Source organism: Sarcophilus harrisii, chromosome 2 (assembly GCF_902635505.1).
Source record: "Sarcophilus harrisii chromosome 2, mSarHar1.11, whole genome shotgun sequence".
Lineage (NCBI taxonomy): Eukaryota > Metazoa > Chordata > Mammalia > Dasyuromorphia > Dasyuridae > Sarcophilus > Sarcophilus harrisii.
In genome coordinates this window covers 528,122,991-528,244,886 of record NC_045427.1, presented here as the reverse complement: position 1 = coordinate 528,244,886, position 121,896 = coordinate 528,122,991, and the positions used below count along the sequence as shown (strand labels likewise).

The window sequence follows — 121,896 nt, the reverse complement described above, 5'->3', positions numbered from 1 at the left end:
CACATTATGTGATTTATGATTTTTAGTTTCATTTAGCTTTATTTTGCCTGAACAACACTAAATTCATTAAGACGTATCCTAAACTGAACTCTGTGGCTATAATAACCAAGCGTGGCTCTTGAGAAGAGATATGAAAACGCCCTTCCTCTCTCTTCTTTGCAGAAGTGGAGTTGGGTACTTAGGGTGAGGTAATATCCTTATCTGAATCATTGGATTCAGTTGATGCTAGTTTTATTGAATTGCTTTTTTTCTGTTTCTTTGTTATTATTTGTTGTTAATTATGATTTTCTGGATGAATGAATAAATTGGAGATTGAAGGTAACATAAAAACAAAACATGTGAGAAAGTTTTCTTGAAGTATTATGTCTCTAATTCAACAGAATAATGCTTTAAGCTTGGGGCATTATTATTTTATTTTAAAATAAAAACAAAATTAGCCCCCCAAATTATGAACAAATTTTTAGAAAGCTATGTTAAATCCTTTGTCTTAACTAATCAAGATAGCACCTGTCTTTTTTTTTTTCCCTTAATGCTTTTAACATTCAGTTTCTGTGGAGGCTTTCTCTTGTTTAGCATCCTGTGTTTCTGCAGTACTTCCAGACACTACTAGGTTAGTTACACTGCTGGCATGCCCAGGTCGATCCAGTTTTTTCTGAATGGACTTGGTAGTCCCAGAATGAGTGTGTAAACTTTTTGACCGGACAGAAGGGAATCCCCAAGTTTGATCTGGTTTCACAGACAATAATGTTTCTGTTGTAGTTGAAGTTCTGCCAATGATAGCTAGAGAACTATGAGAAGCTTTGGAAACTGCTTCTTTAACATCATTTTTATCTTCTTTGTCTGTTAAATGCTCTTTCTGCTCTGCTTGCATTGCAGTTTCAGATACAGTTAAAGGGAAATCTGTACTATGAGATCGTGAAATTTTCCTTTCAACTTGATATTTCCATTCTGTAGTCCACTGTTCAACTGTCATGGGGCACACTTGGTCCATTATTGAACTATAGTTGGTGCTCCAGTTGTTAACTCCACCAGTTAACTTTCTTTCATGCAAAAACACAAAGCTTCTAGACTTCGTAGTTGTCTTTAAAGTTTTATCAGGGTAATAACGTGTTATTTTTGTTTTTTCTAATGGGTAAGAAATAGCTCCTTCTAACTTTGTCCTTTCTACTTTTAACTGAGTATTCTGAAAATCTGATCTGGCCTGTTCATTTATAACATCTGTTTGATTTAAGCCTTGGGAAACAGTTTCATCATTTTTTGAATTTTCCTGCTTTTCATCTTCTGTTGAAATACCAATATTTGGAGCAGGTTTTGGCAAAACATCCTGTACATTGTCTAATGTGATTTTACAGCAATCTTGTGTTGTTGATGTATTTGTGTTGGATATCATACAAAGGCTTCCCTGACGTTCTGGTACCAGATGCGTCCTTGTTTCATGACCATCCTTCTCATCCTTTATACGAAATGAACAAGTTTTTTTATGCAATCCAGGCCCAGGTGACAGAGGAATGACACTATCCTCATAAACTAACTCTTCTCCATTGAAATGATATCGATACATGCTATAACCATCAGAACTGTTGATACTACTTTGTCTAAGGAGAAAAGTTATATCACATTCTGAAGATGCCCTGGATCGTGTTGGTACCAGTTCAGATTTATCAATTCCTGCAAGTTTTTCAAGAGCATTTACCATTCTACTTGATAAGTCTTCTAGCTGAGAGAGTCGAAGGTCTACTGTTTGTAGTGAAGCTTTCATAAAGTGTTCTCTTTCATTTACTTCTTCTAACCTCATTGACATATTTTCAACTCTGTTGAATAGAAAATAACAAATTGAATATATTAAGAGTCTAAAGAAGTAACATAATAATGAGATTTTTAGGCTTTTAAAATCCATGAAAACACTGAATATTTAGTCTCCATAGAAACTTTGTATGTGTGTATGTGTGTTTATGTATAGATATAGATATAAAACTAGCTAGTAATTATTCTAAGGTACAAATATTAAATTGGACAAAAAAAGTACCCGGTTATGACCAGGTCAATCAGTCAATAAACATTAAGTACCTAATAAATACTAGGCATTGTGCTAAGCACTGAGTATGCAAAAAGAGGCAAAAGATAATCCTTACCTTCAAGGAGTTTACAATCTAATAAATTATGTCTGCAATTATCATTTTGATAGCAAAATAGAATGTGACAAAATCTAAATTGCTTTGAAATTCAGTAAGGCGGGGGGAAATGTACTATTAATTAATTAAATTAACATTATGCTTTCTAATAAAATGATAAAACATTAGCTAAGAAATAATTTTCTTTAAATCATTCACTTCTTTGAATAGATCAATATTGACTTAATGAGGTTATATTTTGTAACAACAGGGCATCATAGTGTTTCACTGTTAATTGTTTTTTTCTAGAACCACTGGTGATTGCCTATAGAATTCTAATATTCCATAGAGCATAGCTTAAACATCAGATATAAATCATATGAGGTATATTTAGCTTCTTAATGAGCAAAGGAAGTATCTAGAACAAATTATTTCTATTCTGTTTCTTTCAATCCCAGGAACTACGTCTGCTAAAATCTGAGGTTTTTCAGTGGCTCAGGTTTGAAGCCTTCAGGACAGGTAGAAAAGCTGCATCCAGAAGGGAGCCAAAGTAAATGGTTTGGGAGGGGCAAGGATATGGTATTTAGCTGGAGAACCAGTTCAGAAAGCAGAACTGATAAATATGCAGGTTTAATGTAAAGTGTGAGGGAGAAGACATTATTAGGTGGAAATGAGGTTAACATTTTGGGAACTGAGTATTACAAAGTTCATACTGCATTCATTTTCTTATTCTTCTTAAGCATTTTTATACCTAGCTACCTGAAACTGGATTCACCCTTTAGCTTCTTCCTCTTTATTAGTTGCATTTAGAGATTCTCTGTAGGGCAGTTGGCAATGCTGATTTATAAGAGGGTAGGACTAAACATATTTACATATATAATAATAAGAATATACAAAGAATAGTTTTAGAAGAAGGAGGAGAACTAGGGTAGTATGGTGACTCTGAAACCGAGGGAAGATAAATTATTCCATGAGGTGGAGGTGTTCAACATGTTCAACAGCGTCAAAAGCAACAGAGTTATCAAGGAGTTTGAGTAATGGGAAAAGGTCATAAGATTTGGTGATTAAAGAGTCCCTGGTAATCTTACAGAAAGTAGCTTATCTAGACTGGTTGAAGCAGAAGCCAAATTGCATAGAGTTGAGAGCAATGTGGGTGGTGAGGCAGTGGAGGAATCATGTCTAGACATTTCATCCACAAAGGATAATGGAATCACCAAATTTGGACCCTAAAATTATAGTCCAACATGTACTATAAGCTATAGTACTGAAGCTATAAAAATGACACCAAAGAAAACATAGGTAGACAAAGCAGATTGGTTCAAGTTTATATATAGAGAGAAAACTGTTCTAGAGGTGATACAATTATGAAAGCATAGAGGGATGTAAGTATAAAGTATCTGAAGGGGGGAAGAAAGAAAAGGAATGAAAAAAAATCAAGAATCTTACCATTACTCTCTAAGAGTACTAGATAACGAACTAATTATCAATATATATTCCACTGCCTCCTCCATGTAAATTCTTTATAAAAGTTTAACAACAGAGGTAATTCTGTTGAATGACTCTTTGATAAGAAATATCGAATATGGCTTTAAACAGGAGAATGTATGTTGTCAAAGGTATTTACATTGTGATGGAGGAGATTAGGTGAGGCTTTGTCAAGTCCTTCAGGTGTTCTTGTTTCTGTATGATATTATGCTGATTATATCAAATCCCATAATATTACACATCCTCCTGAAAAAGATCTGTAATCACAGAAGGGAGTTTGGGTTGTCCATCCACATGAAAAAGATTAAGTGGATAAAGAATGTTGCATAGATTTTCACTTGCATTTGGATAAAGACCCTATGGAACTTGTGAAACCGTATGTCTATCTAGAAACAACATACAGAAACAATGAGTTGGGCCCTGAGTGTTAAACAAGAATGATAGCTATCAGGAAATAACTAAGTTCTTCACATGACAGTAAAAAAGCCCATCTTTTAAATGCTAATATTTTGCTGGTGTATCTATATAGTTACACAACATGGAATACCAAAGAATTAACATTTAATTTTCATACAGAAGGTGTGATAAGGCTGAGCAAGCTGCAACATATAACTAACAAGGATTTTGATGTAATCAAAGTACTCTGTCAAGAAGAGAAAGTGGACTGGTAGTGTGGCAAAATTGAGAGATAAGAAATGGATAATTCTTCACTGGTATCCTTATGATGTTAGAAAAAGAAAGACCTCTTTCATGTTATATGCACCATCCCTCCACCCCCACCTCCTGCCACTGCCCATAGCAAATTTTTGAGAACAAATGGATAAGTTGTATAGGGTGGGGAAGGATAGAAAGATTACAAACTACTTCTCTGGAAGAAATAGTAGAATTGATGAATTCACTGATTTCAGTTGAAAGGTTGTTGTGATGTTTGTTAAAAAAAAAAAAAAACCTGGATGACAAACTTCTGACCTAAAGTAAGGGAAAAGGTTTGCTTTTATTAGCACTCTTTTAACTCAAATAGTCCTCTCTCAGTTCTTTTAAACTCTTTATTCCTCCTAAGAAATGTAAAATTTGATATCTTTTTTACCTAATAAAGAAATATTTTCATCCTCTTTTTCTGAGACTGAGAGATATTTGTTTGACTTAACTTTTCCTTTTGTCCTTGAAGTTATTTGTCTTATTTTCTTTTCCAGGATATGGTAGAAATAGCTGTTTCTGACATTATCCACAAATTGAGATGATAGAGGGCACAGGACCTGTGATGGATTGATTTAAGACACACCTCAAGAGAAACTCCTCACCAGAATGATGATATAACCAGGACTTATAAAGCTTTTGGTCACAGATGCCTAGAATACCATCTTCCAAGGTACATAGGCCTGTGATTGGCCAGCAGAGGGAACATCTCTAGTGAGGGTCAGTGAAGAGAGCTAATTCAGATTAGTCAGAAGCTCCAGTGTTCTATACCTGTGTGATCTTGAGCAAGGTACTTTTAACTTCAAGGCCCTTTGTGTCTGGATTGAGGTAAAATAGACATCAGGAGTAGTGATAAATAAATTCAAGAGATCAATAGATTATAAAAATAATGTTATATTAAAGTAACATAATAGAAATTAGTAAGTAACATAATAGAAATTAGTTCATGACAAAGAAATTATGTTATAGGAATCATTCAGAAGTTACAAAGGAGTGCTGTTTAATATGTGAATTAACACAGAGGAGTTAGCAAGGAAAAGTATGTTAGCAATTCACAAGGGGAAAGACAAGTTCCCTAGTGGAATTCACAATTAACCAGAAGGAAGACACCAATGAAGAGATTATGCCATGAGACAGGAGTACACCATTGACTAGCAGGCTAAATCCATAGAGCTCAGCAGACTAACTCTAAAATGAGGTTAGCAAGGGGAAGGGGATTACACCATTGACTAACCCTTAATACCTTTGAAAGAGTTAGCTATAATAAGGAGAAAAAACACCATGAGGCAGTGGTGGGGAGAAGAGATGAGAGGACATGAGAAGATGCCAGGAGGCAGCATGGCAGTCTAACGTTAAAAAGGAATTTGGCAAAGATCTACATTATAGGCAGATGTTTTATACTAGAAATATAACTTCTGAGGTTTGATATCATTGATTGGATGCATAAGATGGGATTTCTAAAGACCTCTACCTGAGATGGGACTGTAATGAAAGTCCATTTAAACAAAACAGCTATTTAGGGACAAAAGGTTCAATTACTGCTGAGATGATCCCAACTGTACCCTCTTGCTTGCCTCAGAAAATATTGTAATCCTATCAGTGCTTCAGAAATTAGCTTTCTCTGCTAATGTCCACTTCAATACCCAGGACCTTAGCAATTGTCACCAATTGACCAATGGCTCATAAATGTAAATTAGAGAAGGTAGAATCAGGAAGATTCATCTTCCTAAATTCAAATATGGTCTCAGAAACTTATTAGCTATGTGATTCTGAGCATATCAGTTAATCCTGTTTGCCTCAGTTCCTCATCTATAAATGATCAGGAGAAGGAAATGGGGAAACATTCCAATATCTTTACCAAATAAAACCCAGGTGGAGTCATAAAGAATCATTCATAAATGAAAACTGACTCAACAATAACAACTATTTTAAAGTGAGAATTCCCCATGCATTGGAACAGAATATTTGAACAGAAAATAAGCTTGCTTTCTCAAAGCTTCTCTCCTCCCATGGAGAAAATCCAATTTATTTTATTATTTGAAAAGTGTGTGTGTATGTGTGTGTGCGTGTGCAGGCATGCGTGCATGAGTGTGGGCGTGAGTGTGGGAATGAGTGAGTGGTGGGGTGGGGAGGTGGGACTCAACTACAAATGAAATTATCGTTTGATTGTAGCTATTTACATAATGATTTAATGATCTGTTTTTTTCAAAGAGATAAATTCTGGTTTAGATGTTAGGTTTTTATATTACTGGCAATGAGTCAGTCAACAAGTATTAATTAAGCAGTTACTATGTGTTAGGCACTATGCTAAAACACTGGGAAGGCAAAAAAAAAAAAAGCAAAAATATTTGTAATGTGTTTTTCTTCTCTGATTTTATCTTGGTGAGAAAAGCCTTTATCAGAGCCACACCTATCTAATTCCTAAAAATTTGAAGGAGATATCCACCAACTATTATGACTATAAGTGGTCTTTCTTCTGAATCATGAGAGTAATTTGAATAGGGTTTTCTTTCCCTTATAAATGTCTTTCTTTCCCTAATAGTTACATTGACTCCACATCCTAAACTTTCCTCATCTAACCTAAGAGTTCTTTTGAGAAAAGCATTAGGGAATTTTTTTCCTAACCACAAAACATATGATTTCCCATGTGGCATTCCTTTAGAACAATTCCTGAGGTCTAGTCTTTCCCACTCTTTTAGATTAAAGGAAACCAGAACAAATGAAAGCTATGCACTTAACAATGAACAATTTCTTTTTTTGAACTTGACTTTAAACTGTACTTATTTTACAACTTAATATCCATCCTCAGCTTTTTGTGTAGATCTCTTGAAATTCTTGGACAGAATACCCCATAGTTGAATCTTACAAAATATGATAAACTATTATTTATACAATCCATAGCAAAGTAATACATAACCATTGCTTTTACTTTCTGGCTTCTTAAAATGATTCAATGATTAGTAGGTTTTCTGGATTTTTTCCATTTAAAAAAGTACATATCATCCATTACAAAGAGCAATTTGAAACTATGTCCAAAAGGCTATAAAACTGCATATCCTTTGATCCAGCAATACTACTGTAAAAATATCCAAAAAAGGGGGGGGGGAAGGGTACATTTGTACAAAAATATTTATAGCAGTTCATTTTGTGATGACTAAGAATTCTAAATCAAAGGGATGCTCATCAACTGGGGGAATGGTTAAATTGTGGTATATAACTATAATGTAATCTTATTGTGCTGTAAGAAATGACAAGCAGGATGATTTCAGAAAAACCTGGAAAGACTTACATGAACTGATACATATTGTATATAGTTAACAGCAATATTGTTCAATGAAGAACTATGAATGACTTGGCTATTTTCAGCAATACAGTGATCCAACACAATCCCAAAGGACTGATGATGAAACATACTATCTGCCTCCAGAGAAAGAAATGATATTAATTGAATACAGATGAAACATATTATTTTTCACTTTCTTTTTTGTATTTTTTAATTTTATTAGTCTTCTTGTATAAAATGACTGATATGGGAATATTTTACATAATAGCACATATATCTGATTTCTTATCATCTCAAGAAGAGAGGGAAGAATAGTATTTAGAAATCAAATCTTTAAAGAAAAAATTTTTTAAAAATTAAAAAGGATATAGTCTTATACCTTATTTAGGTCTGTTAAAATTTAGTTATCACTTAATTTTACTTTTTTTTCTTTTAATCCATGTAAGTGAGAGATGTTAGTTTGGCTTTGCCAACTGAAATGAGTAATCATATTTTAAAAGTTTTTAGAATCAATTTAACATTGTATGTTTGATTTTTTAAAAAAGAACCCAAAGAATAATTTTCTATATTGAATTTTATCATCTTCACCATTAGATTTTTGATGAGTCTTCACAGGTTAAGGACTAAGCAGATTTACAAACTCAATTTTACATAAATCATTTATAATCTATCCCTGGTCAATAAATTTTTTTTATCACCACAATGTAAATGTGGTTATATTGAGATCCTCCTCTATAAGATGTGAAATGAATAGAAATTCTTCATAATCTTTTACCTGTATCTGGACCCACCTTTCTTCCTTGTACTTAGTTTAAATGTTATATGACTAAAGTTTTAAAGTGTTTTAATATTTAAAATGTTATCTTCATTAGAGAATTTTAGTAAAATCTTCCATTTGAATTATATCCAAGTACATTGGTATTTAAGCTATGATAGTGTTTTGCAGTAATTTCCAAAATTATAGGTAAACTAATAATTCAGTATTTCGATTTGTATTTTCACTGTATCAGATGCAAATTCATATTCTCATGAGAGGAATTACTGCATTTTTTTAAGTGTGTGAAGCTGAGAACTCTGGAGTCCTATAGTAACTCTATTATTACAACTTGTTTCATGTACAATGATCTTAAATCACCTGTAAGACATTCTATAAATTATATGGAAACATTTCATTAATGATAAGGCCAAATGTCAACATAAAATAATATAATATATTAGTAAGATAACTAGGTCCAGATGGTACCTGAAGAAATTCATGTTTTAGGATCTCATGACACTGTGTACTTGAGGTTTAAGAATATTTCCACCCTGCAATTATGGACCAGATTTGTAGACAGTAATGTCTTATCCACTATAAAATATATAACCTGGCTATTTTTGTTTCTTTCCATTTCTCATACAGAACTTACCTCTTCAACTCTATAACTAGTTTTCATGTATCCAAAACTAAAGCAAGTAAAAGAAAAACTAGAAAAAATTTTAAGCTTCAGAACCAAGATACATTTTGAATTTCATAATTTCTTCTAATTCCCTTGAAGGAAATTATTATTAAATAGCCAATTGTTAATGTTGGACAGATGCAGAATTCTTTCCCTTCCTCATTTGGAGACTGAGTCAAAGCTTAATTCTCTGAATAGCAAGACCAATGATGGGTTGAAATCTTGGAGTTGTCCCAATTGGGAAACTGGAGAATTTAATATAAGGTGAATTCTGATCAGTTGTGGTCTAATCAGGCTTGGATGGAGGTAGATCCTTTTTCTAAATTACCTAATGCTAAAGTTGATCAAGAAGTAAATAACATAATGAAAGTCAGTTTCCCAGCCCTTCATTAGAATAGGCTCACCTTTCATTGTACTATTCATTCTTCTCAGTAATTGTTAAACAATCAAAGTTGATTACCATCTTCAGGAACAACAACTCTTCAAAGGGTATATAGGCATTAAATGGATTCCATGCAATTTCTTTGGCATTCCAGAATACCACTGATCCTTTTTATTAATTATCCACTAGTATGATTAATAAAATGATTAATTGTCCTGAAATTATATCTCTTGAACTTTTTATATGTCACAGCTTTTTTTAGTTTGCTCATGTTTTTGATATATCATGGGTTGGCAGTTATGCAGACATCACAGATGTCCTGAACGACCAGTGATCTTTTAATATCATCATAATTCAGACTTCTTTGCAAAGAAAAGGCTAAAAATTTTACATGGATTTTCCTGATTGCTTGGGGTGGGGGGTGGGGGGCACCATGCCTGTAATCCTAGAATGTAGAAGTAAGTACTGTATATTAAATCACAATTAAGAGATTCTTCACTCTACTTAATTTGAATTTATTAACAGCTTTTAATACTAAGCATTACAAATTGGTTTTAACCAGTTTTAATCTAAAAATGGTAAATTTTCAATTCCTCTTCTGAGAGGGAACAAAAAAGTTATCTTAATAAATATTAAGATTAATAATATCATTAGTTAATATTAATGAATAAAGAATAATGAATTAATATTAATTCATTGAGAAGGCTGGGGAGAGAGAAATGGCAAAGAGAGAGCATTTCATTTCTTTTGAATGCTTAAATTTCACTATAATATCTGAAATTTATTTCATGCTTTAAAGTTTACAAAAATGATTCCTATTTGACTCTTATAACAACCTGTGAAGTAGATAATACAGGTGCTATTGTTCCCATTTTACAGCTGTGGGAATAGGCTCAGAGAGGTCAGGTATCTGAATGAACATAATCACATGGCTGGAAAATATAAGAAATAAAATTGAAAGGCAATTCTTTGTTAACTCCTAATCCAGTGTTTTGTTCACTAGGCCACTCCATCTGTTATTCATTCACTCATTTAACAATTTATTAAGCATCTATTAGATTCAATACCTAAGCACTGGGGAAGATAGAGATAAATAAAATAGGCTCATTGTCCTTAAGAAGGTTGCATTCTAGAAAATAAATGGATACAATACTAATTTGTATTAGTCAATTGAATGTGTCAAGTCCATAAATAGGAATATAAAATATTATGAGCTCAGATGAAGAAGGAATTGCTTATGAATAAAGGAAATGTCTTCTTTATAGGTGATTCAGTACTTGTCTACTGTTCTCCCTCACTACTATATTTGCAGCTGTTATGTTAGGCAATTTGAATATCTTTAGTCTTTTTCTCATTGTCTCTAAAAATGTCCACAGAGTATCAGCATATATGACAATATCTAACTTCTTCATTCTGTGGCCATAGCTCTATCACTCACATTTTGAACTTGAGAGACTTGCCATTTCCTCACCACAAACTACTCACTTTGTAGTCTTTGTATTCTAAAACCACAGTCACAGAATTAAAACCTGCCCAATCAAGCTATGTAACTTGATCCACTGCCCAAACTGAACTCCATTGTTGCCCATAAAATTGAAGCCATCACTAATACCTTAGAAAGCTTTACTCTTTCAAATTTTGTCAATAACTGTTGTACCTACACATTTATAGCTCCCACAGGCCATATCCATTTATGCTCTCAGGCTGAAAGGTAAAACTGAGTAAAGTCATGAAATCACACTGACATGCTATTATTCATTCCTTGTCAATTCCTAGAATACACCCAACAGCTATTTCAAACCTTCTAAATTTTATTTAAACCCCACTTTCCTCACATGGGCAGTTCTCCTAACATGGAATACCCTTGAGGAGTCTTTTGAGCCAGTTTTACCTAACACAAAGCCTATTTCATCTCCAGCTTCCTTTGGCTGTCTGTATCTTTAAAGCTGGGGAGACTGAATCATTCTTCTCTTTCTGCTGCTTTCTTATCAGTTGTGTGCAGATGATTGACATGGGGACTATGAATTGAACTGGAGAAAAGGGAAGGATCCTCTTCCCCTGCTCCCTCTCTTTTATATTTGCAATCACCTGAGAAATGGGTATAGAGATATTTATTTCTATATGTTTGTCCATCTCAATTTCAGATGCTAGAGATAATCTCTGCAGGATTGAGAGTTCAGGCTATGATGACTCGAGATGGGCCACTATTGAAGCCCAAAGAAGCTAGCATGCTTAGGACTGGAGCCCAAGGTGGAGTTTTTAGACTTTGAACTGAAACTATATTTTGTAGAAAGAGAGCTAAAATATGAACTCTAGCCTCTTCTCTTCCCCAGAGACTGAGATATGCAGAAGGGAGGAAGGTAATGCCTTCTACATGTTGAAGAAGTAAGTTTGTAGGTTTGTAATTATATTGTTTTGAAGAAAATATTTCTGTTTTTACACAGAAAGTTAGTTTGCCATTCAGTAATTAATGGAACTGAGGTAGATGAGACCACCTCCTACATATATGGAGGAACATCATCAATGGGGGGCTAGAGCCAATTGCAAAGAGTCTAGACATCTCTTAATACTTTTAAGGGTACTAGATAACCCTGGAGGAGTGAAATGGTAGCATCTAACCTATGTGGCCTTCCAGGCAATGGGGATCAGGGTGGTCTTGTGTTACACACATTTTCCTGCTTCTCATGTCTGTTTCCTTTCAGCCACTGATTTGGCCATTTTCTGGAGAAGACTAAGACCATGACACATGCATTTCTCTCCTCTCTAAAAATCTTTGTCTGTACAACTTTTCATCTTGCCTTTTTTCAGAGGAGGAAATAGTTTCCCCATGTTAACCATATCCCGATGCCATCATTTTCTCTAAGACATTGCTCCTTAAATTACAGCATCTCTCTCTCTAGGGTCTTTAATTGTTCACTCTATTGGCATCAGCACCATATATACATATGTTATATACATATTGTGCACATATATACATGTATACATAGATGATATACATATATACATTTGTTTTGCTGTTATTTTGAATCATATATACACATATATAAACATTTATACACATGCATATATTAAAACATATATACTATGACAATTCGTGTGATCTTATTTCTCCCTCTAGTTAGCATTCTATATTTCTTTTCCCTGTTAGGGTTTCTTCTGCCAGTTTCCTTCCTTTTTTGTTTTGATCAGGGAGTCAAAACTTAAAAGAAAAACTCCAATGAAAAGGAATGCAATTTTTGTTTTTTCTCAACTTTTTTTCCTTCTTGATCCAATTTTTCTTGTGCAGCAAGATAACTATAAATATATGTGTGTATATATATAGAGAATATAACATATTTTAACATATTTAACATGTACTGGATTACCTGCCATCTAAGGGAGGGGATGGGGAGAAGGTGAAAATATAGAACACAAGATTTTGCAAGGGTCTGTGTAGAAAAATTACGCATGCATAAGTTTTGTAAATAAAAAGCTTTAATTAAAAAATAAGTTTTAAAAAAAGAAAAGGAATGCAAGGCCCCTAAGGAATCAGTTCACACCAAGCCTTCAGTTAGAGTCCCAATCTTTCCAGAGTTAAAGGCCTTGCCACCATGTATAGGTATCAGGGATTATAATATAGCTTCCTTCTTGAAGATATAGAGGATATAATAGAAAATATTTTCCCTTAGAAAATATGAAGATATAGAGAAGAGAGAACAAGAACCATATTGCAGGGTGATGAAAATAAAGTAGATAGCAAAACAAAAGAGTCCATAGTTGTGGACTACTAGAAAGGGACTACTGAGTCATAGGCAAGATAAAGCAAACCAGTAAAAGAGGGACTCAATGAATGTTGTTTTAGCAGAAGACTGCTGACTGGCAGGAAGTCAACATCTAGTTTTAGGCAGAACATAAGTAGGATACTTGGCAGATAAACTGGAGTCAAGAAAGAGTACAGCGACAGGAATGACTTTAAGGAGAAGAGTCAGCCATCTTGCTAAGAGTCAAACTAGAAAGAAAAGCTTAATTTGGTATCCTATCATCACCCTGAAATATGGTTCTTGTTCCCTCCTCTCTGCTTTCTTGAGCTTGGAAGTAATTTACACTATTCACTATCCTTTTCTTCTGTGTTTTGCCTCCCTTGTTTTTCTATGAGGCTTTCTATGTTCTCCTAGTAATACGCCTAAATCTCTGACAAATACTTTTGTCTCCTAATCTTTTCCCTCCCATCACATATATTTGCATATTTCTAAGGTTGAATCTTTGGCTTTACCGTTTTCTTTCTATACTAACTATTGGAGAACTCATTCATTAGGAGTATAGCAAAAAAGAATTTAAAGGTAGAAAATCTGGGTTCAAATCTTAATAGATGACACATAAGGTCCCTTCTAGCTCTAAACCTATGAAGCAATCTCAAAACTTCAAATAGCACTTTTATGCAGATAATTCAAAAATCTGTATCTGATCTTTCCCCTAAGATATGTGGTTCAGCGTTTCCACTGGATATTTTTACTAGTATGTTCCTAGTATCACCTTAATTTAACATGAAATCTAAAAGCTTTCCCTGAACACCCTTAGACTTCCTTGGAACTTCTATAAGATTTGTTATCTGTATCATTCATTTGTCAATTAATTATGCATTACATATAGCTGTTACACTATTACAAAATATTAAGATTTTGTATTGTCAGTTTTTCACACATTTATATTTTATCTCCCCAGTGAAACTATAACCATCTTTGGAGTAAAGATCAGAGTTTTTACTGTTTTGGATCTTCACAGTACATCTTGGGAACCCAACAAACAATCAAGCATTTTTTGCTTTGATTTTTGATTAGTTTTTCTTCATCTTTTTCTTCATTTTGTCTTCTACTCCTTTCTCTCATGTTCTTCCTAATATTCTGAATTGCTCTTTTCTCTTTTTTAAAGTCGAAATTTATTTTAGGAAGGAAGATGTATTTTATGGTCACATCTGGTACAAGAAAGTCACTTTTTTTTTCTTAAAAGTCTCCAAAATCTCATTAAGATCTATGATTTAGGAGAACCATTGGCTTTATTCTATCTGTCTTATTTGAAGCTGCAACAAATGCCAAGTGATTATTAATTGCACATTTTATGGATTTAGCTTGCAACTATAATATCTAGGATGAAAATAAACTGGGTAAGTTTACATCTAGAAGTATATAGGAATGATGCTTATCTTGTATAAATATACATACAGATATATATGTATAGATTATAGTTTTAACTCTCCTGTTTAAAGAAAAATAAGGACAGTTTACCATTGATATTCTTATAGTTTCCCTTCAAATCCCAAGTGAAAAATGTGATTTATTTTGATATGTTCCATTATTGATGAACACTAAACTTGTGCCATTCTAGTCTTTAAAAAAAAGTGTCTAGAATAATGGTTTTTACATAGTAGATACTCACAAAATACTTTTTTTTGATTGATTGATTTCTGAAAGTACTCTGTTCTTTGAAACTTGAATAAGATTGGTTTGTATTCAAGATGGGAAAATCCTTGAAGACTACTTAAAAAGTTTTAATAGCATGATGGGGTAATATCTTTTCTTGCCTGGTTCAGGATGTCTATGTTAAATCCTGTTGTACTTTAGTGGAATGATAACTTAAAATTAAATTGCATTTTAATCTGATTTAGAGATGCTATTTTTGTTATTCTTTCATTCCAAGATTTCTTGCTAAAAGGTAAAACTTTAATGTTGTAAACAATTGAAATTTATGTGCCAGTTACCAAAATGTTGTTGTTCAGTCATGAACAATTCATTTCGTCTTTTTTTGGGAAAAAATACTGAAAAGGTTTGCCTTTCCTTTTCCAGTTCATTTTATAGATGATGAAACTGAGGGTACAGGGTTAAGTGACTTTCTTAGGGTCATACAGCTAATAAGTATCTGAGGCTGAATTTGAATTCTTCCAGCCCTTTATCCAATGCATCACACAGCTGTTCCACCAGACCATGAGCTAAAAACCAAGAATTTAGTTAAGGCAACTAGGTGGCACAGTAGATAGTGCACTGAGCTTAGAATCTTTTCATTTTCATGAGCTCAAATCCAGCCATAGATTACTAGCAGGGTGATCCTGGGTAACTCATTCGTTCCCATTTACCTTAGCTCAAATCCAGCCATAGACACTTACTAGCAGGGTGCTCCTGGCTAACTCATTCATTCCCGTTTACCTTAGTTCATCATCTGTAAAATTAGCTGGAGAAGGAAATGGCAAACTACTTTAGTCTTTTTTTTTTTTTTTGCCAAGAAAACCCTAAATGGGGTCACAGAATCGGACACAACTGACAAATGATTGAATTAAGAATTTGGTTCTTATACAGAAGCAAACAGAGAATTCAGGGTGGAAAGTTTTAACAAATACATAAACTTCCTATGTTGATGAGAAAGAATTATGAATCACTGAAACTTGCTAGCTTGTCCTGTAAAATGACTTTTATGGGTTTGATAAATTGTTGTAAACAATGAGGTAATCAAAGGAAGGAACTGATATATGACAGCACAAATTTCATGGACTCGACTCACAGCCCACACCCTCAGTTTCAAAAGTGTTAATTTGTCCCCAGAAACAAACATGAATAGAAATGAAAGTCGGCAAAATGAGCAACTTACTTAAGTGGTGCCATTTACAGGATCCAAAGACCTAAAGGTAAATTATCAATAAAAACATAGGAAGGTAAGCTATCTCCTTAAATGTAAGAGTCGCTGAAAAATTGATGGGAAAGTTCCACACTGATCCCAAAAGTTAGATAGAGATGACTAGTTTTAACTCATTCCTTAGAAACTTTTATTCTTTAATTTTATTCATTCTCTTTCATCACAGTCACCTTAATATGAAGTTAGTCTTAAACTATAGGGAAGATGTCCATATTTACCCCCAAGTCCACAGAGTAGTGACCTTTTTCTCTTTAGCACTGAAATTCAATTGTGAAAAACAATGAGAAAGAGAAACAAATGGATAGGAATTGCCCTTATCTCTCTTAGGGATCTTAGCCAAAAAAAAAAAAAAAACAGGAAGAAAAAAATCTTCTCTTATAGATATATATAAGCACATTATCATATACTTGCTGAGGAGATGGAAGGCCCTCTCTAGCCAGGTTTAGGCTCTCACCATTTATCTCTGCCATACTCCTGCTAAGAAGGGGTCCCAGCCTCACTTCCAGGCAAGAATTGTGGTACAAAGGGATATAAACACAAAGTGATTTTCTAGCTACATGCTGCCAATGATTAGAAGCAATTTCTCCACTTCTGTCACTGTGACCCCATAGCATCATTTTTAGAATCATCTGTCAAGACAAAAACCTCTTTCTTTGGATCTGGATTCACATTGTCCCCCTACTGATCAAACCTATCCTGCAAAGTTCCTATTTTCCTAATTATTCCACATTGGAAAGGCTTCCAGAAGAGAGCCCCATCCCACTGTTCACCACATGCTTTTTACCCTAGATCTCTTTTTTTTTCCCCTCAAATACTTTCCCTCTTCTGGTGCCCATAGAAGTCTGGCCTTCTTCTGAAGATGCCTCAGTGATCTTGGGTTACATTTCTACTATGTTCTTAATTGTCTTTGTGACTTTGGGGAAGCCTTTGGGCCTGTAAAATAAGGAAGTTGAGCTAGATGGCTTTTAAAGTCTCTTCCATAAATCTAGGCTCTTATGAGCCCAGTATCCTTGCAGTGTTCTGCAGTGCTGGCAAGCAGCTTGCTCCATGATCCAGACTTGGTAGAACAGGCTTAGTAGTCAACTTGATGTTTACTTCCCAGACTCCTCATCCTCACTCAGCACTTTCTCCTTTAAGGTTAATTCCATCAGTCTATATCCCTATCACAAAATACTTGGTGCTGTCACTTTCCTTCCTCTATCAATCATTTCAGTATCTGGCTCATAACTTTTCTCTCCAGCCCATCCCCACTGGTGTCTTTAACATTCATATATTTAGTATTATAATATTTAGACATAGTGCCTTCCCAATCATCAATCTCCTCAACTCTTACAACCCGCCTTGTGAATTCAGCTACTCATGAGTATCAATATCTTTGAGAATTAAGAAGCATTTATATGTTTGGCACCGAGAAGACCAAGAAAAAAAAATGATGCTTGCCTTCAGGAAGCTATAATATCACTCTTTCACCTTTAAAATTCATTTCCCTTTCTGATCATAATTTCTTTTCCACTACTTTACTTTTCTTAAATCTATATTTGTCTTCACTCATCCTCAGGATTCATTCTTTCTTTCCTTATTCTGTAAGAGTCTACAACCCTTTTTCAGGTTTCACATCCCTTACTGTCTTGATCCTCTAAGTAGTCTATTCCACAATATACTTTTCTCCTTTAAATCTCTTGTCAACTAGCCATTTATCATCCTCTTTCCTTACTTTCCCACCTCTATTCCTGAGTTATTGAATATTGTTGAAAGAAGTTGTATGATAATAATGACTGGGTCTACCTCAAATTCATATGCTGTGCCTATGTCCGGTCCTTTCTTATACATGATAAATCTTTTATTCATCTCCAATTTATTATCACATATAGATGTTATACCAGATATTCTCCTTTCTCTCCAGGTCTCCCCCTTTATTTTATTTTATCCCATTTTCATTAAACTGGTGTCCTGCTTTTACTGAGAGAATCTGACTCTTCCACCAGGAGCTCCCTCATCTCCCCTGTGGCTTATTTAAAAACATATCTTCATTTTTTCTTGGCCTTCATTGCTCCATCTCAAAAAAATAAAAATAGCTCTTTCCCTTGTAAGGCCAACCCTTCTGTTCATGTTCTTTATCTTATAATCTCTCATCTCCTTTGGAAGCCTGCCTTATCAATCAGTCTCATTTCATCCTTCTTGCTTATCTTCTAGCTTTCTTCATCTAAAAACTGCTATCCCACTGTACATAAATATAACCAACTATTCCCAGATCCTTTAAAAACTATATACAGATAAATTAATGAATAAACAAATGAATGAATGGACAAGCAAATAAATAAAACAAAAACCTTTACATGATTCTACCATCTATCTCCTATATTTTTCTTTCCTTTTACTGCTAATCTTCTAGGAAGCATGATTCACTCTTTTTTCTTCCACTCAATACCTTGCAAAGTGATTTTCCTCTTCTTCCCTTTGCAATAATCTTTTCTAATAATAAAGGTCTTTTTATTTTATTAAATATAAATGACTTTTATTAGTTCTCATCCTCATTTACCTGTTTGTAGTTTATATTGTTGACCACACCCTCTACAAGAATATTCTCTTTTCTCTATTTTGCTTCTATCACAATGCTTACCCAGGTTTTCTTCCTAGTTGTCTGACAATTTTATTAGTCTCTTTTCCTGATCTTTTGGGTCTTACATGTCAATATCCTTTGAGCTCAAGACAATCTTCTCTCTTTTAATTTTCTTTCATTGGTTCCCAAATCTAATTTCTCTGAATTCTGGAACTACATTTCCCACATCTAGGTAATTTTTAGTGAATACTTTATTCCTAAAACTCATCATACTTAAAACTGAACTCAATATGTCTTCCCTAATCTTAGCTCCTTTCAAACTCATCCCTCTTCCATGCTTCCATAATTTTTGTTAAGAGAATCACCATCATTTGCCAAGATTCTTTCACCAAACTCTGTGCACCATTGTGTATTACCACTCACTATCCACTAAAATTTGACTCATATAATTGAGAGTTGAGTGTATTTTAAATATACTTTGAACTCTTGAATGATAGCTATTTACAATTTTCTTTGAAAAAAAAGCAAGCTATGCTGTCATTAAATCTGATTTGTTTTACAAACTACTGTTAATTTGAAGTTGTCCCATGGATTGAGAATGGCAAACAAATTAAGCCTAAAAGTTTGAATAAATACTATTTCAAAATAATATTAAATGATGCTTTGTGATTCACTCATAACTAAATTTAAGAAACAGTTCCAAAATAGAAAACAAAAAAAAATAAATAAATAGGAATTCTTTCATTCCACACCTTTCAGATGTAACTCGGATCCTCTCATCATTGGATGACTGCTGCTCATCCTCTTTTTCTTGAAAGTATTCTTCCACACATTGTTCCTCAAATTCATGCAGCTTCTTAAGTTCTTCATCATTTAGAAATAATTCTGTTTTTTTGGAAATTTTAAGATAGGTTTTTTAAAAAAAAATTATAATAGTAAACATAGATTGACCCTTCTGTGGTGTTTTTTTTTAAATTAGAATTATTTTAGAGTCAATTCAAATTTGCTGGAGAGAATTCTTGTCTACTTTCAGAACTTTTAACTTTTATTTAATTCAATTTCTTATTTAATTTGTTTTGTATAGGTGCTTCTTCTGACTGTGAATTTTCCCCAGTTTCCAGTCCCTTCTAATAGGAGACTTTATATGTAATAACAGTAACTTATACCTACAACCAAGTAGATAATTTGAAAGAAAAATCCATAAAATTCATTAATAAGGAAAAAATAAGGAAAATAAATACAAATACAAATCAAAGGGAAAACAAATATGCACTTTACAGATGATATCAATTGTGTGTCTTCTTCAGCTATTTTTGTGGAGCAAAGATAATGAATTCTTTAAAAGTCTTCTAAGAGGAGTATTAGATTTAGAGAGAAAATTGTTTTAAAATTAAATTAAAATTAAATAAAATTATATTTAAGTTAATTTTTCCTCAGTGACTTCCCTCTTTATTTTCATTAGGTAGCTTGAGATACATATTTTAACACCCTAAACTTAGATAAACATAAAATGAATAGGATTATAAAAAGAATAGTAGTTGGACTAGGAAGCCTAAAGACAATGATGTTTTATTTTTATGAATTTAAATAATTTAACATTTCTTTGAGCATACTAAATTAGAACATTCTTTGTTTAATAGCCAAAGAGTATGAATTTGCCTAATTGGAGGAAAACTACAACAAAGTATGGATTTAGACTGAATCTTTTACATACTTAATCCCCGATCCCGTTCATCTTGGTCCCCTTTGCTCTTTTTTCTACATCTGCCACTGAGGCGCATGATGATTATGTAGAGGTGGCTCAAGATGATCATAGGTGGAGGTAAGACTGGCCTGTCATGAAATGTCATGATCAGCTGATATCTCTGAAATTTCCAAACTTGATTGGATATTGACTTTACTTCAAAGAAGGTATTACTAAGGAAAGAAAAAAGAGACATAGACACGACAGATGGGGAGGAGAGAAAGAAGGAAGAGAAAGAGAGGGAGGGGGAGGGAGAGAGGGAGGGAGATTGCTTACTGTTGAACTGTGAACTGCATTCCTCTTTGTTATTTTGGGGCCTATTTTATGAACTATATAAAATTTAGTTAAATAAAAAAAAAGCCAGAGTGTGAAATCAGATAGGCATTTATTTGATGATTCCTGAGTAATATGTACCAGTTCACATGACTTGCTTTAGTTGATCTAAAAATTTCAGAAAACATTTGAGTACTATTTTATGCAAAATAGAAAACTGCAGTATCTATGAAGGATTTTTACATGTGTATATGTCCAAATCACCTAAATCCTTACGTTGATGCTTATTTAGCAGCACTGCAAAATTGAAGACCATTGCTAATTTGTTTCCCAGCTACATTTTATTGCATTATCAGTTAACATGTATGATTTTTGTTACATCTTTGTATGACTGTTGTTTGTCCTTCTGTCTCAGAGGACCAAAATGGCATTGTGGTATTGGGATCAATGTGCAGAATGTTCAGATGTAACTAATCAGACCAATACAAGTTCTGAAGACTCTACCACAAGCCAAGCACAGAGTCTTTATGAATATTTGCAATAGAGGTATCTCCAAATTTGTATGTCATGTGTTTCTTTTAAGCTATTAGAGTTTTGTTTTGCTCATAGAGCATAGCCCCTCCTTTGATGTAGGCATGACATGCTGGATAATCCTTTGCCAGTGTCTCTCCTATTTCACTTTGATACCAAAGTTCCTTCCAAGAAATCTTGAAAGTATCCTTGTATTGCTTCTTCTGATCTGCATTGTAAGTACCTTTTTTGTGTGTATTCTCCAAAAAAAATAGTCGTTTAGGCAAATATACAATGTGCCCAACCCATCAGAGTTGTGCTCTCTGCAGTAGAGTTTTAATGGTTAGCAGTTCAGATCAAGAAACGACTTCAGTGTCTGGTACTTTATCTTGTGAAATGATCTTCAGAATCATCCTAATACAATTCAAATGGAAGCAATTCAGTTTTCTGTCTAGGTGCTGATAAAGTGGCTATGTGTCACAGGAATACCACAATAAGGACAGCACAATGGTCTGTTTGTAGGCAATCTAAAAATCTCTTCTCTCCTACACTTTACTTCAGAGCTCCCAACACTGAACTGTCTTTAGAAATGTGCATCAACCTCATCATCTAAATGTACATCCCTGGAATGTATATTGCCAAGGTAAGTGAACTTATCTATAGCATTCAGAATTCATTCAGAATTTTTTTCTTTTGCTATAACTGATAGTTCTGTATATGGATGGTGCAGTGGTGCAGTGCTGGCTGGTGGAGAACTTCAGTTTTCTTGGTGTTAATTGTACAAAAGTTAGTACAAGGGGAAGAAAATTGACCTGCATTCTCTTGCTTCTTAGACTTAGAGATTGCACAGTGATATTTTTTAGTTTGCAATCATCTGTGAACAAAACATCAGGCATCAACTCTCCCTTCACTTCAGCCTTTTCAAATTAAATAATTTACTACTGGTGCAACAATTGACTTTGATGTTGTTTTGTCTAGATTGAAGACATCTGACAATGTTGCTGAAAACATGATTAAAAAGTCTAGAAGTAAACACACAATCCTACTTCACTTCATTGGTGACTGGGAAAGCATGAGAGCATCTTTCAATTTCCAGAACCTATATGTGCATCCCATCTGAAAGTGACATACAATACTAATGAACTTTTCTGGGCACCCAAATTTTCCCATGATTTTTCCACAGGCCCTCCCAACGAACAGTATCAAAGGCCTTGGTGAGATTAACAAATTTTATATACAAATTTCTGTTATCCTGTAATTTCTTTTGGAATTGTTGACCAGCAAACACCATGTTGACTATTCCTTGGACCTTTCTGAAACTACACTGGCTCTTGGATGGATGAATTTTTTCCAGGTTAAGGATTAGCCTATTAAGGAAGACTTTGGCAAGAATCTTGCTGGCAGTGACTAAGAAAGAACCCCCTCCCCCCCCCACATACATATCTTGTGGGGAGTTTCATAGGACAATCTATTCCCTTTTCCAAAGAGATAGACAGTGGAGATTTAATCTCCTGAATAACAATCTCCTCTTGCCATATAACCTAGAAGATTTTTGTCAGCTTTTGAATAAGCATTGGACCACCTGTTTTGTAGCTTTCTGCTGGAATGAATCAACACTACTTTGCCACATGAGAGGAGCCCAATGTTATTTAAAACTCCTTCAGTTGTAGGTTTGACTAGAGAGGGATTGACTTCAACCTGAGGTAAATAGTCAATGGCTTCAGCATTGGTTGGTGACTGCCTGTTGAGAGTATTATAGAAGAGTTTAAAAGTCCATCTATTTTGGTTCATGTCCTTAACATTGATTAGTATGGCTCCATCAGTGCTGAGTAGTAGCACCGAAGATTTGGTCCACAAATAGCCTTCAGGGCATCATAAAAAATGCTTTAGATTTTTATTATCAGAATAGAAGCATTTCTCATCTGCCTTTTCCCATGTCTCTCTAAGCTTCACTTTCACTTTACTTTTGATGAAATTAGACATTGATTTCTTAGGAAAACTATCCTGTAGTAGTACAAACCCTATAGAGTTCTCATTTTTTATTTAGCAGCTTTTGAATTTCTCCATCATTTTCATAAAACCAATTTGATGTTTGTGAGTATTCTAGTTCAGATGAGTAAATGTGGTGCTGTATACCAAATCTCTGAAAGCTTCCCACTTCTTTCAGCTCCAGTGTTACCAGCCATCTTTTGCTCAGTTTTTCTTCCAAGTCAGCAACAAATTGTTCACCTGTTATATTGTTGTCATTGAGTTTTTAGATAGTCATCTTGTCTTGGGGACACTGCTTTTATTAAATGTGAATGTTTAGTTTTTTATTAAAGCTTTTTATTTACAAAACATATGCATGGGTAATTTTTCAACATTGACTCTTTCAAAGCCTTCTGTTCCAAGTGATTGTTTAGTTTGGAGACAATAAGTCTATGATGGGTCCAGCAGTCTTTGCAACACTTTAGCATTATCACTCTCATATTCTGTCTGTCTCTTCTCATTATAATGATATAGTCTATTAAATGCCAATGTTTGTTGTTAGGATATATCCATAAACTTTTGTTGCATTTATGTAAATGGAAGACTGTATTAACAGCTGGTGAGAAGATCATGAGAGGCACAAGTCTTCAGTGTTAAGTGATGATCTGATAGTCTGTGCCTACTCTAATGTCAAAGTCATCCAGAATTATAAGCTTGTCTTCTTTAGATACATTGATGATGAATGTCTTCAGGTCTTCATACAATTTTTTCTTGATCTCATCAGGAATAATCATGATGTAAGAATATGCACTGATGATGGTGGCGTTGCACTTTCCCACCAAGTGGCAATCACATTGTCATGATCCTGTCATTCTTTTTGGAAGCCATATAAGCTTGTTGCTAGATTAGATTTGGTTATGAAACTTATACCAGCTTCATGGTGTTCCCTATCATAGCACTCTAGAAAAATGGGTATCCAGCTCCAATTTAAGTAAGGGAGCCTTCATTTGTCAGCTTTGAATCAAAGCAAGTATTTTGATGTGATCCCTGCTTTCAGATCTATTGGATTTTGTGTTGTCCATAAGCATGTGCATATTCCATGGTGAGTGCAATTATTTTCATCTTTGCAAAAGTACATTTTTTGTGTGTTTGACCTCAGGTAGCATCTCTGCTTTCTGTAGTAAGCAAGCCATTTTTAGATTAGGTGAATAAAACAATTTTAGGACATCTTTTCTAGCCCTTTCCTCATGGGAGGAGGTGAGCAATACAACCCTTAAAAAAGGTTGCTCAGATATTCAAGGTGCTGCCAAATTCCACTGCTGCTTCAGTCTTATGAGAAGATTACCATATGACATGGCATATATTTGAATCTGCTGCTTCTTCAATTCCCCTCACAATGGGGCTTTAAGATAGATTAAAATGATAAAATAATATGGAGAATGTCTTCTGACTCAAACATAAATTGGATTTAATTGAGACAGACCTGCTTGAAGTCATTGGTCTTACTTTTCCAGACTCATCAGGGTCCAATGACAGAACAAAAGTCAAAATGATTGGCTGTGGCGCAGGGTGCAGTAGAGATGATCTTGGCATCTTCAATGTTTGGCCAAACTCTTAAGTGGCCCATAGTGCCTGCTGCCACCACCTTTATGGTCCATTGGCACAAATTGTTCACATCTGCCTATTCTACCAGAGAAGCCTTGCCATATTTGGGGTAGATCGTCCCTTTATTAACCAATAGGTCTGAGATCCAGCAGCTACCCTCAACCTGGTTACCCTGTCTGTTAAGACAGTTTTACTGGGGTATGGCCACTATACATGCTACAGCTTCTTGGAGCCACAGATGAGATGGATGAAGGGGGACACAAAAGGTAGATGAGCAATCCTGCAAAGAACTCAGCAAGCCCTCATTTCAAAAGTACTAGTCTTCCTTGAACATCTGTATACTTTTTTAAATTACTGTAGTTATTATTAATGACATTAGCTAGGATTTTTTATTAGCTTCAAAAATGTGTTCAATAATTAGGATGGTCATTTTATTTTCCTAAGATTTGTGCATAGTTTTATTTCTCATCATAGACAATTTTACCATTGAAATCTTATCATTACTACTTCTGAAGAGTGACATTTTTTGACTTTTTTTCTTCCTTCTCCTGCACTTATAATCTTTAATGTAATTTGATGTAAAAAATGCTGAACTAGAGTAGAAGAAATTGGAAGGAAAGAACCAATTGGAAACATATGCTGATGCTCAGAATTGTAACTTGCAATTATTGTAGCTGAGGAAAAGTCAAGTGGGGCTGGATTGGGAAAGTAAGCTCAACTGGGTGTGGCAGCTGTGGGTAGGAACTAAGTCCCAAGACACCACAAATGTTCTAAGTAGCTAAAAAGGAAGAACCCCTGGAATGATATGAGACTGTGCAGAGGAGGAAATGTGCCTCAGAGGGTTGCTGGTACCCATAAGTTCTCTGCCTTTGAGCAAAGCCTCTAAGGCCTCACCCTAGTTACATCTATTCTAGGACTTCTGAACTATATTTGTATACCACATCCAGGTCTGAGATTTCAGAGTTGAAGGAATCAATTTAAAGCTATGATGGACCTTAGAGGCCATCAAGTCCAAATCGCCATGGATAATAAAATTTAAATGACTTGCCCAAAGAAATAAGTGGAAGGGCTATGTTTTTTTTTTTTAAGTAGAATTAAAAAAAATTTAATAGCATTTTATTTCCCCTTACCAATTACATGTCAAGACAATTTTTAGCATTAATTTCTTACAAGATTTTGACTTCCAAATTTTTCTTCTTTTCCTCCCCTCCCTTCTAAAAATATTAGGCAATTTGATATAGGTTATACATGTATCATGTAAAACATATTTCTATATTAATCATAGTTGTGGAAGAAAAAACAGATCTAAAGAAAAAACATTAAAAAGTGGAAAAATATGTTTTGATCTTCATCCAGAGTCCATCAGTTCTTTATCTGGATATGGGTAGATTTTCCTCTGGGAGTCCTTTGTTCTTGTCTTGGATCATTGTGTTGCTGAGAACAGTCATTCATAGTTGATCATCAGGCAGTGTTAACTGACATTGTATACAATCTTTTCCTAGTTATGCTCATTTTACTTTTGCGTCAATTTATACAGGTCTTCTCAGTTTTTTTCTGAAATCTCTAGGGCTATAATTTGAACCTGTATCTTTAAATATGAATCTAGACTCTTAATTATTTCTTTGGCCAGACAAAAATTTAAAGAGAAGGCCTTTTGAGAAAAAAAAATCCTAATATTCTGGCCTCTCAGTCTAGAGAAGACCAACATTTATATATATAGTCATATTCTCTTAAAGTTATGCTTTGATCAAGGGGGATAGAGGCATTTATAGGCTGAAAGATAGGGTCTTTTGTTTCTAGTTGTATACAGGGATTGGAAGAAGAATTGAAGATAGAGTAAACTGAGTAAGCTATTCAACCTTCTGGCTTCTCTTGAGGCATACTTTTATATTATTTTACTTTAAATGTTATTAATTCTCAGGAGAACAGAAATACAATACTGGAACAAACCAAAGAATACTGGTATATTGGAATATGAATATCCTTTAAATACTGAAACCACTGCATAAAGATCTGCCTTAGGAGAACTGTGTGTGTATGTGTGTGTGTGTGTGTGTGTGTATGTGTGTGTGTGTGTAGTGTATATATACACACACATATATATATATATAATATTCAAATATAAATATAAAATATCTCCCAAAGCCAAATAAGAATAATTACAGAATTTTGCATTATGAGTTATCTACCTGTTCCTCACTAAAATTCCACTTATATGTAATTAAATTTAGTATTTTACATTTATTTCTGATACCTATTCACTGTTTTCTTAGAAAAACTGTTTTTATTGAAATTATTCAGGCCAATTCCAATAAACTTGTTATGGAGAGAACCATCTGCATTGAGAGGGGTACTGAATGTGGATCACAATATAATATCTTCACCTTTGTAGCTGTTGTTGTTTGCTTTCTTTTTTCTTTCTCATTTTTTCCCCTTTTGATCTAATTTTCTTGTGCAGTATGATAAATGTGGAAATATGTTTAGAAGAATTATACATGTTTAACCTATGTTGGATTACTTGCTGTCTAGGGGAGAGAAAAGATGGGAGAAAGGGAGAAAAAATTGGAACACAAGGTTTTGTAAGGGTGAATCTTGAAAACTATTCTTGTATCTATTTTGAAAAATAAAAGGCTATTTAAAAAAGAAAGAAATTGTTTCCACATCTAGCAAATGTAAGTAACAGTACTTTCACTACCTAACAAAATTGTTATGGAAATCAAATTTTACAGACCACAAATTGGCATGTAAATGCTTGTAATCTATATATAATAAATGCATTTTTGAAAAAAAATTGTATTTACTTAGGTGCCCAAAAAATTTTATTCCAAAAAAAAAATTTGGCTAGGTCTATGCACAGATTATTGGATTGATCATCTTTTTGGATTTGCAAATAGTAAATGGTTAATAAGTGTGTGCTGAATTAAATTAAATTGAACTTGGCCAGTCAGTTTGATCAAACAACCAGTTAAACCAATTTAAAAATAATTTTAAAAAATAATCCTACTTCATATTTTAGCAGAATCAGTTGATTTATTAATCAGTTGTTTCTGTGTTTGTATACTTACCAATTTAGCTCCATTACATGAAGAGTCAGCTTGCTGTTTAAAAAAAAAAAAAAACGAATACTGGACTGGGTTCTAATCCTAGCTAGACTCTGATTATAGATTTTTCCTTGGACAAGTAGTAAACTTAAGTCTCTGGACCTCCATTTCCTCATCTATAAAGGAGATTGGAATAAATGCTCTCTAATGTTTCCAGCACTAAATTTTTGTGGTAGGTTCTTTGACCCTCTACTCCATAATTTTTCATCCTCAAAATTTACATTATTTTTTTTATACCTTATAACTTTTTATAATCACTTTTCTAGGACAATTGTGGGAAAAGTGCTTTGTAAATCTTAAAATGTTATATGTGTATGTTATTATTTTTGCTATTTTTATCTGTACCATTTTGTTCATTATTGTTCTGTGTAATATATTTATTCAGCTTTGAAGTTTTTCAAATGACCCAGTTTTTTTTAAAAGACCATTTACAAAAATAATTTTAGCCCATCTCTTTTCTTCAATGTTGTGTTTAACAGATCAAGGCAACACATATCTTTGTGTAAGCTCACAGAAAAAAATGCTCATAAAAACTAATATTACCTTCTCCACATGAGAACGAAGTGTATTTCGGTTAATTAATTTGAAAGTACAACTTAATTAAACTTTCTGTCTTAAGGAAGCTTTCATCTCAGAAAACCTTTCAGAATAAAATGTGTGTTAAAGTCTCAAAACGATAACCAAAAATTAAATTTCATTTTTTAAAGTGTTCATTCCTGATCTGTGAATTCATTAAGTTTGATTAGTGCCAGAAATTCCACCCTTCTTCAAAATTACAATGAAATTTTCATTTTGCTGCCCTGACCTTATAAGCAGTCCCCAAGGTTAAACTGCAAAATGCTTCCCAAAGCAAATTATATATGAATGATCACATAGACCTAAAGCTTACTTACTTGAAAACAGCTATCAACAGATTGACCAACAGAATATTAGCTACCAAGAGATAACAAGCCATGATAGCAGGGGTGAGCCAGGCCCCAGGAATGCAAGGAGGAAGTCTTTTGCCATCTTCATCAAACAGGTTTTCTCCACATGGAGCTAAAGAAAAATACATTTTTTTTTTGTTTTAGTATTTGCTTAACTTCTAAAACAATTTTTTAAAAAGAGTTCAGGGATGAAATTTATATAAAATTCTCTGCTCCATAGAAAACAAGACAAACAAAACATTATTGTGATTTTGTTGTCTCTGGAATGGAGAAAGATTTGGGGAGAAGCATTTCCAAGGTTTGACTCTTGCTTTGAGTGTACGCAAATAAAATTTTTAGAATTTTCATTTAGAAGATAATATGATGAGGAATATATAAATAGCACAATATGCAAAAAAAAATGTTCACCTTAGTTTTCTATAACTACATCTGATCAGGATCATTGACTAGATATATAAATAGAAGAGGGACAGTGCTATGTATAATTAAGTACTTACTGCTCCATAGTCTCTCATTTATATACCACATTGAGGTTCCAAAAACTTGCTGCAGTAATCTGATAGGTAGTACAAGTCAACTGAACAAACGTTTATTAAGTAGCAATCATAACCAAGATACTAGGATAGGGATTGGTATAAGGTATTGGTATAAGGAACTCACAGATGAATACAGGTCAATATCTTGTCTATGACTTACAGTTTTATGTATTTGCTCAGTGCTGAGAAAGCAAGTAAGTTGTTCAGAGACATACAGTCAGTAGACATCAGAGGCAGGATTTGAACCTACATTTTCTGGTTTCAAAATCAGTTCTTACCACCTTTAACAAAAGGAGGCAGTGGACTTCAGAGACATTACTGCTACTTGGGATGAAATCCATGGAATAAACACGCAAGGATACTTGAAAAAAATAAAAAAAAAGATAAAAGGATTGGTCTGGGTAGAGCAGCACTGTATATTAGGAATACCATGTTCATGTGAAAAAGTTACAGGAACTAAAGAAGGGAAGCTTGTTATAAATTACAGGTAAAAAAATCAGTGGAGAAAGGATGATCAGTTCTGTTATTGGAGTATAATAAAAACCACCCGGAAAGAAAGAGAGGAAATAAGAGTTCAGGAAACACACTAGGAGCAGAACTCCTAGTAATTTCTTTACCTATCTTCATGTTAATTTCATTTTTCAAAAAATGAAGGAATCAAAAAAGGAAACTTTTAATCTGATTCTAAAAAGATGAGAACTCTGGGAGAAGATGAATAATGCTATTTTAAAACTGGGGATAGTAAAAGGAAGGAAAACCAGGCATGGCTTATGAGATACCTTTGATTTTGGGAAGTCAAGTTTCAGAGGACTGAAAGGTAAAATGCCAGATTAAAAGTCTAGGAGAGAAGTCATGTCAGGAGGGAAGGGAATCTTTTAAACAGTGAAATTCTTTAAAAAAAAAAAAAAAGAAAGAAAGAAAAGAAAAAGAAAAAAGATATAGCTCCAAAAGTAACAATAATTATAATTTACTTATATTTTAGCAAAACATTTGACGAAAGTTTCATGTGACAGAAAAATAAAAGCACAGGATAATAGAAATGTTTTACAATGTTTCCTTGGTAAGGTCATGTTTAAAGTATTGATTTTTTAAAAACTACAATTAAAATCAGGAAGACCCAGGATCAAATCTTGCTTGGGATACTTAGCTGTGTAACTGTCAAATGAGTTAACCTTTTTAGGCCTCAGTTTCCTCATCTATAAAAGGAGAAGCGGTGGATTTGACATCCTCTAAGTTCTCTCCCATCCCTAATTTAAGATTTTCTGAAGCACTTAATTGACAGAGCTAGGGCAAAGACTACTGACTCAGAAAACAGTGATTGAGTGGTTACATGAATGTCTTAGTCATTCTAACTGACCCAGTTAGTATAATGTGTGTGTGTGTGTGTGTGTGTGTGTGTGTGTAGAACAGTCTGGGATAGAGTGATATCATGGTAAAGTGGAAGGTATAAGGAATCAGAAATCTAGAGGACCAAGCTTTAGGACCAAGTTTGCCCCTACTTTGCTTTGTAATTTTGGGTAGGTCACTTAATTATGGGTTTTGGTTTTCTCACATGTAAAGTGAAAAGCATTGGACTGTATGATCTTTAAATTCCAAAAATTCCATGCTTCTATATAACTAAATAGGACCTATTAGTTAATGAAAAAACAAATGTGTTCAATGATATCATTTCACAATATTTGCTTTCCTCCAGAGTTCCAAAGGAAATAAAAATGACATTCTGCTCTCTGTGGAAGGAGTACAGTTTAAATGTCAATGTTTAGTGAAAGGAAAAGGCTAATGAGTACATTTTATTAAATGAAACTCATTACCGCCTCCCTTTGAAACTTACGATTAATTTCCATGGCATAGACTACACAGCAATCCGAAAGCAAAAATATTTTTAAGGGGGAAAGAAGAGAAGACAATGTAATAATTCTAAATAAAATGAAAACAAAAGATTAACAATGCAGAAACTGTTTTGCTTCCAAGAAATGCATTTAAGATTTGCAATGTCAATACAGTATATGGATTCTTTAAAACAGTAGTTTGAGAACTATTCTAAATAATGCAATGTAAAATGTTAAATTACCAATTATCCTTTATCCATCTTGTCAATATTCATAAATTCCAAGTATTAGAAATAGGAACAACATTGCAGCAATTAAAAATATTTTAAATGCACAATACCTTTGGCAGATGATCACTTCAAAATGTAAGTTAGCTATTTTTCAGCACAAATATAAATAACACAGTACATCAATTTTTAATATAATACTTATGTAGACAATTTAAAATCAAAGTCAATGCAATTTTTGGAAATTATGAAGTACTAAATTAACCTTTTCCCCCTATTAAAAAATCATCATTGTATTTTTTTAAAAAAAGGAAAAATGCTGTTGAATACTACCTACAGTAAAAGAACTAGTGTTAACCTAAACAAATATTTTCATGAAACAACATATAATTTCCATTTTCTGGCTTACTGAGTTAGTAATGAACATTTAATAACTATTTCTTGTGTATTTCTAAACATATTCTTGAGATTTTACTTCAAAAACTTAAAAAAAAAATGAATTGAGTCAAGCCACAAGAGGTAACTTAATGGTGTGGTGTTACTCATGTGACATAAATTATTAGGAAAATTTTAACTTCATAGACATATGGAATAGTTATCTTCCATATCATAATAAGATATTAGGAGGATGTTAATAAAAGGAAATAAAAATTAGCATTGGAAACAGGAAGAATAATAGACCTTAGTTATCCTGTTTGCTGTATGAGGCTTCCTCTGTAGGAAAAGCCTTGGCTTATAGAAAAAAAATTGAATTGACACAACTAAGATGAGGAAACATTAAGATCTGGGTGAGTCAACTCACTTATTTCCCAAGGCCCAGACTCAGGGTTGAGGAAATCTTTCAGAATTATAATGAGAAGCTTATAGAGAGGAGGAAAAAATTGATATTCAGAAAATCAAAGTCTTGAAACCAATACTTTCCTCCCCCTAAAATAACTCAACCCCCAATAAAATAATGGTAAAATACATGATTTCCAAATTAACATGGGTATTTCTATTAATTTGGATATGATCATCTGCCTCTGAAACAGGAAACAGAATCTTACTATGAATTCTACTCTTACGGTCTATCTGGTCTGCAAACACTTCTCCATAGATCATCCAATAGGGCATATAGAAGATGTTACGAGCTAGTCTCCAAGAAGGTTCTTCATCTGGGTGTAAAATGGCTTGTCGGGCCACTCCAAAGCTCATCAGGACAACCAGCATGATGACCACAAAATAGAGCATGTCAATCATCTGCATGGATAAAATATATGTTAATATGTTAAGACTAGAACACTCAAGCTCACGTTATGTAATATAATATCAACTAAAGATTGTTTAATAATAAAATTGTGGTGGTTGTCTCTTTTCTTTCTAGCCACCATATTCATTGTACTGTTTATTTCCTTAATCTACCATATTCTCCTCAAACCTCTTAGGTTCCAGAAATTTAATTCAACACTTTATACCCTGCTTTCATTTCCTCTAGGAGCAACAATAACTACTCAAGGGAAAGGAAGGTTAAAGAACAAAATGGGAGCATGGAAAGTAAAATCAGGCATAGTAGTACGAGTGGACTGCTGAGGATATATAACAAAAGGAAAGGAATGTATGGTATGTGATAAATGATCTCAAATTATTCAGGTGAGTTCTTTAGTGCTAATATGGTTTCTAGTTTGGGGATAGTTCAAGAATATCTAGCACTCATCAAGTATGAGTAAGTTTAGGGCACCTCTTCTGATCCAAAATAATTTGTTCCATATAAAACTGGAAGAATCACTAGGAAGTTTGCTTTTTGGTTCCTTCTGGAGTCACTCTGATGGTTAAAGCTTTTTTTTTTTTTTTTTTTTTTTCTTAATCAATCATATCAATCATAGAGAAAGTATGTTGGTCAACTTTGGTTTAGAATTTATTTAAAAAAAAATTTTTGGTTTAGAATTTCATGTCTTCACCTGAAGTAAATTTGAACCGCAGGGTGGCCTCTCAGTAGATTTGATTAGAATTGGACCCAATGTAGATTTCCTGAATTCACTGTAGGTCAGCACTCAAGGAGTGAGAAAACTTTGCTTGGAATTCATATAAGAGGCAGAAGGCCCAGTACCTTTTGACTTGATCTTCACTTTTTTTTTTTTTAATCAAATCTGTGTTCAGAATTCTCTATTGAGAAATTTCCTTTACTAATGCAGAGTAGCCAACATCTTTTTACAATTTTGATCTTAAAAGGATTGCCTGATGTCCCCAAGAAACTTAAGTGACTTGCCAAGGGATCACATGGCCTTTGTACCAGAGACAGGACTTAAACCTAAAGCAGTCTTTTATTTATCACATGGCCTGGCTTGATTATGGGAATAATTTTCATTTCCAGTTAATCCTAGTTTCTAAGACTAATATAGAGAAACCTCTCTTGCTTTTTCAATGGAAAGATGAAATTGGGGAATGTACTGATATTATGAAGATGATATAATCTTCCTTACAAGAATCAATGTACTGCCCCTAACAATCCACTCTAATCTAATAGTTATATATTAAATGTCTATTGATGTACAAAATTACTATGCAGGTCTCTGTTCTGAGGATCCAAAAACCGCCTTGAAAGTGCATTTGTTCTGCTTGGGGGAGAACAGCATGTAAACAGATAAAATCTTTATGTGATAAATTTGGGGGGGGGGGCAGAATGACTTCTATCTGTTGTGGGACTGAGGAAAGGCTTCCTATAGTATGTGACACATGAACTGAGTCTTGAGGAAGGTTCTAAGAGATAAAATTGAATTGGGAGTGTATTTCAAGGGTGGAATATAGTCTTTGCAAACTCATGAAGACAAGAGATACATTTCTGAATTTGGGGAACAGCAAATAGGTTAATTTGGTCAGAATGTAGCATGCATGAAGGGTGAGAATGTGTAATAAGCTTGGAAAAGTATATTAGAGACAGACTATATAGTATTTTAAATAATAAGCTCAAGAGTTTATATTCTAGCCTAGAGGCAGTAGAGAATGACTAGGAGAGTGATATAGTTAGACTTGTATTTTAAGAATATTATGTTGATAGGACTGCTTGCCATTTGGGGGAGGGGGTGAAGGGAGAGAGGGGAAAAGTCGGAAAAGAAGTGAGTGCAAAGGATAATGTTGTAAAAAAAAAAATTACCCAGGTATGGGTTCTGTCAATAAAAAGTTATAATAAAAAAAAAAGAATACGTTGGCAGCTCAGTGGAGGCCAAAATGGAGAGGGAAGAAACGGAAACTGGAACTTCAATTAGGAGGCTGTTCCAAAGATGTAGATAAGAGGCAGAAGGACTTAAATTGAGGTGGTGGCTAGATGAGGGGAAGGAAGGGGACTTGATTTAAGATATTTAGTTAAGGTCCTAATCAGGACTTGGCACAACAAATTTGGGGTAGCAATAATGACGGTGTGAAAAAAAAATGATCAGTCACTTTACAATTAATATATAAATTCTATATATATTTTAATTACCCAAATAATAACATGGGCCACTAATAATCAATCATTTTACATAATCTGTGGCCTCAATTTTTAGGCTGTATTTTTATCATTGCATCTCAGTTCTACTATAAATTAAAACTATCCACAAAGAAAAGGAGACAAGCAGAGCTTTGGGACCCTTTGATTACAGAATAAAGGAATCTCCAGCCATTCTAGGTACATATGGAAGTTAAAATGTGTGTGGTTGCTAATGTGTATGAAAAATTAATGGTTGAAGGAAAATTCCAAAATTTGGAAAGTGTTGCAAAATGTTGAAAGTGTGACAAAAGATTAGAATCAAGACTGGAAGAAAGCTTTTTTGAGGTCATCTAGTCTAACCCCCTCATTTTATGGTTGCAACAACCCTGTTAGATAGGTAGTATTAGGCCAAAACTGAGTCTCAGAGTTAATCTATCTAATTTAAGATAGATTAAACTCTATCTGCTCATGGTAACACAGCTAGTAAATGTTAGATTCAGGTTATGAATCCAAATCTTTTGAGCCCATAGTTTCCATTCCTATTACTACACCACTTTGTTTCTATTAGTATGTAGTGGGGATGAACACAACCTCAATATTCATACATGACAAAAATTTTCTTCTCTTTTTTGAGAGGTTTCCCCGATGGAAATGAAGTTCTAGTTTTAAAATAGAAGTAATTGGTAAGGAGCATTTGCTTTCAGTAAATTCTTTTAGTCAACTTTGCTGAAATACATTTATTCAGTAAAATGAAAAAAATTTATATATTGGTCATATAATGTTTTTTGACATCTATTAATGTCTTGAACTACTATTTAAACATTTTATTATTATTTTATTTTGTATTCTTTCCAAGCAAATGATAGGATTCAGAGACCAGAGACTGTCTTACAATTCTTTATATCTCCTCTAAGATTTAATAAAATACTTCATACATAATAACTATTCAATGCCTATGTGTTGATTGGACTTAATTGGATTCTGTATATAGTTTATAATAAGAAAATATTATAAGCCAAAGGCCAAAATCTATTTTTAAAAATCCTAATCAATTCACCAAGTCATAATACACTGATAAAATTGATTTGGTTAGTCAAAGATTACAGATACTAACCATCTTTCCAATCATCATGACATAGGGCCCTAAGTACTTGTTCACACCAAAGATATCCAGGACTCTGATATACCAGAAAATGATATCCACACAGTATATTACTCTTCCATAGCCCATGTATGGCTGATTCTGAAGGCGAAGAACTGCCCCAATCATGAACACTGAGATGGCCACAAGGTCAGTGATATTCCAGTATTCCTGAAGCCAGACTTTCACTTTCTGACTGAGTTTGCCTGGTTCTGACATCAGTATCTGAAAACAGAAAACCAAAGAAATATTAACTAATTCAAATCCAAATGAACAATAGGAATGGGCCTCATTTTATGTTTTATTTAATTTTAAGCCTGGAAGAATTCCAGCAGTCTAATAAATGTGCCTTCTCAATCATTCAGTAATCAAGCATTTATTAAGCACCTACCATGTGCTAAACACTAAACTAGGTGCTGGAAATATATAGATAAAAGTAAAACAGCTCCTGACCTCAAGGAACTTAAATTCTATTATACCACTCTGATATATATATATATGTGTGTGTGTGTGTGCATCTGTGTGTATACATATATACATACATATATATGTATATATAATGTGTGTATATATACATATGAAGATTTCTAGGGAAGGAGAATGTACCAAATTTCTGAGGTCCCTTCTACCTCTAGCTCTATAATCCTTTTCTCTTATAATCTTTCCTTCTTTTTTTTTTCTCTTTCATACAAGCATTACAATTGGGAAATGCTTTCTAGATTCATAGAATGTTATAGTTGGAAGGAATCACTCTATTATTCCATGACTTTGGGCAGATCTGGTACTTCACTTCTGAGCCTCAGGTTGCTCATATGACTAGATCAAAACTTCTTCAAATGGAGGTCCCTATGGGGTCTTGTAACTGAATGTGCAGATTGTGAAATTGTGATTTATGATCAGTAAATATTTGATTTGTATACCTATTTTTTTTCATATCCAGATTTTTGTTTATTTTAATCTTTCTCTAAAACATCTAAAAAACCCCAAATCAGGCATCTAAACTAGTCTCATAATATAGATAAAAATACTTGAATTTGGCAGCCAGTACCTAGTAGTACTATTTTTTTTCTTTCTTTTTTTTTATTTAATAGCCTTTTATTTACAGGATATATGCATGGGTAACTTTACAGCATTAACAATTGCCAAACCTCTTGTTCCAATTTTTTACCTCTTACCCCCCCACCCCCTCCCCTAGATGGCAGGATGACCAGTAGATGTTAAATATATTAAAATATAAATTAGTTGTATACCTATTTTATAAATCTATATAGCTGGGTTGTGTAAAACTTTCTCAGGCAAAAAGGGATCATGAGTGGAAAAAGTTTAAGAAGCCTTGCACTAGGTGACCCCTGAGATCCATTCTTGCTTCAGTGATTCCATGAGCCTAGAGAGCCTTCAATTTAGCCCTCTTATTTTACAGATGGGGAAATTGAGACTTAGAGCAGCAAAATAATTCTTCAAGATCTCTCATTAGTAAATAGCAGAAAAAGGATTTGAAACCAGATTTTCTGACTCCAAGGCTTGAACTTTTCTACTGTAGTACACTCACTTCTGTCTCTCATTTAAGGCTAATTCTTTCTATGACTGAGACAACCCATGACTCTGTCCTTCAGGTGGAAGTAGATGCAGTATAATAGGACAGGAGGATGTGGGGATAGGGATAGAGGTGAAGACAGAGAGGAAAGAAAACCATTAAAAAGGGTCATAAGCTGAGGGGCATGCCATACAATTTGCTGTATCCTCTGTTTTTTCACATGAAAGATGTATATGATGTATTAATTTATCCCTAAATATTTTGGTTTGTATTGAATTTTTAAATTTGTGAACTTAAATGTTCTAGGAAATCAGTGGGCCATAAATCTCAAAATGAATTAATAAAATATAATTGAAGATTATAGATCTTCTTAGAAAAGTTTTTATTCCACAGGAATATTTTAGACATAATGGTGTGTTAAATGTTTTGGTTCTTTAGAATAAAGAACAAGCAAAAACAACTAGATATGAAATAAAGGAACATTGTTAGTATGACCAGGGCAGCAATTTAGTGTAATTACCTCTCTTATTTTCTCTAATGCGAGGGTCACAATGTAGGAGATAACAATCCATTCCTGGAGAGAGGGCCATCGTTCCATCCTCACCAAAATGATATAATTAAACAGCAGTAAGTAGGCTAGATATGATATCTTTTTTTAAAAAATAAAGAGAGAGAAAGAAAAGAAAACTTGTAAGACATACCTATTATCCCTCTCATTTTGAATGGAGAAGATGGATATCAAAAGAGGGTTATAAAGGTATATCAAGTGACTAAATAGTTCCTAGCACTGACTATAAAATTCCCAGCAATTTACTAATGGCTGCTTGTGGTGTTCTTGTTCTTTTCCAAAATATATGATCGTTCTCTCTGGGAGCAAGTTTCTTGGGGAGGTTTTCTGGAGGCAGCCTTAGTTTCAGTTCAGATCAATAATCACTTCAAATGCAGCCAGGGGTTAAAGTCATTCTTTATTGTTTCTTCCAAAATAGCACAGTTAGCTTTCTTTGGTTCTGAGAGCTCTTGTTGCTAGTTTCAGTCTCTCTCTGAATCTTGGTTCTGCCCGACTGCAGATTAGCTTCTCAGTCTCCCGAACCGAACTCTCACTCTGTCAATCTTCCGAAGTGACTTATGGCTCTAGCTCAACTCCAACTCGTGGCTTTTTCTGAACTAATGGTTCTCCACTCTGAATCTTTTCAATTGAACTCTGCTGACTAAGCTTAGCTGTTTTTATGCTCTCTCAAAGGTTGACTCCTCCTCTGAGAGTGGGATTATGGGAGGTGTGAATTCACAAAGTTACAAAGTTAATTTTGTGTATCTCCCATACTTGTGAACTCCAATGTGTGAGCTAATGTGTGAATTCTTAAAGATGCAAACACAAGCATTGTTTCTATCAATATTAGTGACTTAACACCTTGTAAGGCTTTGCTCTAATGTGTAAGCCAATAAGCATTGTATCAATTCCATTGAGTTAACACGAGGATTCTAACAGCTGCTGTCCCTATAACTTTTAAGAGTTCCATTTTCTGATTTTTCCCTCTTTTCATTTGTGTATGATTGTCATTTGGAAGTGGGAAAATTGAGGTAGTCAATTGTTTAGACAACAGAAACATAACTGAATTTCTATTCTCACTGCAGATATCCTAAAGCATATGTGAGGCAAATGGCACAAAACACACCCTCAGTTAAGGGGGTTCAGCATACTGAGTAACTGAGGGAAGACAGAGACCCCAGGACAGCTACAAAAGGACATTGCTGGAGCTATCACTGGGTGGTAAAGGCAAAGGGAAAAATGTTTGGTGGATAGAGGAAAAATTCTCTCTAGTTTGTTATCTAGTAGCTCTCTCATATATCATTATTCTTTTTGGATTGAGGACCCACAACAAGATATTAGGTATTTCATTTCTATTTCACTGAAGAATTTAAATTTAAATTTTAAATGTCTGTACCCTTTAAATTTGGAACTCAGGACAAAGAGCTAGTTATTCAATCTTAGTTGTAGCTCTTCAGGACACCTAGAATCAATCATCTGTTATCATACAGAAAGAGTTCTATTGAATGTCATTCAGGGACATCACACAAAAACATCTGACAAGGCCTAAGGTCTTAAAAGGGGAAAAACTGGAAAAAGAGTGGATGGGAAAGGGAGAAGGAGGTAACACTCACATCCACAATCAATATTTTATATGAAGATTGAATCAGAGTATTGCACAACATGCTGAACCAGTTGAATGGAGTAAAAGCTCCAGCCTGTCCTATGCCAAACCATATGGGATTATACTCTATATTAAAATACTTTGTTGGGGCAGTTTAGGTAGTATAATAAATAGAACACTAGAATTAGAATCAGGAGGACTTGAATTCAAATTTGGCTTCAGCTGTGTGATTCTGGGCAAGTCACTTAACTCCAGTTACTTCCCAAACAACAAAAAAACTTTGGGCCCTGTGCCCTTTGGAACTTCTAAGTTGTACAGTTATACCTACCTAGTAACATCACTGGTGATAAAATACACAATAATAATATGTTTATAAAGATGTGATAAAATTATTATACATATATATCTGTTATATATATTTCTCTATATGATAATTTTAGTATAGAGATAGGATAAATAATAAAAATCTAATTATAGAGCCTTCTGTTAATTAGAATACCATAAACTCATGTTCTTTTAATTTGATGCTTTTTTAAAAAAAAAATTAAAGGTATATATGCTCCCACTCTCCTTCCTCAAATTTCACAATGATGTAGTAATAATGACTTTGAGATATCTCAACTAACGTGAATAGGATCTGAAATCTGCCATCCTGAAGTTCTTCTAATATCAGATATGAAATAGTACCCTGAAAATAGCACTCTCCTTTAATTTTTTAAAAAAAATTCATGACATTTAATATCTTTTAAATTGAATTAAAAATTAAAAATTAAAATCTATTTTATCTTCTACCCGTTTTCCTCCTCCCACTGGAAAAAAAAAACACTTTGTAACAAATATGATATGTGACTTTTTAGTGCATATGTAATCCATGATCCAGAACTGAAGACTTTAGGTTTTCCTACACTGAATTCCGTCTTGGGAACTACTTAAAAATCACTGTTTCACTCATGCTCCCACTCAAGAATATAAATATGTGTATTTATATACCCCACATTTCCCCTGAGAATCTTGGATCTTGGTTTGTGTCGTCTTATACTCTTTTACAAAAGATAAAGGGCATTCAGATCCTATACAAGCACTCAGGCTCATAAAAACATCAAATATAAGATAGACTTTATTGAACCTGATAAAATATCAAGTGCTTTGTTGGTAATATTCAGTTTTGGGGTGGTCTTTGAGTAGTTGAGATCTTTCCTAGAGAAAAAATGAATTGTCTTGATAATGGCCTCAGATGTGAATAATATGTACTTCACTTTCTGGTGAAATAAAACCACCCAAAACTATCCTAAATTTAATATATTATCTACTTGAGGGCTTCCACGGGAGATGAAGGTCCAATTTTTGTGAAGACCTAAATATGAACTAAATTCTTATATTCCCATGTAAACCTTTAGTTGAGATAAAAGTCAAAAAGAGTTTGTCTACTGAGAACCCAGAGCTTTGATTCTAAGCCAGTGATTACATATATCATATATCTTTTCAGATGAATAATGTGGATTATGCCAAATTACTGCAACAATAAAAATATCAGAATTCCACTTTAATCAAGTATATTAAATGTTCAATTTTATACTTCAGTTAATTAATTGAATGTCTAATAATATCCTACAATTTGACACATCTTTTTTTATCCTTATCTAGTTCTCTCAAATTATATCTTCTTTTTTTCTTACTTAGATGTTTTATTTTGCTTTTTTAAAATACATATTTCTTTATGAATAATGTTGGGAGAGAAAAATCAGAACACAAGGGAAAAACCGTGGGAGAGGAAAAAAAGCAGAAAAAAGAAGTGAACATATTATGTATTGATTTATATTCACTCTCCACAGTTCTTTTTCTGGATGCAGATGGCATTTTCTATCCAAAGTTTATTGAGATTGCCTTGCATTACTGAACCACTGAGAAGAACCAAATCTTTCATAGTTGATCATCACATCTTCTTGCTGTTCTGTGTACAATGTATTCCTGATTCTGCTTGTTTTGCTAAGCATCAGTTCATGTAAATCTTTCCAGGGTTTTCTACAATCAACTTGTTCATCATTTTTATAGAACAATAATATTCCATTATCTTCATATACCACAACTTATTTAGCCATTTCCCAATTGATGGGCATTTACTCATTTTCCTATTCTTTGTTACTACAAAAAGAGTTGCTACAAACATTTTTGCCCATGAGGATCCTTTCCCATTCTTTATGATTACCTTGGGGTACAGACTTAGTAGTGGCACTGCTGGGGCAAAGGGCATAGTTCCAAATTGGTTGGAACTCCAGAATGATTGGATCATTTCATAACTCCACCAACAATGCATTAATGTCCCATTTTCCCCACCACCACTCCAACATTTATCATTATCTTTTCCTGTCATCTTAGCCAATCTGAAGAGTGAGTTGGTACCTCAGAGTTGTTTCAATCAGTATTTCTCTAATCAATAGTGACACGTTATCTTAACATTAGTTTTCTTGATTCTAATACATCTGACTAATCACTATGTAAAATTTATGAAATGACATCGGTACTTAATAAATGTTGAATTAAATTAAATTGAAATAAAATTCCCTTACTGTGTAAAACCAGAATTTGACAATAGGAGCATTATAGAATTCACAAATCTTGGTTCCAATAGGAATACTCCTTTGCTTTTTGTTTCCATTCTCCTCATCCCCTTTTCTTGAGCTAGCATCAGCATTTGCATCCTAAAAAAACAAACAAAAAAACAAAAACCCTGAAAAAGGACAAATTGCAATGAATTTAATTATATTATGAAGAGGGAAGCTACCTACCACTTCAAAATATTTGTTTTTATGAGCAGCAAACATAGTGTGGTTTATTATCAACATAATCAAATCAATATTCTGAAATTTTAACACAATCTGAACTTTTTCTCTATCCAAGTATAAAAACCTCCAAAATCACATATATTTGCAGACACACACACTAATAAGCACCAAGAAAAAAATAAGAATATAATTGCAGATATGTTTTATGTGTATATATATTTACATATATCCATTTTCTTAATTATATACATAATTAAGAAAATGGATACTATTACTGTGTCATGTCACTTACTGACCATATTCTCATCTTCTTTTTCTTTGCCATCTTCATTTTCCTTTGATGTTTGATATGAAAAGTCATCATAGGTACGAAATTCCAAGAACAAAATTGTAGGGGGGAAAAGAATCCCCATTATAACCTGTATTAGATGAGAAAGGTATATTTATGTTAACTTCCTGAATTCTTCATATGTTGTCTTGTTCTAAAAATGATAGTTTGCACTGCACAATGACAGTCTTTTAATACAACTTTCAAAAATCACAACAAACCTATGAAACAACATAACATATGCATATTGCTCCCAGCTTTCTGTGGTTAAACTTGGGCTATTTGATATAATAATTTAAAGCTAATAATTGTTAAATGGGAATTTAATTTATTGATGAATGGTCAATAGTGCTACTTTCCTAGCTCAACTGCAAACAAAGATTTCAATCAAAAGACAAAACTGGGGACTATCACAAATAAAACTCTAAAAATTAACATTCCTTAGTAAAATAGTCCAGGATGTTTTAAAGAGTTGAATTACAGGTAGAATGTGAGCATATGAGTAGTGGCCTATTTACTCAACTTGAAATAACTGATTTAATGTTGTTCAACAAGGGAAGGATTTTAATTAGTCACAGTCTAGAAGACAATAGGTTGCCATGCTCCTGAGAGCCAGTCTCATTGACATGCTTCTCAGTATTGGCTTTACAATAGTGAGGGTCCCTGCTTTCCCTTCCTCCCACACTCATTCAAGCCAGTTCCTTGAATTCAATTTTGTTCCCAGAATTGAAAACTGGCTTTTTTATTCCTGATCTCTAGAATTAAAAAAGACAAGAAAAGCCTATTTTGAATTAGAATCAAGCCAGTTGTATTGAAACTACCAAATCTTATAGGAGTCAAAGGGAAACTTGATACTTTTATTTTTTTTCAACTTTTGTATAATGGGAGAAACTTCATTTACATATATATATGTGTATATATATATATATACACTATGTGTATAAATATATATATACACATATATGTATATGTATAAATATATTTATATATGTTATACACAGAAGCATTCTATGGAGCAAAAGTAATATTAGTATAATAGCATTATAGTTACATTGCCTTAGAATAATTCCTTCATTTTTAAAGTTATTTATAAAATCAATGCTATACATGAAGAATTATATAGGTTTGTAAGTTTGTTGTTAGAAGAGACCTTAGCAGCCATACAGTATAATTTATCTGTTTTATAGATAAGGAAACTAAGTAATTCTACCAAGGTCACACAGGTAGTAAGGTGACAGAGGTAGGATTTCAACCCCCTGCCCTTGGACTGCAGAGCCAGTATACTTTGCATTATGATGTATTGTTTCTATGCTGGTGTGTGCTCAGATATCTTGAAAGTTCTCTTATAGTAGTCTATCCAATTAAAATATTAACAAGAGGTGTATAGTATAATTTTAGAACTACAAGAGACCTTAGTGATGTCCTTTCCAAGTTCCTTCTTTTCATAGATAAAGAGAGGGCTAGAGAAGGGAAATGACTTACTCAAGATCATGCAGCTAATGAGCTATAGCAGAGAACACTGAATGTGAACACTGAATGGAGCCCAGGGTGTGTTGGTAAATGTTTTAACATTTAACATTGGGAAGGAGAGATGTGTGTTCATGACATACTTAAAGTTTAATCTGCATTATTTTTTCTCTTATGTCAAAACAATCACAAAATAATAAATTGAACCCTGATTTTGTATCATCTGCAGATTTTCAATATGTAAAAACTCTCACTGAATATTTAACAATTAGCTTTGGAGAGTGGGATGCAGCATCCCCCTGCCTGGAGATAGCTGATTCATGAACACCAGAGAAGCCTTCAACAGCTACAGCAAGAAAATACCTTAAGACCTGGGTTTTTCCTCATTCGGAGCCGTCCCATCCACATATCTGTTAATAGCATTTGACTACAGGTGTGGGCAATGAAGTCTCTGTGTTTAGCTGCCACAGCCAATTTCAGGCAGGTGGAGTTGCTCCAATTTTTTAGCTCATAGGTCAGGAGTTTCATGGCAATCTGTTCATCATGCTTATAGGACTGGTCCAATAGCTCAACAGCCAGCTGCCCAAAGTCTCTGAAGAAACAGAAATCAAGTTTTAATTGAGACTTTGATCATTTAAAATTATAATAATTATTGAATCTATGTTTATAGATCATAAAAACAGAGAAAAAGAATCTTGGTATGCCAAAAATATTTAGAGATGATCCATGCCAAGTCCACACTCAATTTGTAGAGTTTCTTCTCTAGCATCCCTAACAGATGGTCTTCCATTCTCTGCTTGAACACTATCATTAATGTGGGACTCACAACTTTAAAGAGCTGCTAAGTTTGTTATTGGATAATTCCAGATGTCAGAAAGTCCTTGACACAAAAGTGTGCTTTTCTTAAATGTATTGGTTCCAATTCTGCTTTCTGGAGAAGTATTGGACAATCTACTTCTACTTCTATATATCAGCTCTATGTATTTTAAAACATCTATTTAGTTCTCCTTTGGACTTCTTTCCCTTAAATTAAATTTCCCAAGTTCCTTTAACTTTTCTTTATATAAAATAATGATGATTGTTGGAGGGGATGTGAGAAAACTGGGACATTGATGCATTGTTGGTGGAGTTGTGAACGAATCCAACCATTTTGGAGAGCAGTTTGGAACTATGCTCAAAAAGTTATCAAGCTGTGCATACCCTTTGATCCAGCAGTGTTACTACTGGGCTTATATCCCAAAGAGATTATAAAGAAGGGAAAGGGACCTGTATGTGCACAAATGTTTGTGGCAGCCCTTTTTGTAGTGGCTAGGAACTGGAAACTGAATGGATGTCCATCAGTTGGAGAATGGCTGAATAAATTGTGGTACATGAATATTATGGAATATTACTGTTCTGTAAGAAATGACCAACAGGATGATTTCAGAAAGGCCTGGAGAGACTTACACGAACTGATGCTGAGTGAAATGAGCAGGACCAGGAGATCATTATATACTTGAACAACAATACTATATGATGACCAGTTCTGATGGACCTGGCCATCCTCAGCAATGAGATCAACCAAATCATTTCCAATGGAGCAGTAATGAACTGAACCAGCTATGCCCAAAGAAAGAACTCTGGGAGATGACTAAAAACCATTACATTGAATTCCCAATCCCTATATTTATGCCCACCTGCATTTTTGATTTCCTTCACAAGCTAATTGTACAATATTTCAGAGTCTGATTCTTTTTGTACAGCAAAATAACGTTTGGTCATGTATACTTATTGTGTATCTAATTTATATTTTAATGTATTTAACATTTACTGGTCATCCTGCCATCTGGGGGAGGGGGTGGGGGGTAAGAGGTGAAAAATTGGAACAAGAGGTTTGGCAATTGTTAATGCTGTAAAGTTACCCATGCATATAACCTGTAAATAAAAGGCTATTAAATAAAAAAAAAACAAAAAAAATTAAAAAAAGACTTTTCTTTATATAGATGGTTTCCAAACCCCTCACCATTCTAGTTATATTTACATATCTCCTTTCAGTTTAGTTTTCTTGCTTATATACCAGGAACCAGGTATATAACATGATTTACACAGGCAGACAAAAACTTTTGTGCATAGAAGTAAAAAGGTTCTGCATAGATTATATATTATATGTGGCTCTGGGAATCCTTTGGAGTGATAGATGCTATGTAAATCGCCTCCATGTCCGTTTTCCTATCCTCTGCTTAGAAGTATTCTAAATTATATATTTAAAACTATCAGCAAAAGTAGCTAAATCAAATTTGAACTTTAAAAAAGATTTCTCACTCTGCCTAGCACAGAACTGGAATGAATCTTTAAGATCATTTGGTTCTTCAAACCACACTTACCTTCATAAATTTAAGTGTTATTACTGAAAATTTCACCCATTTCTTTTTATAGTTCTTGACTTCACTAGAACTTTGACTTCACTAGAGATGTTTTTCCTCTACACAAATAATTACTTTCCCCATTTTTTGGTGTTCTTCTTTTATTCATACTTTGCAAAATTGCTTTCTAATTGTTTTGACAACACAGAAATCTTGCCTTAAGAAGTGTATTTAAAAAAAAAAACATAGAACATATTAGACCTTAGTTCTTAGGATCTAATCTTAATAAATGCACCTTGTTGTACAAGGCACTCATTTATTTAGTTTTACAAACCTGTGATATTAATTGTATGAAGAACTCCCAGTGAAAGAACTACCTATGTCAGTGTATAGAGACATCTATTTTTCAACTGATAATCATAAAGTATCACTTGCGGAATGAGAAGTGTGAAAGTGTGCTCAGAATCACACAACCAGTACATGTCAGAGTCAAGACTTCCTGACTATATTCTCTTGTAGTAATTGATTAATAAATCAATCATCAAATATTAAGTGCTCTGGAGATACAAAGAAAAAAAAGGAAAATGATTCCTTCCCTCAAGAAGCTTAAATTCTATTGAACTATCTCATACATCATATTAAAATAAAGTTATTAATGAAAAAGTTTCACATATTAGCCTATGTGAAAAAAATACTGTGCCCTAAATGAAAAAAATGGAAGAGCTGAAAACCAACTGTAATTGTCTTGAAAACCTTACTAAGGTACAGCCACAGTACAGGGTCAAGAATATAGACTTTGTAGTCAGAAAACCTGGGTCTGAATCCCATTCAGGGTTGGTGACCTGAGGTAAAGAACTTTGCCTTTATGAGCCTTTCCTTTCTTTGTAAATTGAGAAGATGGGAACTTAAGGTCTCTTCCAGATAGGTTATATCAACTGATGTTTATATGTAACATCTCATTTGATTACTAACTTTGAATTGTTGTCCAAATCTTGAGAAATATCATCGACCAGCTCACTCTCTGATGATTCATGGGCCATGGATTTATAGAGTTTACATGCCACTAGGGCCTTGGCCATGGACTCTTCCCCTCTCTGCCATAAGAATATAGCCATCTTTTGCCGTTTCATCAATACAGCCCACACCATCAGCTCATGGAAAGGGTATTGGAAACGGCTGACTGCAGGGTCATCCACATCAATATCTATCTCCTCTTCCTTTTTCTTTTTCTTCTTCTTTTTCCCTTTGGTAGGTGGCTCATCATCCTGAGAAAAGAAAAGTATATTTCTCATTGAAAGTCAAATTTTCAACAAATGGCCCTTATTCATATATACTTAGATAGAGTTGTGAACTACTGGAGAAAAATGAAAACTTTCTACTGGGAGAATAAAAGAGTTCAGAGATAAATTTTAAATTTCAATTTTGCATGTTTGAGTATTTTAGTTTGGAAAATAAAGGGTATGTGTAATTGTTTATTATAAGAACAAGGCAATTACAATTATGTCAGACATTGTGGAAAAGAGATGCTGTTTTAAAATCATATTTACTAACCAAATTTGACATGAGCTAAATTCTAATGTTCCTTAGAGAAACTCTTAGAAGGAATAAGATTTAGAGTAAGATTTTAGCAAGAAGTCTTCAAAATTGAACGTGATTCAAGGAAGATTTCAGTTCTTGGCCAAGGATTAGATATGTTTTGTAATCTCAACTGGGCTATACAGCAATCTTTTTCTTTTTCCTTCTTAATTTCTTCCTCTTGATCTTCTTATATTCCAACCCTTCAATAGCTATTTCAGACCTTCTCTTCTCAAATCCATAATGGTAATCTTACTCTTGCTCTTGCCTCCAATTTAACTGGAAGTATAGGGGTTATCCACTGCAATTTCTCCTATTGTATCTTCCCTATTCCACATCTTCAAAACCTCTATATCTTGATCCTTTTTTCCTCTTTTGTTGTAGTTATTAACATCATCATCATCATTCTGGCAGATAGACTTCTAAGTACTTTATATTAGTTAGAGTTATTTTTAATAGAATTTCCATATCTCTTGGTGCTGAGCTTTTGTTGGTCAAATGAAGAAATGCTGAGGATTTATATGGGTTTAGCTTATATCTTAAAACTCTGCTAAGCTGTTGAATATTTCAAGTAATTTTTTTAGTTGATTTAAGTTTCCATTGCCATTACCAAAAGGGTTGCCACAAACATTTTTGCACATTTGGTTTATTCCCTTTAAAAAAAAATTATAATCAATGTCAGCCCTCACTTGGATTCCTTGTAGAAGAGAGCAGTTCTTTCCTGCTTTCTTTTGATTTAGAATATAGGTGGTCATGACCTCCCTGACTTCTCAAGGAGGAAAGAACCCCCAAAAAGAAGGTGATCATGCCTTCCCTGACTGCTCAAAAAAGGAGTGAAAACATGGAGATGAAACTTACATAATGTTTTAAAGCCAGTTGTATTAAATTATATGTATTAAGTGTGTCTTTGGAAATTGAGTCAGGTCCATTTCCATTGTAGAATTGACATAGTTGCTCTCCTACTAATTTCCACTCCTCTAGATCCAATTCTTTTTCCATAGAGAGCCAAGGAAATGTATACTATATAGTTTCTTAAAGTTCAGTGATCTGCTCCCAAATTATAATCAAACCTTGGCTTTTCATAAGTATGGCAATGCTCGATACACATTTTCCTTGAACTGGAAAAGAAGGCTGTTTTCTAAACATCTGTCCCTTTTTAGCTGAAATTCTATTTTAGTTCTTTAACAAAGTTTCCTTGTTGTGCTCACCCTAATTTCTGGGTCACAGATGAAGGTTCTTGGCCCCACGTTGGACACCAAAATATAATATTCTCTTCTCTAAAATTAATGTTCTCTGGGAGCAGGTTTCTTGGGAGGCTTCTGGAGGCAGCCTTTCTTTCAGTTCAGTGTAATCACCCCAAAATACAGCCAGTGATTAAAGTCCAAATCCTTTATTGTCTCTTTCCAAGTCTTATCTCCTTTACTTGGGGCTCGGCTAGTTTTTCTTAGAGGCCTTCTGGCTTGTGAATCTCCTCAATTGAATCCTGGCTGAGGCTCAGAGCTTCTACTAGGCTTTTGTCTTCTAATGGGCTTGTCCTCTAGTGGGCTTGTCCTTTAGTGGGCTTTTCCTCTTTGGTCCTGAGAGCTCCTCCTTTTATATGCTCTCTTAAAGGTGTATAGTAAGTAATAAGTACATGTAAATTAGAGAATCATTATCTCATCAATTCCACTGACTTGGCACCTTGTAAGAATCCTAACAAGGACTTAGTTCTTCCTTCTCCCTAGTAACAGCTAGGACAGCTGCACACATATGCTTGCCTAGGTGAGTCTGACATGGTCTTCAAATTCCTGACAGCCTCTTCTGCTTTGTGTTTCTTTCTGTGAATAGCAACCTTGAGAGATGAAAATTTCCATCCTTACTGGTTACTTCAGGAGTTCAGCAACTTGGGAGTTCCCACTTGCCCAGTAGCAATGAAGGAATATATTGACCATTAGGAATTTAAAAACAATAATAAAACCAACTAAAAATTGGTGCTTTAAAAAAATTGCCACAATACACTGGCAATTTGAAAAAAAATCTTTTGTTGGTCTAAGTTTAATATAATTGCTATGTGACTATAATGGTCCCTAACACATAGAGACTTAGCTTAGCTACAAGACTGGAGAATAAACCAGAATCATTTCAACTTATACTTCATCTCTCTAACCCTTATGGTATTACATATCCCTAGGTTTAAAAAATAGATCAAAAATAAACAACAATAATGGTGATTGGAAAGAAGAAGAAACAGAGTAAGTTATTTTGTCGTTCTATGACACATAGGGTTTAATCTATTTTGAAATATTAAGTGTAAGATGTATGTGTGATGTTAAGTACAAATTTGATTCATACATAACATTTAACTGAATTCGAGTAATACCTTTAACAATGAACTTCTTTCTTTTAACATTGTTTTAGAACTAATGAACAAATTGAGAAAATAAAATATCAAGAATATGACTTAATAGTTGCTTAAATTTTAACCATTGTTGGCATTTAAATTTTATTAAAATAAACTTGTCAGATTTGATTTTTTTGTGAATCTCTCTCAAACTTATGTAACCTGCCAAATCATTTACATGGAACTTTCAATGTTCCATGACTGCAAGAGAATAGAATTGGTGAGGACTTGGGAGAAGAGAAATCCTCATCTTCTAGTCTCCCAGCTCAAGAAAGAAGATGCCTGGTTCTTCTGACTTTAGGGTAAAGTCACTAAAGTTTCTATTGTAATAGGGATTTGATGTTCAAAGCATTGATTCCTCTATATTTCAGCTTTCTGCAGTCTTTCTGTCCCTTCAGGAACTATTATTCTTTTTTCTTGAAGATGGAAACAGAAAACCAGTTTCTCTTTACTCTCAAGCTTTATCATCTCCATTCCTCACAGGCATGGAGCATTAAGTAATTCATTTCTCCCAGTAAGGATTCAAATAGACTTTAAGACCTGAGTTAAACTTAATCTTATTTTTAAAATATTTTCCCTACCTATTTGGATATCTGTTACTTCATATGAAAGAAACTTTATGAGATTAAAATTAATAAAAAGTGTTCTTTGATCAATTCTGAGCAAAACTTAGATTAATAAATCTGGGTATATTGTCTACTGAATACAAACATACAATGAAAAACAATTTTGATAAAGTCATTAAGAAATTTGCAGATATTAAGGCTTGAAAAGAGAAACTGTTGTTATTATTCATTACTGCGGCAGACCAAAATGTGGTTGTAAATTTTTTTTTCAAAAAAAACACATTCATGTAATTAAAAAATTTAATCCAGTATTTTTTAAACAGTAATGTTTATTTTATTTTTTTACTAGAATGATTACATATACAAAGTTTAATAAAAGTCAGTTTTATTAATCTACATTTTTTTCTTGGCCACTAATCATTTGTTTCATTTAATGATTTCTATTAAAAACCATTATGTTATGTAGAGGAGGAGGTTGTTAAAAAATGATCTACTCTAAGTGTCAAATACATTAGTTTAGGCATTATGTCACACTGCCCAAAAGGAAGTGATTTCTACTACTCCATACCTTCTTAGAGGAAGAAGATACAATCATCACAAGGATCTTCCAACAGCTGAAAAGACCTAAGAAAGACTCGTCCTTCCTGCCAATCTGATGTTCTAGATCTCAAGTTGCTCCTCAGTACAAACCAATAGGGAAGTTAAATCCATTCAATAGTTTTGCAAGTCTCAGGAGAGTCGTTTCTACTTTCAGAGAGAGTGCCATACGGTGATTGTAGTTTGTATTTTTAAAATATGTTAATGTATATTTATGAGTCTTTTGTATTTTAAGTATTTCTCTTTGATAGAAGAAATAAATATCTGTCCTTTACTTACTATTTTCCTTTGTAAATTTACTTACTTTTCAACTAATAATCTTGTTAATAAACTTTGGAGATCAGGCATAAACCATATCTAAGCTTTATTTTAAAAAGCTTCCCTGGGACTCTGGGGGATAAATGAATTAATCTATGGATATTTGGATGGATGGAAGGATAAATACATGAATAAATAAAAAATTAAATATTATGTATCAGTCACTATGGGATATAAATCCAAGCAACAAGATTGTCCCTGTCCTCAAGGAACTTCCGTTTTAATGGAGGAATACAATATTTAAATGAGAGCTAGAAATTGGGATAGGAGTGCATATTGAAGACTTGATTCTGACCATGATGAAACAAAATTACTAATAATGAGTCCAAAGTCACAAGGACAGAATCCAGGTTTTGGTGTGGGAGGATGAAGAAGATGGAAAGCATATAGGAGGCCTGGTTTGAAAATACTGGGGGAATGAGAGCATAAACCAGAAAATGTGAGGAGGAAGGGAACTGAGCTCTTCTTTTTTTTTCTTCTTTCTGTTTCATATTCTTTTTTATTATAGCTATTTATTTACAAGATATATGCACGAGTAATTTTTCAGCATTGATGCCTGCAAAACCTTCTGTTCCAACTTTTCCCCTCCTTCCCCCCCCCATCCTCTCCCCCAGATGGCAGGTAAACCAATACATATTAAATATGTTAAAGTATATGTTAAATACAATATATGTATACATATCCATACAGTTATTTTGCTGCACAAGAAAAATCGGATTTAGAAATAAGGTAAAAATAACCTGAGAAGGAAATCAAAAATGCAAGTGGACAAAAACAGAGTGAGTAGAAATGCTATGTTGTGGTTCACAATCATTTCCCATAGTTCTTTCACTGGGTGTAGCTGGTTCTCTTCATTATAGAACAGGTGGAACTGATTTGGTTCATTTCATTGTTGAAGAGAGCCATGTCCATCAGAATTGATCATTATATAGTATTGTTATTGAAGTATATAATTATCTCCTGCTCCTGCTCATTTCACTCAGCATCAGTTCATGTAAGTCTCTCCAGGCTTTTCTGAAATCATCGTGCTTGTCATTTCTTACAGAACAATAATATTCCATAATATTCATATAACACAACTTATTCAGCCATTCTCTAATTGATGGTCATCCATTCAATATTGAGTTTCTAGCCACTACAAAAAGGGCTGCCACAAACATTTTTGCACATACAAGTGCCTGTTCCTTCTTTAAGATCTCTTTGGGATATAAGCCCAGTAGTAACAGTGCTGGATCAAAGGGTATGTACACTTTGATAATTTTTTGAGGATAATTCCAAATTGCTCTCCAGAATGGTTGGATCCATTCACAATTCCTCCAACAATGTGTCAGTGTCCCAGTTTTCCCACATCCCCTCCAACATTCAGCATTATCTTTTCCTGTCATCCTAGCCAATTTGAGTGGTCTTAACTTGCATTTCTCTGATTAATAATGATTTGGAGCATCTTTTCATACGGCTAAAAATAGTTTCTGTTTCTTCATCCAAAAATTGTCTGTTCATATCCTTTGACCATTTATCAATTGGAGAATGGCTTGATTTTTTAAGTCAATACTCTATATTTTTTTGGAAATGAGGCCTTTATCAGAACCTTTGACTATAAAATATTTTCCCAAGTTTTTTTCCCTTCTAATCTTGTTGCATTAGAGTTGCGTTTTACATTATACCAAACTAAAGTTTTGACAAACAAAACTAATAAAAAAAATAGAAAGAAAAAAAACTGGAAAAAAGTAAGGTTCTGAAAAAAACCTCATTTAAAATATAAGAAAATTAACTCAATTTAAAAAAATCCCCATTCCTAAAAATGTCAAAAGTTGAACAATTCCGAATGAAGAAATTGAACATTTCTATCGAAAGATTAAATATTAATCGAAGAAATAAAATTAAAAAACTCTAAGAACCACTACACACCTGTCAGTTGGCTAAGATGACAGGAAAAAAAATATTGTTGGAAGGATGGGAAAACGGGTTAATATTTGGTGGGTTTGAATGTCAACCATTTGGAAAAGATTTGAACATGCTCAAAAGTTTCAAACTTGCCCCTTTGATCCAATTTATTTACTGGGAACCCAAAAAAAAAAAAGGGGGTTTGTTGCAGGGTTTGTCCCCAGTGGCAAAACTGAAACTAATGGTGTCCATCTTGGAAATGGATGAATAAATTTGGTATATGAATATTATGGAATATTCTTTCAAAAGAAATGACCAACAGATAATTTCGAAAGGCCTGGAGAGCTACACATGCTTTGAATGAACAAGAATCATTATATACTTCAACAACAATACTTTGACCAAATTCTGATGGACCACCATCCTCGCCGAGATCAGCAAATCTTTCTAATGGACAGTAAAGAACTGAACTAGCCTTGAAAAAGAACTCTGGGGAGATGACTAAAAACCATTCATTAATTAATCCCTATTTTGCACCCTGCATTTTGATTTCCTTCACAACTAATTTAAATATTTCAAGTCTGATTCTTTTGTCAGCAAAATAACGGGTCATGTATACTTATTGTTATCTTTTATATTTTAATATATTTAACATCTAAATTCATCCTGCCATCTGGGGGAGGGATGGGGGTAAGAATAAAAATTGGAACAAGAGGTTTCAATTTTAATCTGTAAAATTCCCATGTATATATCCTGTAAATAAAAGGCTATTAAAAAAAAATTAAAAAAAAAATAAAAAAAAGAGTTGCGTTTGTACAAAAGCTTTTTAATTTGATATAATCAAAATTTTCTATTTTGTGATCATAATGATCTCTGATTCTTCTTTGGTCACAAATTCCTTCCTCCTCCACAGGTCTGAGAGGTAAACTATCCTATGTTTTTCTAATTTATTTATAATCTCTTTCTTTATCCTAGATCATGAACCCATTTTGACCTTATCTTGGTGTATGGTGTTAAGTGTGATGCCTAGTTTCTGCCATACTAATTTCTAATTTTTCCAGCAGTGTTTGTCAAACAGTGAATTCTTATCCCAAAAGCTGGGGTCTTTGGGTTTGTCAAACACTAGATTATTAAATTATTAATTATTTTGTCCTGGGAACCTAACTTATGCCACTGATCAACTAGTCTATTTCTTAGCCAATACCAAATGTTTTTGGTGACCACTGCTTTATAATATAGTTTTAGATCTGGTGCAGCTAAGCCACCTTCATTTAATTTTTTTCATTAGTTCCTTGAAAGTCTTGACCTTTTTGTTCTTAGATGAACTCCGTTGTTATTTTTCTAGATCATTAAAATAGTTTTTGAAGTCATTGGTTTTAAACTAAATAAATGATTAATTTTTATATTTATCTTTATTATTTAAAATTAAAATAATATTTTTTCAATTGGTTAATTCTGACTTTATTTGTGAGGAAAGTGTTTTGTAGTTTGCTCATATAGTTCCTGACTTTCCCTTGGCAGATAGATTTCCAAATATTTTATACTATTGGCAGTTACTTCAAATGGCATATCTCTTTGTAACTCTAACTGTTGGATTTTGTTAGTGATATATAACAATGCTGATGATTTTTGTGGGTTTGTTTTGCATCCTACAACTTTGCTAAAGTTGTAGATTATTTCTAATAGCTTTTTAGTAGAATTTCTGGGGTTCTCTAAGCATGTCATCATATCATCTGCAAAGATGATAATTTGGTTTCCTCATTACCTACTCTAATTCCTTTAATCTCTTTCTCAACTCTTATTGCTGAAGCTAGCATTTCTAATACAATATTGAATAGTAATGGTGATTGTGGGCAACTTTGTTTCACCCCTGATCTTATTGAGAATGGTTCTGGTTTATCCCCATTATATATGATGCTTACCGATGATTTTAAATAGATGCTACTGACTATTTTAAGGGAAAGTCCATTTATTCCTATACTCTCAAGTGTTTTTAATAGGAATGGATGTTGGATTTTATCAAATGCTTTTTCTGCATCTATTGAGATGATCATATGATTTTTGTTCATTTGGTTATTGATATAGTCAATTATGCTAATAGTTTTTCTAATATTGAACCAGCCCTGCATTCCTGGTACAAATCCTACTTGGTTATTGTGTATTATCCTGGGGATGATTTTCTGTAATCTTTTTGCTAATATTTTATTTTAAATTTTTGGATCAATATTCATTAGGGAAATTGGTCTATAATTTTCTTTCTCTGTTTTCAACCTATCCGGTTTAGGTATCAATACCATGTCTGTGTCATAAAAGGAATTTGGTAGGAGTCCTTCATTCCCTATTTTTTTCAAATAGTTTATATAACATTGGAGTTAATTGTTCTTTAAATGTTTGCTAGAATTCACATTTTAATCCATCTGGTCCTGGGGATTTTTTCTTAGGCAGTTGATTAATAGCTTGTTCTATTTCTTTTTCTAAAATGGGACTATTTAAGCAGTTTACTTCCTCCTCTGTTAATCTGAGCAGCTTATATTTTTGAAGGTAGTAATCTATTTCACTTAGGTTATCAAATTTATTGGCATAAAGTTGGCAAAGTAACTCCTAATTATTGCTCTGATTTCCTCTTCAGTGGTGGAAAGTTCTCCCTTTTCATTTTTAAGACTAACAATTTGATTTTCCTCTTTCCTTTTTCTAATCAGATTTACCAAAGGTTTATCTATTTTATTGATTTTTTTCATAAAACAAACTCTTAGTTTTATTTAGTAGTTCAATAGTTTTTTTTTACTTTCAATTTTATTAATTTTTCCTTTTAATTTTAGAATTTCAAGTTTAGTATTTGATTGGGGGTTTTTAATTTCTAGCTTTTTAAGTTGCAAGCCCAATTCATTGATCTTCTCTTTCTCTATTATTCAACTAAGCCTCTAGAATTATAAAATTTCCCCTTATTACCACTTTGGCTGCATCCCACAAATTTTAGTATGATGTTTCATTATTGTCATTCTCTTGGATGAAATTATTAATTGTGTCTAGGATTTGCTGTTTCACCCAATCATTCTTAAAGATGAGATTATTTAGTTTCCAATTACTTTTTGGGCCATTTACCCCTAACTTTTTGTTGAATATAGTTTTTATTGCATCATGATCTGAAAAGAATGCATTTACTATTTCTGCCTTTCTGCATTTAATTTTGAGGTCTTTATGTCCTAATATATGGTCCATTTTTGTATAGGTTCCATGAACTGCTGAAAAGAAAGTGTACTCTTTTCTGTCTCCATTCAGTTTTCTCCAAAGAGCTATCATACCTAACTTTTCTAATATTCTATTTAACTCTTTAACTTCTTTCTTATTTGTTTTGTGGTTTGATTTATCTAATTCTGAGAGTGCAAGGTTGAGATCTCCCACCATTATAATTTTGCTGTCTGTTTCTTCTTACAACTCTCTTAACTTCTCTGTTAGGAATTTAGACGTTATACTACTTGGTACATATATGTTCAATATTGATATTGCTACCCTTTAACAAGATACAGTTTCCTTCCTTATCTTTTTTAATTAGATCAATTTTAGCTTTTGCTTGATCTGAGATAAGGATGGCTACCCTTGCTTTTTTTTTTTTACTTCACCTGAAGCATAATAACAGTGTGCTCCAGTCTTTTAGCTTTATTCTGTATGTATCACCCTGCTTTAAATGTGTTTCCTGTAAACAACGTATTGTAGGATTCTGGCTTTTGATCCAGTCTACTATCTGCCTTTGCTTTATGGGAGAGTTCATCCCATTTACATTTACAGTTAAAGCTACTAATTCTGTATTTCCTGCCATCTTATTATCCCCAACTTGTACTTTTCTTTTTCTTTCTCCCCTTGCCCCCCCTTCCCAGTATTAAATTTATGGGCACCACTTACCTCACACAGATCTCCTTCTTTAGAATCCTTCCCATCCCTTCTGAGTACCTCCCCCTTTCTTATACCTTTCCCTTATTTTTTCTGTATTTCCTTCTATTTAGCCTATTCTTTTCCTTTTCCCTTTTCCTCTCCCACTTTTTAATGAGGTGAGAGATGTTTCTCTGTAAACCAAATATATCTAATATTTTCTCTTTGAGCCAAATCTCATGAGAGTAAGATTCACACAATGTTCCTCCCTCTCCCTTAATCCCCTCAGATCTGATAGGTTTCCTTTGCCTTTTCATGGGATGTAATTTCCTTCTTTTTTAATTTTCCCTTTTCACTTTTTCTGATGCAATCCCCTTTCCAATTCTACTTTCCTTTTTTAAAAATATTGTAACAGTAAAATAAAATTGTACACATGCTCTTTATGTATGCCCATAACAGAAATACAGTTCTCAAGAGTTCTTTTTATCTTTTAAGCTTCTCTTGAATCCTATATTTGGAGGTCAACTTTTTTGTTTAGCTCTGGTATTTTCATTAGGAATAAATGGAATTCACCTATTTCATTGAATGTCCATCTTCTTCCCTGGAAGAAAATGCTCATCTTAGATGGGTAGCTTATTCTTGGCTGCATTCCAAGTTCTTTTGCCTTTTGAAATATCAGATTCCAGGCCCTTTGATTCTTTAATGTGGAAGCTGCTAGATGCTGAGTGATCTTTATTGTGGCCCCTCAGTATTTGAATTGTTGTTTTTTTTTTCCTGCTGCTTGGAATATTTTTTCCTTAGTCTGATAGTTCTGAAATTTAGCCATACTATTCCTTGGAGTTTTTATTTTGGGGTCTCTTTCAGAAGGTGTTCAATGAATTCTTTCAGTGCCGATTTTACCTTCTGGTTCTATTACATCTGGGCAGTTCTTTTTGATGATTTCCTGTAAAATAGTGGCTGGGCTCTTTTTTTCATCATAAATTTCAGGAAACTCCAATAATCCTCAGATTATCTCTCCTAGATCTATTTTCCAGGTCTGTTGTTTTTCCAAGGAGATATTTAACAATTTTTTCTATTTTTAAAATTTTTTTGGTTTTGCTTGACTGATTCTCGATGTCTCAATGAATCATTCGTTTCAATTTGTTCAGTTCTGATTTTTAATGAGTTATTTTCTTCATTAACTTTTTTTTACTTCTTTTTGTATATGTCCAATTGAGTTTTTAAATGAGTTGTTTTGCTCTATGGAATTTTTTTCCATTTCACTAATTTTTTTAAATGAGTTATTTTCTTTTTCCAGTTCACAAATTCTGTTTCCCTGGGAGTTCTTTACCTTTTCCAATTCATATTTCAGGAACTTGTTTTCTTTTTCCACTTTATCAAATCTTTCTTTTTATGAGTTGTATGCCTTTTCCATATTCTTTCCTATCTCCATTTTTCTTCTAACTCTCTTTTAAGATATTTTATAATTTCTTCTAAGAGAGCCTTGTGCGATGGAGACTAGGTTACATCCCCCTTTGGGGTTTTGTCTGGAGACTGTCTGCTATTAGTCTCCTCAGGGTTGAAAACCTGCTCTCTTTCTGTATAGAGGCTATCTATAGTTAGAGCTTGCTTTGCCTTTTTACTCATTTTTTTAAAAAGCCCTTACGGTCTGCCTTCAGGGCAAGGAGGTTCTTAGCTTCCTCTACAGAACAGGGACAGATGGACAGTATCTGTCCTGTGAACAGGCTGCGAAGAGGGCCTTGCTGCAGAAGTGTGGCTGCCCTGGGCAGAACCCTGGGCTGCAGAATGTGGCTGCACAGCTGCACTGTGGTCTTGATGAGTGACTCCCAGTGCTGGGTGGGTGTGGCCAGGTCCTGTTAAACTCTGGCATTTGGGGGTACACTCTACCTTTGGCTTTTGTGTAACTTCTCTGCTGATCTACTGCTTTGCAACCAAATCAGAGCAGCCAATCTGTGGTGGAATCCTCCCTGCAAATTCTCTACCTGTGGAGACCACCCCTGCCTCCGGTCTGCTCAGTGTGCTAATCTCCATGTTCTGCCTCCCTGCCTGTGCTGGCCTCCTCCCACCTGATCAGGATAAATGTTTTCTGGCGTTCTCCCAGATTATCTTCAGCTGGTAATTTGTTGTACTCCAATATTTGTGGATTCTATCAGTCAAGCACTATTTCTGAGGCTGAATTTGGTATCCAGTAGTGAGGGTAGAAGGGGAGCTTAGAATGAAGCGTGTGTCCTCTCTGCCATCTTGGCTCCATCCCTGAACTCTTCTTTTAGAGTTCAGACTCTGTCAGGACTAACCTGGTTCCACTCAAGCCTAGAACTAGTGCCTTATGTGAAAGAGAGATAATTGGATGATAAACAATTCATGTTTGCAAAGAGATTTTCCTTTATCACAGATGTGTCATTTTCTAACTCATCAACTTGAGTAGTTCTCTTCCTATTGCCTCTGACATAAAATATGAACTCTTCTTGTCAGTTTTTGAAATCCCTCTATAATGTGGTTTCCATCTATTTACAGTCTTATTGCACATTATTCTTCCTTCTGCATTTTGCCATCCAGCAGCACTCTCCTCTTCTCTGTTCTTCACACACCAAATCCTTTCTCCATGTCATCATACCCTCTCTGCACCCCTCTATCTCATTGAATTCCTCTCCTCTTCCAAGACTAAACCCAGTCACTTACCTTTTACATGAAGCTTTTCTTGATCCCTCACTTATTAGTGCCTTCCTTCCCACACCACCAGATGTTTAAATACTTTGTATTTGTTTTACTGTCTTTATGTTTATTATTAAAACAGAATAAATATAGTAGATATTTTGTTGTCTTCTCTGTTAGATTGTAAACTCTATTGAAGACAGATATTGTTCCATAGTTGTATGTCCAGCATCCAAGCATAGCTCCTAACACATATTTTTGTTGAGGTATTTCAATTGTGTTCAACTCTTCCATTTGAGTTTTTTTTTTTGGGGGGGGAGCAAAGAGTGGTTTACTATTTCCTTCTCTAGCTCATTTTACAGATGAGGAAACTGAGGCAAACATGGTTAAGTGACTTGTCCAGGGTCACACAACTATTAATTGTCTGAGGCTGGATTTGGATTTAGGAAGATCAGTCTTCTTGATTTCAAGTCCAGTGCTCTATCCTCTGTACTACCAGCTGCCTTTCCTGGCACATAGGAGATATTTTAATAATAATGTCTGTTGACTGATCTCTTCCCCTCTCTCAATCTTCTCTGCATAATTATTTTGTTTAATAACATCTCATTTTGTTTTTAAATATATAGAAAAGTAACAATTAGTCTAGAAATTTCTTAGTGATCATGAATTCCAAACCATAGCTCTCATTCAAGGGTGTGCTGGAGATAGCTCCAGCAGGCTCAGAAGAATCAATTGTTAAAATTTTAGGGTGAACATTTATATCCTGAAAACTGGCAAATGCTATAAATCAGGGCTTGATTTATTTTTGTTATTGTTATCTCTGCTTAAGAATAAGTGATAGAAAAATCTTAATAGTGTAGATTAAGTTTTAAAGTACATGGTCCCTAATCTCTCTGTCCACCCCCCCCCCAAAAAAAAATCAGGTTTTATTCTGAATTGGTAATGTATTTTGTTTTTCACTTACCACTTCAGAAGTTTTCTTCATTTCCTTTTTCTAATCATGGCAATATTTTTAGTGACACAATTAATTAGAGAAGCACATGAATTTAAGGAATTAGCTACCAATTTTTTTTTTTTAATTTTTCTTGGTTGGGAGTATAGTGCTCAGAAATTTTGATAGTAACAGTATAACCACATTGCAATTAGTGCAGTGTTTTATGGTTTTATTTGGTAAGCACAATTTCATTCCAATTCAGATCCTAATATTTACCTTCAGAATTTAACATAATCTTTTATGCTAAATGGCATTCTTAATCCAGTAAAAATACACTTTAAGCATTTGAATTTGTGAAATCTGTTCTGCAATTCAATCTACTGCTTTTATAATAATAAATAAGCAATGTTCCATTCCTACTCTTGATATAATCTAGTAATATCACTTGATTAAAAGAATAGTGAATAGGTAATTTAATAGTTTTTTTAAAATAATTATTAAACTGGCTGAAGAATACATCAATAATAATACATACATTTTAGCAGACAAAATTTATAATTAAGTGAATTTAAAAGACAAAGCACTAAGAACATTGGATAAGTAGCATTTTAATTTACCCTTTAGTATTGGAAAATCCAACTTACCTCCATCCCTAGAAGTTTAAGAGCCTTAGGCTGCATTAAAAGAAATTAAAAGTCAATTAATTGTGATTAGAATTAACTCTTAATTAATTTCTTTTCATGTGCTTTGAATTTTACATGACAGACTAGCTCAGATCAACTAGATATTGTTGTAATTTAATAAATGCTTCCTTTCATTGATATTTTATTGCAACATCAAAGGAAAAGAAAAATGCTTTAATCTTAATACATCACTGGATATCCTATAAGAATGCAAGAAAATCTTAAATGCAGGTAGAAATAGAGAGGTCACTGACATTAACCTCATTGACACTATATAAAAGGGTTACACTCTCTGATATTATACTTATTCCTATGGTGGTAAATGCTGGTTTTTTTTTTTTGTTTTGTTTTGTTTTTTTTAATGAGGAACATGTCAGGAATTGCTACAAACACATGAATGTACATATATGACTTTTTTTTTTTTTTGGTGAGGCAATTGGGTTAAATGGATAAGTCCAGGATCACACAGTTGTTAAATGTCTGAGTCAGATTTGAACTTAGGTCCTCTATCCTGACTCAAGGGACTATATTCTATCCATTGTGCTCTAGCTATCCCATATGTGACTCTCAAATGGGTGATGCAGTTCTTATATTATTTTAGTCCAAAAAATTTCTGCCTCTCTTTTGGCAGAATGTCTCTGATTTGATTTTGCCCCCTCCTATTTCCTACCCTCTTTCCCTATATTTTGCTGGAACATTCCATGCTGGAATCTTCTGTGCCCCATTGCTATGTGTATGGGAATGATTTGACTTTTCCCCCAAATTTTTCTACATATGTAAAAAAGTTGGGAAATCAATCAGGTTTGACTGAATAAAAACCTATTCCATCAATGTAAAATCTATGGCTTGTGACTACAGACACAGAGCACCTTGACTGCAGCATTTTTCTACCCTGATGTAGAGGTACCAGCATGCTGCCTAATGATAGTGTTTTCTTTACTACCCTGAACATATGCTCCTTGTTCCTTCTCAGCTGCATATCTTCCCCTTTGTGAGTTAAAATATGCCATAATATTGACCTCTTGCTTTAAGCATTTTACTACTTTGTTTGAGTGTAGTAGTTGTTTTTAATAATCCAAAAGGCGTGGTATATATACTTAATAGATTTCTCAAGAATCTCATAGTGCTTTAGAACAAAACATTATTACTTTGGTTTATAGATAAAACATAGGCAACGAGAAGTCGTGGCTCAATGACTTAATTCATACAGATAATTATCAACATTATGGCAACAATATGGAATGTGGTATGGGCTATAATGGACTAATTGGCATACTTTTACTTGAATACTCTGTGACTCTAGAAGAATGAGAGTTAAAATTAACACATTAGTGAACAAATTTTGAGTTTAATGAATATTGACTATGGCAAAATTAAATTATTCTTACCCTCTTTGGTCCAAATAAGTTGTTGTATAGGGTCCGAAAACTCTTCCGAGTGTAGTTGCAGCGGTAGGCCCCACCCATGAGATACTCAAGTACAAGACCTATATCTATCAGGCTAATGTGATAGTCTGGTGGAAGGTTTCCCTGTAATATAAGAAATTTTATTTGTATGTATATGTGAAGAAAAACAAAGCATAAGCTGTATGGAATGTATCCCAAGTCACAGATCCAATGTATCAACCCTAAAATAATACCAACTTGGATGGTAAAAGTTAGCTGTTGGGGATAAATAATACCCAATTTATTTCTATTCTAAAGCCAATTTTCTGTTTCCTGTCACTGAAAAAAGCAATGGATTAAACTGTTACAATAAGAGAGAATTATGGATTTATTACTACCTGTAGGAACAGAAGAAATAAGAAAATGGTCACCACTCCAATATGTGAAATAAGTTTCAAGAGAGTTATCTGTAGCAAGCATTCGTGTCATTCTAATTATATATCCTAGGATGTATTCATTTCTAGGCTGTATTCCTGATTCTCCTCCTTGACCTTCTCTTCAATATTCCGGAAACCTCTTTACCCTGAAAGGTCACTCTGGTCCTGCCCTTCAGACATGGGAAATACTCTCTTCCCCTAAGACCTCCTTCTCTGATTGACTAGTTTCTCTCAGAATCTCCACATTAAGGAGTCACCCTGACTACCTATGTTTTCACCCCTCTCTACGCTCCACTTTTAACTTTTTCTGGGCTTTCTCTCAGCTGGGTACTTTCATTTTCTCCTCCCCAGAAGCTCCTTGAGTCCTAAGATAAAGCTGTCTGCTGATCTTTGTATTATCAGCTCTTAGCACAGTCCCTGAGCACATAGTGAGCACTTAATACATGCTTGTTGACTTTTGATTTTCCTCTATCCAAGTATGGGTTAGGATTATTGACTACTAAAATCATATTTTTTTTTAGCTATTTGCCATGATATCATGTTATATAAACCATCTTGTTCTCTTTTCAAACATTTTCTGTGGCTAAAAATTTGTAGAGATATAAATTCCCAAAAGACAGGGATTCTTTCATTGTTGACTATGTTCTTAGGGCCTAGCACAAAACCTACTTAAGAAATGCTTATTAAATTGTTGAATTGTGAATGACTATGTAAAGAAAATACTTTCAAAAGTTCTTCCTTTAATATATGACCACAGAGAGTATATATTAATAGTAATAGATATGAATGTGGTCTAGTAGGAAAAAATGCTGGAATTAAGATTAGAAAACCTGGGTTTAATACCTGCTGACAATGCAGGCAAATCACCAGTCTTAAGCCCAATTTCTTCATCATAACATGAAATCAATAATATTTGCATAGGGTTTTTAATGAGGAAAGTAATTTTTAAACTTAAAATATTGTATAAATGTGAATAATATGAGTACATTTATTAATTTTTGATGCATTCTTCATTTTTTAGCTCTGGGAAAATCATATTATCTCTTTGCCTCAGTTTTCTCATTTGTGAATAAAATGCCAAAGTAGAAAATATATAAGGTAAACCTTACATTTCTTAAATGCTATGATTCTATGTGGGTAGATATATTGTTTGTAGCTATTCAGTATTTGTATAATGTGAATTGTAATATTTTTATAATTTAACTGCTTATATTGCTGGATTACATCCAATAGAATTATTAGCTCATAATCCTATGAGATCACTTAGTTCAACTTCCTCCTTTTACAGATGAGGAAACAGAGGTTGAGAGAAGTAAAAAGCCTTATAGAAAATCCTATAGATAGAAGACAGTAGAGCTAAGATTAGAAGAAGAAAACTGCTCCAAAATGCAATGAACTTTTTTTTCACTATACTGGAATGATTGAAAAACTTCATTGTATGGTTATGATTATTCTCTTACTCAGAATACTAAAGTAAAATTTATAGCAGTTTTTAATCAGTTGCCTTTCTACCAGGGACTTCATTCTAGTCCAATGAATCATCTTTGTTGCTAACTCAATCAAACCCTCTAGCTTTTAGCTGTATGAGAATGTGCCAGGACAGAGTGTTAGAAAAGAGACAAACAAATGAGAACAACTCCAAGGAAAAAAATTGCAGTATAAATAGTTGAGAATTACCATTGATGAAAAATGAGGATAATAAGTTTTTTAAAATAATATTTCATTTTTTTCTTTAGTCACAATGTCAAAGGATTTAAAGACAAGCAGCTGAAGATAAATGTCATTTCTAATCACATTGTTGGGGTGGCCAAAGATGACAAAAACAGTGAAAGTTTGTAGCCCTTGCAAGAAGTAAGAAAATTAAAATGAATGGGTGTAATGGATAAAAAATGAACAGTAACTTTAGAAAAGAGGTTTCTAATATGAAGAAATGTTGAATAATTGAAGAGATTCAGGTCACTAATATTCAAGAAAATTAGATACTAACATCTGACATTAATAATAACAGGTAAAGTCTGACCAAAAGCATATAATTATCAATCAAACAAACTTAAGTTCATTCTTTTAGGCAACCAAATAAATATTCATTGTGTGTGCTAATGCCAAGTAATATTTTCTGACTTTGTAGTTTCCTTTAAGTTCTTTTTAATGCAAAAAAGATACTTAGACATTGACTTCCTACCCTATTATTGCTATTTATCTCCTATATCTTAAATTCTGAGAGTTGAGTTTGGTTTTGAGAGAAAAATATTCAATATTTATACTGTTGTGTAAAGGAACATAAATTAGTAAGGAGTATAAAATAATTGACTAACCTTTTTTACATCTCTCACAAGCAAATGAAGTGTGTTTGGTGGGCCCAGCCTCTGAAAGAGAACCATCCAGTCATTTTTAGTGTATTTTTTTCTTAATCTCTTAAAAGTTCTAAATTACTGGACCATGAATTGTTCTAATCCTTAAATATCATTCACTATAAGGTAAGTGTCAGTTTATATCTTTTATGGTGCTGTAAATGCTACCATTTACAATGGTAAACAAGTGCTAAAAGCCTAGGAAATTGTTTTAAATAAACAACAAAATTATCTAAAAGAGAAGCTGTCATGTAGTGTTCTAATGACTTTCAGATAAAATACATATCAATGCCTTTTCACCTATGTACTGCTATAGTCAACCGTGATAATGGTGAGAATAAAAATCTAGAATAAAAAAATGAATTATCAACATATATAATTTGTAAATAAATGAATTTCCCTACTAGTTCCATGGTGTTTTGTGCAACTAAAGTTTCTATAGTTTTCCTTAATAACATGGAAAAATGGATGCCCTATGGAGTACATCCCCAACTGCCTAGTGCCTTGGCAGCCGAATGTGGGAATTTGTTTTACTTGACTGTACATATTTGGACTGGATTTTGTTTTTGTTTTTGTTTTTTTTTTTACTTTTTTGATAGGTTGGAGAGGGGCAGTGAGAGGGAGAGAAAATGGGAAATAGAATAAAATCATCTTAAAAATAATATATTGAGCCAGATTCTCTTGGCACAAATGGATGATTCATTGTATGTATTACCCAAGTGACTTGCAATCATTAATAGAAATACTAGAACTTCCCAGATGGAAACCACAGAGAATTTTGTTCAGTAGGTTGGTTTTTAAATGGCAAAAAATGTGATGAATTGAGCCACAATTGAATTATGTCTGAGATGAGCAGCGCAAAAGAACAATGTTAATTCAGTCCCCCTTAAACAACAGAACTCCAGGCTAGAACTGGGCTCTTCCCCAAATTCATTATATGTTCAAACTTAAGCACAGAATGCAACAATGTCAACTTAATAGACAGTCTAGATATTTAGTGACCTGTATCAATATTGAAATAAATAGATTCCCACACACCAGTGTTTCTATGTCTATTTAGATTATATGTCTTCACTTCCCTTCATATTTTTTTCACACTTACTGTATTATAAAGTTCTTCTAGTCGTGGAATAGTGAGAAAATGTTGCATGTTGACTCCATTTTCAATAAGAAGTTTCACAAAGTCAACCCGATCTAAGACCAAAGCATCCAGCATAGCTTGCTCTAGGGAATTCACCTTAAAAAACAAAAACAAACAAAAAAAAAAAACTAAACAAATGAGGACCTCAATGGGTATTTATTAAAATATGTAAGGTTCTGTACTGAGCACTGGAGATATGAGGATAAATATTTCTGGCCTCAAAGAACTTACATTCTACTAGGGGTGAGGGGATGTATAACATGTACTTACTTGTGTAAGTTAATGCAAACTACACAAGGTAATACAAAACAATTTCACAAGAGAGAGAGTGCTAGGATCCAGGGAGTCAGGAAATCTGGACATTTTATAGGAGGTAACAACCAACTAGTCAGTAAGCCTTTATATGCTCCTTTGTGCTAGGCATCAAGGAAAACAAATATATGGGAAGTGAGATGGCACAGTGAATAGAGTAGTGGACCCAAAATCAGACATAAATTAACCATGTGTACCTGGGCAGTGATACTAATAGCTTACACACACATAGAACTTACCACATTACATATACTTTATTAAGCACTTCACAGATATCTTATTTGATCCTCACAACAATGCTAGAAGATAGTTAATATAATTATCTAAATTATAAAGATGAGGGTACAGAGGCAGACAGAGGTAAGTGACTTGCCAAAGGTCACACAGCTAGTATATGTCAGAAATTAGATTTGAATTTAGGTATTCCTGATTCCAGGGCTAGCACACTATTGACTGCCCTACCTACTTGTTCTAAATCTCTTAATATCTATCTGCCTCAATTTCTTTATTTGTAAAATAAAGATAATAATAATACCTACCTCCCAGGGGTGTGGAGAGAATGAAATGAGGTAATATTTGCAAAACAATGCATCATCTATAATACCCTTAATTAATAAATGCAATAAATGAAATTATCTCTGTTAGTAAGAAGTTTACATTTTAACAAGGCATTACCTGGTCTGGACCTTAAAGGAAGCTAAGTATTGAATGAGGTAAAAAGAGAATGAATTCGATATAGGGGACCTAAGAAAGGAGAAAGTGAAGGCATTTAGGAAAAACACTGGCCCCAAAGGGAAATTAAAAGCTTTATTGAAGAAGTTATTCTGTTGCCTAGATGCTTAAGTCATTCTCAAATTGATTCTAATTTCTTACATTTGGGCAATAAACTTACTGTTTCAAAGGGAGAAAAGAAAGATAACTCATTTTTCTAACACACAGCCCTTGTTAAGAGGATATATCTTTCCTAAAATTTAGATTGATGAGAGTTCTTAGTTTAAAAACTTGTGAAGGAATCTATCTTGGATCTTCTTGGGCTGATGGTGCTGTCATATAAAGATTAGTGGATTAACTCCATTGGCTTTTTTCAATTGCTAAACTTAAATCACATTACAGCATATTATAGAAGTTTTAATGCAATTCTAATCTTTTATAGCCTAAAACTGTATTAAGACTTTGGGGACACTGAATAATGAGAATATAGATTTTTTTTCTTCCTCCAAAATTTTTTATTTCCTTTCCTGATTTCCAAAAATCTATTAAAGGCAAATTTTTCTATAGTTTGTTCCTTATGTGTTAGAACTCCTCATATACTTTAAATAATGAATGATCTTAATTTTTTTAAGAAAGCTTATTCATTTAATAAATATTTATTCAGTATTACCATGTGAAGAGGTAATGTGACATCATGGATAGAGACCTGATCTTAGTTCTGGGAACATCTGGGATTAAGTCCTGCCTCTGACAAATATATTAGTTGTGTGATGCTGGACAAATCAATTATCCACTCAGTACTTAAGATTATTTTCAAACTTTTAAAAAATTTACTGAGGATCCCCCAAAGCTTTATTTTATGTGGTTTATATCTGTTGCTATTTACCATATTAGAAATTAAAACTGATAAATTTTAAAAATCTCTTATCTGGTTTTCTTCCTATGTCTCTGATTGCTCTTTCTCTGTCTCCTTTTCTGGATCCTCCTTCAGATCATGTCTTTTAATCATAAGTGTCCTTCAGGGTTCTATTCTGAACCTTCTTTATTTTTTCCCTCTAAACTACTTCACTTGGGGATCTCATCAGGTTCTGTTGATTTATCATTTATATGCTGATGATTCTCAAATCTCCCTATCCTGCTCCAGTCTCTCTGCTGATCTCTAATCTCACATTTTCCACTGCCTTTCAAACATCTCAAATTTGATATCCAATTTAATAGAGAGACATTTTAATCTCAGTGTGTCCAGCATGGATATAATTATATCTCCCCCTAAATTCTCTTCCACCTCCTACCTTCCCTATTACTGTAACAGACAACACCATCATCCTTGTCCCGCAGGCTCACAACCTAAATGTCATCCTGAATTCCTCACTATCTCTATTTCCAAACCCCCATTCCATATATAAATGGAATATAGCTTCCATTTAGCCACTAAAGGAATGTTCCTAAAGATAGAATTTATCACATTATCTACTTCTTTCTACCCCCACCCACCATATTCAACAAATTTTGGTAGCTTCCTATCACTTCCAGGAACAAATACTCTATGTTCTTTCTGACATTCAAAGTCCTCTATAACTTAGCTTCCTCAAACCTTTCCAGTCTCCTTTCATCTCATTCCCTACTTTATATACTTTGATCCAGTGATAATGGCTTCCTAGCTGTTCCACAAACAAGGCAGTATCTTTACAGGACACTCTATCTTTTGGCTTTAGTTAATTTCCTTAGATATCTTCTATATTTGGAAAGTTCTCCATCTTCCATTCTGATTACTCACCTCTCTGGCTTTCTTTAAATCTCAACTAAAATTTTACTTTGTATAGAAAGCCTTTCCCAAATCTTCTTAATTCCCCCATTGATTTTTGCCAATTTATGCTATATAGAGAGTGTTTGTACATGGTTGTTAGCATGTTGTCTCTCACATTAGACTGTGAATTCCTTGAGAAACAGAGACTATCTTTTGCCCCTTTTGTATCCACAGTACTTATTTAATACAGTATTTGGTGCACAATAGACAATTAATAAATGTTTATTGATTGAAGTTCATGAAAAAAACTGGCCTCACACAAAAATGTTAGTTGGAAAGGGGAAGAATATTTTAATTGACAAATTTTATCAGCATTAGTGTGGAAATAGATTTCCCTTCATTGACCCCCTGCAAGAGTCTTGGGAGATTCTAAGTGACCTTTAGACCACACTTTGAGAATTACTGCTTTAGGCAACTAAGACAAAATTTAGATAAGTTTAGTAGAAGAAAACTCATTTAAGAATTTTCTATGCAATGAATTTAGAAGTCCAGTTTCTATTCTACTCTACTATGTACAAATACACACACCCTAAAGAGGATAAAAGTTTTATCTTGACTGTGTAGATAAGAGAGTGCAAAATCAAGAAGTTAAAAAGTACAAAGGGGCAAGAAAACAAGGGTGTCATCACCAATCCTTCAATCAGCCTCTACTTCCTCAAATAAGGATTTGGGATAAGATAAATCCCTTAAAATTCTAATATTCTGACACTAACAAGAATCTGAAAGAAAATGTTCACAAACCCAATTAAGAAGCTCAATCTTTCTTGGATCAGTTTCTTCTTCTACTTCTTCTTTGACTTTTCCTTTTTTTTTGCCTTTTCCTTTTCCCCTTCCTCCTTTGGTTGGTGCAGCAGCTGGAGATTTTTTTTCCTTTTCTGGTATTTTATTTTCAGGACATGCCAGGCTTTCTAAAGGCTACATTGAACCACAAACATATTTGGTAAAAAGTGTTGAAGTTGACATTACCCAAAGAAAAATTTTATGACTGTCATTAATTCCACACTGTTCACACTTTACACACATACATATTCAGGATAGACTATGTCTATCTGTCTGCTACCAATGTGCTGCAAACAGGGAACCTGCCTATTAACACAGTTTATGTTTGTGACATATGGTAATTTGCTTTGTTTTTCCCATGGGCACCAGTTGTATGTATTTAGATTGAGGATCACTTATGCACTAAGACTTTTGGGATATCCTATATATGGGGAGATAGAGTGGCTTAGGGGATAGGATATTGGCTTCAGAATCAGGAAGATTGGATTCTAGTCCTGCCTCTGACACATATTAGCTGTGACCCTAGGAAGGTCATATAACTTCTTGGTGTTCCATACATCTCTTTAAGTTGCAGAGAAGGGACCAACTTGTACTGACAGAGGAAATTTCTTTACATGGGAGTTCCCTATACCAGTGAAGTCACAGGTCCAATCAATTGTTGCTGCAGTCATCATCATGATCATCATGATTACTTTCTTATTTCTATTACTGTTCTCACCATTCAACTTAACTTCCATGTTGTAAATCTTAGTGTTATTCTTGGTTTTTCCATTTCCCTCACATCCTATGACCATTTATTTTACTAAGTCCTTTTGATTCTACGACTACAATATCTTTTAACTCTGTACTTTTTTTTCCCTATTCCTACTGCCAGTTCTCTAACTTAGGTTGTCATGGACAACTGCCTGATTATTGTAATGGTGCCCTTCCTTCATTATCTCTTCTAATCTGCTCTTCATACTTCTGCCAAAGTAATCTCCCTTAAGCTCAGATCTAATCATATCAATTCTTTTTCTCAGAATCTTTCAGTAGATACCTATTAACTAGTCATTAAAGTTCAAACTCCTTAGGCAGCCATTTAAAGCCTTCCAAAATGTGATACCATCTGATGTTCTTTCCAGTTTTATCTCATATTACTTACTGTAACATATCCTATGCTACACACCCACTCTGGAATTTTTGCCCATCCATATCTTGTATTTTTTTATTCCCCTCCATTAATCACACACTTCCTTTACTCCAATTTCCATTGGTTAGAAAGAACCTTCTTTTATATCATGTTTTTACCTCCTTTATGAAACTTCCGGTTTTTCCTAGGTATCACTGATCTCTCCCTCTTCTAAACTGTCACATAGCACTTTGTACTTTTCTTATTTATTTCTAATTTTCTATTAAAATTTGTATGTTGTATGCATACATTTATATATTTATATTTCTATTACACATTGTATTTTCTACTAAATTTATGTGATCATTATATACATACATTATTTCTCACACTAAATTGTAAATTTCTTGAAGGCCAGTACCATGTTATGTCTTTCAGCACCTAGCTCAGAGATCAATAAATATTTTTGAATTATTTTTGAACAACTTGTGATTGAATATTCAACATTAAAGGAATATTTCAGAGATATCTAGACTTTCTTCAGTCTAGAACATATAATTTACCCTAAAGAGTTAAAGGATTGTATATTTTCATAAGTCATTGAAAATAGAGATAATGGAGCTTTTATGTACTATCCATGTCAATGTTTTTCAACCTGTCAGGGTTTTAAACTTTGTTATAAGCAAGCTAAAACAGGGATTTCTCTTGTCATCTCCTCATTTGCCACGTGGCTAAAAATTGGAGAAGCCTAAAGGAAACAAACTAGAATATTTAAATGGGATTGGGCTACTGAGCTTAAATTTGGAGAATTTAATCAATGTACTGCATAAATATGTCACTCTCTTTCTTTGAAAACATTCACTTTATTATGTAAAGTACTATATTAAATTTTTCTTGATGATTAATCCAAAAGGAGTAAAATAGATAAATAAAAATTTTATACATATATATGTTCATAGATAGAGAGAAAGATACACTGTACTTATTCCAGGCAATGTAGTTATTTTACTTATAAAAATCCTTGAAATGAATTATACCTGATTTTCAACAGGCTATTTAAAAAACACTGTCATACTTTAAAAGAATGTTTTCAAAATTGACAAGTAAAATATTTAAGCATCATTTTTCTTATTTCTTTAAAAAGGTTGCTTCGGGTCTAAAATTAACACATCACTTTTTGCTTTTCATATACAAACTTCTTTGGGCTTCTATAGGTAAAACATAATGTTTCTATTTAATCCTAATTAGGATTGGAACATGAAATATGACTAAGAAATGTTGGTAAGACTGATGTGATTATGAAACCAACACTGATCTATCATTTGCATAAAATAATATAAAATGTTCTGAATAGGAGGGAAAAAAATATAATCTTACTGGCCAGTGGGGTCCAAAGACAAAGATTTGACTTCGTGCAATATCAACACGGTTCCAGGCCAGAGCTAAACTCAGTTGATCAGGAGCTGATGCATTTGTACCTGAAGAACCAAAAACAATTATTCTGAGTAAATGTAGAATATTTAACTCTGAAGAAACAACTTGGGTCACTAACAATATAAAAGTGAGAGATATTTCTATAGCTCACATAGAGAAAGAATGGTCAGTAATAGAATCTTTGCCCCTTGATTTGAAGAAGGTCTAAGCCCACAAATTTTTTGAGATAAACTGTGACACCAGCCTGTAGTCCCAATATTCTTTTAGTGAAATGCTTCCTCTCCCCAACATTTGGTGGCTAGACCCTGTCAGCATTAGTTGCAGGGTATCTGAACTATTCTTCTATAAGAGTTTATTTTCAGAGAAAAGTATGTGTATTTTAAGATTTTAAAAGTAAAAGTTGCTAAATTTTAAAATGAATTGTATAAATGTATTAAGGCAAATTGTCTTTATAAGGAATGATCTTTGCACTCTTTTATATTATCTAATTACTAATTATATTTCACTATATGAATTTTTTAGTTCCGCTAAACTAAAGGTTACATCAGGTACTAAATTTGCAAATGTAGATCCACATGTAAGTGGAGGAAATCATGACAGGGAAGTGTTTACCTTGAATAATTAAAAAAAAAACATATAAGCTCTTTGAAAGAGAGATAGTTTCATTTTTTATATCTGTATCCTAGTGTAGTGCTCAACACATAGTAGGGATTTAATAAAAGTTCATTAATTTCTGGGTTTACTAAAGGAGAAGATGGCATAGATTGTGATATGCACCATTCAAATGAGTATTGTTATCAATGGGATCACAAATTCATTGAACCATTGACATATATGGCATGGACTAATCATACTGTTTAGATAGTATACTTGACAAAGGATGCCCTGGAATGAGAGCTAATCAATTAATTAATGACACATAAAAACTGATTCTAGTTTCAGGATGAAGTAATTCTCTTTTCAAGGCTATGTTTGCATATATGTTAATCCATAAGAAAGCCTAATTTTATGAACTTTCTATTACCTTTTTGTAGACCAAACAAGTAATGGAAAAATGATGTGGTGTGCTGACAAAAACACTAAACAAATGGACAGTTTGAATCCTGAGGCCACAACTTAATAAAGAGTGCAAAGATCATTCCTTATAAAGACAATTTGCCTTAATACATTTATACAATTCATTTTAAAATTTAGCAACTTTTTATAAAATCATATCTCTAAGTCTATTTCTTTATTTAAAATGAGGATATTGGAATGAATTGGAATTTCTTCTTTAGAAGTCTGAAATTCATGGATTAATTTTCATCAAACTGGTTCCTTTAGGATATACCTGCATAGACAAAATGTTTATGAAAGAAAAAGGAATATGATGTACTTGAGTACTGATATGGCTTCTTTCTCACAATAAAGACTAAAGGTTGAGAACAGTGTTTCCTATATGTTGAATTGAAGTGAATCATGATTTTCTAGAGAACTCACCCTTTAGCAGAGCAGTTAAAATTGCCATTTCAATATCCTGTTGGCCTTCTGAACCCATTCGGAACACAGTGACCTAAGAACAGAGATTAAAACATAAACATTGTGTTAAAGCAAAGTTGAAAATGAAAGAAGAGTATATGTTTTAATACTGCAAACATAATGCCATCATGCAAGTCTCCTTCTAAAGCCTTATGATAATGTAGAAGTGAAGCTGATTTCTCAAAGGCTAGGCCAGTACATTTAGCACAGATGCTTGATAGGTCCTATCCAATCAAAAACCTTTCATGTTTAAAAGCCCAACAATGAGCCACATGTCTATCTCTATGGGGACCAGTCTGGCTGAATTCAGAGAGGCTTGTTATTAGGTTGATCAAAGAGTAATAACTCTTGGCCACGGTAATTGTGGAAGATCATATCTACTAAGTCATGAGAGGGAGAAAGAAGGAGGGTAGAGAGGCTCAGTCTGTATTGTGGAAGGTGTAACCATATTGGAGGAATCATAGATTCTTGAAGTGAAGTGAAGCAGAATAGACCAATAATTGCTGAAATAATTTTGTGGGCTAAATAATTTATAAGGAGGTGTACTTTATTTTTAAAGTCTCAATATAATCTTCATAATAGTTTTCCTCTTCGCCATGAATTTTGCTCACATTCCTATACAGTCATACTTCACTTAACATCATCAAATGGGTCCATAAAAAAATATGATTGAAGTAAATCATCACAAGGCATGCTGAGTTATCAGAAGCTGGTCATAGAGATCACCTAGTCTAACCCACTCAGTTTCACAGATAAGAAAGCAGAGATCCTAGACAACTTTGCCTAAGGCCACAAACATTCAAAAATCCCAGGTAGGATTTGCACTCAGGCTCCCAGGCTCTAAATTCAGTGCTCTTACTTACACCCATAGAAATAATGGAAAATATATTTCTGGGATACCAAAAATGAGGTCAAACACCAGCTATTTTACAGATCTGAAGGCAGGAGTGGGTGCTAATCTAGGGGAAAGGGCCATTGGAGAATATTTGGATACAGTTAGTATCTAGCAGTTAGTAAGTAGTCTGGACACCTGATAGACTTAAAAGGAACCTCTGAAGTTATCAGCTATGTACCAGTCCTTCTCCCTCACCAACTGAATTTGTCTTAAATTTTTTAAAGATGAAGTCTTCATTCCAGTTGCTTGTCCACAGCATTGAGAAATTTATCCAGCAAGTTCTGAGGAAACCAGTAGGACTTTAAACTTATAGAAATTGGACTAAAAGTACAGAAAACCATTAAGATCTTTTTTTTTCTTTCCTTTTCCTTAGTATTTCAGAATCATCTAGATGAAATGATTAACTTGATGAATTTTTGCTATGTACCTGTGAAATGTCTATATAAAGTACAAGCACCCTCTGGGATGTCTTTAGCTAAGTGAAAAACAAAGACTCAAAATGGGCATTAATTGTATTGGACTCAAAGCTGAAGGATAAAATAGTAGAGAGCCTCAAATTGGACTGATCCTGTGATTTCATTGATATAGGGCACCTTCTCTGCAACCTAGAATCTTGGAAAATTGCCTATAGCACTGAGATGTCCAGTAATGTGTTTGTCACATGTTTTTACATATCAGAGGTGGTCTTTCTGGCTTAGGCAGGCTTACTGTCTGTTATGCCTCACTGACTCATATTTGAATGGAGCTTAGTTATAATGTTTTGAAAAGTATTGTTGCTGCAGTAATGTAGAATATGCCTGGGCATTTATTTGTTTGGCCTGCTACTCCAACATATGTTGGAAGGACTATTCTTACTTAATGCTTACAGTTTGATTACCAAGAGAGATTAGAATCTACTAATAGATTTCATATATATGCTTTTAAGATATACCGTCCTCAGTCCAGTAATTACTATACTCATTTTTTCATATGAGGAAACACAAGCTCTGAGATAGTTAAAGGACTTGGCTATCCCATGTTAGTTGAAGGTGAGATTCAAATTAAGGTCTCTTGATTCGACATATATCATCAGAGTGTTTAACTGTTTTTTAATATGTTACAAACCTCTTCACAGTCTAGTGAAACCTATGGAACTTCCCAGAATGTTTTTAGATGCATAAAATAACATATCAGCTTTAAAAGAAAACCCAATTATACTAAAATACAGTTAACAAAATATTTTTAAAATCTTAGTTCAATGACTCTAGGTTAAGAATCCTCATTCTAGACAATACTGCCCCTCACAAAAATGGTTACCTAATCAATTATACTCTATTTGCAACTTATTTGTAAGCTTAGAATGCTAACAGAGCCATTTCACATTAGGATATCGAAGTGGAAGAGACCTAAAAAACTATCTCCATAGCCCTTTCATTTTATAGATAAGAAAACTGGGACCCAGAGATAGGAGATGATTTACCCAAAGCAACATAGATAATTAGTGTTGGAGCCAGGATTGTGATTCAGATACCCTTGATTCCCAGTCTAGTGCTCTTGGCAATATATTAGGTAGCAGTACTGTTGGTATGGATGATGGCTCTGTCCTATGAGCATACTAAATAGGAAAGAAGGCTAGGGAAATGAATATTTGCATTTTCAAATGGAAATAATAAAACATTGTAATTATATTGTTTAATGATTATAAGTCACTTTTCTTTCATAATTCTTCTAATCCCTTTAAAGTCTATTAAAGAGCTCTGGTAAATTTCTACAGAAACATTAAGAAAAAATGTAGCTCATCTTCCATAACTTATCTCAAAGACACAATAATTAAACTGAAATTAATTTATACATTCCATGGCCAATGAGATTTGGCATTTATTCTCCCTTCACATTTACTAGGCATTGGTATGCTTCACCTAATTGATGGCTTGTAAATAAAGGCTATGAAACTGAAAAGAAATTCAGTGCCTTCCTAAAAGACAAGAAAGTTGGAATTCTCATAAAATGATTGATTTGACATGGAATGCAAAATACTTCTTGGGAGCAGAAAAACAAAAGCATGACAAACTGTAGTTTAACGCTGCCTGAGTAGAATCAGAAAGAAAATATAGTACTTCACTGAATTTTGAGACACTTACAAGTTCTTTCTTTTTCATGCACTCCATGATAATTACAAACAGCTGATGGGATTGAATCTTATTGTAGTTAAATGTTTTCTGAATGGTAACTAGAAGCTGATCCTTGAGTGGGTCACTTATTATCCTATTCAAGAAAAGACATGAAAACAAAAAGCAAAACATTACAGAAAACTCTGATCATTAAAAAAAAAAAAGTATACCTAAGTATCTATCTAGGATCCCTATTTTAATGCTATCTGGAGTTGACAGGATTTTCCTTTTTCTATAATTGCAAGTCTGTAGACAAAAATCTAGTTAAAAGTACCGTCTACAGTTATAGTAAATTTCAACTTCCTTGAAACTTCATAAAGGAAGATAATGTTTTGAAGGGACCATATTGTCACTTCAGATAGAATTCTGTTGGAATTACATTATCCTGACCCTGAGGAATCAAAGAAACGCATGCAATAACTTTTTGCTATTTTGAAATGTTAAAAAATAAACAAACTTTTTAGTTTCTCATCTGAAGAGACTTCCTTATTCGCTTACCAGGTAAACCATGAAAAGTAATTCATTCCCCTTGATAATATGTCAGAAATCTTACCCTCCTCCTTCACAGTACTTGTGTGCAAAAGACAAAATGTCTGATGCTCGTCCGCTGCCATCACAGATCACAACAGGAATAGGGGGATCTTCCCGAAGACATTCCAGGACAATGGAGATCACGTTGGGACCCCCTTCAACAATAAGGCCAACGACAGGAACACCTTGTCCTAGTCCTACAACACAAAGAAAATCTTCCATTGAGACCAAAGTTATAGCACTCCAAGCCCCCTATGTCTAATCTGATCTACTTTTGACAAGTCTTTGACAAGTGAAAAGAAACAATATAAATTTGTCCCTCCACACCTCTAGTAGATCCAGCTGATACTGACTTAATATTTTTATTTAGACCTATACTTTGATTATATAGAAAAGACCAGAACTAAGAAATATAAAACTTTCTAATATATATGCAAATTAAATCAGGTCTCACCAGTCATATGATAAATGGGTAGTAAAATAGCTTTCTACAGGACATGATTTGAGGGTCATCAAGACAATTTCTTCCATTGATATAGTTATGGTTCCTGATATTTCATCATTAATTTTTTTTATTTTTTTATTTTTTTTCATTAATTTTTTTTAAAAGAAAATGTTCATTTTGCCTGGGATGAGGTGTTTATTGAACAGTGGGAGGAATGGATGATACATCAATTATTATACTAACAGGGATTATCTCCACATTTATAGAACACTTTAAAGCTTATAAAATACTTTTCTTGTAACAAACCTCCTGTGCATATTATTATCTCAACTTTTCAAAAGAGTAAGTTGAAGTTTAGAGAGTTTAAATGATGTACAGGCTCATAAAACTAAAATATCTAATAAATAATTTATTACTACTTATTGTTATGGAGCAGGATACAAAAGAAATGGGTGATATGAGAGAATGGAGATGGGATCTAGTCCTAGCTCCACTAATTACTTTCTAAATGATATTGGATAAGTGTCTTTATTTCATGGGCTCAACATCCTCATCTATAAAATAGGGAAATGATCCCAAAGAACCCTTTCAGTTAGAGGATTCTATAAACTCATAACCAAGCCATTGGATTATGTTTTGATGTTGGATAAAGCTATGGGGAACATTAAGGCTGCTGAGACCAATGTAATGCTGGGGAAATAAAAATTTGAGGGAGATCATAGATAAGGAGCTGAAATTGACCCTGCAAACTATCTGGTAAACTTCTTTATGGATAGAAAAAGTGAGTCAAAGGAGACTAATGACTTGTCCAAATGATGCAGATAAAAGATAGAACAAGGATTTGACCCTGATCCTCCTGCTGTACTACAAATCATGGAACGCCAAAGATAGCTTTGATGACCACAGTTTTTTCTGGTGTTGACACTAACAAAATGTTCAAATTCTGAACAAGTTAAACAAAGTTTATTAGACTGCTTTTTTTAGTTTATGATAATATTCAACAGTCCTGCAGGCTGAACCAGGCTTGAAGTCAGGAAGACTCATCTTCTTGAGTTCAAATCCAGCCTCAGACACTAGCAGGGTGACCCTGGGTAAGTCACCTAATCCTCTTTTCCTCAGTTTTCTCACCTGTAAAATAGCTGGAAAAAGAAGTAGCAAACCATTGCAGTATCTTTGCCAAGAAAGCCCCAAATGGAATCACACAGAACTGAAATAACTCAACAGCAACAACAACATAAGACCAAGTACTGAAGATCTACACTTCTAAGGAGCTCCATATAATAACACAGTAATGAAAAGAGTAATTAGGAGATCACCAAAGGAGTGGATAGTTCAGCAATATTGGGTCCCATATCAGTGCAGTGGCAGATACGGCATTAATATGAGGGTTATGACAAATGAGTTCTTTGAAAATTCTCACTTCTGGATTTTCTGCTTTAAAGTTGGTTAAACCAACTCAATCTTGGTGGTTAACATTTATTTCTCAAAGTCAAATGGTTTCCCCTGACAAATAGTGCTTTCCTTAAGTCACTAAAGGCACAAAAAAGTGACAGCCAGAAAGTTCACATAAAGGACACGATGAACACAAAGTGAAAAGTAATAGCTAAATGATAGCTTTCAGCTAGTGATCCATTTACATTCTTAAAAATTGTTGAGGACTCCAAAGAGCTTTTAGGAGATTATATATACTGATTTATGCCATATTAGAAATTAAAAGTTTTAAAATTATTTTAATTTCACTTAAAATGACTCATAACCCAAATGTTGTTAACATAATATATTTTAAGAAAAATAATTATGTTTTCCAAAACAAAAAAATAGTGAGAAGAAAATTTTTTTTGTTTTGGAAAACATAATTATTTTTATGCCATTAGTGAGAAGAATGGCACTATTTTGTATATTATTCAAATTTCATTAATGTCTGGCTGAATAAAAATCAGCTAGAATCTCATCTATTTTTCCTATTCGACTTATGATATGTCATTTTGGTTGAAGTATATAAAGAAAATCCAACTTTAGAAAGATATGTAGTTGGAAAAGGGAATAGTATTTAATAGGAAAAATAATATTATATAAACAGTTTTGATCTCACAGACCCCCTGAGGAACACTTTGAGGCTAATCATTTAAGTTATGACAGAAGCTACCCACTTCTAACACTACTCAAAATTCTTTAAAAATCAATAAAAGCAAGGAACCCTTATTAAAAATTTCAATTCTTTACTTTTCCAGATTATATAATGATACAAAAATTACAGCCATATAAAAATCTAATTTGAATATAAATTAGAATGGTAACATTTATTATCTGGAAAGCATCTGCATTGATTTTGTTTTGTTCACTCCCAGAATGAAATAATGCCTTTATGAATTAGATTCATTGGTTGCCATTTTTTCAGTTCTTCAGCAACGTAGTGGCCAACTAAATTTTGTCCCGGAGAGTAGCAGAAATTAGGTCTTCTGGGCTTAGGCTGGAATCATTAATGCTGACATAGGTCAGTGCTGTAGAAGACGACAGCTGAGCATCCCTTTGCTGTCCCTGCCCCACTCTGATTTCCAGGCATAGGATGACAAAGGGAAGCCCACAGGTCATATAGTCAGTTGGAGTTTTGCTGATGTGATGACTTATGACTCGAAACAGAATAAAAACACTACAACAAAAAAACATTCAACTTGACTAAAGTTTAAATTCAGGATATGAATCTAGGATGTCAGAAAACTTCAAAGGAATAAGCTGCTCTCCCAGTTCCAAAGCATTGCTTGATAGTTTTAGTCTTTCAGTTTTCTTCTTTTCTAATCTAGTTTGCCATCCAACAACTCACACTGTTTGGAGTGAAAGTTTATTAAAATGTTTCTTTAAAACATCACAAATATTATTAGATGAAAGAATTATTAAAATTTTAAACTTTACCAACCAATTCCCCGCTACTTATCTGCTGAATTTCCTAAACTGTAAAAACATACTTTATAGTTACTACTTACTAACCTTCAAAACTATGACTACAACAAAATGAAACTTAAAGAAAAGCTAAAATCAGTACACTCAAATGAGTGTTGTTTCCCATTTCAAATTGGATATCTTTGAAGGTTAATATATCTATTTTAATGAAACTGCCATTTTAAGTAACTTTGGGGAGATTCCTATTTTAGAACTGTTTTCAGAGATAGTTGACTAGCTCTGAGAAAAAGTTGTCTAGCCAGTGTCACTACTTTACAACCATCTTCACTCTATATGGGATTATAGAATATTAGCCAGCTCAATTACTTTAGGAGATTCAGTAGCTCTTGGCCTCAAGTAACTTTTGGCTATTTTTAGAATCAGTCTCTCAGAGGACCAAGATTTGTCATTATTGAAGATTCTCAACAGAATTTGCTATGAGCTCTGTATTCTAAAAGAGCAATCCCCCAAATCTTTTGAACAATGTTATCATTGGAATAAATATGTAACCTTCCAAAGTGACTGCTAAAAGGTCAAGACTCATTTGTATGCATAAGTTTGACATGGTTGTTACAAATTCAGCCATGTCTTGTATATAATCATACCATGTGTAACTAATATATATATCTAAATCCTCTATTTGCCACTCATTACTATTCAGGTTTTTGGTTTACTTACGTGTGTTAATCTTTTGTAAAGAGATATGTTTTTCCAATTGCCGCCGGAGCTTTACTTCTGCTCCATATTTACCAAGCGTGCCATTATCCGCCAAGATGAAGTGAGTATGAGAGTTGTTGAGCACAGAAAGTTTACTTAAAGGATTTGACATGGTTTGATAAACCCTTGACACCTAATAAAAATATATAGGCATTAAAAATGTTTTTATTATTACTGTAAAATACAACCTTAAAGGAGCAATAATCATAAGTTAATTTTGAAGTAAATTTATGAGACAAGAATGACAGGTAAAAATATTGATTTAATAGCTATTCTAACCTAATATAGAAAACTGATGATGATTCTTGAAAAGGTCATTATATCTTTACATATAACTGGAAAAAAGAAAAGGTCATTGGTGGAATTGCCAAGTTTACAAAACCCTTTTTATATAGAAGCTCATGAACTGATATGCCTAATTTACCTTCATTTCTCTATCTTTGCTGAATTAAAACATTATATAGTAAGCAAATGAATAAATAATACCTTAGCATAATGACAGTTCAGAAACTTGCAAGTTCCTAAAACAAAAGACTTACATCCTTTCCAATGAGGTCTTCCTTATTTTCTACAATGCCCCATGGAGCAATTCCTATGGCACAAATCCTGCCCCTGGACTTTGAAGAATGATCTTTCAAGGCATCGCCTACATGGCTAATGACACCTACAAAGTAGAGATAATTTGTTGGAGTGGATGATTTTTAAGGCCCCTTCAAGCCTATGATTTTATGATCTTTCATGTGCTTTGGATCACAACTTTTATCTATACTAATGAATTTTAAGGAACTCTCCTGAATTTCATGGAAATCAAATAAGAACCAGTGCCCCCTATCATTTTTTAAAATGATAAAATAGTTTAACCAATTCACAGTAAATAACAATCCTGCTTTAATTCCTGGAAGAAAAAAGGGCAAAGAAACAAAACGCCACAAAATTATATAGGGAGGACTTGGGTAGTACTGCAGATTTTTTAGCACTGATTCTGAAATCTAATGATAGGTCCAAATGAATTCTCTATTTTGTTCAGTGGTCCATAAAATATATACATACACTCCTCCATGTCCCCACACCCCATATATATATTTACTATCAGCATAGGTACTTTGAAAAGGCTTATATGAATTACTAGAAGATACTTCAGGACATATAATTTCTTCCCCTTGTCAATTAAATGGTAGGGGAAAAAAAGACACTCTTTTCTTACCAGTACTGACTCCTCCTGTGAAAATCCAGGCTCCTGTTGTCATGGCAGCTTTGATTAACCCTTTTCCAAATACCTGCTTCAGTTTGGGCTGCATCTCAAAGTTCTGGAGTCCCCCATGAACAGAGATTAAGAGTTTGGGAAGTTCCAGTTGCCAGTCTTTCACCATAAGATGAAGCAGTGAGTCTGGTTTGGTGTCATATGACACACGGATATACTGCAAAAAATTTTGTGATACTCTTTAAGAACAAGCTTTTGGTTATGCTTCTTGGCTCAAAGATAAAAAAAAAATCAAATTAGATACATACAATAGGGAATTTTTTCTACCATGTAGGTCCTTTGGTCCTACTAATCCCTCCCTTGTCAATTCTGTTCCTCCACTCCCAAACCCAACTTGTATGATTCTGGTTCACTAACAAAATAGAAACTCAGAGATGGAAAAATTTAATATCTCATCTTCTATGACACTCTGGGCTGGACTTGGAGTCCATCTTTCACAAGCAGAAGAGCAGAATAGAAGGACAAATTGTTCAAAATAACCAGGCACTAAGATAGGAGATCTTCAGTAGATATTAAGATTTAAGCCTGATATTCTCAGTAGAGAAAAAAAATTAATATTCAGAATTGGTAGCCTTTGTGAATTATTTCTTTGTGCCCATTGGTACCATGCTAATTGCTATAACATTTGCCAACAATGTATAGTATAATTCTGGGAGACTATGTCTTATAGTGCTTTGAATAAAACAAAATTGTTCTCAAAGAATATTCACAGGACAGTGAAATAAGTAATGTTACAAAAATGTAATGGCACCATGTGGGAGGAAGTATTGTCCTGTTTTCTAAATGAGAAGTAAGAAAGTGTAGTGGTCATAAAACCAATTTTGAGGTAAGTAAGACCTGAATTCGAGTCCAATCTTTGGCATATATTGATTTTGGACAAGACCTCCAAACAATTCTCTAAAATTAAAAATCACATTAAGCTGCAGATCTGAATTGGTAAAAGGAATTTCTTCACTAGCTGTTCCCAAAACTAATAGAATTCCAGGACTGGATAAAAATAAAAAAAATTCAAGATGTTGAAAGGATGCATGGCATAGAAAAACACACATATCTGGCAATGTTAATCAGAATATCAAAGGTTACTCTTTATAATAAATAATTAGGCTCTTTCTGAGTTCAGGTGAGGTAGTTAGTTTCTGATAATCCTGACCTTGGAAATCCTTGGGAATTTTTTTAAGATCTCAAAATTTATGTAGTTATATATATACGCATACCTATATCTGTATGTATGTATACAAGTATGTATGTGTGCAAGTTTGTATGTATACATATTGTAGAATAGAAGAGAAAATAATATATATAATAATAATAATTTGGGGAACTCATAAGCAAGAAAAATTCTTCTTCTTTCAACTCAATACCTTCTTGTCCAGGATAACACAGCTAGTAAGTATATGTTGAATGTAGGATTTAGCTCTCATTTTCTTAGATCCAAGGCCAGCTTTCCATCCATTACACCATACTGTTTATAATGTGCATACGATGTATATAAATTAAATATTTATGTATGTTTATACATGTTTAAGAAAAGAAAAATATTTTCTGTGGCATTACTGTATTTTTAAGTCAAATAAAGTCAAATACCTAGTAGCCACAAGAGTCCCTATGACAGATACACAAATCATAAACAAAGTTAATAATATTAGATTATATTGATCCATTGTAATTTTTTGCAAAGAGAAGCTATTCCATGGTTTCAGAGTTAGAGAAAAAAATGTCAATTTAAAAATCATCCCAGGAGAGCTTAAGAGTATCTGGAATAATATCAAATCACACATTTGTTAGGAAAATAAAACTTCCTTTCTATATCTAAAGAAGGTTCTTGAATAGTCAAACAAAGACATGAAAAAATATATAGGATAAAGATAACTTTGAATTTATTCCATGGAATTGTTTGAGGTCTATGGCCCAAACTAGGAATAGGAGTCTTTTTTCATGAAGATTTATATGTTCTCTCAAAATGATGTCCAATTTTTTAATAAGAAGTATAAAAAGAACCCATTCCACCCCTGAATGAAAAACATGATGAAAATATGATTTATGTAGTAGGGCTTCACATTTGTGGTACCAATGGCAAATCCCTCTTCATTTCTCCTCAATGTATCTCTTACCATGGCTTTGTTTGAATGTCCACCACCCTGAAATTCCAGCATTCCATAGGAATCTGTGGGATAGACTTGGGTATGTTTATTGACAGACCATTTCTCTGGCTGTGCCTCCATTTGTTTATTTTCCTCCACATTTTTGTTGGGGGTGGTACTTGGAAGAGGTGGAATATGTTGGGAAATAAGCAGGCCACAGCAACACCTAAAAATAAAGTTCATAAATCTCTGTTTTCATTAAACAAATACATCAGCATGGTAGAAGATGGCTTTTCTCTTCTCATTGATTCTATCACTAATACAGTCCACAGCGTTGATCAGCCTATGCTGCCAAATGTATGTTGCCAATATATAAACTTGTCCTGAAATACCATTACAAATCAAGTATAGGTTATAATCTATAGTTGAATTTTTAATCAGTCACTAAGTATAATGCAAAAAATAAATAGGATCTGTATCTCTGTCTTGAAAGAGCTTATAATCTCTACTGAATAATTGAGGAATGAGATATTACACAGGATAGCATTTTCCATACAAATAATGAAAAAAACTTTACAATTTAATCAATGAAAATGAAAAACATTTTAAAATATATTTTGTGTTTTCCTGCCTTACTAAACAGTTTAATGCCATGCTTTTTATTAATGGTAGAGGGTCATTATTACAAAATCCAGTTATTGCACTGTGCTCTCAGGAACTATTTATCCTGATTTGAATGGTACCAGATTTTTTGTGCTTTTTCAGTTTTAGAGCTCCTGTGATAATTGTTAAGTAAATGAAACTTGGGTGACTCATTATTTTCGAAGTGAACAAAAATCTATAATGTTATCTTTCTTTGATCATTTTATGGCTAAATCATGCAAATAAGTATGGGGATCCATACTTGATCTTGTAGAAAAATATGACAGAATAGACATGAAGAGTACAAATGCAAAAACCTACAAAAGTTATCTTCACTTCATAGTACAAAAAAGAACGACATTTTTTAGGCAAAATGTAACTGATCATGCATGTCATCATATATGTCATGAATCATAAAATATAATACCATAATTTATTGATTACATCTATGAAATATTGAAACAGAACAAAAATAACATTCTCAGAGAAGACTATAATAGTCTGAAACTCTACAAAGTTTGGTTATGCCTTATACAGTAGTGTTACAAGATACATTCCTCAGCAAGACGGAGAAGGAAAATCTGTTTCTTGAACTGAATGGTGCCAAGAGGCTAATATCTTCTATATTTTGTTCATTGTGTGCCTGGCATATAATAAATGCTTCATAAATGTTTGCAGGAGTGAATTTTACTGTTCTTAGCACCTAAGAATATTCTGAATTTGTTTGAGGAAAATGGAGTCACTTTAGGGATAAGCAGTAGCCATCATGTTTCCTTTAGACCTTAAGCAATCCTCTGAGACTCCTGGATTTCAATAGAATTGTGTTCCTCCTATAATTAAGACCCTTCATTTATTCAGATGTGCACTTCTCATGTGGAATTCCATCACCACCTGTTCTCTGATTGTCTTTATGGCAATAAATCTGATAAATGAAAGAAATGTATTAAGGAGTTATCCTATCAGTTCTCTCTCTCTTCATAGGGATGTGAATTTTCACAATGGCCTTTGGAAGGAAATACTATAATTGGAAGGGATGATTTTAATGGTAGAAATTTCATTTTTCAGGGCAAGTCGGTGATAGATGAAAGACTGAGGAAATTTTAAGACATGCCTCAAATTATATCTCCCACATTTATTTAAAGGACAAGAATGAAGACAATTATTTTGAACTGGGTGGAAAAGACCAAAGTTTTCCAAGGGCTTTAGTGGAGTTAGAATAGTGACTGGGTTTTTTTTTTAATCTTTGTTTGTCTTTTTCTTCAATTGTAAGTAAGAGGTTAATTTCCTTGAAAAATCATTACATGAAACTGTTTGCATTTTTGTTTTTCTTCCCGGGTTATTTTTACCTTCTGAATCCAATTCTTCCTATGCAACAAAAAAACTGGTTCTGCACACATACATTGTATCTAGGATATACTATGACATATTCAACATATATAGGACTGCTTGCCATCTAGGGGAGGGGGTGGAGGGTGGGAGGGAAAACTCTGAACAGAAGTGAGTGCAAGGGATAATGTTGTAAAAAAAATTACCCTGGCATGGGTTCTGTCAATAAAAAGTTATTATAATAAAAAAAGAAAAAAGAAAAATCATTACATGGTAGCAATCAGAACATATTGAATTCTTGGTTTGAAGAAATTCTTTAATTTGAAAATAATTCTCATCTTCCATGTGATAGAATATTTCTTATCTAAACACAGCATCAAAATAAAACTAAATAAATTGTGGAGATTATATGAAATATTTACATAAAACAAGTATTATCTAATGGTTACTATAACCCAAGGCAAAGTTGCAAAGTAGGTGAAGTTGGCCTCTGCCAAACTCATGATACCCTTCTGTACTCTGCTTTTACTTCCTGGAGTCTGATCTACCCTCAATTCCTTCATATTTCATTAATATTTTGTCCCTATCTGGAAAAAGCTCCCATTTTCTGAGGGCACTGGTTTTGAGGTGTTTAAAGGAAAGTAATTTTAGTGTCATATTAAAGTAATGCCTATTAAGGAAATTTTTGCTTTTTAATAGAGGACCTTGTCAATCCAAATAACTCTGTAACGAGTAGATTTAATGATGAAAATAGTTTTGATCAGGACTCTTTTTTAGTATCTTTGTTTACTTCAAGCTCCCTTCTTCTGTCTTTACTAGGAGTTTCCTTTCTGAAAAGCCGTCAAACCCAAGGCAAGATTACTATAATTTAGTTCACCTGTTTGGGTCTTTACTGCTGGCAATTGTGTAGATGCATTCTCTTTTGGAAAAGGTCTTCTCTATCCAAGATTTCTGTCCCTGGAAGAGGAAGAAGTAGAAATTAGATGAGCATATCTTAAATCCATCATCTATTTCTAGATGACAACAAATGTTGGATTGAAAGAACTGCAGTTAAGTAAACAGGACTGGAAAAACAACTCACACATTAACAACACTGTAAATTCAACTCTAAAAGATGTATGAATTTGATTTTTAAAAAATGACAAAACCAGATTCCAAAGGACTAATTATGAAGTATGCAAATCACCTCCTGACAGAAAGGTGATGGTACAAAATGAGTTCATATCCAAAAATGTGAGACACATAAGAGTTTGTCTTAATTGATTTTGCATATTTGTTACTAGAATTTTCTTCCTTTCAAGTGAGGCAGAGGGGAAGAGATATTAAGGAGGATTGTTCATTAAAAACAAAATAAATTGGAAAATGCAATTTTAATAAATTATAGTTTTTTAAATTCTACAGAAGCTATGAAATTGGCAAGAACCTTAGAATCTAGTCATTTTACAATGAGGAAGAAACAACACAGAGAAGTAAGTTATTCATACTTCTAAAGGTTTAACAGGGTATTAATACCTTATTATTACAGTAATACCTCATCTGTAAAAATCTTATGACTATGTCAAATGACTTTGGGAGTCAGGGTAAGACAGTGGGGTAATCGGTACCATTTCTTGTGTTTAATATCTTCTAAATCATGTGTTTCCATGACAATGTTTTTTGGGGGGGAAATGATAACTTTGGAATTTGGAAATTACATGCAAATGTATAAAAAGGCTCATGAATATGAATTATACTGAAATTTTGTAAATTCTAAAATAAAGTTTTAAGAAAAAATAACTTTTACATATATGCATGTATATAATATATCTATGTATGTATTTTATATAATATGTGTGTACATATGTATGTGTGTATGTATGTATATAGTCTCCCCTATAAGAATACAAAACTACTCCAGGAGGGTAAGGACTATTTGATTTTTGTTTTTGTATCCCCTAAACCAATTTCCAGCACATGAGCACTGATTAGGTTTGTTAAAATGAGAAATCTTCTTCGAGAATGGTATGGTCAAGCTGGCCACAGAGGTCTTTATCAATTCCGGAACTGAATAGTTCTTGTTTTTAGTGTTTAGGAAGTTAGAATGGTTAAAACAAAGAAAGAAACAAACAAATAAAAAAAGAAACCTGGAGATGACAGGATTCTGGCCAGGAGAAGACGGAGAAGTACAGCAACACATTATTGCTTTAATTACTCCAACCACCGTCTTTCAGAGGGAACAGTGAAGCTCAATTACTGAGCTGACAGTGGAGCCTGCAGAATGCGCTAAGTAGGTAGAGGTATCATTAATCATGGCAGCTGGGCCTGGTGCCCGCCTTCTCTGCACCCAAGAAAGCCCTGCCCCACAGACAGATACTGAGTCATTCCTATTGCCTCCATTGTGGGAGCTACTCAAGTCGCTGAGACTGTTGTACCAAATATTCATTCACTGACCGTTCACCTTTGCCTCTATCCCTAACATTCTTCCTAGGACTGGGTCTTTAATGAAATATTGTAGGACTTGGATCATAAAAATCACAGTTCTAAAGCTATTCAGAGGACATCTAACCTAATCTCTTTGTTTTACAGATGGGGAGATTGTGGTTAGAGGCTGACTTGTCCAAGATCTCTCAAGTAATAAACATTAGAGACAGGATTTGAATTCAAGCACTCTGGCCATTGTACTATGCTGCCTCAACTGGAAGGAACTTTCTTGATCCTCTGACCCCCTAGACTTCAGCAACCCCTGCTGGCCCACATTTCACAGATGAGGAAATCAGAGAGATGGAGGGAATTTCCCAAATTTGTACAACTCGTTTATGGCAGAGCCAGAAACAAGAACCCATTTCTCATATTCCCAAATAATTCTCTTTCCACTATACTGTATTTATTTCCACCATGAAAATGTCAATTCTAGTGAAAAGAGCACAGAGAATTCCAAGTTTATTGTTCTTCAGAAGGTACCTGGGATTAAGTGGGAGGAATGGCTCTGCAGAGCCATCCATGCATGGATCTGAGTCATTTTTTGTTCCTAATAAAAAGAAGGCAAATGGGCATTCTAACTCAGTGGAATCAACACAAAGGGTAGCCAGTCAGCTTTTGAAGCATCCTGCTTTTGTCTGTTTAATCTTCTTACACAGAGCTTGATTGTAATCGAGGGCAAATAACTAAACAGACTATTTATTGACTGAGGGAAAAAAAAGTCTCCCTCTACTTTAAAAAAAAATTTCTAATTTTATCAACTTGGCTATGTGGGATACCTACACCAAGTTGGTAAAACTTTTTCTTGGGATGGGAGGAGGAAAGGGGCTTTCTTTTTTTAAAGGGAGAAATCAAATCCTGTGATTTGGGGAAAATCATTAAAAGACTTGCCAGACAAAGTTTAGAGGATTTGGGGGCAGTTTTCCAGCTATATTACTAGAAAAGAGAAATAAGGAAGAGCATTAGCTGACTATTAGGATTGAGAGACCCATGAAAATGCCAGCAAATCCTAGAACCACAACATGGGAAGACCCCAAGGATAAATTAATAAGATTGGACTCTTAGGTATACCAGAAATGATGAAGAAAATTGAAGTCTTCTTGAAATATACCCTCTGCTCCTTAATGTAAAAGGTGAAACTGAGGGAAAACAAAACAAAACAAAACACCTTTGGTAGCTCTTAATTTTCAAAATGATTATCATATTACAGGGAATAACTGCAATTTACTTACTCCTAACTGCATTCTGGTAGCAAACTGGTATAATGGGTAATGTGCTGGATCTGAGTCAGGAATATCTGAGTTCAAATCCAGTCCTGAAACACCTACTAGTTATGTGATAATGGACAAATCAATAATCTGTTTGCCTTGGTTTTCTCATCTACAAAATGGAGATAACAAGTATCCACCTCCCAGGGTTATTGTGGGATTCAAATGAAATAGTAATTGTAAAGAACTTAGCACAGTTTTTAGCATATAGTAAGTACTATATAAACATTAGCTAATAATAATAGTGTTGTTATATGCTGGCCATTGACAAAATTGTGGATAGGAAAAGTCAAGAGCCACATCTTCCTTTTTTTTCCCCCTAGATATCTAAGATCCTTAGGTTGACTATTTAGCTTGTCAGAGTACCAGTGTGTTATCCTCTGTAGGCCTGTTCTCTTGTGCTGTTTAGACATTTTCTGGTTTCCATACTCTCATCCAAAGAGAATTATCCTCATTTATCCCATTTCTTCAGATTTCTGCTATGTGACTCTGTAACTAAAGAAATTAACTGATTCTTGCTATGGAATACGTTAATAAATTTATTCTACTTTTTTGGGGGGATAAGATAAACTTTATTTCAGTTTTTTAATATGTCATTTCCCCCCCCCCAACTTTATTAAGATAACAGCAAATGTAGCTAGATTGTTTCTATTGGCACTTATTTGATTTTCCCAATACAAGACTCAATAAATCCCAACTCCATACCTTTCTACTAGCTGTTTCCCATGCTTGGAACACCCTACTGCCTGAACTCTTAATTTTTGGAATCTTGTTTCCTTTAAAACTCATTTTAAATGCCACTCTCTATTAATTCTTCTGATCCCTGTCCTCTCCCCCATTAATTTACTTTCTACTTATTTCATACACATGTATTTACGTGCATGCCATCTTCCCCAATAAAATGTAAATGCATTGAAGAGAAGAATCAGTCCACTTTGGCCTTTGAATCACCAGGACCTGGCAGGTGCCTGATACTAGGTTGCTGCTTACAATTGTGCTTGTTGTTTGCTTGCTTGGTGATACATAGCTAGTTTCTTCTATTGGACAATCATCTTTTTGCCCCTGACTACTCATGCATGAAGTGGATTGTGAGAGAACAGTATATCACTGTGAAAAGAATTAGAGTTAGAAGACTTTAGTTTGAATCCAGACTTCCTATTTAAAGTTGTGATTCTGAACAGCTCAAATAACATCTTTCAGTTTTCTCTTCTATAAATGGAGGAGTTGTAACACATGACCTCTGACGTCTGAAATTGGCAGCTTGGTGATATAGCAGAAAATATCTTAGATCTGGAGTCAGGAAGACCTCAGATTGAATCATAGCATCTACTTCAAGGCATTATAAAGACCAAATGAAGTATTTTGAAAACCTTTGAGGCATTACATAAATGCTAGTTATTGTTATTATAACTCTTCCCACTCTAAATCTACTGTCCTCTGGCACTGGCAGCCCAGTTTCAAATCCTGGTTCTGTTAATTACTTTCTGTGTGACCTTAGACCAAGTAAACGTTTAGTACTAATGTCTTTCAAGAGAGGAATTTAGTAAAGGTTAAATTAAATTATAGTTAATGCCACTTCTCTTCTGGCCTCAGTTTCCTCATCTATTCAGTTATGAAGTTGGTCAAGACCAGAACTACCTAACTTGGGATCCACAGACCATGTAGATAGATTTCATGAGGGTGGGAAGGTTCTATGGACCTGGAGAGTGAAAAAATTGTGTCTTTCTTTTTATTAATTTCTAACTGAAAAATAAGTTATTTTAATACATTATTCTGAGGAGAAGTACATAGGTTTGCTAAAGGGGCCTGTGACTCCAAAAGGTTAAGAACTCCAGAACTTAATGATTTCTATGTTTCTAACTATAAATCTTAAGTTCCTAAAGTAATAATGACTTGGTGTATTACCCTTCTCAGATAATGCCTTAATTAGAGTGATTTAAGTGTTTTAAGGTACTTTCCTCATAACAACCCTGAGAGGTCTAGAGCCTGAAAGTTATCATTTTATAACTGAGGAATCTGAGTCTCAAAGAGGTAAAATGCTCTGCACTTGGGAAGTAATTGCTAGACCTGATACTTGTACTCAAGTCTTTTAATACTAATATGGACCTACTTCTATTTCACAAGGCTTTTAATCAATTAATACTTCTATTTTAAAGGAACTTATAATACCCAAACCTTAAAGAATTTGGTACATTAATAATAATAAAAATATATCTCACCCTATCTATACATATATTTATTTATACATACATATATATATGCATGTGCCACTATTATGTGCCAGGTATTGTGCTAAGAATGTGACATTAGTATAAGACATATTTTAAGCATAATCCTTTGTTTCATTTAATCCTCATAACATTCCTGGGAGGTAGATGATATTATTATCCCTTTTTTACAGATGAAGAAACTAAGACAGGTAAGTGATTGGCCAGGGTCACACGGTTGGTTTGTCTGAGGACTGTATTTGAACTTGAGTCTTCCTGTCTGGCAGCTTGAGTCTGAAGTCAGGAGCCAGTCTCATTTTCCTGACTTTAAATCTGGGTTTTGACACGTATTATCTGCGTGACCTTGGACAAGTCGCTTAACCCTGTTTGCCTCAATTCCTCATCTGTAAAATAAGCTGGAGGAAGAAATGGCAAACCACTTCAGTATCTGCCAAGAAAACTACAAATGAGATCATGAGTTATATGTGACTGAAAAACGACTAAACAACGACAACTTCGGTCCAACAATCTGACCAATGTACCCATTGTTTCCTTTTCTGACAAACGAGCCTTTCACTCAGCTAGAAAGACATCTTGTAGTCAAAGGCTTTTCTAAATGATAAAGCAGAAAAAAAGCCACTGGATAGAACTTTGGCACTAATCTGCCATCTTGTGTCCCTGCTTGGTATTGCAATGCATCTCTAGCAAAATTGAAATGAATGGTAACATTCGTATCTACTTTTATTTCCAGTGAAATTCTTTTTTTCTCTAAAATCAAAAAATAGAAAAAATATCACTTTTGGTCGTGACTTCCAAAGTTTGAAAAACAAACGTTATCTGTGTCTTACATTATGAGGTTTAAAAACTGTTAATTCTTAAATTTAGAAAGTATGGATTGAGTTTCTTCTGTGTTTGCTGTATTTGGAATAAAAAAAAACAAGTAGGCTTTAATCTTGGCTCTGTTACTTATTATCTGGTAACTGTGGGCAAGTAGCTTGATATCTCTAAGATTCACTTTCCGCATCTGTAAAATGATGGGATTGAAATGAATGGACTCTAAGGTCACTTCCAGCTTTAAATCTACGAACCTATAATCTAAGCATTGCTAATCTCTGTGGGATAGCATGATCCCTGCCTCCGTGAAGTTTATAATCTTGTTAGCACAATGCCTGTAACACATTAATGCTTGTTGATTGGTGAGACAGACTGCACATAGGAAACAGATAATTGTATAAAACATTGCAAATCTTAAAGTATTCAATTAGTGTAAGCTATTCATAATCAAAATTATAATAAGCTCTGGATGAAGCAAAACTGAAGCTTGAATATCTCTCAGTAAAACATATAAATGAAGCATCTGTTATAGTGGCCTTGAAAATATGCACAAACATCTCCCAGTCCATCAGTTTTTTATTTTTATTTTTTACAACCTGAACCCCCTTCCCTCTCTCATCCTATTAACTCTACCTTATGCTTATAGATAGAAAAATAAAATAAAATCAGCATTCTTTTCTATTCATTTGGTAAAAATCATTACTTCCCCAGGGCAAGTGATTTTTGGTAAAACTGAATTATAGGTCCAAACCAAATGAGACCAAGAGCCCACACATAGCTCATTAACAATCATTTGCAGGCTGCCTTTGGCTCAAAACAGCAGCTGGTTGTCCAAGCCTCCTGATTGACAGGTTATAGACAATGATGCTGGTAAATTGCTATTGAGTGGGACTTAGGTGATGTAGGCCTAATAGTTCTGGGAATACTGGTTCACTGCACTAGGCTGGCTCTTGTGGGTTATGTTGGAAAGGGTTGACTCCTAGGTGACAGTAATTTCTTGGCCAGACTCACCTCTCCCCCCTCTCCACCCTTAAAGTGGAAGGTTGCCAAAGCTAGAACAGACAAAGAGCCATGGAATCTTTGAGTTAATACAGCACAGGGCTCCTATGAATTGTTAATGTAAATTCCAAAACAACAATGGCCTGAAGGCAGGTCAGACCCGGGTGCATTTCACTCACCCTGTCCTTGCAAAGCATAGCATTTACACACTTGGAAAACAAGTGAAAATGGATAAGGTCTTTGGGGATTCAGGGGGAAATGTACAGCAGGTTTCATTTCTTTTTAGAAAATTACAAAAGTTTCTTCTGAAATATTTTAGCCAATCACACTAATTTATACTGAATGGCTGTGTGTGTGCAGCATGAAGCTCCCCCTCTCCCCTTGCCAGAGCCAGTGGGGGGGGGGGGGGGGAAATCTGGTAAGGAGGAAGCCTGTAGAGACCAGGAAGAGAGACAGCTTCTAATCGAAGCATAAATCATGGCTCAGACCATCAGAGGAATTGGAAAGCAGAGAAGGAAGAGACCAGTGTGGGTTAGAATAGTTAAGAGAGGCTTCGTGAAGGAGGAGGCGACTGAAATGGGCCTTAAAATAGGAGCAGGATTTGACATGGGAGTGGGGGTGGGGCAGAAAGCAAAGCCTTCCAGACAAGGCAGAACAAGGTGAGCAAAGGTATGGCAAGTGCAGTAAAGTTCCCAGGTTCATACAGAGAAAAGGAAAGGGCCATCAGAAATAATTTCCCTCAACCTCTTCGTTTTATAAATGAAGAAATGGGTCCAGAGATTTGGCTAAAGCTGCACAGATAATAAACCAAGTTGAGATATGAACTCAGACCCTCAGACTCCAAATCTGGTACTTTTTTTTTTTTTTTTTTTTTTTTACTTTACAAAGGAATATGAAGAAGCAGGTGTGGTCGGAGCAGAGTTTGGATGTTTAAGTTGTGGAATACTTAGTATCATATGATCCTAGAAACAAAGAAGATCATAGGATCATAAATTTGTAATTGGAGTGGATCTTTGAAGCCAACTAGTCCTTTTATAAATGGAGAGATGACATGATTGACTCAAAGTCACATAGGATAGTTAAGTAGTACAATCAGGATTCGAACCCAAGTTCTCTGACTACAAATCTAACTCTTTAATTACTTTAATCACCAATCAACAGTATTCAAGTGTCATCTGTGTGCCAGTCACCACTGGAAGTACTTAGGCTATAAGTAATCTGTGCAGATGGCAATGAAGAAGCAGTTGTGTTTGGCTGCTTCCTGAACTATATTGTACTTACATAGGAGGATTTCCCCTAAAAATCTACTTCCAGATGCTATGTCCCAAATCCCAATCTTTAGATAGTGTTGTATTGGAGAAATGGACTTTAGGGATCTGAGTTGTTTCTAGTTCTGCCCTTGCCATTACCTGGTTGTTGTAAGCTTTGGAAAGTTATTGGTAAAACGAGGGTAATGGTCAAATGATCTTCAAGTTATCTTCTGGATCTTGTCATGATAATCCTGTCATTAGGCCAAATGATTTCCTCTACTCTGCCTACCCCTTGAACCTGAGAAGGGAGATGCCATAGGTTTCATATCTTTGGAGCACTGTACCAAATATAAGGGAGATTCAGTGAAGGACTGATAAGGAACAGAGAATACTGAGAAGATTCCAGATATAAGACAGTAGAGGGCTACATTTCCAAGACTTCTTTGTCAGGAAAAACACAAGTGGCATATGTGGTGCTGGGCCTTGCTGTAAATCAGAACATTGGAGTATGTGAATCTCCAAATGAGTCTTTATTTACTCAAAGAGCTCTGAAATGCATTAGAACCAATGGCAGAACATCACAGGGAAATGACCAAGGAGCTCACTTTCTTAAACCAATTTAGCTTAAAGAAATCATTTATTCTTTTGCTTAATGATTCCATTATGAGTGTGCTAGGGAGAATGTGTGTATTGAATATATAATTTATTTACATTTATATGGCATAGATTTATGTATTCTAAGAATACATAAATACATTCCATTTATGTATTCCAAGAATACTTCATTTTTCTCATGCCTTATGTTAATGTTTCCATCACTCACAATGACCAGATGGCATTAAAAAAAAAACCCACTAGTTTCCAGTATAGCCACTGCACTGAAGGATATTGGTTTGATGATGGTTACCTATAAAACAACTGGGGCTCAAATAACATTTGACAATTGAGTCTAGATTCCAGACCCACTCTGCTCTATGTTCATTGTTTGTCTAAAGAAAAACTAAAGAACTCCTTCTACTATAGCTTAGATTTTTAGCTTCTATTATTTTTACTTTTACTGTGGCTTAGAATTTCTGCTACAGCATGGTCTTTTGCTCTGTTTCCAAGGAAGGTAATATGCAACCTATATGTACACAAAAGCTTAATACGCTGTGGAAAAACGATTGTCCGTCAGCAAAAACGTGAGGTGCATATACATATAGCCTTTGGTATTTCCAACTCACAATTCCATTTCTCCACATTACTATGAAGTTCTCTCTCCCCTTGGTCAGAAGATCATATAAGTTAGATTTCTAGGGGATTTAAAGGTTAAATAGAAGCAAGAATTGGACACAATCTCATTTTACAGGTGAGTAAACTAAGACACAAAAAGTTTTCAGTTGTCATAAGAATGAAACGAGGTAATATTTGAGGTATCTAGAATATAGTAGGTATTTAGTGAATGCTTGTTCCCTTTTTATGTTTGTTTTCTGCTATTCCTAGGATGAGCATGGCCTATTGAAATGCCCCACTGATCATTTCCAATGATATCCCATTATCTGCATCTAACTCTTTCCTCATCAAGGCTGACCAAGTTATGTCCAAAGGATATTATATTCTGTTTTCCAAGGACACTTCTAATACTGTGGGGAGATGATTTGTTTTAGGGAGGTCCTTTTCTGCCTTTCCAGTTCTACCATGAAGGTTGCTTCCCATTCTGCCAACTATAAAAGCTAGCTCTGGGCAGCAAAGTTTATTTTCAAGGACCACTGACTCCTGGGACCTATATATGCAGCTGAAGTGAGAAGAGTTGTTAGCTGCCCTCCCTCCTCCTGGTTCAGTGGAAAGGAGAAATTGAATTTGATGTAAATGAGAAGTGAACTTCCTTTTCCCTTAGCTGTAAAATCAAGCTGAAAACCATGCCAGTTTCCATTTGGAACTAGAAATGTTGATGGTTCACAGAAGAAGGATTTTTCTTATCTAACTGAAAGCAGGGGTTGCAGGCAACCTTATGTTATCTGGTGATTTCTGGCCCCATTTTGCTGATTTCAGGGTTTGGATTAAGTCTTGGTATGTCTTGGTATTTAGAGTAAGACTAGCCTTATGAATAGGCATGTAGTGGTCTGACAGGGCATTGTAAGGCTCTTCAGCCCCTAAATACTTCTCCTCTGTGTTCAGCCTAAATTTTGAAATCCTCTCATTACTTTTATGAATTAAACCATTTAATGATGAAATGCACATATTATCAGGGAAGAAAAAGCAATAAGTCATTACTGATTACTATATTAGTGATAAGATGAAGCAGTATGTTATAAAGTTGTAGCTAGCAACTTTTACACTTGGGGTAAGGATACAAAATCTGTCCTAAAAGTAATATTTTAAAGATAAATTCATTTGTAGGAACTGTGAGGAGAGTACCACAGGGTAATGAGTGAGTACCACAAAGCCCCAGGGTATTGAAAGAAGGGAAGATTCTGAGGGGGAAGTTTCTGTGGGCAATTGTAGGAAAAGTATTGTGGGGCAAAGCTAAGGAATTTCTGGGAGCTTATAACCTAAACTAATTATTTATGCTAATCTGGTTGTTTCTATAAAAAGAATCGAAATATGATTCAGAAAAAGCTCTGATGACCCCACTTCAGTTTGCTTTGGTGAAACAGAGCAGAAAGACTCTTGGCTTTTATATCACAAGATGACTTTGGATTCAGGTTTTGTTATTGTTTATTTGTTTGCCTTTCATTTTCGAAGAAGACCATGACATCAGGGAGATGATGCCATGACATGCAAGTGAATTTAATATGAGGAAGGGAGGACTGTGCAAGGGCACCTCCTCACTTTCTCCTTGAGCCATCTATGTCCAGTGGTCAGATATCGATCAGGACAACTCGGAATGGCCCTGCATGCAATGGGAGACCTGGGCCTTTTTAAGATAAGGTCTTTAACAGGTCTCAGTTTGACTGAGGCAATGCCCATTCAGGGATTAAGGCTAGGAAGTCAGGGGCCTTGAAAAAATAAATCATTTAACCTTTCAGGACCTCAATATCCTCATCTGTAAAACTAGGAAGATAGATTAGCTATCGCCTAAGGTCCCTTTGTAAGTAGTTTTCCATGTTAATACAGATTGATTGGAATATATCTTGCCTCCCAGAGACACACAGGTAGTCTAGCTGGAGATGCAAACAACAAATTATGTCAGCTGAGGTGGGGGAAGGTTTCATTCTTGACACTTTCAGGACCTCTTGCAAACTCTGGGTCCACTGTTTCTAGAAAATATGGCAACTCAAAAGAGCAAGTTCAGGGGATCTCTTAATACCTTCTAGTATGAACATTCTGTGATTTAGATTATCACTTGTAGAGAGCAGAGACCTGAGGAAAAAAATATTGACTTCTCTAGAGATTGCTAATTCCATAAAATGTATTTCCAGGCAGAAGTTAAAATAACATTTGTTAACAGATGCATGGTTTCTGAGTCTCTTCTATACTATCTCTTAAATGTTTAAGAATAATAGAAGTGCTCATTTTGACTTAAGCAATAAAGCGAACAGGGGATGGACAATTAGTGCAATGGAGAAAATGCTGGAGAAATGGGTCTCTCGTTTTTGTTTTGGGGTTCTTTCTCCAAGTGGTAGTTTGATTTCAGGCAAGTCACTTAGTAACTTCCCCACATTGGGCTTCAGTTTCCTCCTTGTAATTTGAGAAGATTGGACTAAATGGCCTCTAAAATTCCTTCTAACTATAATAGTTTACAATTAAATTCAGTCTGACAAACAACCTTATGTCCCTATCCAGAAAGTCCTGAGGAAATGAGATGCAGGATAAATAACTTATTTTGTAAGGTTGGGGTCAATCAGGAAAGATTTGGTACCTGGCTCACTCCCTGGGGAGGTAAGCCTGGCTTCTCTCCTAGAATGGAAAGTTCTTGGCTCCTCCTACAGCATTAAGGTATGGGATGCCTTGAACAATGGAAAGCAGGAGGGAGTATAAAAAAGATGATAAAGGAATGCTTGACAGATTTCTCCTATTTTATTTAACCCATTATCTGCCTCATTTATGAGGACTTATCTGGCTGGGAAGCTCTTTCATCCTCCCCATATAAATAAATTATTCTATGTATGGGGAAAGTAGGTGGTTCAGTCAAAAAAGCAGGAGGTCTAGAATCAGGAAGAACTGAGTTCAAGTATAGCTTGAGACAATTAGTTGTATTAGTCTGGGCAAGTTACTTGGCCCCATCTGCCTCAGTTTCTTCATCTGTAAAATGAGCTTGTAAAATAAACCACTTCAGTATCTTTGCTAAGTAAACTCTAAATGGGGTCACAAAGAGGAGGACATGAAAAAAGTGAACAATAAAATTCCATGTTTAATTTCAATTATATGTTAGCTGCAGTTATTTATGGAGTATGGCATGAAATATCTTAATTTTTCCTATGTAAAGTTACAAATTCTATAGGCTTGCTCAATGATGTGCTATTTGAGGACATGGCCTTTATTTTAAATGATCTGAAAGGGATTAAAAAGTTGGAAGGAACTGCAGAGATCATATGCTCTAAACCACATCTAAACTGGAATCATTTTTACAAAATCCCATGATAGAATTTTAGAAGTAGGAGTCACATGAAAGCGTATCAAGTCTAATTCTTTCTGAGCATTAACCCAGTGAACCATATGTGGATAAGGCAGCTAGTTGGCATGGTGGATAGGGTGTTGGTCCTGAAGTCAGGAAAACCTGAGTTCAAATCTTATGTCAGACGTTTATTATCTGTGTGACTTTGGGTGAAATACTTATTCTGTTCGCTTTGCTTTCCTCTCCTGCAAAGTTGAAATTAATATAGTACTTACCTCAGGATTGTTTTGAGGATAAAATGGAATAATATTTTAAAATATTATATAAATGATAGCCATTATTCATATTTTGTGTAGCAGAACTTATCTGGAAAGAGCTGAGGTTGTGAGCATCTACCATCTGGAGGACATTTCAGTAAAACATGAACACTTTGCACATTGGTACATTTATCTGAATGGCATATGTGTAATTATAGAGCATTTGATTAGTGCCTCTTTTATGTAGGTAAACTACTGTTCATTTGGTCTTCTAGTTATTAGGATATGATGGCATCCCCCTTTAGATTGTGCATTCCATGAGAACAGGAACTGTCGTAATCTTTGTAGCTCAGTGCTTAATACAATGTTTGATAAATAATATCAAGTACACAAGACATAGAGCAGTGGTTTTTGGTGTTGCCTGGCATAGTGTCCAGTTTCACCTTACCCCTCAGTTTTGCTAAGAAAAATCCTGAGATGACTTAAATATCTCAGTAAGCCATTGGCCAGAGATATGATGGGAATGAAAATAATTGTCTTACCCCTATCCAAATAGTAGGTTGGTCTAGGAAGTGATTCTTGAGACAAAACCAAAATGTATGAAAGACAAATATGATGCAAGAATTTTTTGATGGCTGTCTGGGTACAGCTATGAGTCCAACTCACAAAAGAGCTTATGCTATCTTAAGTTTTTGTGTTAGAAGATAACAGACAAACAAACAAAAAAGCCCCAAAATAGCACATATAAACAAACACAAACAAAACAAAACAGAAAAACCCAAACCAACCAACAAACAAATGGCAACAATGACAATAAAAAAAATCCAAAATCTTTTCTCATTACCCTGTTGGGAATAGGTTATATAGTAGGTATAATTCAGTAAGGAATGAGCAGATGGCAGTAGTATGGTAGAGATAAAATAGTGGAGAATCTGCAGTGATAGCATAATGGAACTTAGTAGGTCAGACTAGAAGCTTAGTCAAGAAAGATTATCCTAGAAAATGATACTACCATATCACAATAAATAGCTTTAGATAAGTTCAATCTAGGATGTAGTCGTATCTTTCTCAAGCAATATGAATTCCTCATCCTTGTCCTTCCCATCCATGATGTGTGAATCTCTGGGAGAATTTGCCCCTACAAATATGGAGAGGAAAATGCTACTTTGCTGCTAACTTTAATACCCTAAATGCTTTTTGTTTTTTATTAATGCCATGCTTTTGTCTAATAAAAGAGAAAAATTAAGTTGAGGCTAATGAGGTGTGATTTTGAATAGATGCATGAACCAGTGGTTGTTTTCAGGGGCCCTGTGGATGAAGAAAGCCCAGGCTGCTGAATTATTGAACTGAATTAAATTTGTTATGAAAATTTTGACTTTTAAAGCACATAATTTAAAGAATACATGATATATTATAGTGAAAATGGGATGTTCCCTACTCTCCCTGAATTCATTCTAATCTTTATTGCCTCCATTCCTTTGCTTATGTTGTAGCCTATGCTTATAATCCTCCAACTTCCCCCTTCTTCACTTGTTGGATTCCTAGCTAACCTCTAGGCTTTCCCTAGGAGACCTTTCACTACCTTTTCAGATATGAATGGCTTTTCTCTTAGCTCTCACATGGCACTTTATTATCATTTTTTGCAGTAAACCTATTTAGTTATCATATAATACTAAGTATCATAGTAATCTATTTTTGTGTCCTGTCCTTACTAGACTATAAATTCCTTAAAGGCAGGGATTGTAAAAAAAAATGGTTTCTTAACCATTGTATATGTTCCTCAGTACCTAGAATGAAGAATTATACACAAAATCAGCACTAAATAAATGTTTGTTGAATTGAATCATCAGCTCCAACACATTTTTGAGAAAGTGTATTATAAACTAGCTCATAAGCAAATAATGTTATGTTTCTTTTTCATTCTATAACTCATCTGGGTAAACTTTGCCTCTCATATCACATAACCTTGAAATGATTACATGCCTCAGTGATTTCACTTCAGGTTTGTTTTTCTACTACCTCAGTAACATTTTCTTTTGTTTTGCAATGGCATTTCAAAATATGCTTAAGTTGACACATATTTCATCAAAATCTTTTCCTCTTCATTTGTATATATTTGAAGGCAGACATAAATCAATCTGAGCTGAAGAGTTTTTATTTTTAATGGGCTAGTAAAATTTTACAAGATAAGCACAGTTTTAATAATGATGTAATAGGATATCTTGGAACTTTTTTCATGAGTAGGGAAATAAATTCTGGGCTAACGTTACAACAGCTCATTGAATTGATGACCTTTATGGTAGAATGCAAAATGATTACAAGTTAGCACTAAGTAAGTGCAAATTGCCAATTAAGAGGAAAACACCAGGACTACATCAAAATAACCAAGATAATTAATTAGAAGAGTCCAAGTTGGCATACACAGTCCTGGCCTTGAATAGACTATCAAAGTAATTTTCATTAGATTCTGGTATACTGCCATCAACAAGATCCCTGTATCACACTTCTGAGCATTGTGCTAAGATCCAATAAACTGAAATTCCATTCCAAAATTGTATTATTCTGCATGTGACTTCATGCAAATAACCTGCTCTTCCTTGTGACTCAATATTTTTCTCTGTTCAATGGGCATAATAATCTCTGTCCTTACCTACCTCAAAGAGTTGTAGTGAGAATCAAATGGATAATGCAGGTGAAACTTTTTTGAAAGCATATAATGTTCTACAAATGTTGAAGTTATAATTCTTAGTTCCTTCACTATATGTTGAGTGGGAATCCAAACTACCTTACCCTCTCAAATTAGATATAGGCCCTTTAGTTTATGAGAAGTGCACAAAAGATAAGGGGTAAATGGGTGTGGTGATTTCTACCGTTCTGTAGAAAAAGGAAAATTTCAGTTAGTTCTAGTTCTAGCTTTTTAAATTATAATTATTATCATCATCACATTAAAGGAGGAGGAAGGAAGTATGTCCTCTTTCAGACTCTAGAGCTTCCTGGCTCTTGCTGGAAAAGACAATGTTTTAGTTAATATTCTTCTCTCTTATTTGTTCTCCCTACCCCCTGTTCACATACGGCTAAATGCCCCATCCAAATGAGAGTCAGTTAGTCAGGCAGGTAGAATAAGGGTTAGGAGGATTTTGCTGCCAAAAAGGAAGTCCACAAATCATGGACTATGATTGACTTCAAGTGGTTGAGTTCAAACCCAACCTCCTTTACTGAGATTGTCAGGGAAGCTATAATTTTATGGTATAAGACAGACAACCAGTTGCAGAATGGGTCCCAAAGGGAATGCCACTGGCCAACATTATAATCTCCAGTCTGGGGGCAGAAAATCAATGCCTACTGATTTGAAATCCAATAAAGGAAAGTATATATAGAAGCCAGGATAGCCTGCTGTGATTTACAGCCATGGTGGCCACCAGTGTCATTATAACCTTATCATATTTATGGAGGCAGTAGGCATGTTAGCCAGGCTGGCCCAAGGGGTCTGTCCTACTTCTCCCTCTTGAATAACAGTAAAGTTTGCTCTGAATGAATACTATCTAAGAAAGTTAATTCTAAAAAGAAAAAAATCCAAACCAAATGTCCCATTGGTACCATCAAACTCAGTAGATACTAAATAGAATTCGTTATCTTTTCCCTAGAAACTGCATTTCCTTCCAACTTCCCTAATTTTTTTTTTTTTTTTTTTTGTTAATGGGAGTCCTATTCTCCCAGTAATGCAGTTATCCTGAGGTCTGAAATTTTAGAATCATTTTTTTGATTTCTTCTTCTCTCTTCCCAACATCCAGTTGCTGAGTCTTATAGATTCTTTCTTTGTAATATCAAATTGCACTTATCCTTTTCATTCGTGTTGCTACAAATCCAATTCAAACCCTTATTATGTCTCCCCAGACTATTGTAATAGCCTGCAAATGGGTCTCCTAGTGTCTACCTACTCCAATCCATTTTATAGACCACTTCCAGATTATCTTCTTAACACACAGCTCTAGTTACATCATTCTTTTCTTTGCTGAGAAAAACGTTCAATAGTGATATACTGGAAAGAGCAGAAGTAAGGTGATCCTCTGAGTATTGGTCTTGGATCTGCTTTGGGCAAACATTCAAATCATTTTACATCTCTTTTGTCCAGTTTCTTTGTTTGTTAAAATGAATGAATGTGTTGGACTAGATTATCTCAGAAGTATCTTTTAGCTCTAATATTCTGTGATCATAACATTATTATTCTGAGAACCCATTGTCTACCAAATAAAGTTTGAAGTCATAGTTTGAGATTCAAGGTTTTTATTCCAAAGTTGTGCTTTCCTGGTTCTATTTTTGCTTATGCTATTCCATGTGTCTGGAATACTTTGAAGATCTCTCTCTTCAAAAGTTTCATGGTAGGTTTTTTTTAACCATTTCTATGCTCCTCTCAACTTCAGTATCATTCTTTTCTTTTGCTTCTTCATTCCATCCATGAGAGGTGGAATTCTCTCATATTCCATCATTCTACATTCTATGTTTTCAATACTGGAACTTTACATTCACAATACTGGAAAGGGGGTTCAACCTGGCATCACTTCTACCTGAGTTTAAATTCAGGCTCTGTCACTAACAACCTATATGACTTTTCTACTTCCCCTTTTCCAGTTGCTTTCCAGAGCATGGTAGAGAATAAGGATTCTACCAAATTCACAAACCTCTTCATCCAGGATGCTTAATCCAGCCATGAAATCCACACATCGGAAATACTCTTTGCTTCAATAGCCTCTCCCTTGAGTTGTATGACTTCTCCCAGAATCTCCATTTCAGGGTGTCATGGAGTTTAGCCATGTCCCAATTTTTTTCCATGCTATATTACAAATTTTCTTTATCAAGTTCCTTAAGATGTCTTCACCCTTACCTTTCTATCATTTTACTTTTCAACTTCCTTTTTTGTCTTCTCACACTAAAATCTAAGCTTCCTTACAGTTGGGGCTGCCATTATTCCTGTTTTTATTTATATTCCTAGTGCTTAGTATAGTGCCTGACATATAGTAAATAACTCAAAAAATGCTTATATTCAAAGGAAATTGAACAACTAATAACCTGCATAAACTGTCTTGTACATACTGAGCTCTTTAAAACTTTCTATTGAAGACTTGTGATGGAGAGAGCCACTTGCATCCAGAAAGAGGATTGTGGGGGACTGAATGTGGATCACACAGTATTTTCATCTTTTTGTTATTGTTGCTTGCTTGTTTTTTTCTTTCTCATTTTTTCTCCTTTTGGATCTGATTTTTCTTATGCATCATGATAATTGTGGGAATATGTATAGAAAATTTGCACATGTTTAACATATATTGGATTTCTTGCTGTCTAGGTGAGGGAGTGGGAGAAAGGGAGAGAGAAAAAATTGGGAACACAAGGTTTCACAAGCGTGAATGTTAAAAACTAGTTTTGCATATATTTTAAAAATAAAAAGCTATTATTAAAAAAAAAAGAACTAAACTTACAGAGAAAGGAGGTCTTAATGACTAAGTTAATCCATCAGTGACATACTTCAGATAGGACTTGCAAATACAAAATACATTAGGCCCAGAATGGACTAGGAGGATGAGGGTGCACTAGATTGTACTTATTGTATTCATTTAAAACTCCCATGCTTTGTTGCCCATATAAATAACCATGTATTTAATAAATACTTCATCTCACAAAAAGTTTATTGAATTGAGTTCATATGTGTGTATATGTGTGTTTTATATTATAGGCTTTGTGTATATCCTATCTTTCCTCGTAAATTTAAAGATGGCAGAGATATGTATACCTTTGGTATTTAGTACAGGGTTTTGCAAATAATTGCTACTTAATAGATGAATGTTTGTGGAATTGAATTGTACCCCAGCTCCACACCAGAAGAAAAATCACTACCATAATAATGCATTTTATATTATCTAGGCCATTTTTGTTTCAACCGAGGCTCCTAGTTACATTCTTGTGACATTTCTCTAAGGTCGGCATTAAAGAGGACAAATAAGGAACAAGATTTATTCTTTAATTTCTCTTAAATAAATAATTGTTGATATTCTGGTTTCTTATTGTTTAATCATCTCCCTATACTTGCATTCTTTTGTGGCCTTGTATGGCCATAACTAGAGTGAGTTGGATGAGGTAGGAGTGAAAGGGAGGGAATGGTTCTAAACTAGCAGAGGTCCTATTGATATTGAGCAGAGAGTACTGCTGGTGTTGAGAAATTGGTACAGATCTGGCATAAATGGAGTAATGGGAGGGGTGGTCCCACTATCTGTAGTAGCAAATGTCTACCATTAAATCCAGTTCTTTTAAAAACAATAACATATTTCTTTGATACTTTATAGCTTACAAACCTCTTTTGTGGATTATGTCATTTGATCCTCCCTCTAATTTTATGAAGTGGGTAGGAGAGTTATCCTCATTTACAATCCTACCATTGACACCTACTGCTGAGTGACCCTGAGAAACTCACTTAACCTCTCAATAATCCTGGTGGCCCTTAAAGGTAGTATGATTAAGTGGAAGTGTGCAATTTGCATTGATAGAGGGAGTTTCCTCACTGGAAATTCCCTATATCAATGAAACAAAAATTCTGGTTTAAAAGTAGATGACAATGAGAGAGAGATGAAGCACTTTCCCCAAGATCATATAACTGATCAATAAGAAGGCAAGTTGCAAAACCAAGTATTCTGTTTTCTAATTAGTGTTTCTACTACAACACACAGTATCTTTTTTGTTACTGAAGAGATTATTTAAATGCCAGTGTGAGTCATTAACTTTAAAAAAAAGTCATTAACATCTACACACTTATTAATACATCAGATTAGCCAGTCTTTTGGCTAGTCCTTGAAGGAATGAGATGAATAATTGGTTGATTTTTAACCTTATTTTGTCATAGGGAGAGAAAACACTAGGGTTTCTTTTCTACCCTTATTTCTAAGGGATAACCCTGGAGGGAGTGGTGGTGATGGTGGTGGTGTCTCAGGCAATCAGAACATTGACTACAAGGGATAGGGCCAGCAATGAAAAAAAAATGAAAGATCTCCTGTAATGTCTGGAGTACCTCTCTGGAGGATCTCAGGACCAGTCTTGATCTTAGTGAAGGAGGCAAGAGGCAGAAGAGCCACCAGGAGGATGGTCAAAGTCGGAATGTCTCTATTTCCAGTCCTCTCAGCCCTTAAATACCTCAGTATGATTACATCATTATAACACACTAAATATATGTGAACTAGAGAACCATTACATCACCATACTAAGTACTAAGTATATATGTGAACAAGAGAACTATCATCTCATCAATTCCACTGAGTTAACACCTTGTTATAAATATCCTTATTTCAAGTTTATTTCTCTCAGAGTTCCAGTCCTCTAAAGTCTCTCCCTAAAATTGCCTACTTGACCACTTTTGCCCTTGACTGAATTTTTAATATTTAATGATATTGCACTATTATCATATTTAAGGTGAACAAAATTAAAAATACAAATGTGGTAAAGAGGAAATTGCACTGAATTTGTAATCAGAAAAACTGAGTTCAAATTTTACTTCTTCTAGTTATTATTCCTTTTTTTTGGACAAGTAACTTAAACTTTTTTGGGTCTTCATTAAGGGAAATCAACTCCATGATCTCTTAGATCTATTAATTTTAAATCCTATGAAAATACCTACTGATATGGGCCATTTAACCTATCATATGTATAATCACATGCAACTTCCATTATAGACATCTTGGCAGATTAGAAAAAATCTCTCTAGACCGAGTCTATTATACAGGCTCATTCTTTGCCTGTTTATTTTCCAAAGGAAGATTCTTTGGAATCTAACCAATCTAACCAATAGATAAATCTTTGTGCTCCTTCTCCTCTTGAAAATGCTCCCATCAGCAGGTAGCTCAGCTGCTCTTCTGAAAAGCCCCTTGTACCTTCTTTTCAGCGGTTCTGGGTACATCCTCCAACTGGCACAGTTATGGAAAACTGTTTGCCAAAAACCCCATTTCCAAAAAAGCCTTTATTAAGTTATCCAAGGACAAAGAATTGATTTCCCAGCAATAGGGATGAATGAGTACCTTTAAAATAAGATAAGAGCCAAGTACCAGCTAGTCTAGATTAACATGACTAGGATCAGCATCAGGAAGAACTTGGGACATCAGAGAAAGTTGTCTTTGGAACCATACCTCTTCTTTCTGTACTTCCCCCCACATCTTTTTGGGTGTCCCCTCATCATTTCTCATTCTCTACTCTGTGCTCTTCCTTTAGCACCTTCTTTAATGGGCTGTACATCAAAAAACTGTATAGTTGTAGAAACTCCAGACATGAATACAGGCAGGGAACTAAGGAGAAGGGTACTATCTTACCTTGTAGCACCATCAGGAGAGGCATCTAGCACAGACCCCCTGGATGGATTCTGACTGGCAAGGAAGCTGTCACTTGTTGCTGCTGTCCCTTCTGGAGAAACTCCCTCTCAAATTGGATGCAGTTATAGCTTCACTTAGGTCTTATGCAAACCAGACTGGGGGAAGTATTTTCTATATTTTGTAGCAATAGAATATTCTCATCATTTTTTTACTAAGCATGTATTGATTGAACTTTTTAAAACAATTCATTTAAGTATATATGCTTAAGGAAAGCTTGAAGGCAACGCTGGTGACCATTAACGTTGTGATTTGAAAGATGTGCAGACTTCTTTGACAAAAAAATTTCTCTCCCATATCTGCCATCACATCTAAATTTGCAACATAGAATTATGACTTTGAGTTAGGGAATCATGTTTAGAAAGTTTCATTAAAATGTGACTAGGTTACCTGCTAGGACGTTCAAATCAATTTACTATGACTCAGAATAATAGATCAAAGGGAGATTATAACCAATCTAACTAATAGACAAACTTCTGTGTTCCTTCTCCTCTTGAAAATGCTCCCATCAGCAGCTACATATATATAGTGTTTATACTTTCTTTTAAATAACCATGCATGAAATAAGGTCTATTGTTAATTATTCTCATTTCTAAATGATGAAACTGAGTCTCAGAGAAGTTAACTGACTTACTTAAAAGTAATAAGTATTGAAGCTTCTGACTTCTAGGTCATGATTCTTTATTAAATTTAATCCAACAAACATCTTTTGAGTACCTATAGTGTGAAGGACATAGTACTAGGTTCTGGCGATGCACAGACAAAATGAAATATGTCCATCTCTTAAAGAAGTTTACCATTTTCTCTATTACCTGAGAAGAGCTTAAGTATTAACTATTCCCTATCATATAAGGCACTGGAGGAGAAGATACCAGAACAGATAAATCATTGTGGGTAAAGATAGGTTTTAGAGCAATAATGAAGATGGTAATACTCAATATTCCAAAAATTCAAATAGTTCTCTCTGATGTGGACATTCTTCCAATAATGTGGATTCTAGGGAGCTCATCTTCTTCATGAATGAATGAAGCATTCATTGAACACTTAACTGTTAGCCAAGCACTATACTAAACTCTGGGATAAAAATAGAAAAGTAAGACAACCCTTGTTTTCAAGAAGTTCACATTCCAAAGGGGAAAACAATGCCTATGGAAGGCTTAAGCCTCAATTCAGATGGAAACATTGCATGGTCATTAGGGTGCAGTGGCAAAGCAGAAAATAATGCTTTATTTATTTATTATTTATTATATTTATTAATTTTTTATTGGTAAAACTGTATGAGTTTTATCATATGCCACTCTTGTCCATGCCCTTCTACTAGTGTGTTATAGGGGTTCCACTTAACGTGGTTGTGGCTTTCCTTGCTCTCTCTTGACACAGGAAGAGTACAAGTGTAGCAATCTGGCTGGTCATCAGTTAGCCTTTGGTTTTGCCACATGATTAGCCCATCTTTTTTTTTTCATATAGACATGTATACAAAGAATCTCATCAAAGCATAGCTTGGCAGATAGTTGCCTATCTAAATTTTCTAAGCTAGCTCCTTCCACACTTAGAGTCTCATCATTCCATTCCTGAAAGCTTAGGAGGTTAAGATCAAGTATCAGAAAGTAGGAATCGGAAGAAAATGGAGATGGACAAGACAGTAAATAAGAAAAAAATCAGTAGAAACAGAGAAAGATGCAATTATGGAGGTTTGAAGGGCCTTTAAGAGCAAGCATTTTGCAGATTGGTAGGATTTGCTATAGATCAGGTGGAAAACAGTGATATAGTGAACAGAGTATTTTTAAGAATAGTAGGTCCAGGAGAAGAACCAAAGTGAGGATCCATGGGAATCCAGGAATCGATTAGAGCAGTTAAGTCATCTAGAAAGCAGGGTCACTGAAGAATGAGTTTTCTTTTCTTTTTTCTTAATGTTAATATATTATTTTCTTTTTTTTTAAATAACATTTTCTTCCCCCCCCCATTATATGTAGACAAATTTTAACATTTTTACAAACTTTTGAACAGAAAAGATTTTTTTCTTTTAAATTTTATTTTTTCCAAATACATGTAAAAATTGTTTTCAACATTTATTTTTCTATAACATTATGTTCTAAAATTTTCTCCCTCCCTTTCTTACCTTCTCCCTCCCCAAGACAGCAAGCAATCTGATATAGCTTAAATATGTGCAATCCCTTCAAACATATTTCCATATTTGTCATGTTGCGCAAGAAAAATCAGACCAGAAGAAAAAAACCATGAGAAAAAATAAACAAAAATGTGAAAATACTATGCTTTGATTCATATTCAGTCTCCATAGTTTTCTCTCTGGATGTAATTGGCATTTAGAACAAGTTTTTTTCAATCTTTTTTGTGTCAAGGCCCCTTTGGCAGTCTAGTGAAGGTTATGAACCCTTTTTCAAAATGTTTCTAAATACATAAATAAAATATATAGTTTCACAAAGTAAATCAAGTCTATTGAAATAAAGTTATCAAATTACACAGTTTTAAAACATTCATGGATTCTAAGTTAAAAAATCCTTGATAAATATAAGTTTAGTCCATATTTTTTGGCAGGTTGTTTTTATTAAAAATTATCACTGGCATTAAAAATTACTTTTTTAATGGATAGCAAGTAAAAACAACTGAATGTCTTTTAATTTACTTTTCCCTATGGCAGTTTGAGAAAAGTGGTCTTTATGCTATGCACATCTATGACAGAATGATCAATTTCCTGGAACCCTGACTGCAGGCCCACTAATGCTAACGAGCTTAGGTGGGAAGAAATTTACCACTTGCTGTGTCTAATTTTAAAGCTGAAAAAGGAGTGATCTGACAGGTATTGATTGGCTAGTGAGCTTAGTATAATATGGTATACTATCACTGTGTCTGCTGCTTCCTAGATCAGTGGGACAAAAAAAAGATAGGGTTTCACATTCAGTTAACTTTTAGGACACAGTAGTCCAGGAGTGTTTGTCATTCTTTTCTTGCAGAATTGTGTGCACATAGAGGAACCTAATTTCCTAATTCTAAAATTGAGGTCAAAACAGTGACAAGATAATCTTACAAGACAATCTTTGTTCATCAACGGTAACAATAAGAATTGTCTGAAATAATATCATACCAGGAAAAGGATGTTCATATAAAGAATTTGATTTGTTATTTTTATTTAATTCAGAAGGAAGATTCTTTTCAGAATAAGGGATCTTGAAGATGTCTGAGTTACCTTTTATTTCATCTACTTTTCAGCCATATAGCAAAACAATAAATGAGGTCGTAAGGAACAGTCAAACAAACATTGTTAATTATCACCTAGAAGCCAAACAATTTAAATATAAAACAATCGTAGCAAAGACATGAAAAGATTTCCATTTAAATTTGATTTTTTCCAAAATCCACTATGAAGAGTACTTAATTACTTTATACTAAAGGTTAATTACTAACTTCCTTATGTTTAAAACCATTACAGGATAGTTTGTTACTCTATGTGTAATGAATTATATTAAATAAACTCAAGCCTTTCCAAAGTTCTAATGCTGTTATTACAGTCTATGAATTAACTCACCCTTTTTCTCCTCAGAACACCTAGTACAGTACAAGTATCATATCCTTGGTTTATCATCTATTTCTCTATCCCCAACACACACACACACACACACACACACACACACACACACACCACACACCCCCTTCCTGGAAATATTTATAAGGGCAAGACTAGCTTTTGACAAAATTATATGGTATCCAAATTAGGCTTTTTCTTTTTCTCCTGGTTGCTTTTTACCAAGGTTTGGGGAGTCATTTCTTTCCCTCCCTTTTCCCCTTACTTATTTAAGTCCTGACAACTTCTGCTAGTGTTCACAACTGTTAATCCGGCAGGGTGTCTTGAGACACTCAAGGTTCTGTTAGCATGGAACTGGTCCACATTATTTACTTTACTATGAGTATCACTGTGAGAAACACTTCCAGGTGATGAGAGACAGAGAGTAAGATTGATAGGCACAATTCATCATTTGAGTATACATTTCATCATCACCTACTCCTTTCATTGCTGATGCACAGTCCAGGTGAGATCTGGAGCAAGATAAACCATGGCTCTAGACCAGTGCAGATGCCCGCAAACACCTGCGCACACAACAATCATAACAAGCAAGGAGAAAGACCTAAGACCAAAAAATGGACCCTAAACTGCACCATGACTTCAAGACTCAGTTTTCTCTTTTTTTACTCAACTCCTTCTCGTTACTTTTTTTATCAGCACATATGAAGATGTACATATACACAAAGAATACACTATTTGACATAGCATGAGGCATTCTTAGTAGTGAGAACTCCCTCTGTCAATGCAGATTTCAAACTGCTCTATCCTTTAGTAGATAAATCTTAGGGAGTTGCTTAGAATAGACAGAATATAAGTGACATGCCCAGGGCCACTTAGTGGTTGTCAGAGGCAGATTTAAATCTGTCTTTCTGACTCCAGGTCCATTTGGCTATTCACTACAACCTGCTGCTACCAGCACATACAGATTGGCTTACCCAAGGTACATCAGCTCTTTCCTGCTATCTGGTCCCCATTGAATTTTATGGTAGAAGTGCTTGGTAAAATCTGAGGAAGCTGTTTGTGGGGCTTTTCATGTCTGGCACCATCTCTTCTTGAGACTGAGGCTGGAGGCAACTGAGATAAGATGTACTTCCTGGCTTATCAGGTAAAGGTAATTTTAGATACTTAGTCTTTGGATAACAAGACCTTTGGCTACTACATATAACATTGACCTTGACTTAGGAAAAGTAAAGTCCATAAAAAAAGTGAACCTTCTCTAAACTAACAAGTTAAAGCTCCCTAGCTAATTAGTTATACTTAAAAACAATAATTGTCTGTATGATTAGTAAAGTGACAGTCACAACAGAAAAGATAGTTTGAGAGGACTTTGATTGCCCTTCCTTCTCTCCCTCTCTTTTTCTCTTTCTCCCTTTCCCTTCTCCTCTCCATCTCTTCCTCCTTTCCCCCTTTCCTCCTTTCTCCTCCCATCTTCCTTTTTCTCTTTCTTCTTTTTCTCTCTTTCCTCACACTCTTCCTTTTCTCTTCCTCTATTCTCCCTTCTTCTTTCCCTCCCTCTCTCCTTCCTTCCTTTCTTTCTTCTTTCCTTCCCTTTTTCCTTTCTTCCTCCCTCCCTCCCTTCTTCCCTTCCTTCCTTCTTTCTTTCCTTCCATCCTTTCTTTGTGACTTCATGGATATAGGAAATTTTGTCAAACTATGCAGAACTGTACCAGCTTTGAAATTTATAGAGTTGATTGAGGGTTTTGAGAAGTGAATTGACTCCTTCAAGGTCAGACAGTCAGTATGTGTTACAGACAACACTTGAACCCTCTCTTTACCAGCCAGCCACTACTGCTCCTTACCTGATATTTAGGCAAAATAGACTGATACAATAACTCATTCTGAAAAATTCTTTTTTGGTCCTGAAGTTTTAGTCATCTCTTGTTACCACCCACTGTGGACAAGTCAATTTGAGAGATTAGTCATTGTAAATCATTGCCAATTGCATTTTTCAAAGGCATTCTGAGGCAGTTTACAGTGTTACAAATTGTCTACACAGACTAGAAAAGCATTAGTGAGTAAAGAGATTAGAGAGAACCAGAGCAGCAGTTACCAAATGAAAAGCTTTCAACAGCATCAAAAATCTTACCTGATTGGGGCTGGAAAGTTTAATTTTTTAAAGTTGGTGGAGAGGGCTAATGTGCATGGGAAGGCTTTTGTGCTCTAGCCCCTTTCCCCATCTTTCATTCCCTAGCTCAGAGAGTTGGCTCTCATCTTCTTCCTCCCAGCTGAAGTGGGAGAAAAAATCCTTAAGAAGATCAGGTCTCCCCTCTTTTAAGAAGAGAATTTCATATGACAAGCATGTGAGCCTCTCTTTTGTTCAGCTGGACCTCATGATTCCCTTTTGAAGGTAATCCTTTAGAAGTCTTATGACCTATCTCCCAGCCCAGCAGGCATTTTCATCTCCTGGTGGAAGGAGGCACAGACAAATCCACTCTGAGGGTGCCTAAATCTCCAATTTGCTAAATCTCCCATTCCTCCTCCATCCCCCCAAACCAGGATTCCAAATCACCATAAGAGCACAGGGCAGCTAGGAAGACAGGGGTGGGAACTAGCTGAGCTTTTTCCTCTGAAGTGTTCTCTCAACCCCTCCCCTCATAAAAATGTCTATGCTCTTTGCATAATTGAGACAATTGGATATAATAGTTCTTTCAGAGATTTTTCAAGGATAGGGGGAAAAGGTGGTCACTTGGCATTAATTACTTTTAATCCTTTCTCAAGTCATTTAAAGTTGGACTAAAGCTTTCTCCCTAAAGCAGTCACAAGAGAAAGCTATTTGCATGTGAAGTATATACATCTTCACATCATACATACACATAGCCTCATTTGGTCAAGGGTGAAACTTCCATCTGATTAGGTTAGAATTTTTGAACTGGAAAAGACCTTTAAGGCCATGTAGTCCAATTCCCTTTTCTACAGCTGACAGAGCTGAGGTCCAGGGAGTTAGACGTTTTACTCCAAGTCATATCATTTGTATGTATCACTGATATTTGCTATTACACCACTTTCCTCTTCTCTAAAAACAGGCAATGGAATATTGAGACAAGTATATTATAATGTGTTTGGTCTTGTAAAATGATTCTTCTGGAGAGTAGCCTTCCTAAGATGATCCACAGATTATGGATTTAAACCAATAGAGGCCTTTGAGGTCATCTTGATCAGCTCCATCATTTTACAGATGAGGAAACAGGAGCCCAGAGCAAATAGATAATTTGTTATGAGGCCACACAGGTTAATAAAAGACAGAGCCAGGAATTGAATCTAGATTTTCTGATTCCTAAGTCAGGATTCTTTTCATTGTTTTTCATTGCTTCTACCATATTTTGGATTCTCAGATATTTGTTAAAAGACCTGCCTCATTACTTTATTATTTTACCTTATCATTAGCATATATGTATTTTGCAATAATTGTTTAACAAAATAATTCAAACAACCCAACTCTCTTGTTATTTTGTAATCTTACCTCCCATGTACAAAAATGCAATTTATTACATCAAAATGTTTTTTTTAATTTCCTTTCCCTCACACTACAATATTCTTTCTAAATTACTCAGTTTGCCTTCAATGTTACTGACAAAATACAAGGAAAAAACTACTAAAAAGAAACACTTTAGATATGAATGCTAATGTACCACGAAATTGCAATTAGCCAGAATGTTAATATTCAAGGAATGAGGTATTCTAGTTAATTTGACTTAGAGGCTCCTTTTTTGTCCTTTTACTGAAAAAAATTTTTTAAATAGGTTTTTGACTTTCCTTCCTTAGAAATTACTTTATGTTTAATATGATTTAATTTGTCTTTGATGATTGAAGGGCTTATTTTCCCTTAGGGGTGTCATTTTGTAGTTTAGCTCTTATCATCCAGAACTGTGGGTATAGATAAAAAATGTGTATGCATTTGAGCCAACTGAATATCAACATTAGAGTTTTTTAAAGTGCATAGCAAGTCATGTCATCCTCCTGCCCCATCAGCTTTAGTAGCTTTCTATTTACCTTCAGGATCAAATATAAACTCCTCCTTATGACATATCAAGAGGAAACTAAGTGGCACAATGAATAGAGTTTGGCATGGAATCAGGAAAACTTGAGTTCAAATCAAAACTTAGTAGCTGTGAGGCTCTGGTAGAATAAAATATATACCATTAATGGCTCTCCTCAAACAAGATGTCCCTTAGAATATGTTAAAATCTTACAGGATTCTATGACAGAAACAGTAATTTTCTGATGTTTTGAATACCAACATAACGATTCAATTTCTCTATGTCTTCTGCAGTAGAGAAGGAAATGGCAAAACATTCTAGGATCTTTGCCAAGAAAACCCCATGACCAGTATGGTACACAGGGTCACCAAGAGTTGGACACGACTAACAACCATCAAAATTCTTCCTTACCTGATGCTTCCCCATCTTTTCATTCTTATACTTAACTCCTTCCCACGCACTCTTATTACCCAGTTAGTTGCCTTAGCTTTTTTTTTTATTATAGATTTTTATTTACAAGATATGTGCATAAGTAATTTTTCAGCATTGACAGTTGCAAATTCTTTTGTTCCAACTTTTTCCCTCCTTTCCCCCACTCCTTCCCTCAGATGGCAGGTTGACCAATACATGTTAAATATGTTAAAGCATAAGTTAAATACAATATATGTACACATATCCAAACAGTTAATCTGCTGTATAAAAAGGGTCAGACTTTGTAATAGTGTACAATTAGCCTGTGAAGGAAATCAAAAATGCATTGCCTTAGCTTTCTTGCTGGAACAATAGCTCATCTTCTTCAAACACAATAGCTCATCTCCTGCCTCCATACCTTTTGTACTGGCTATGCTCTAAATCCAGAAGGCTCTCTGTCTTCAACTCTGCTTCTTTAGCATCCCTGGCTTCCTTCAAAGTACAGTTCAAATCCCATCTTCTGCAGGCCTTTCATAATCTCCCCTTCTCTCCTCAGGCTGTTAATGCTTTCCTCTCTGAGATTATCTTTCATCTACTCTGTGAAAACCTTGTATGTTCCTTGTGACTTTTATGTTTGTTCCCTCCCTGTCATCAGAACTTGAGCTTCTGGAGAACATGGGATGTTTTTGCCTTTCTTTGTGTCCCCAGCACTTAGCATAATATCTGACATGCAGAAATCACTTTTAAAAATGCTGGACTAATTGTTAAAACATATGCTTTGAGTTGTGTCATTTTTGTTTCATTTTATTAAACTCTTGATAGTTTCTATTTGTGAATTTTATATTTTCTCTTAGTAGTGGAGTGCTGAGTATATGATGAGGTGGGGGCAGAATGTGGGAAGGAGGAGGGCCTGGTTAATTGAGGTTTCTGGTTATTCAAATTCTGTTTAAAGTTTTACTTTTACATTTACTGAGCTTTCCCCATTCCTCAATACATGACTTTAGTAAAAAATAAAACAAACAAAAACCTAATCCACTGACCACTAAAATATAAACTACATGATGAGTACTGTGGATATGAAAAACATTGGAATTTAGTCACAGCTAGAAGATAATTAGAAGACCAGCAAACTTGAGAAAAATATGAGATATTGTGGCTTTCTACTTTATAAAGGTCATTATGTCATCCAGTTAATCTAGAAATTCAAGCAAACAAAAATGCCCCTAGGAAAGAGATTATAAAGTGATTAACCCTTTCAAGAATACTTTTGGAAAGCTAAATCATCTTTAATTTGGAGGAACTTTGCTGTAAATATAAAATTTTTTCATTCTCTTCCATTTCTGTCTCTTCTTTCTACTCTAAGCCACGAATTTTTACAATCAAACCTTTTTCCAGATATAACATGACTTTAAGTCTATAATTTAATGTTAGGACAAAGATATTTGAGACCTTCATGGTAGGATATTAATCAAAATTTCCACCAAATGGATTGATTTTCAAAAAAGCTTTTGGAATATACATTTGTAATATTAACCAGAGAAGTGGAGGATATTTATTATAACTGTTTCACAACTGATATGTTAGCCATATTTGTATTGTAAAATCATGGATTAGTTAAGAGCCAAGATCAAAATCAATATTAAAAAAGACGAAGAAAAGATTGCCTCTGATTTTAGCAACTCCATTTGGCCTTGGCTAAACAAACCATGAACTCTGAAATTCAGAAATGTACAAAAGTTAAGTATGTTAAATGTTATCATCATTTCTTAGAGAATTTAAAATTAATGGAAAATATTTCACCAAAATTTGAAGACTAAAAAAGCCTAGAAATTATTTCAGCCAGCAAATAAGACTTCAAGTTTTTCATAAGGAAAAAAAAAGCATGACATTAAGGATAACACTGGTTTATGAGCATAAGATAATTTTCAAAATAATATGGAGGAGGATAACAAGAGTATAAATAATATCATCTTATATAATTTTTAAAAAGTAACTGTGAGATTCAGGTAAGCCAGATTATACTAACTATATTTATACATGAAACAGTAAGGAAAATAAGAAGACATGAAATTCCACAGATCTTCTGGCATTTTCTATAATGATCTATTTCCTTTAGTGACAAGAGTGAAACTATCACTTTTGGAATCTACCAACTCAATATCTGATATAGCATATGGACAAATAAAAAGATGGTGAAGTCAAGAAAAGCAGGTTGACTTAATGAATAAGAAAAATGTTTAAGTTTTTTTGAGGGGGACAGGAATAAAAACTTAGACAGACAAAAATTTATTCTTAAACTATTTCAAGGAAAGGAAGAGTTCAGAAGAATAGGAAAAAACCCATAGATGGTACTTTTCCAACCCAAAATAGTAACTGAAAAGATACTAATAACTGCTAACCAATAGGTATATTTTTTAAACCCTAAAAATTCTTCAGGAAAATGCTCTTTGTGCACACTGAAGATATCCTTGATGGAGACATGAGAAGTGAACAGACAGGCTTTTTTCATAGGTGATTTGGTAGAATAGATTATTCTTCATAATCATACAACAGCTAAGAAGTATAAAAAATATGTGATCCATTGATGTCTTTTATTTACTCTTTTAAAAGCATTTAAATGGGTAGAATAAAATATATAGCATTAACGGCTCTCCTCAAACAAGATGTCACCTTAGAATGTGTTAAAATCTTACAGAATTCTATAACAGAAATAGCAATTTTATGATGCTTTGAATACCAACATAAAGATGATTTCAAACAGGGAAATATATACTCATCTGAGGAGTTCATTAGTGTCATGGAGCATGTCCAGTAAAGCATACAAGAAGGAAGATTCCCTGCATGACAACATTCTTCAAATGCTCCTATTTCTAGATAATATTGAACTATAAACATGAAATTCCCCAATAAAATCAATACTTTTGAAATATGTTGATCTAACCATCCACACTGAAATTTAAAAATTAAAAAAAAGGCTTTTGAAAATAGGTTGCCTAGATTATAATATAAAGTGAATAATAGTTCATCCACTCTTTTGCCTCTCTCCTCATTTCTGGCCCACCCTCTTGCTCTGGTATTACATGTACTTAATGATGTATATTCTATCACTTCTTATATGCATATTATCACCTATATGTGACATGCTCCCCATCTGCTACCTCTGGAATAATGATGTTTCATGATGTATACATGGTTAAGCAAAACAAATCCTCACAGTGGCTATATTCAAAAATTATATGGTTTATATATTTCCATTTTAAAATCCAATCTGTATTTTAAGTCCATCACTATTCTGGCAGAAGGTGGGGAGTATTCTTTATTTTCAAGTTTTTGGGAGCATCATATTAATCAGAATTATAAAGTCTTTCAAAAATTTTTTCTCTTATAAACTATTCTCATATAAATTCATGTGATTTACTTACTTCAGTCTGCTATCAGATCATAGAGGTCTTCCCAGTTTCCTCTGAATGTGTCTATTTTGTTATTTCTTGTGGCATAGTAAAACATAAATTCATATGCCATGATTTGTTGAGCTAATCTCTAATAGGTGGCTATCTCTCTGGTTTCTAGTTTTTACTATAAAAAATCTGCAATAAATATTTTTTGTATGTATGGGCCCTTTTCAATTTTCTTTGTTCTTTTTGTGGATATAAGCTTTCTAGTAGTATTTTTGAAGAGGACAACATGGATGATGTCCAGTTTGACTCTTGTGAATTGGATTTAAGTGAAGCAGGATTGCAGAAAGTCATCGACATCACTCTTTCTCATCA

The 121,896-nt window shown here is 34.2% G+C and overlaps 1 protein-coding gene across 1 annotated transcript; it reads right to left on the bottom strand.

Annotated features, from left to right (window-relative positions):
- Positions 1–438: 438 nt before the first annotated feature.
- TRPM1 (transient receptor potential cation channel subfamily M member 1) lies at positions 439–89,000 on the bottom strand (the record flags this gene model as incomplete). Its single annotated transcript, XM_031949349.1, is given in 26 exon segments — positions 439–1,811; positions 19,369–19,501; positions 20,331–20,533; positions 28,711–28,855; positions 32,382–32,574; positions 35,895–36,146; positions 37,976–38,104; positions 42,173–42,304; positions 42,685–42,807; positions 44,547–44,775; positions 47,498–47,790; positions 61,943–61,972; positions 63,370–63,510; positions 66,119–66,169; positions 66,455–66,499; positions 67,257–67,391; positions 70,867–71,040; positions 73,391–73,491; positions 74,927–74,999; positions 77,981–78,104; positions 78,564–78,738; positions 82,602–82,773; positions 83,180–83,304; positions 83,845–84,058; positions 86,013–86,208; positions 88,828–89,000. Coding segments are annotated over 26 exon segments (5,037 nt in total), but the record flags the coding sequence as incomplete, so codon positions are not given.
- Between the last annotated feature and the right edge of the window lie 32,896 nt (positions 89,001–121,896).